We start from the raw sequence: 123,155 nt of genomic DNA, 5'->3' as shown, positions 1-123,155 counted from the left end.
GAAGGCCCCGGAGTGGTCCAAAGGCTGAGGTCTTGAGGGTTGGTAAGAGCAGCAGTGCTTCTGCGATTAGAATGTGTCTCTGAGTCTCGTAGGGGTGTGGTCCACATGCAGATTCTGATTCATGGGTCTGGGGTGAAAACCGAGATTGTGTATTTCTAGTAAGCTTCCAGGTGACACAGAAGGTGTTGCTCCTTGGACACTCTGCGTAACGAGAGTTAGATGGCTCTCCTTGCTTCTGCCGTGCTGTAGTCTGTGGCATTCAAACCAGTGCATGCACATCTCTGCCCCATTAATTGTCCCCATGAGCCTGCTTCCCCTGGCAGCCCTGGGGAGGTATGCGTCTGCTGCTGCAACCCCTTGTCCCCTTAAGGGCAGAGTGGGGAAACGCTCCATCCCTACAGCCACAGCCTTGGAAAACAAGAGGCACTCTCTTCAGAGACCACCCACCCACCCGTCACGCAGCCAAGCCTTCCTACTGAGGTGACCAGACTGTCTCACTGTGGGGCGGGCGGGGGGACAAGAAACCCAGTGCAGAAAGCAGTCTAGTGGCTAAAAACCACTTCTTGGGAACAATAACCAAAAGATGGCCCTGCCATTGTGAGTCCATGATAAGTGTTGTTCAAACGATAAGCCACGGCCAGGAAATAACTTCACTACAAAAAATTTTCAAGGTGAGAGATGTCGCGTGCTGCAGGCTCCCCTTCCTACTCTGTGTCTTCCCATGCTTGATGCTGGAAGAGTTAGCTTCACAAAGCAGCAATAAAATAGATGAAAAATACCCACTACTAAGGCAGCTCACATAAGAACTAAGAAGCAATGAAAATAACTCATATTGTTAAGGAGACAAAGTTATCATTCGGCTATTTGACACGTTGCATCTTTCCCAAAAGCAACGACATTAGCCGTGGAAGTGCAGAAGCTCTCCTGCACTGAGTCACGTCCCAGCTCTCGACAAAGTGAGAGTTGGCACCACGAAAGCAGAGACTCTTAACCCCATCAGACCATCACCAAGTTTTTCTAACACATATTTTGAAAATCTCTTTTAACGAACCTGAAATGGAATTTTGGAAATAATATAACCTGCCTATGCATGTAATTTCTAAATCAATTTAAGTTCTTAATTGAAACATAAAATAGAAATAAGGATAAAGGAATTTATATCATGCTAAAATATACATATATATAAAGTAATAATGAATAATAAATATTAAGTAATAGTCTTACAATAAATAAGTTGGTTTTGATAGAAATACAATGATATTCAACTATTTTTTACTTTCTTGCTTTATAACTGACATTTTTAAGACAAGGGCTAAAGTAAGTGTGTGTGTGTGTGTGTGTGTGTGTGTGTGTGTGTGTGCGTGTATGTGTGTGTTTACTGGGAGTGTCTGAAACTGTGTTGAATGCTATGTAGTCAAGTAGGGCAAAGACCCATGGATGTTGACTATGTTTGAAAATGTGGAAACTTAATGGTGACAATTGCAGTGGGGAGCTGGGGGTAAGATCTAGATCGGGTAAGAGGGGAATGGAGATAGTAATTCTGATCAACTCTTTTGAGACCTGGCTGTAAAGTAGGAGAGAGAAAGGACTGGGAACTGGGGAGGAGAGGTGGTGCTGAGGAAGGGCTGGTTATTTTTCCCACGGTCCTGACCTGAACATGTTTTAAATGTTTCTGGGAAAAAAATATGAACAGAAATGGTTGAAGACACCAGATAAGTAAAGGAAAGAGTGAGAGAGAATGCAGCCAGGTCCTGGAGGACATGAGAAGAGATGGAGCCCAGAGCACAGGTGGCTGCAGAGGAGCGGCTTGTCCTCTGCCACGAGAAGGGAGGGCATGTCATTGAGGGGGGGGCTTCGCTGTGCTGATGTGACTTGGGATAGTTCCCTTCTGATGGTATCTGTGTCCTTCGTGAAAAAGCAGTCCATGCCATCTGCTGAGTGACGGGGAAGGAAGAGGGTTTGGCTGTGAGGATTGAAGAGGGATGAAAAGGTTAAAGATAATTGTGGGAGAAAGTAAAAAGGGAGCTGCCCAGAGAAACATGATAGGGTTAAAAAATAAAAAGAAAAAAAAAAAAGGCTTGATTATAACAGTTTTTGTCCAAGGTGAAATATACCTAATTATGTTTCCTGGGAAGTGTGCAAAGTTGATTTTTGTTTAGTTAAATGCTATTTCCTCCCACCAATTTCTATAATAATTTGAGATAGCTTGTCTTAGTTCAGTTTGATCTCTAGTAATCATCCAGAAATGCTTTGGCTTCATTTCTGTTTTCTCTGTTCAGAAATGAACAATCCCATGTGGAACCTTTGATGCACTAGGCAACCAGAAAACCTCCACTGCCAATTTTCCCATAAAGTGAATAATCAACACCCTTGTTTATTGAGTGTTGATTCCATTTATTGGACCAGGAACCTAGCTTATTTCTATAATCCCCATCATACAATAGCCTGCTCTTAAAAATCTAATTTTAGCCCACAGTTAAAACTCTTCCCCAACTAGAGAATTCATTAGGACTTTCTCTTCTTGAAGGGCCTTCCAGCTATAAAACAACTAGTTCCCACACAAAAGACATACTTTTTAAGGCACTGCTGAACTCTTGAGAGGTAAGGGAAATCACCAGGGCAGGAGATAAATGGGAATACACACAAACAAACAAACAAAACAAAGTGCTCCTTGGCTCCTGGCAGAAGGAAATTTAAGTCCTTTCTGGAGAAAAGCAACCTCAGTTCAGAACAACCAAATAAGGAGCCGGATATCTAAGATCAACAAACCATAGGTGAGAATCAGCGGAAACACAACCCCCAGGGACTTCAAAGAACACAATTATCAAATATAGAATAATGATATATTAAATATCTAAAGAGTTAAAAAATAGGGTTGCAAAAAATAAGTAAGCAATAAGACTATAAAGGATCAGACATGATGATAAATAGAATTTTCAGAAGTGAAAAATTGTTGGAAACAAACTTACTTTTGTATGTTTAACAGCAGATTGGAGAAAATTAGTGAATCTCTAAATGGAGCTGAAGAAATTACTCAGAATGCAATAAAGAGACAAATCGATAGAAAATATAAAAGAGAGGTTAAAAGAGATAGAGATTAAAATAAAAATCTAAGATACAAATAACTGGAGTTCCAGAAGGAAAGAAGAATGGAGAGGCAAATTTTAAAGAGATAAAGGCTGAGGATTTTCTGAAACTACTGAAAGACTAGAATCCATAAAAGCAGAAAGCACAATGTATATCACCAGGCAGGAAAACAAATTTACAAGTAAAATTAGACTTAGACACACTAAGAAGCTCTTAAAAGCAGTCAGAAAAAAATGACAGATCACCTACAGTTGTTGAATTATAACAGACTTCTTAACAAAATTAATGGAAATCAGAAAATAGTGGTATAATGTGTTGATAGTACAGAGAGGAAATAATTGTCAACTTAGAACTTTAAATCCAGCAAAATTGATTCTTAAGATGCAAAATAAGAATGTTTCAGATAACAAAAATGGAGAGAATTTGCCAAGAGTTTCTCTAAAGAGAAGAACATATACTTCAGGGAGAAGGAAAATAATCCCAGAGGGGGATCTGAAAAACAAGGAGAAATAGTGAGAAAAGAAATACTAATCACATGGGGAAATCATGGGTAAAATCTTTTCTGTATAAAGTAATAATAATATCTATTTATGTGGGGTTTTTTTTAAAAGGACACACTAACTGACTAATGATGACATATAAATTGATTGAGTAAAGGATTGAGTTAAAATGTTGTAAAGCTCTTATATTTGTTTAGAGGCAGTGGCAAATTATGGACTAATTTAGATTTTGTTAAGTGCATCTGGAAGAACTTCAAGAGTAACCCCTAAAAAAGCTAAACCTGTAACACCCAAGTCCTTAGGAAGGTAAAAGCAAAAAAAGAAAACAAATAAAAATTTCGATTTTTAAAAGCAAGAAACAAGAAAAATAGCATACATAAAGCAAGATGCATAGAAAACAAAAAGTAGATATTAGAAACAAATCCACATATATCAATAATTGTGAAGCAGATCACCAGGCACTAGTACCAATCCCTATGACGGGCACACCACGCACTGGCTACTAAGGGAGGGACTCTAAACACCTTGCCAATTTCTGCTAAGACTCCTAGATCTGGAAGGTGCCCGGGTCTGGCGGGAGTCTTTACACAAACCCAGGTTCCAGAGGTTTTGCACAAACCCACCTGCCCGAGAATGAGTTTGGTGAGACAGAACACTAGTACACGTCAGACAGAGCAGATGTATTACTCACAGATAGACACAAAGGACGAACATGGTACCAAAAGTGTGGCCATTTGTCCTCAAGGCTGCATAGGAAGAACGAGAACAAGTGGTTTGAGGAGAAAGAAAGAGAAGTTTTATTACTTTTCTGGCAAAGGAGGAGGATGGAGACTCCTGTCTGAAATGCCATCGTCCTCCTAAAAAGCAGAAATACAGAGCTTTTAAAGGATGGGCTCTCAGCGTCGGGCAATCACTGTGCAACTACAGCTGATGATTCTGAGGGTCCCATCTCTGCTGAAGACAATCTCCTGACCTCCACCCAGGACCTCTCTTTACCAGGCTGAGCCATCTCCTTTAGCACAAGTAACAGAAGACTGACCGTGCCCCTCTCAACCACTGCCCTGAGGCAGGGATGCAGGTTTTAGTTCTCCAAAAGGAGTGGAGGATGTTTTAAAAAGACAGAAAATATTTTTGCCTCTTTGTTTGTTTATTTTTTCACACCATTCCCTCTGTTACAAACAGAAGCCTAGGATCTGTGGTGAGCAGGTTCTGGAGACTCAAGACCTGCCCAGGACAGGTGGAATCTCATCTGCATATGCCCCACTTTGCACTGCAGCTGAGGGACCCCGAAAACAGTCCATGGGGATTTTATACCCCAGTGGTACTGAACTTAAGCGTTGCAGGGCATCCTGTTCTGGGAGGAACAATGACAAAGCATGGGGCTGTTCTGGATGGTTCTTCCTTATCTCAGGATATTGCATTCTCAGAACATTCCACCCAAGAATTATTGGAAAGAGAGGGGAGACCTGGATCAGCCCAGATCATTCAGGAACTTGTACCCCTGCAATAATCACAATAAAATACAAATGTATTAAATTCATCAGTTAACAGAGATTCTCAGATTGGATTTTTTCAATATAATGACATGCCATTTATAAGTGGCATACCTAAAGAATGAAGGTAAAGATAAGGTAGCTAGAGCATTATCATATAAAGCATACTCTATGACAAAGGACATTATTAGGGCTAAAGAGAAAATCACTACACAATGATAAAATGAAGATTTAAATATTTTAGATTATATGCATTTAATAATATAGTCTCAAAATCCATAAAGCAAAAAGAAAGAAATGTGAACAAATCCATCATCATATTAGTAGACTACAACAAGCAAAAAATTATGTGTATGTATGTCCATGCATGTGTGTGTATAACAGCACAAGTTTGATATAAGAAATAGAAAAATTATGTTCTTCTTAAGAAAACAAATTGAAAACATACCATAAAGCAAATTTCAAGAAATTTCAAAGAATAAGTATCACGTAGACTGTATTCTCTCAACTGAATGCAAGAAAGTTAGAAATTAAGAACAAAATGCTATATATTAAACACCTATATATTTTGAAATTTCAAATACACATTTCTAAATAATTAAAGAGAAATTGTAATAGAAAATTTTAAAAAATTTAAAATTGAGTGATTATTAAGTATCTCCATATCTGTGTTTGGGAGATGCAGCAAAAATATCACTTAGAAGAAAATCAATAATAACATTGATAGAAATTAATACACAAGGAACCTAAACCACAGAAAGTAAAAGAAAGATACACTGAATGGAAGAGCAGAAATTAATGAAAATAGGAAACAAAGATACAGTAAAGAGGACTGACAAAGCCAAAGGTTGGTTTTAGATAAAACTAATGAATTAGATTAATCTTTGATAAGGCTGATCATGGAAAAAAGATAAAATGCTCAAATAAATAATTTTATATATAAAAAGAAGACAACACTACAGAAGAAACAGAAATGTAAATGATATTAAGAGAATATTACACATGAGACTATGCAAATAAATTTGAAAACTTAGAATGGACAAAAATATAACTTACCAAAACTGACTCAAGGAAACAAAAAAAGTCTGGATATTCCTAAAGCCATTAAAGAAATTATATCAGTAGTTTAAAATTCCACCCCCAGTCACACACAGAAACCAACCCCCAGACCAGGATGGTTTTACTGCAAAATCCTACTTAACTTTCAAAGAACAAATAATTCTATGTTATCTAATCTCTTTCAAAAATTATAAAAAGGATACACTATTCCACAAATTATTCCATGAAGTCATGAGAGATAATAAAAATGGACAAGGAATATATGAGAAAGGAAAATTATAGGCTAATCTCACCCTAACATAAAAATCCTATACAAAGATATTAGCAAAATAAATCTTTTTGTTTTTTTTGGAAACAGGGTTGCACTTCATTGCCTGGGCTAAAGTGCAGTGGCATCATCATAGCTCACTGCAACCTCAAACTCCTGGGCTCACATGGTTTTCCTGCCTCAGCCTCCCAGGTAGCTAGGACTAAAGGCGTGAGCCACCATATCCAGCTAATTTTTACATTTTTTGTAGAGGTAGGCTCTCACTCTGTTGCTCAAGCTTGTCTTAAACTCCTAGGCTCAAGGAATCCTCCTGCCTTTGCCTCCCTAATTGCTAAGATTATAGGCATGAACCACCACACCCAGTCTAAATCTTATAATATATAAAAAAAGGTCATACCTCATGACTAAATCTGGTTTATTCCAGGAATGCAAGTATAGTTTAAAATAAGAAACTATAAATATCATTCACCAAATTCACCACATTAAAAATTTTGATCATCTCAATAGATAAAGAAATCAAATGATAGGCCGAGCGCCGTGGCTCACGCCTGTAATCCTAGCACTCTGGGAGGCCGAGGCAGGCGATTGCTCAAGGTCAGTAGTTTGAAACCAGCTCTGAGCAAGAGTGAGACACCGTCTCTACTAAAAATAGAAAGAAATTAATTGGCCAACTAAAATGTATAGAAAAAATTAGCTGGGCATGGTGGCACACGCCTGTAGTCCCAGCTACTCGGGAGGCTGAGGCAATAGGATCACTTGAGCCCAAGAGTTTGAGGTTGCTGTGAGCTAGGCTGATGCCACGGCACTCTAGCCTGGGCAATAGAGTGAGACTCTGTCTCAAAAAAACAAAAAAAGAAATCAAATGATAAATTCAATACCAATTATATTCTTACTTAGTAAAAGAGGAATAATGCATTCAGTTTGGGCAGGTTGTTAAAAAAAAAAAAAAGAGGAAGAAAAGGGAACTTCCTTAACTTGATAAAGGTAATCTATTAAAAACTTATAGAAAATATCATTCTATCTACTGGTGAAATGTTAGTAGCAGTTCACTTAAAAGCAGGACCAAGACAAGGGTGTCCATTGTTACCACTTTTATTTAAGATTGCACCACAGGGCCTAGCCAATGCAAAAGGAGAAAATAATTAAAAAATAAAATAAAAAGTATATAGAACAGGAGAAGAAAACACAAAACTATCATTATTTACAGATAATGTAATTGTCTACACTGGAAACCCAAAATATGTAAAAATTATTATAAGTAATAAGATAGGTTAGCCAGGTGGCTGCTTTTAAATTATATAAACATTTATTGATTTCTCATACACCAGCAATGAATGGTAAGAAAACAAATTTTAAAAAAACGTATCTCTTTTAATGGCAACAAAAAATATAAGATATATAGAATAAATCTAAATAGATCTGCTGGAGACCTGTAATGAAAAATTATATAATTTTTATTGAAAATATTGAAGGAGAGCAAGATATATTCCATGTTCCTGGGAAGGAAAATGAACACAGTAAGGCTATCAGTTTGCTCTAAATTGATGTAGACTCCTGTTGGCACGACTAATCTTTCAGCCAACAACTGACTTAAGGAATATTAGGAAAAGAAGTTGGGATCCTGGTGGTTTTCATAGCTACTTTCTGGTAAAATCAAGAAAGTGGTTTTACTACAGCTTACAAAATAGATGTCAGCAGCCTGGAAGAAAATTGCAGAAAAAATACTGGAGATGCTTTTTTAAAAGTGCTGCATTATAAAAAGAAATGAGCCATTCATATATACAACACAAATGGACTGCAAAATCTTTATGCTGATGTGAAAGAAGCCAGACACAAAAGAATGGATTCTATATGAGTCCATTCATTTAGAGTTCTGAACAGGCAACATTAACCTATATCCAATCAGATGTTAGGGGAAAAACACTCATCAATGATGAAAGAAATCACAACAGAGGTTGCCTATTGGGGTGAAGACCGACTGGGAGTGGGTATGAGAGATTTTTCTGGGATGATGGGAATGTTCTGCATATTGGTAAGAGTGCGGGTTATATAACCATTGAGAATCATCAAATTGTATCTGCACATTTACATTGCATATTTATTATACGTCAAAAAAAATTTTTAATTATGTATCAACAATGGTCCTGATGGATCAGAGTTCGATATTTTTGTAGACAAATGTGGAATCAATTACTCTAAAGTCAAAAGTGACTCAGGGAGTATGTCAGTGAAAATGATGGATAAGGACCTCTGAAATTCTCTCCTTCATAAAAACGATGAGAAAACTAGCAAAAAAATGTCAGTAACAACTTTTACAGAACTCTGGAAATTAACCAAAGACCTGCAGTAATCTGGGGAACATTTATTCATGAAAACAGCTGAATCTCAGTAAGAACAGAGAACTTTGTGGAGTTTTCGCTGGCCCTGCTCCCCTCCCCCAGGCTCTAGCTCTGCAGTTGCCTTGCAAACCAGCAGCCTACAGACACAGCGGAAACCTGGCAGCCGCCAGAGTACAAAAGTGCACCGGAGCGCCTTCAAAGCTTCATTCCCACAGCACTGTCATTATCTCAGCTGCGTGGGGGTTTCCTGGAAGACCTCAAGACTGCAGGACTGCCTTTATTTGACCTGACTCTGAGTGCACCCAGTGAAAAATGCTTTTCCAAGGGGGCATTTGTTGAAAATAATTATAAGCAATTATTTCACTTTGTGGTTACCTGAGGTATTGGATAACAGTTGGGGCAAGTAGTACACCAACCAAAAAGCTTAAAAGGAAAAGCTGAGAAGTGAGATGTGTATAGGAGCTTTGAAAAGCTGCATGTATGTGTTCCTTGGAATTTAGAAGTCCACGTGCACGCATAGGGCTGTGTGCATGCTCGTGACTGTGCACATGCTCAGGAAAGAGCTGATAAGGTCCTATGCTCTCCCACCCAGCTGACCTGAAGGCATGGCACAAACATGAAGTGAAGGCCAAAGCCAAGCCACCAACTGCCTGATGGAGTTTTGTGTTGTGCCCCCAACACACGTGCACACACAGAGTCCCACAGCAAAGAGTGGGAGACTTGCCAGGTCCAGAAATTTAAGGTATTCTCTCTCCAGTCAATAACTGACAACTAAGCTAAGCAAGCAGAGACGTCAGTGGTGGTCATTGTCTTGCCCAACAAAGAATATAGACTTCACTGGTTTAATTCAGAAAAGTCACTAGACAAACAGCAATCAGAAGAAACAATAATAAACCACAGGGAAAGGGAAGAATCTTGTCTTAATTTGTTTGTACTGCTATAATAAAATACCTGAGACGTGGTAAATTTACAAAGAACAGAAATTTATTTTCACGCAGTTCTGGAGGCTGAGAAGTCCAAGATCAAGGTGCCAGGATGTTTGGTTTTCTGGTGAGGGCTGCTCTCTGCTTCCAAGACGGTGTCTTATTTCTGCATTCCCTGGAGGGGAGGAACTCTGTGTCTTCACATGGCAGAAGACAGAACAGAAAGAGAACCAAATACTGTGTGAAGCCTCTTTTATAAGGACCTTCATCCCATTCATGAGGAAGGAGCCCTCACGGCCTAATTAAAGGTTCCTCTTTTTGCTACCATCGCATTGGCCACTAAGTTTCAACACCTGAATTTTGGAAGGGATATATTCAAACCATAGCAAATCTGATTTCCAGACTTCCAACTTCATATTATCTAAAATGTTGGATCCTCAGGAGAAAACTATAAGAGATGCAAAGAAATGAGAAAGTATAGTCCATCCAAAGGAAAAAAATCAGTCAATAGAAATTACCCCTGAGGAAGCTCAGACATTGGACTTACTAGACAAAGACTTTGAATCATCCGTTTTTAATATGTTTAAAGAACTAAAAGAAACCATGTCTAAATAACTAAAGGAAAACATGAGAAAGATATATCACCAGACAGAGAGTATTAATAAAGAGATAGAAATTCTGGAATTGAAACATGCAATAGAGATTCTGGAATTACAAAAGTGCAATAACTGAAATTTGTTAAAAAATCATTATCAGGACTCAATAGCAGATTAAGCATACAGAAGAAGGAATCAGCAAACTTGAAACAGGTTAATTGAGATTATATAGTCTGAGAACCAGAGAGGAAGAAGAATGAAGAAAAATGAATGGAGCCCAAGAGACCAGTGGGACATTATGAAGCATATTCACATACATATAATGTGAGTCTCAGAAAAAGAGGATAAAGAGAAAAAAAAAAAAACTAAAAGAATATTTGAATAATAGCCAAAAACTTCCCAAACTTTATGAAAAACATTAATGTATACATCCAAAAATGCCAATGAACTCCAAGTAGGATAAATTCAAAGAGATCCACACCTAAACACAACATAATCAAGCTGTCTAAAGCCAAAAGAAAAGAATCTTGAATGTAACAAGACAGGAGTGATTAATTACATACAAGGGATCTTTAATAAGACTGACAGCTGATTTTTTCATCAAAAACCACGGAGGCCAGTGGCAACAGGATGGCAAATATAAAGTGCTGAAAGATAAAGGCAATCAACCAACACGTCCGCATCTAACAAATCTGCCTTAAAAAGTGAAAGAGAGAGAGATCAACATCCAGCGTAATAATGTAAGGTGCTCCACTGATCCACTCCCCAGTGAAACTGATAAGAATTATTTTCAAAATAACATTTAAAGCTTCTGAAAATGGCCCACAGACCTATGGACAATGAAGGAAAAGATATTCAAGAAAATTTACAAAAATAAATTGGTAAGAAAGGCAAGAATATGTGATATTTGAACCAAGACTACTCCCTTCCTGTTCCTTATGAGCCCATTGAGGTGCAGATTCCACTCTAGACTGCTACAGCCAAGAACACAGGGCTACCTCTTTCCAAGATACAGTTGGTTGAAGGGCTTTCTTCCTAGAAGGAGCAACAGCAGAAGTTTAACACTGTGGGGGAGGAAGGGAATAGATTTCATTAAAATGATCCAGCCAGTCACTATAAAACAAACAAGCAAATAAAAACAACAAGCTCTGAAGGCACAGGAGTAACTGGAGTTGCTAAAGAATATTATCTAAAATATCTAGTCTTCAACATGAGTCATGCAGGATATAGTAGAGTATAACCCATATACTGGGGGCGGGGGGAAGGACAACAGAAACTGTCTGTGGGAATGCCCAGAAGTCAAATTTTATAGAAAAAAATTTCAAAATACTCATTATAAATATATTCAAAAATGAAGGCATTCCCAGGTAAACAAAGACTAAAAAATAATTTGTCGCTAGCAGAGATGCCTTAAAAGATATGCTAATGGAAGTCCTTTGGGCCACATTAAAGGACACTAGACAGTAATTCAAATCCACATGAAGAAACAAATAGCACCAGTAAAGGTAACTACAGAGGTAAACATAAAAGAAAGTATAAATGTATTTTATTTGTAATTCTTTTTTCTCCTATCTGACTTAAGATACAACATATAAAACAATAATTATATTTCTCTGTTGATGGACACATAGTGTATAATGGTGTAATTTGTACAATAACATCACAAAGGAGGGAGAGAAAATGAAGTATATAGAAGCGAAGTTGTAAAATATTGAAATTAATTTGGTATTAATGCAAACTAAATTGTTATAAATTTGTGTCAATTATAATCCCCAGGGCAATCAGAATGAAATAATTTTTAAATAAACAGTAAAAGAAATGATAAGAGAATTGAAATAGTACACTAGAAAATATCTATTTAACACAAAGCAGTAAGGGAGACACTGAGGAACAAAAAAGAAGACATATAAAAAGCAATAGCAATATGGCAAATAAATTCTAACTTATCAGTAATTATACTAAATGTAAAAGGATTTAACACTCCAAGTAAAAGGCGGAGATTGGCAGAATGAATTTTTTAAAAATGACTCAACTATATATTATTTGCAAAAGATACTTTTATAGTTCAAAGACACAAATGGCTTGCAAGTAAAAGGATGAAAAAAGATATCCAAATAGTAACCAAAAGAGAACTAGTTGGCTATATGCTAAAGATAAAATATACTTTAAGACAAAAACTATTACTGGAGACAAAGAAGAACATTTTGTAATAATAAAAGTGTCAATCTGTCAAGAATACATAACAGTTATACACATATGTACCTAGCAACACAGTCCCAAATACATAAAGCAAAAACTGTCAGACTTGAAGGGGAAAATAGATAATTCAACAATAACAACTGGAGACTTTAATACCTCATTTTCAGTAATTGGTAGAACTAGACAAAAGATGACCAAGGAAATAGAAGACTTGAACAACACTATTTAAAAAACTAGATTTAACACACATCTATAGAACACTCTCCTCAACAAAAGCAGAATTCTTAATTATTAAATACGTATAGAACATTCTCCAGATAGTCCGTCCATTAGGGCATGTAAAACAAGGCTGAAGTACAGTAGTGTGATCATAGCTCAGTGCAACCTCCAACTCCCAAGCTCAACTGATCCTCCTGCCTCAGCCTCCCCAGTAGCTAGGACTACAGACACATGTCACCATGCCCAGCTATCTTTTTTTATTTTGTAGAGATAGGGTCTCAGTGAGTTGCCCCGGCTGGGCTTGAACTCCTGGCCTCAAGTGATCCTCTCACCTCAGCCCGCCAAAGTGCTGGGATTACAGGCATGACTCACTGCATCCAGCCCTAATAAATTTTAAAAGATAGAAATCATAGAAAGTATGCTCACTGACTGTAGTGAAATGAAATTAAAAATTAATAACAGAAATTTGAAAAATTCACAAAGATGCAGAAATTAAACTACTCATTAATAACCAAGACATCAAAGAAGAAATAACAAGCAAAATTAGAAAAAAATTTTGAGATGAATGAAAACAAAAATACAACACCACAAAGCTTTATGGGACACAGTTAAAGCAGTGCTTAGAGGGAAATTTATATTTGTAAATACCTATATTAAGAAGAGAAAAAAATCTCAAATAAATAACCTGAACTTCCACCTTAAAAAACTAGAAAAGGAAGAGAAAAAGAAATCCAAAGAAACCATAAGGAAGGTGGTAGCACAAATTGATATAAAAACTTTAGAAAACAATTTAGCTTTATCTTATAATGAACATTTACATAGCCTAAGAACCTGTATTTCTCCCCTAAGTATATTTAGAAGAAAAATCTTGTAGGTATGCAATAGTAGCCGTGTATAAAAATATTCATGAGGGTTCTGGGAAGGCAGAAACCTTAATGGTATAATTATTTCATCTCTCCAAATCTGCTATAAATATACACAAAGCCACCGGGATTGCAAAACTAGAAAAAAAAAAAAAAAACCCAATGCACAATAACTACAACAAACCAAATGACACAGAATTCCTACAAACCCTAAAATACTAATGGGTAGAGACACGCCTACAAGATCCTCACGGTGTCTGCATCTATGTCAGAGGAAGCAGAAGGAAGCAACGGAGCATCTGACAGACCTAAGAACTTAAAAATAACCGACAGGGCGATGTTGTCAAGCAGCTGGCCAGCTGGAGAGCAGCACCTGGCTGGGGCGGTACCTGTGTACTCCGACCCCACCTGACCCAGGGCAAAGACAGGGCCGAATAAACCACTCAGAACTAGCCAGCCCAAGCCCCCATCCAGGACAATCACCAAGTGAGGAGCAACTGCCAGGAACAGAATCCAAACTGAGCAGGTCAGGAAAATAGAGAAAACGAAAATCCGGACAAAAGTATTAATAGGGGAAAACAGTTGGAAGATCTCAGGAAGTGAGGCGCCATATATTTGATACTTTGATACTTAAAAACAACAGAAGAGAGTGTTCTACTATTGTGAAATGAGAAAAACTTACATTATGCCTCCTTTCAAAAAGTTCAGGAAATCTAATATTATGTAAACATAAGTAGCAGAAAAGGATTGAAGTGAAATCCCACACAGTTATTCAAAGAAAAAATAAGGAGTGGAATAACATCCCTGCAGACAATGAAAGCTGCCAGGGAAACACACAGTGGAAAACTGTAGCCTAATATTTTGACATAAGAGAAAAGAGGGGAAAAGGGAAGAGGAGGGGAGGGGAGGAGGGGAGCAGGGGAGGGGAGGGGAGAGGGCAGGGAGGCTGGTGGTTGCTCTGGGGAAGAGGGAGGGCATGTGCTTGGGAAAGGGAATGTGGCAGGCTATGGGGTCAGAATCAGTCTTCTTTTCATGGGAGTGCTTAAAGGTGTTCATCTTTTAGTATCATTAACTTTTCATTTTGTTTCATGTGTAATGTTAACAACTAGAGTTTTTTTAAAAGAGTGTTCGCGGCAGTATTGTTCATAATTGCCCCAAACTAGAAACAACTCAAATTCCATTGACAAGGGAATACACGAATAAAATGTACGATTCAGATGATGGCCTGTTATTCAGCAATGAAAATAAATGACCCAGAAACATGATTATGGAGTGTGCACAAAGCAAGTAGCATAACTACATGCTATGTGATGTCATTTTTACAAACCTCAGAAACCAAGTTAAAACAAAAGGGTATATTGTTTAGGGATACATACATATGTAATTCTTAAAACTATATTTTAAGGAAGCAAGGCTAATAAACACAAAATATAGGATGGTCCATATACATCATATAGTACCGTGTTTATAGTGCTCAGAAATGAGCAAAAACTAAGCAATATTGTTTAGGAATGTGATTTTAAAAACCATATTTTAGGCCAGGCATGGTGGCTCACACCTGTAATCCCAGCATTTGAGAGGCCGAGACAGGAGGATCACTCGAGGTCAGGAATTCAAGACCAGCTTGTGCAAGAGCGAGACCCCGTCTCTACTAAAAATAAAAAGAAATTAGGACAACTAAAAATATATAGAAAAAAGTAGCCCGGCATGGTGGCACATGCCAGTAGTCCCAGCTACTAGGGAGGCTGAGGCAGAAGGATTGCTTGAGCCCAGGAGTTTGAGGTTGCTGTGAGCTAGGCTGATGCCACAGCACTCTAGCCTGGACAACAAAGCGAGACTCTGACTCAAAAAAAAAAACAAAAAAAAAAAACCCCTGTACTTTAAGAAAGCAAGGAATGCTAAACCCAAAATTCAAGCTAGTTTGTATTTGTAGGAAAGCAAGTTGGCAGGGATAGGGGAGCTATCCCAAATCTTCTTAAGTTGTATGGTGGGTTCACGGTGTATTTTTATTATGATATTTCATAATTTACAAATGTGTTTTATACGAAGAGTTTATCAGATCTACACACAAAGGAAAAAAAATTAAAAATTTAGTTCTCCCTTTCATCAGCCATTCATTCGTTCTGTCGGTCACGCTCACTCCGTGCCAGGCCCGGGGCTGGGTCCTAGGAAGAGCGGTGAGCAGACAGACACCACGCCGCCCCTCCTAGCTCACAGCCTTCCAGGACTTTCTATGCTGCTGGAGGCGGGGCCAAGTGGGAGGCAGCCTTTTAAAAGTGTGCAGAGTGTAAGAGCCAGGACAATCCTCCAGCAGAACCTTCAGTTTGAGGACACCTAGGAGACATCTTCTTGATATTACTTGAAGGAAATACCTTTTAAATTAAGATAATTAAGACAGCCAACAAAAGACAGCAGAAGTGACAGGCGCCCACGACGGCGGTCCCTAACACTAGCAGTTCCGTTCCAGGAGGAGGTTTGAATCTGTTGTGAGCAACGCGATATACGCACACATGCACGCGGGCACACGGGCCATTCGGAGTTTGTTTCCTCTCGACATTTCCATGTTAGGATCTCCTTTCATTTACATATTGACAGCGACAACAGATAGTTGTGAGACTTCGTTACTGCCTAAGGAAGTACTGTTTCATTTTTAATTACTTAGTAAAATAAATAGCTGCCAAATCCAATCAGTCCCTAAGATTTAAATTCTTCATTATGTAAATCCCAAAGTTGGAGAATCGTGGCCCAGAGACATGTTTAGACCCAACACTTTCTTTTCTTGAGAGAAAACGTAGGAAAATTGAGCTCGCTTTCCAGTAGCAAATAATTGCCAGTGTAATCTGCAGTGGCTGAAACCTCGCTTGGCTTCAGGAGCAGCCTGGCCGCGCCGCCCAGCCCAGCAGCGCCCCCCAAGGACTACTGTGCCAGTGGGGTCCCCCGACAGGTCCCTCGGCGTGGCTCCGCTCAGCTTCCTCACCTCGAGTAGAGACGAGAACCAAGAAGATGAAGATGCTTCCAGCTCAGTCCCTGGCACATGATAGCAAAGGCAGCGAGGCGTGTGCGTGTGGCGCACACTCCCTCACAAATGCATCTGCTCCCGCAAGATGTCGCCATTGCAGAAGCGGCCCACAAGGCAAGGCGGTTTCTCTGAAGCTCCAGGGACCCCTTTGGGGAGCCTGCCCTGTCCAAGGTCAAGTGTTTAATCTGCTGGCCCCTTCTTCATTCTAGTGGCCGGCGTAGCCACCAGCTGCACTCATTTTAGTTCATCTCCACAGCACCTGCCTTCTCCACACAGTGCTTGCGCCTCATTTTCATCAGTATTTCCTTCAAATCAACTCACTTTTTCCCCAGCATACATTAATTTTTAATGTTCCTGTGGAGAGGCAGTGTAACACAGAGGTTAAGAACACAAAGTTTGGAGCCACCCCGGTTTTAGCACTGCTTTTACCACTTCCTAATCCGACTTAAACCCCCGTGCCTCAGTTTCCCCACCTATAAAATGAGGGTGATTACAGTTCTTCCCAGATAGGTTTATTATTAGGTTATGAGAATCATAAGAGTTTCTCTCTATAGAGTATTTAAAACAGATCTTCCATAGCGTGCTGTGTGTGCGCTAAATGAACATCTCTAATGTGAATGAAAAACCAGTGTTACCTGCCATTAGACCTTAAAGCAAATGCAACCTTAAACATAAGTAAAAATAAAATCCTATTATTAAATTCTAGCTAGATATTTACCAGCTAAAATGCCTGGTGAAGACCTGTTCTCTCCTTCAAAAAGCAAAACGGAGAGAGAGGCTAGTGGAGTTTTAAGGACATGCCAACACCAAACTGAGACCCCTCTCCACTCAACCAGAAGACCTGAAAGAGAACTGAAACGAGAGTAACCGTCTTACCATGCTACCCACCTTCAATCATCCCCAGGCCCACTAGAGGTAGGTTGTACTGTTCTGGAAAGTTCTGGAGAGGCCATTAGATGTAAAGAGTTGGGAAAGTGAGAGGTGTCCTGAGTAGCTCATATAAATGAAAAATGGAACCAGGCATTCCTGTGTCGATCTATTTATCACAAACACCCCTGGGCTGCGAATGAAATATCTTACACTGAGAGGTTGGCTCCGATGCAGCGAATCTGTTTTCACTTTGAATTGAAGCTCTGCTGTCCGAGGTGCTGCCAGGGTGGGACTGTCACTCACCAAGCCTCCTTTCTGTCCTTGATCTCCGGGTGACTCAGCGCTTCCCGGCAGGTGATTCCAGGTGACAGCCAGCTTGTCTCCTATTCTCTTTCTCGGTCAGAGCTGGCTCTTAATTTTCATGCATTTATTCTTTAACCACCTGAGACGGATGGCTGGAGGGATGGGTAAGAGATTTGGCATCTTGGAGCCTCAGAACCTCTGTCTGGCACGGCCCAGGTTACAAGCACCGGTGAAGTGTCAGTCTCGGCAGGCCCTGATGGATGGGGTGAGCGCCCGGTGCATCCTCCCTCCACAAGAGGATTAAGGGGGGCGTTCAGAAAGCAGAGCCCCATCCCTGGAGGGAAGGCGCCACAGAGACATCAACACAGAGTTATGCATAACCAGTTCAATAGCAGAACAACAAAAATGGGAAGGGAAGATTAAAAAATAATCCAAATTTCATAGCACTGAGAGGTGTGATGAAATGGGGAATCAAGTGGAAGCATTAAACCCTGAATCACTAAAGACTTTCATGTCACTCTTCTAAAACCTCAAGGATAGGCAGGAAACAAAATGCTTGCCCTTGGGATGATTCTTTTATGTCCCTACAGAAAGAAGCATGTCCACTTCTGAGATTCTCTGAGGATTGAGCCACCTTGGAGGTGTCACAGACAATTAGCTGGGCTGTTCACAGTGGAGCAGCCCTAGTTAGTCCCCCTCCCAATCCAGGAAATCTCTCTATAGGGCCCTTGGTGGGGAGGAAGGGCAGGTCCCTGAGGTGCTGGTGGCATCTCCCTAGAGGCTTTGGGCTGGCTGTCAGTGGTGGCACCAAGGTATAGTAGGGGACAGGGGACAGGGGCTTAGCACTCAGCAGTCCGTTGGCACTCTCCCTGTCTCCCATTCTTTGTTTCATGTCATGTGCTTGTCAGGGGACACATCAAGCCCACCCCCAATGCTGCCACCCCTCTCTCCACATTCCTGGGCAGCCAGCTCAGGGTCAGCCTTGGTTCCAACTCTCTCCTCCCCCTGTCCTTCTATACTGTATATGATCAAATCCAACAAATCATATATTGAACTTTGACAATGGGACTGAATCTTGGAAACTGGGGTTTCCCAGAGAGCCCAGTGCACGGGTAAGCCCTGTGCAACTTCATGACAAAATGGCCCCAGACTGTCAGGAGCACAGCTGAGGTGTGCAGCGTTGCCTTCCTGGGAGACTCCAGCTGTTGGACTTGCTCACTCATGAGAGTAGAGCGCCTTCAGACATCCGGCTCACCCCTCCTCCAAGCCACATCCTTTTCTCCAAACACTGAGGTTCTCAGACACCTCCGTGAGTACCCAGCTCCCAACTTTAGTTTCGTGCCCTCTCCTCGTCACAGCCAGGAGAGCAGGCCTCGTTGACCAGGAAGGAAGGTGCACGCTCTGCCAGTGATGGGAGCTCCCTCGCCTGGCTGAGCGTGCCCCAGACAGGCACCGTGCCAAACACTTGACAGACACCCCAATATCCAATTCTGACACCCCAGGAAGTAGGCACTAGTAGCTTAATTGTACAGATGATGAAAACGGGGCTCCAACCAAATCGCCCAGAGCCATGCAGCTCGTTAAGGGCAGAGAACATTTCCACAGCAGGTTTCTGGCAACCCAGAGCCTCTGTCCTTACTACTGCGTTCCTGTCCCCGTGGAATCCCCAAGGGGCCCCAATGGGTCACTGGGCTTGTGTCATTTTGATCTGGGTATATACTGACAAATTACCTCCACCCAAAAATATCGTTCCAGGTTTTCTCATGCTGTTACTATACGGGAATACTGATGGACATCAGCCTGTGTTCATTTTGCATACTAGCGATCTGTTTTTTTCAATCTAACAGCTAGAATATTTTTCATGTTAAAACTGAAATACATGTGCATGGATAAAAAAATTTTAAAAATAAATATATCATGGCCGGGTGCGATGGCTCACGCCTGTAATCCTAACACTCTGGGAGGCTGAGGCGGGCGGATTGCACAAGGTCAGGAGATCGAAACCAATCTGAGCAAGAGAGAGACCTCGTCTCTACTATAAATAGAAAGAAATTAATTGGCCAACTAATATATATAGAAAAAATTAGCCGGGCATGGTGGCGCATGCCTGTAGTCCCAGCTACTTGGGAGGCTGAGGCAGGAGGATCGCTTGAGCCCAGGAGTTTGAGGTTGCTGTGAGCTAGGCTGATGCCACGGCACTCACTCTAGCCTGGGCAACAAAGCGAGACTCTGTCTCAAAAATAAATAAATAAATATATCATGGATATTTGCCAACAAAATCCTTATGGTTGACAATTTTCTAAAGGATTTAACCCATAATTTCATGTGAATGAATTTAGATTTGAATATCTATAGGCAGCATCATGTGAACCTACCCTCTGCAATGCCAGCTGCAGAGACCTTACACAAATTAACCTGTCTGAGCTTCGGTTTTCTCATCTGTATGAAGGGGATGCGATATCTACGTTCCAGGGTCATGGAGATCAGAAAAAGTCATCCGCAAAAGACCTACCACAGTCCTCAGTAAACATCATTACTCTTGTCATTTCCTTCTCAGGGTTCCTCAAATAGGGAATACAAATTTATTTACATGTTCTTACTAAATTCTTAAAAATTGACAATTTAGTCAAATCCAAATTTGGTATATATATAAAATAAAATTATCTATTGTGCATAAAACCATTTGAAAAGAATGACATGATAACTATCACCTGACATTTTGTTTAACAAGATATAGTGCTATAGTCTCAGGACAAAGTGACCTTATCTGCTTCCAAATTCCTTCCCTTTTTTTCCTGCAACAAATCATATAGTGAAGGAAGACCTTCAACAGGGTCATGCAACTTGGAAGGGCTTCCCGGGGACACGTGCAGGCATCTCTGGGGGTTGTGGAGGGAGGTCTCAGTAATTGACTTTAATGGGGCTTTTTCCCCAAAGGATCCGTCCTATCCCCCGTTTTATGTGTGGGGACCTCCAGAGCTGGGACCACGTTTTCTGTCGTATCCCACCCTCAACACCTAGCCAACCCAAATCGGCAAATGAATTTTAAACAGGTAGTGCACATCCAGCGCTGTGTCAGGGCATGGGGAGAATAGAAAAGAAACAGAAATTGTATTCCTGGCTCTGAGACATGAATAATCTCATTGAGCAATTTGGGCAGAGGCTGAGTTTTCTGGATATTATTGCTGGTATCTGATTTTCTTAATATAAGTTCCAGAAAGCCCAGTAACTTTTAGAAGAGTATATGGGGAAATGAATCCATTTGTTCATACATAAATAAATAGACGCTCACACTTATTAACTCCCAATATGTGCAGACAGTGGAGATACAATAGTGCACAAGCCCATCCCCAACCTCACGGAGAGCCCCATCTTATGCCAAAGATCAATATATTAAAAAACAAGGCCATGGCATGCTATCAGCCCTACAAAAGACTGGCTAGGACATGGCGAGGACCCAAAGGAGAGCAAAGCCATGAGGTGGTGGGAGGGCGGGACAGAAAAGACCTTAGGGACGAGGTGGTCCTTGGCTGTGTCTCCCAGGACGAATGCTAATCTGGTGGATGGGGTGGGGCATTCCAAACAGACCTGAACGGGAAGTCTGCGGTGTGAAGCAGCACGGTGTGTCCAGAGAGAACAGATGGGGGATGGGGGAGGGCTGGGGCAGATGGGGGGTGGCTGCCAAACCACACTGCAAGAGAAGAGGCCAGAGGTGTGACTAGAAATCAAACCAAGGCGGTCCCCAGCACCATGCCAGCGTGTGCCCCTTACTCTGCAGGAACTGGGGACCCATCAGATGGCTTTAAACAGGAAGGGACACCATCAGACTTGCATTTTCAAAGGATCACTCTGGCAGCAAGTGTGAAGGATGGACTCGGAGGGTGAGAGTCTGCAGGTAAGGACAGCAGGTGCGAGAGTGTCTCCACGGTCAGAATGAGAAATGATGAGGCTGGAACCAGGGCAGTGGCAGTGGGAAGAGAAGGGGAGGGTGTTCTTGTGGGACGTTGATCCTGGCAATTCCGAGCTAACTCCAGTCGAGGAGGTAACAGCAAGTAATGAAAGGCAAAGAAGGAGATCGCTCACTCCAGCTACAACTAGGAATGTCTCCCTGGTATCCACAGTGAGCTTCAGGAATCTCCCTTCACCAGGAAGTCCCTCCCGATGGTTGCTTACAGCCAGCCGGCTCATCACTTACGGGCTGGGTAACCTTGGGCAGGTCACTTTACGCCAAAGTGCCTCCCTCCCACATCTGTAAAATGCAGACCTGGTACCTACCTGGGGCTGGAGGGGGTGAGCACTGGTAAGTACCTGTCAATCAATGCCGGCTGTTACTACACCCGGCTCCATCTTTCTACAGATGGCTTAGCTTGTCCTAAAGAGCTTGTGGGAAAAATACCCAAAATTTGGAAAAATAGCTTTCGTCGCTCATGACAGGTATACATAATGAGGGTGATGAGAAACCAGACAACTGTCACACCCCAGTCCTTCCCACACCAATATGACAGGTTCTCTTCCACACTCACAGGCACAGCCAGGACCCACCCGGCGCCCCACCCCGGCACGAGGGCCTTGTGCCCACAAGTCCATGAACTTCAGAAGGTTACTGAAAGGAGAGCTAATAATATGCTTTTTGATGAGAGAGGTCCCATATACATTTTTTTTAAAAGGGAAATCTCAGTTTTTGTTCAGAGGAACAAAAGGGAGTGTGACATTGACAATCTGTGAAGGAGACATGTTTGTTCAAAGACATTAGGGTCCTTTTTGAATTCTTGAGTTGTTCATGAAGTAAGTTTTTAACTGACATGAAGTTCTGCTGCTTATGAAGGAAACTGATTTCCTCAAAACCCTTTCTAGAAAACGATCAATCCACCTTCTCTCCTCACTCTTGAAGGAGGTTAGATTTGGGCAAAATTCTGTGTGGCTTTTTTTTTTTTTTTAACAAAATAGCATTGCTTTTAGTTAAATTCCAACTTCTTATAATAATAGAATTTTTCTTTAGGTAAGTTGGGAGAGTGATTTGGACCATATATATGTTAACCTTGGATATTCAAAAAGAAGGGCGCAGAACTTACCTAAGGTACCAGAGGTCAGGACAGGGGGCAGATGACAGACGGACGGGGAGGTTCCCGGAATGGGCACCGAGGGATTACAGGGCGGTGGCACATTCTGTGTCCTGGTTGGGCGGCGGGTTGTGCATTCATCAAAATCCAAAGAACAGGCCGGGCAAGGTGGCTCACGCCTGTAATTCTAGCACTCTGGGAGGCCGAGGTGGGCGGATTGCTCGAGGTCAGAAGTTCAAAACCAGCCTGAGCAAGAGTGAGACCCTGTCTCTACTATAAATAGAAAGAAATTAATTGGCCAACTAATATATATAGAAAAAAATTAGCCGGGCATGGTGGCGCATGCCTGTAGTCTCAGCTACTCAGGAGGCTGAGGCAGGAGGATTGCTTGAGCCCAGGAGTTTGAGGTTGCTGTGAGCTAGGCTGATGCCACAGCACTCACTCTAGCCTGGGCAACAGAGTGAGACTCTGTCTCAAAAAAAAAAAAAAAAACCAAAGAACTATGCACTTAAGACCTTTGCATGTTACTGTCTGCAAATTATACTTAGAGTTTTCAGAAGGGAGAGAGCCAGCGAGCAGACTTCCAAATGTGATAGAAGGACCCTGTTCGTTTACACCACCTCCTCAGGAAAACCCAGGAAGATGGGAGAAAAGGAATAATCTAGGTATAAACCCATGAAGACAAAGAGGCCTGGAGAGAAGACATCAGAGCCAAGAGAGTTGGTCCAGGTTTTGGAGACGGAAAGTGGATGGAGGAGCAGGAAGTGATGAGCTGTAAAAGCGCCAACTCCGAGGCTGGCGGGAAGCGCAGCCGCCAGCAGCCGCCTGTCCACACGCGGAATCCCGGGAGCCGCGGGCCTGTCCCGGGCAGGATGTTGGAATTATTACTCCCCGGTCTCTGGGACCAGGAGCACTGGAGGAGAGGGGTGACCTCAGGGATGAAAATAGGGGCCACGCTCCTCCCCTGCCCTGCTCTCAGAAGGTAAAAAATGGAGGCTTATTCTCTGGAGGAAAAGACAGCCCTTTTCCAGAGTTACTCGGTTCCTGACACTAACATTTAGGGTCCTGCAACAAGATGAGGACGTTAGTCAGAGTAGTCTAGGTGATGCTGTGGTAACCAGTCAATTCTCAAATTAAACTGTATTTCTCTCCCTTGCATCCAAGGAAAGGCAGGTGACTCTCCAGGTCAGCTGTCCCCTGTCCCCCTGTGAGGTCCCAGCGACCCAGGCTGCCCCACCTCCTGGCTCTGTCATCTGGTATGTCATCTCCATGACTGACCGCACCAGCTAGTAAACGCTTCATTAAGCAGAGCTGGTCCCGTGGCCCCGCCTGCCTGCGGGGAGGCTGGGGGCGGTGGGAAGGCAGTGGGAGCAAGTGGGTGTTGGTGACCAGTGAGCATCGGGGCAAAGCCAGCCTGGCCCCCAGTCGCCCAGCAGGGCCCCTGCCCAAGGGCAGCCTCTGTGCCTCACCCCTGGTGCACACACAGACTGGGTTCAACCACATTTGAGGAAAGCCTCCAACTACAATAGAAGTGACCAAAACAAAGCGGGGAAAGGGAACCCAAAGGAACCAAGGTGATGCAGGAAGCAGATGAGAATAACATCAAGTAATGCGATCAGTAGGTCCCATCCGAGCATAGCCAGCCTGTAAGGAGCGTCTTAGCACCTCAAGGTTAAACATAAATGGGCAGACAGTTGAGGAATATAAGAAAGAAACTAAAACAAACAACTGGGAAAAGGAACCCAGAGGAAACACACAATTCTAGGAGCAGAATAAAACATATAAATAAAAAAGCAAACAGAGTAAATAAATAATAATTTTTAAAAACTGCAATTAACAGCTTTAGAGAGAAAGAGATGCTATTATACCCATAAAATAAGAAAAGGATACTCTAAAAAATAAAGAGCTAGAAATTGAATATATGATAGAAGAAATATCTAATAATCAACAGAAAAGTAGGAAGATAAAATTTAGTAAATTTCCCATAAAGGAAAACCAGAAGGCCAAAGATAAAGGCTCTAAAGTAACAACACAGGAAGTCTAACATCTGGCTAAGAGGAATTCCAGAAACAGAGACAACAGAGGAGAAAGAAATCATCAAAGAACCTGTACAACCACCTTTCCCAAAACTGAAAAAGATGAGTTTTTAGATTTAAAAAATCTACCAAATATCCAGCCCCAAAACTGAAAACACACCCTCACCCATTTCAGCACACTTGGGATGAGGAGAATATCCTAAAAGTTTTCAGAGAGAAAAAACAGTTTACAAACAAAGAAATAAAAAACAGAATGGTAGTGGCCCCTCAACCGCTTTCCAGAAGCTACAGGGTGATGGGACAGGCCTTCAGAATTCTGAGCAAAGATGTTTTCAACCTAGAACTGGACACCCACCAACTGTGTCTAAGAGAAAAACAAAGACATTTTCAAACATTTCAAAACACGTGCCTTCTGTGCTCCCATTCTTATGAAATGACTATGCTACATTACAAGTGAGTGAAACAAGAAAGGAAAAGATAAAGGATTCAGAAAACCAAGAAACAAGCAAGGAAGGGAACCCCCAGGGTTAACGCAACGGGAAGTCCCTCTGCAGTAGTTTCCCAGCAGTCCAAAGGAGCAACCCATCCAGGCTGGAGCAGGACAGAGGCTTCCAGAAACAGGATGGGGGTGTGGACTATAGGCTGTGCTTCAACAGCTGGAAAAAACTAATAAAAGGCCTATGACCAATCTCATGGGGAAAAGTGTGTATAGGGATATAGACAACTATACAAGTGAGGGGGGAAAGTGTATTTTTAGAATGTCTAATAAAAGGCACAACCATGGTATACAACCACAACATGTAAACACTGTTAATTAAAAGTAGTTGAAACACAGTGTGAGAACAGGGGGCAGAGCTGAGAAAGTTGTATGAAAAAGATAAATCTTCACCTACTGTGATAGAAAGTCAAAATATTCTTCCTGAAATGGACAAACCAAGGAAAGCAACAGGAGCATATTATATGAAATATGGAGAGAACGAAAGAAACTGAGTTGCTCTGGGGGCCTGAGACTAGGGAGAGGAGTGAGATCAGGCAACTCTTATATAAAGCTTTTCGTACTATTGGAATGTTTTTTAATTTGGTAAAAATAAAATATACATATTTTAAATTATCAAAAAAATGAGGGTGGGTTCTTTTGATAATTTGGGAGTAGAATTTCATGTGTTCTCCACTTTCATTAACTTATCCTTTTTATTGGTAACTGAGACCAAGAGGCAACATTGCCCCTCCTTAAATGTTAGGTTGGGCCAACTTGGCATAACGTGTATGAATTTGCAGTTACAAATACATATGTGAAAGAAATTTTATTATTTCTTTATTTTCTTAAGTCAGATTCCAAGTCCCCATTTGGTTGGAAATTCAATCGCAGTTATTATTGGGCTTCCCTATCCCCTTCCCTCAAGGTTATGCAAAGGTCCTGGGGCAAAGTATTCCAGAAGGCTCTCTTAGTCTTCAGTTCACACTTCCCCAGAGATGCCTGTGGTCTCAATCCATGTGGTCCTGAATCGGGCCTGGCTGCTCCCTGCCAAGTGGAGGCCTGGGTCTTGGGTGGAGTGGGGGCGCTCGCCTGCTCGGGGGCATTGGTTCCCCTCTGAAGATAGCAGACCACCTCCCCAGAACCAGACACCGGCCAGCGGTAGAGCCCATAGGTTCCATCTCCTCCCAGCCTCCGCGGGTCACTGCAGCCTCCAGCTTCCTCTCCTTCCCCCACCCCTCAAGCGATTTGGCACTGAAGGAGTCTGTCTCCAAACTGCTCTGTTACAAGCACCCCTAGGCTAGGACACTGAAGAGCCCAAATGCCTTGGCCTGACAGGAGAAGAGAAGACAGAACCACAAGCAAACTGCTGTATCGGTAATCTACTCTGTACCCTTGATCTGGAGAGCCCGAGGAAGGCCAGTTACCAGGACCTTCCCATGGCAGGTCCCAGCACACTGACATGGGGGACTCAAGGCCACACAGGTCAGGGAGTCCCATTGGGTCCCATTCGGCTGTAAGAACTGGGAAAGGGCAGGGCTGGGTAGGGGCTATACTGTATCCTGCTCCTACCTCAAATAGCCTTCTCAAGATTCTCCTCTCCCCTTTTTAGCTCCTGTGTTTCAGCCTGCACTTAACCAAGTCCCTCCTGGCCATCCTAGTCTGGAAGCATCCACCAGCTGTGGTGCACGCGTTGGAGGGCTGCATGGCACTGACGGGACCGGGGGCTGAAAGCGACATCAGGAGAGTCCCCAGAGACGTAAAGAGATGCTGCCACTCTCAGGCCCTGCTCCTAGCCCCAACTCAGCCCTCTGCCCATGACAATTCTCTGCTACTGGCTGGACCCATGAAGAGAAGCCACAGAAGTACAGTTCTGCACCATGGCAGATTGGCTTTAATTCTGTTCAGTACACTAAAGTGAAACTTCTTAATTTTTTAATAACTTAGAAACACTAAGTACACTATGCAAGTCCAGCATCCAAACTCTTTGTACACTATCCAAAGAGTGAATGGCATTGCCTAATCACGTGGGAGAACACCCAGCCTTCAGTAAGGGAAGAGGGACGTCCCCTCCTGCAAAGAATCCCTGGCTCCCCTCTAGGGGAGAGTCACCCTTTATCCCCCAAAGCTCTGAGCACTGCTTGAAGTTTTGTCTTTTCACAAGCGACAAGGCGGCTTCCAAGCCCCTCCACAGAGCATAATAGATTCTCTCTGCAATTGGTTTGGGAAGGAATTTGTTTAAGCAACTTACCTAGGACAAAAAAAGGAGATTATGCACAATGCAATGTACTTGGGAGTTTTCAACAGAGTATCTATTGGCACTTGCATGCCACCTTTCTTGCTCAGCTTTAAAGAAATCCTCAAAAAACAAGCAGGTATTTTCCAAAGTGCTAACACATTACTGATATTCTTTTTAGAAATAAATAAGACTATGGAGGTACAACTGACTACAATTAGGTATTGGCTTTGAATTAATTAAGCATTGACTTTTTTTTTTTTGTAGAAACAGGATCTCACTGTGTTGTACAGGCTGGCTTCGAACTCTTGGCATCGAGATCCTCCCACCTCTGCCTCCCAAAGTGTTGGGATTACAGACATGAGCCACCACATCCGGCCTAAGACTTAAATCAAAATTTTAGGCAGTAGCAATCACTCGATCACTTTTGAGCACTAGTACAACATACCATACCATTTACAAACCGAAGTCTTTGTCTTCCAGCTATAGGATGCCAAGGCTGACTTACACAGGCTTACCAGGCTACTAAGCACAGTCCTTACCTAGTGACTCAGACCTGCTCTGTCATCTCCCAGGCCTGGGCAGACTCTGCTGCCACCTGGTGGCTGCAGGTAGGCAGAGGAGGGCAAGTCCAGAGCTGGTTTCCCTTGGCCTGACCTGCCGCCCGCACTTCTGCTCTGTGTAATGAATACTGGCTGAAACAGCAGGAAAGGTGTTATATTGCAAGCAGGGCTGCTCTACAAGACCTACAGATTAATGGCTGGCCATTAATTGGCTGTGGGTGCCTAGGCAGGTCTAGAAAATTCACACTGCAAAACCTGCCTTTGCAAGATTTTTCTTCCCAAAGATTATATTTGTTTGGACAACCTCTGTATCCATTCATTCTACCAACCCACCCAACCCTACTTTATTTTTAGCAAGTTATAGCCAGAGAATAGAGAAAGGGATGGATCTATGCATACAGAAAGGAAATGTAAATTGTTCTGCTGTTATTAATGAGCCCATTAGTCCTAACCGGGGGGAAATTCCCACCAGAAGGAAAGGGACATGTAAAAGAAACATTTGAAATACAAGAGGACTTCAAAATGCTCATAGAAAAATGGAATTAAAAGATAAAATAAAAATAACTTTATAAAAAAAAAAAAGAAAAGAAACATTTGACAGTAATGCACTCAGGGTTAGCTGCATCCCAGGGCAAGGCACTTCAGGAAAGGAAATGGGGAGGCAAGGATTCCTGGAAAGTGAAAAAACGAGCCTTCCCTGAGTCCAGAACACTACTGGGTTGTGCGGTTGGAGCTGACAGGTGGAGCAAGGAGAACCGCAGGCAGCAGGAAACCTGGAGGAGGGGCAGGAAAGGCCCGGCTCCGATGGTGGACAGGGGATAACCTCGCATTCAGTGTCTAAATTTCCTGTACGATGGAATTAATACTCTGTCTTCGTGGAATAGCGATGTGACACAAATTCTCCCCAGACAGAAGGTGTGTGTGCCAGACGCTGAGCTAGGTCGCCTTACAGAAGCCTCAGAGAAATTCTGTGAGGGAGGTCAGTGTTATCCCCATTTAAGGGAGCAAGAAACTGAGACCGAGGCAGGCTGAACAGCTTGCCCAAGGTCACACCTCTAAGCTAGGGACAAAGTGTGCATTCTTCCAACCCAGGCTCCTGACGTCAAGCCACGCACTCTCCTCCGCCTCAAGCTTGCCTAAAGCAAACACAGAAAAATAAATAATTCCAGTGCATGCAAAGATGCATCACTGACTTTTTCCCATTTGTATAATTTTAAATGTCACCGCAAGTTCACTTCTAGGTCACTTTTAAAACAAGCAACTTTGCTTTAAGGCAAGTGGGAAAAAAATTCTGCCTTAATTTGTACAGTTGTACAATCAACTGTTCGGGTTTCTACTCAGCTTTCCAGGGAACAGTTCAAACAGAAACAAATGACAACCTAGGACACTTATCTCGCCTGTTGTGAATAACCGCCACCGCGTTTTCCCCAGCCCTCACACGAGGCGCAGGATGGCCTCCGGGCATACACGGAACACGCGGCAGAAAAGGACTGTCAGCTGCATGAAAATGCAGGGGCGGCAGCAACTGAATCCAGACCTACAAAAACAACTTTTAACACTTTGCGTTTCCATTTCTTTCCTTCAGCGCCATTTGAAACACATGTGCACTCGGGACCACTGACCAATTATTCCAGAGCCAGTTTCCATGAGTTTGCAGATGGGGGTGACTGTTCTTCAACTAAAGAAACTCCTAGCGAGTCTGACCAGTCTACACAGATCTATCTTGCTATGAGACGAGCTTCAAGAATCTGTACAATTTTGCTTTAAAATTCAACTACAATCTTAAAGTCATTCATCGAAGGAATACCTACGCTGTTCTAAGTGCCAGGTCTGTTCTATGCACTGTGGACATGATAATGGTAGGAGACAGGACAGAAAAAGACTTTTAAAAAGAAAAAAGGAAAGTGGAGTTAGAGAAACGACGAGTTCCGCAGGGGTGGGCATTTGCTATTTTATACAGGGTGTGCAGAAAAGGCTTCTTTGATGGCATCTGAGCAGGTACCCGACAGGAAAAAGGGGAGGACCTATGCAAATAACCGTAGAAAAGGCGTTGCAAGCAGAGAGAAGAGCAGATGCAAAGGCCCTGGGGCCTGAGTATGTTTGGTGTGTACAGGAAGAGAACCAAGGCCAAGGAGGCTCTGCAGAGGGAGGGGAGACGCTGGACGAGGTCAGAGAGGTGGTAGAGGCTGGTCACGTAGGACTGTGTAAGCCCCAGCAGGAAACTGCCTTTTTCTCTGAATGAGAGTTTTGAAGTGAAGCATGACAAGACCTGACTTATGTTCCAGAAGAATCACTCTGACTGCCGGCAGAGAATTGCAGCAGGGTAGGAGTGGGAGCAAGAGGCCCCCTTTGGAAAGAAGCTACTGCAGCGATCCAGTGAGGGAAGGACCCGTGTTGGTCGTGAAAGATCTGAGACGAGGCCGACGCTGGGTGTCTTTTGAGGACGGAGCAAACAGAACTGGCTAGGCTGGTGTGGGCACAGGAGAAACAAGAGGAATCACCCCAAGTTTCGACCTGAACAAACGGAGAGCCGGAGTTCCTGTCCTGTGGTGGGGAGGACTGAGGAAGAACCAGGCTTGGGGAGGGAGCTCAGAGGCTCCGTTTCCACGTTAGGGTCCGAGGCGTCTCTCAGTGGACGCCTGCCAGCCACCTTTGTGGGGAGGGACAGTAGCAGGGAGGGGCTCCAGGGGCAGACCTGGGCTGTGGCAGCAGATTGGGAGTTGGCAGCTTCTAGTTGTCATTTAAAGCATGCGCACGCTCCTGGGAGGGCAGGCAGTTAGAGAAGTCAGGGGACTGCGCCTGGGCGTCCCACCGTGCAAAAGTGAAGAAGGTGAGCAAGAAGCACAAAGGAAACGAGGCGTGGCAGGCGAGGCCAAGGGAGCAGAGGGTTTGCAAGAAGGGCGTCCATTGATTCTGTGCATCAATGCTGCTGAGCATTAAGCAGTTCAAAGGCAGAGAATCATACTCCTGTGGCAACGGGAACATTTGGTGACCTTGGCAATTGCTGTTCCAGTACAGTGATGGCCAGAAGCCCCACCGGGGAGCTCAGAGGCAATGAGAGGAGAGGAAGTGGGAAGCGGAGGGTGTGGATCACTCTGTTCAGGAATCTGGCTGTGAAAGATGAGGCAGCTCTGGCCTGGTGGGAGGCAGTGCAGCACGTTCCTGTGCTGGGGGCGTCTGCTGGGAGGGGCAGCTTGAGATGCAGGAGAGGGGCCAGTGCCGAGTGTGTTCCTGAGAGGTGGCGCACCCACGCACCATGCACAGGTGAGGACAGACTTGGAAACGTGCTCTGCCAGTTCTCCCGCCTACACAGGACGGCAGGCAGGGGACACCTGCAGGTGTACCTGTGTACAACCCCGAGGAGAGGGAACACGGTGGAGGAGCACCCTCGCGTTGTCTTGAGATGGCCCGATGCGAGGACAGCAGCTCTAAGTGAGAAGGGGAGGGGTGAGGGGAACTGCAGGGCGGCACCAGGAACGGACCGGCGCTCGGCGCTGAGCAGTCAGGACCCACGGCTGGGTCAGGGAACAGGCGCAGCTGGTCCAGTGCGGGTGTGGAGAAGGCGGGGAGCAGGGGTTGAGCCCACGGAGAGGGGTGTCAGGGAGGTGGGGGCCTACACAAAGGAGTGATGAGGAAGGCTCAGAGGGTCTCAGCCAGGTCGGGGCCAAACAGGGGGAAGACAGCGGGATCAGTGAAGTGTAGGTCGGCGGGGTTGAGGAACTCCAGGGGCCGGGGTCACCAAAGGCAGAGATGGAAGGCAGAGGCTGGGAGGCGTGATACTGCGATTGTGTTGTGGACCAGGGTGCAGTGACTGATGGTGACCATGGCTCAGGTGTGCCTGCAGGAGTAGGTGGCTGGGACAGAGGAGATGAGAACCTGCAGTGAGTTCTGACCTAAGGGGCCTCAGGGTCCAGGAAGGTTTGTCTGTGTCTGAATTATGACAGGAGCCATACTGGAGACAGCGACAATGAGCCAGGAGCTAAAACTGTCAAGGAATAGGGGGGAACGGCATGGGGCCTTCTCTGCAGCAGGGTGGGGGGCGGGGGCAGTGTACGGTCTGGGGCCATAAGGCTCAAAGCCGCGAGTCATAGGGAGGAGGGCGGGGCAGGGATCAGGAAATTACACGAGGCGGTGCTTTGCTAACAGAACTTAGCACTGGAAGGATTGCAGACGGCAGCTCTCCATCTTCCTGCCCTCATTCCCCACAAGTCAGAAACAGAGGGGAGAACCCCAAACCTCGTCCTGCCACTCACCCCGGTCCAGAGGAGGAGTCAGAGCCAGGAGAGTGCCCTGGTCACTGCCCCGACTGACCCGACCGACCAGATGCGACTGATGACGAGGACACTGTTAGCGGTGGTGGCATCGTGTGTTGGACTTGATAGGGATGAGGCTAAAACCGAAAGCTCGAGTCTCTAAGGCAGCATGCCCCAAACGCTCTGCCTTCACTTGGTTCAAAAGAGTCGCATGACTTCATCGGGGACCTCAAATGGATTTTCTCCGTCTTAAACCTCGCTGCCCATGAATGGCATTATTTACTGAGCACTCACAGGAAGTGCGGGCAGCGCAGAGCAGAGGAGGGTCACTGCTGGCTACCAGCCACACTGCAGAGCAGCATGACACACATCCTGCACGTGTCTTTTCAGTCATTACACGTTACGCGATCCTTTCACTAATGATGGAAAAATGAGTCTCCAAAGGCCATTATCTAAACTCTTATGTTCGTAATCTAACCCAAAATGCACGTTTGGGGATGGGGGAACTGGTCTCAGGTCTGATTCACTGAATAAATTTATCTCCTTTGAAGGAAAGAAATGACAAAGCTGTGCCTTCCTCCTCCACAGCCTCACCTCCTGCAAATGCTAGAAGTGCAGAGTGACAGGCTCCGAGTGGCGCTGGGGTCCACGCTGTGGGTTCAACGGGAGGGATGGGTACTTTCCAGGCCTGCAGACATCCGAGACCCCCTGTCTTGATGGTAGAGTTCAAAATATTAACCTCAAACCAAGTAAGTAAATATTCCACTTCAATTACCTTTGCTACTCTGGTTAATCATGAGTTGCTCAGAGTAAAATGAAGTGAAACTGCCAGTAACCAATAATCAGAGCCCTTCCCCCAACACATGCATGCACCCACATGTACATGTATGTACACGTGCGCACACACAATGAAAAAACTATGACAAGAGTCTGGCTTCTCGGCCACTGCCATACTCAGACCCCTCTGCCCGGGAGAGAAGTGGCACGGCAATCTCAGCCCCCTCCCCCACCAACTCTTCCCTCCCCCTCCTGACCTCAGCAAGTGGCAGCAGTTTTCCAAAAGGGCCCAGGCCAGGCCACATCTCTGGGTGTCCTAAATAGGCAGGGTCACCATCTCTCCTGCCTGTGTCTGGAGCAGCCAGAAAAAGAAGGGAAAGCACATTCGATTTGGCAGAAAAGTGCTCAAGCTCACATGAAACCTGGCCTGGCTAGTGGGGCTAGGGCCTGTATGATCCTTTGGCACAGGGAGAGAAAACAAGTTCTCCCCAACTGAGAATGACAAAAATGTATGTAACGGGGTGCCAATCAACACGGGTGGGAAACTGTCTCTTGGCCCGTGGGTGACAACTTTTCTACCCTGTTTCTCCAAATGCCCAACTCCCCTTGTTTTCAGAGTAGCGGAAAGTGGGAGTTGAAGCCAGAAGAAACCTCTTTATCAGATTTTAGGCCTCAAGCAAGTGGCTTAATACCTGTGAGACTCAGGGCTCTGTGCTCCAAGATGAAGCAGAGGCTTCTGCACCCGCTGCTCGCGAGGAGCATGGTGAGACGCGTGGTGAGCACTGACTTCGTGCTAGCCCCTTCCCACTCAGTGCCTTGCCAGCAATGTCGCACTTGATCCCCAAACTCTGTGAGGTAGCCCTCGTTATCCTCTGGTTTCCCAGATGGGAAGCCAGGACTCCCCAGAGCTCTGTCACAGGCTCCGTGGGGGTGAGATGAGATGGAACATAAAACACATAGTGTCTGCACACAGTGGTGACCGGAAAAAAAAAAAAATGAGAGTTCACAACCATATTTAAAAGAATAATGCTTTAAAATGCATAAAATGATGCTTTGAAATGCATACCCATAAGTTTAAATAATGATATATGTGCAGGAAAAAAGGTCTGAAAGTATGCACACCAAGCCATGCAAAGGAATGACCTTTGAAGGGATTTTAACTTTTTACCCTCAAAACTGGTTGTTTTTAACAAGCAAATGTTACTTGTATAACTTAAAACACATTAAAAAGATCATAAATACTAAAAAATATACAAATAGAAAAAATAACCTAGATGAAAATATGTCCAAATGGTTATGGCAATTGCCTAATGAGTTTTTTCCTGCTTCTTTAGATTTCTGTATGTGTACTGGTTTTGTTTTTACCAATTTTTTTAAGAGATGGGGTCTTGCTATATTGCCCAAACTAGACTCAAATTCCTGGACTGAAGGGCTCCCTGCTGCCTCAGCCCCCTGAGTAGCTGGGACTACAGGCGTGTGCCACTGCTCTCAGCTGGTTTTCACTAATTCTTAACACAAGGGCACTCTCCTTGTGAAGTTAAACGTTATAGATAAGGCTTTTTACCACCTTCGCCTCCCAATCCTAGTCCCCTCCCCAGAAGTAATCAACATAATTAATTTGGAATGTATCCTCTGGAGTGCATGTGCATATATGTGTGTACCATGTGTACATTCACAACACATGTCTTTGTCCATTCCAGCTGCTCTAACAGAATACCATACGCTAGATGGCTTATAAACGAGTTTATTTCTTACAGTTCTAGAAGCTGGGAAGTCCAAGATCAAGGCACTGGCAGATTTGATGTCTGATAAGGGCCAACTGCCTCATAGACATTGTCTTCTCACTCTAACTTCATGTGGTAGAAGGCACAAGGGGTCTCTCTAGGGATTAGGACACTAACCCCATGCATGAGGGCTCGGCCACCATGACCTAATCACCTCCCAAAAGCTCTACCTTCAAATACCATTACCTTGGGGGTGAGGGTTTCAACATATGGATTTGGGGAGGATATAGACATTCAGTCCATAGCAACATACATATATACACATTATATATACATATCATTTTGTGTTTTTTTAAAACAAGTATCACATTTTATGAATCCCTCTGCAATTTCATCCATCAAGATGTCTCAAAGGCCATCCCATGTCAGTTAATAATATGGATCTTCCTCATTGTTTTAGATTAAGTAGAAATCCAGATATAGATATGCCATAGTTTATTTAGCTATTCTCCTATTAGCATCAGTTGCGCTGTTTACAGTGATTTTCTGTCATAAATAACACTGTAGTGAGGTCCCTTATAAACACCTCCTTCTGTAGGCATGAGAGGGTTTCTTTGGGGTAGATTCCAAGAACTGGAACTTCTGGGTCAACAGAATATGCACATTTAATTTGTTAATAGACACCAAACCAAATCACTTGCCTAAGTGATTGAACATGAATTTATACTTCTATTGGCAGTGTAGACACATATCACTGCCAATACTTATTACCAAACCCTTTACTTTTTGGCAATTTGGTGAGTGAAAATGCTACCCTATTGTTGTTTTAACTTGAATTTCCTTAAATAACAGGATGTCCATTTTTCACATGCTTATAAGCTATATATGTTTTCTTTTCTATTAAGTTCTTTATAAAAATGTATCCATTTTTCTGTTGTATGTTTGTTCTTTTCTCATTGATTTGTGAGAGTTCTTTATATATTCTAAAAACTAATTCTTTCTCTTACAAGGACATGTAATTTCTCCTAGTCTTTATCTTTTAAACTTTATGATTGCTTTTGGAATCAGTTTTTCACATAAATACATCAATTATACCAAATTATGGCGTTTGCATTTTGCTTGTTAAGAAGGCCTTCTTTACTCTAAGGTCACAAACATAATCCATATTTTTTTCTAATAAATTGATTATTTTGTTTTCTTGTATTTAGTTAGTCTGTCTGAAATTTTGGTAAAAGATATGAAATAGGGCCTTTAGGTTGGTCATGGTGGCTCATGGCTGTAATCCCAGCACTTTGGGAGGCCAAGGCAGGAGGATCACTTAAGCCCAGGAGTTTGAGCCCAGTGTGGGCAACATAATGAGATCCCATCTCTACACAAAATTTTTTATAAGAAAAGTAGCTGGGGGTGATGTCACACACCTACAGTCCCAACTACTCGGGAGGCTGAAGCGGAAGGATCATTTGAGCCCAGGAGTTTGAGGCTGCAGTGAGAGCTACGACTGTAGCACCACTATTCCAGCCTGGATAACAGAGCAAGATCCTGTTTCTAAAACAAAAAGGGTCCTTAATCATTTTTAAAATTTTTTAAATTAATTATTTTTAGCAACACTGAAACTTGCGCTTTCTACTGAAACCTCAGACTCTTCCACAGTGCTCTGCCTTTGCATATGCTAGTCCCTCTTCCAGAAAGCTTCCCCTTCTTCTCTTCCACGCAAAAGTCCGTGTTCAATCTTTTAAGGTACAGTTCAAGTGGTACTTCTTTAAAAAATAAGATAAAAATAATCCCACACAGAATTAATTACCCTGTCAACAATGCTCCCATAGCAGTACTGATACTCTATTAAAATCACTTGTTTATACTATATCTTTCCCCACTCATTCAGGCAAAAACTGTGTCTTATTTTCTTCTTTATTAACTACCCAGAAACCCAGGTCATCTGTGTGCTGAGCACTTTGTTTAATGAATAAAATAAATAGCATTTCTGTTTTAAAGAAGACTATTAACTCTTTCAATAAAGCACAGCATCTTTTGATCATGTTAATCAGACATTCAAAGTTGATTCTTTAAAAACAATAGGTTTTCTTAAGTTAAACTTTACCACAATGAAAACAATTTGCCCTACTGGCAATGTTAAGGGTTCATGGAGTAATTCCAGAGCCAGCTAACCTCTCTAGGAGTTTTGATTAGACACAGGCTGGCAGAGAGGGCCCTTTGAAACTACTCCTCCTCAGGTGCTGGTAGTCAGCTATTATCATGAATCAAAAGTATTATATTATTTTGAAAAAATGTATCTACCAGGACATAGACTTGTGTTCAAGGAACAATTTTTTTCCAGATGTGCAACCATCCTCCTACCTCCTGTCTCAAAAATAAATGAATTTGGTCCCATTATAGTTTGCTCCTGAAATCGAAAAACACAGCTCGGAAAGAAAAAATTCAGCAAGGTTATTTGTATAGGCTGAGATACAAAAAAAAAAAAAAAAAAAAAAAGAAAAGTAACTCTCTTACATCATACCTCCCTAAAATATACACCATTCAATGTCACATATGGTCAAGTGTATCACACACTCCCTGAACTACCAAAATAGCATTGATGGGTCTAAGAGAACTCAAAATCTCTAGTAGCCAAAGACAATAACAGATACTCTAATTAGAAACTATGGAAAAAACACAAAATAAACAGTATGACTTAGTCTTACAATCTTTTTAAAGAACGCAACAATGCAAGTCACGAAAATAATTCCTAATTTTAGAAAACAAATTATGATTTAAAAACAATAGTCCAAGATGATTTTTGAATAACAGTTTACTTCACTTTTTAAAAAGCAAATGTTTTTCTAATAATATACTATTTTACAACAAGAGAGAGAGAGAGGAGAACTGCAGAGAGATAAATCACCAGATTTTGGCTCCAATAGGAGAGCCTGGGATTAATTTTTTAAGATTTGTTTGTCAATTTTAAAAACTCAGTAGTGGAATAAAGAGCTTAATACAGGTATGCAAAAAGGCAGCCCCCGAGACGTTTTCACCAGGATGAAATGGGATTAGCTTTGTAGGTCTTATAATCTTCTTCACAGAAGAATGCAATTTCAGTTTCACTGGCTGAAAAAAAGAAAAACAGAAAATGGAAAAAAGATATTAATATAAAACTAAATTTTAAACAAGTATGGAAATCCGTATTACTTTGATTCCGTGTTTTAGAATAGCTTCAGATGCCCAAAGTGAAAAGGGTAATACATTTCACCAAATCAACAAGAAGTTTAAAGCACAATTATGAGAGTCTAAAATTCAAATTATTTAAAACTAAAAAGAAAAATAACCAACAAATTAAAATTAAGGTTAATGATTAAGAATCTGGTTTTCAGGAATCATAAAATTGCTCATTTACAGTCTTAGAAAATAACAAACCTTTATATGTTTTCAAATATGCTACTCAGTTACTGAAGGAGGGGGAAGAGGAACTCCCCCCCATGAAATTAGCCTGTAGGTATAATAATTTAATACTTAGAGGATCAGAAGAATATTTTACAGATCACTTTACATTCTCCCTCATGACCCATCAAAATATGTGTCTGAAGAAGTTAATTTTTTGCCCTGCTCATGATTAATTCATGAGGCTTCAACAATATGCAAAGTGAAAGACACAAATTGGCTTCTACCTCAATATCTTCAAATACCTCTAATTATTCACAGGGGATATGGCACAGCTAAAGGACCCACAAAGGTTCAGAGCAGTCACAATTCTTTCAACCTAGCAGGTCAAGGACTCTGTCTTCTAAAACAATAAGTCAGCAACATTATTAATTCAGACTGGAGACAAATCTGATGGAGAGCCTTCCAATTATTAAACATGCAATTCTTTAAGGTGTTGTGCCAACAAGTTCCACATTCGTTTTTTAAATTAAACCAGAAGTTAATACAGTCTGCTTGGCTTTTACAGAAAGAGCAAAAGGGCCTTCAGAATCTCCACGAGAAAACAGACAAGATTATTTGTAATGAATACTGAGCACTCAATTAACATACTCTGAAAACAGACAAGTGAAACTCTTCAAGTCAAATAAATAGGATAATAAGGAAGGGTGCCAAGGATTACCACTGGTCTCCTCCTTTACAACTCTCATCTCCTCATTAGGATTTATCACAAAAGAATGAAATTAAAGAGATTAGCATAATGTTGCATTAAAAATATTTTTGCTGTTTTTAAGAATATCAAATTTAATGGCTCTCAATCATAAGCTACCCATGCTCATTACAGAAAATAAAGAAGTGCTGAGAGAAAAAAATAAAATCACCCATCGCCTCAGATCCTCATTCAGGTCTATACTATACTTCAAGATTAAATTTGAGTAGATGAAAATCAGATTGCAAACTCTCAGCACAAGGTGCCTGGGGACAAGGAAGAGAAACTGGGGATCAAGGAGGAGGCACTGTCAACAGATGCACCCTAGGCAAAGAGTAAATTAATGTACCATTAAATTTTACAAGAAAATGGCATTTAAAAGAATGGGCAAAAGGCTCCACACTTAAAATTCATTTTTTTAAAAAAAATCAGAAAAGGGGGCTTCAAAAAATTCAGTATTCAAAGATAAGATATTTGGAGATCTATCCTTTATACAAAAAGCTCCTGAGGTTTCCTTTTTTGAAGGGAAGCATGCCCAGAGGTAGACTTATATAATTTGCAAGTGATTCTAATCAACCTTCTGATGGAAAATGAGCAAAAGACACCCTGTTCTTAATAATCACAGAGCAAGCTTTTATCTGCGATGTGCTATTTACATACGGAACTTTGCACAGGGCTTTGCCTACACAGCACTTCGCTCAATTCACGCTAACTGTAATTACAATTTTCACTTACTGCAGTTGACATTTATCTGCACCCCTTTTGAAAAACTAATATGTTGCGCAGCTCTTCGGTACAGCCAGCAATCGTAGGCTCAGAAGAAGAAGCTGATGGAAAGCAAGGACTGACAAAGCAGTTTTGTTTTGACGGTAGGTTCTCTTGGGTCTAATTAACTTACAGATCAACCCATTATTTACATAAAGTATTTATGCCACCTCTCATAATATAGTCTCAGAATGAGATAATCTATGGTAAAGATTTTCTTTTCAGATGATAGCAGTTTTTGTCAAGAAAACTATATTGACAAATGGGTTAAATGCAAATACTTCGGGTTGATAAAAAAAAAAATTTCACCCTTAACAAACTGGAAAACACACACATTAAAAGTTACTCTGAACATTTAAAAGTATTAATAAAACATAAAATGGATTTTAAACTTCAGTAACATGGTCCTAAATAGAAGTAGAATATAATGGCTCTAAAAATCTGTGAAACTGTTAAAAATGTTTGAGAGAATAATTTCAGGGACTTACATTGCAAATTTGCCAATTTAAGTGAAAACATATTAGAAATGATTTTTAAGACCTCTACATAATCGCTGTTTCTATCATTATCCCTTAAATTCCTGCTTCCCAAATACTATTTAAAATGGATCCTTTAAAAATGGCTCGGGATGAACCCTCAGGCCGTCTACCGTGTGCTGGTCCCCTAGGGCACCTGATTTTAAATTAAATGTGCTGCGGGCGGCAGTGCAGTCAGGTGCAGAGTGCCCTGGCATGGGAATCCAAAATGAATGTGCAATCTAAAATCCAATAAATACATTGCCACTTCATCCCTTCGTCTCACTATCAAATGAAATCAAGTAAGAACCCCCCAAATACATTTGTAGGATCATTTTAATACTGACGTTCAAGTTTAATGACATGAACACAAGCCATGGTATTCAGACTTTGGATAAAAAATTAATAATTTTTTAATGCTTGCAAACAACACACACACACACACACACACCCTTTAATAGGAAAATAATGACTTTAAGTTAAAGAATATAACCACCAATTTTAAGTGTAAAATCCCTAAGAAAATTAAATGCAATGTATTTAAACTCTTCAACTAATTTATCTCAATAAACTCATCTCTCAATAAGAATTTATCACATATTTTCTAAGTCCCTAGCCTGCTGCTGGTCAGTCCCAAAGTGGCATGAGGCACCAGCCCCTGCTGTCTGGAAACAGGAGACTGAGACATGGGCACTGACTTTGTCATCCAGATGATCCACAATTGGGGCAGGCTGCCACGTGACAGTAACTACAGGTCACCAGCCAAAAAATACGTGAAGGGCGGGGTGTGGCTTCTGTGGCAATCTGAGGCCAAAACAAAGTTCCACCCTCTCTCCTGCTCCAGAAGTACAGCCTATCCTTCCAGACTTTGCAAAATCCTAACTACAGATCATTCAAAGTTGTGCTCACTGCTGACTTATATTTCTAAATTTTTACCAAAGGAGGCCAGCAATTCGGCAAACAGGTCCCAACTGCCGAGCCTTTTATTGCACACTTGCTTCGAGTGACTGTTTTGAATCAGCTGGCAGAGATGATTTCAAGCTACAGTTTGAAGAAAACAAATAATTGTTTTTGAAAACCTGTTCTTTGATAGCCTGGGTACATGCCTGTAATTTCCACAATGGTGGGGGTAGGGGTGGTAAAAAGGGAAGAACAACCTACAGAGTTTCATTCTGAGTTCCTGTTCTGGAATCCCAGATTCCCTGGGCTCACCACCCAGGTTACCACATCGACATTTCCACATAAATGTGAACAATGGCCACCATGACTCCCTGCTGAGGAAGAAAACATGCATGCCCTAAGATATTACTACCCGAAATAAGAAGGGGGAAGGGAACCAAACCAAGGAAACACAAATCAAACAGGATCCTGATAAAGAAGCTGGAGCAGAAGAATCCTACAATATTCCCAGTTTATAAGAGATAACCAACGAGGCACAACCGAGCTCTGGTTGGGGGCGGAGGACAGAAGGGACATACACAGTGAAAACAAACCACAGAGGAGTTTTGGAATTATTTCAGGACCTGGCTTGATGAGAAGCCTTCCCTCAGACAAGCATTTACCCTTTGGCCCACTGTATCTTGTTTTAAAATATTTCCAATAAAAAATGACCAGCTTTGGAAGAGTTACCCTGCTACAGTTTCTCTCTTTACACTAGAGTGGATTCAAAGATAATAGTAATAAAATGTAGGGACATGAAAGAGATAAAATATCACTTAAAAAAAAAAACCTTGCATACAAATATATTACTCAGGGGAATTAGTACACAAAAATTAGTACTACAATTGTTAATAACAAAGTTAAAAGTCTTTAAATTATAAATAACATGTCTAGGTCAAGCTACCTTATTCCTTTCACCAAGCAAATCTTTTTTATTTATATATTTTTGTACTAAGTCCACAAGCAAAAACTTCCACTGACGTCAGGTGTGGAATATACAATGGGGATCTGCAGTGCAGATAACACCCAGAGGATGAGCTGGAGAATTTCTCTGTGAGAAAAGAAATCTTCAAACACGTTTTTTTCCCCCCTAATTTCCTCTCTCAAAGCCTTTCTTTTCCTTTCATGACTCCTACAGAAAAGTCCTAATGATAAATTTGTTACACGGGCATTATTCCCATGGCAACTGGCTGTGATAGCAGAGTGACAGCTCTACAGCAAGATCAAGTGGTGAAAAGGCAGACAGGGACGACTTCAAATTTTTCTCTTAAACCTCTGAAAAACCTAACCACACATGGCACCAAGGGAGGAAAAATTCCCTAGAAAAATCACATGCTTCAAGTATCATTTTTACAACTCTGACTCCCCCTCAGAATTTTTTGTTGCTCTCCGGGGACCCTCGTCTCCTTCCCTGGGTGCAACCTCGGCTTGTTCCCTGGAGCACAGCAACGCTGCTCTAGGCAACAAAGAGGAAATCGCTCCCCGCAGGGCCCCAGGTGCCCTGTGCCTGGGCTGCCGGCTTGCCTGGGCTCCTGGGTCAGGAGGGCAGTTTGCAGCCCCCATCCCACTCAGAAAGGAGTGGAGAATCGGGGAAAAGGGTCTGACTCTGATCCAAGAACTGTGGCCTCAAAATGAGATGACAAAAAGAGGGATTTGATTCTCACCTTTACGGACGCTCACTACATGTGTCAGTCTAAAAATAATGACAAGAACCAACAACTCAGTGTTTTAGTAAAGTCAAAACATTTGCCAACTGCCTTCCCCAGGATGGCTTCCAGATCAAACAGGCGTCGTTGAGGGCCTTTTACATGTGTTATTCCCGAAAACATCATTCTTTCATGAAACCCTTCTGACAACTTTCTGAAATTGGCTTTATAATTCCCATTTTTGCAAAAAACAAAATAGATTTTCAGAGAGAATAAGTGCCTTACAGAAGGTCACAAAGCAAGTAAAATGTACAGCCCTTATTCAAACGGATTTTCCCCAACTTTGGGGGTTTCTTCTTTGTTTAAAAAAATAAGTCCCTTAATTATAAGGAATATAGGTAAACTACAGAAACGTTTTAAAATCACATGAAAAGCAATTAGATAATACAGAGAAGAAAGGAAAATATGAATTACTGGCAATGCCACTACCCTGAGAAACCATTTCTATAATTATATTATATATTATATATCACATATATATTATATTATATTATATTATATTATATTATATTATATTATATTATATTATATTATATTATATTATATTTCTATGGTATATGATCTTTTCCCCATATACACATGCACAAATGTAAATATCAACATGTTTAAATAATGGCATCACACAATATATTCTATGCCCACCCATTAAATAAAGCTCTGCATCGGTGATTCACACACAGAGAAGGTGAGGGATAACCCCTCCACCCACTGAAGGCATCTTACAACCTCATAGCTTGCTCCTGTTGGCTCAGTAATAAATATGACAGAAAGTTAACCTTGAGAAAGTCTTAGGTCAAATTGTCCTACAGAAAATTAGATATAACATACATTCCCAACATGGTACAAGAGAATTCATTTCCCCACACCATGAAATCCATTTTTTTTCATGTCTACTAATCTTACAATAATTGCTGCTTCCCCAGGGTGACCCAGTTAGTAAGAAGCAGAATTCGGTTTTTGAGGTTTTAGGGTTTTTTTTTTAACTTTTTTTGTTTTTGTTTTTCTAAGAGACAGGGGTCTCGAAATATCCTCAGGTAGGTCTCAAACTCCTGGCCTCAAGCAATCATCCCACCTTTACCTCCCAAGTAGCTGGGACTACAGGTGTGAGTCACCGTACCCAGGTAACTTTTTTAAAAAATATGTTAGAAATGGGATCTCTTTATGTTGCCCAGGCTAGTCTCAAACTCTTGACATCAAGTGAACTTTCCACCTCTGCCTCTGGAGTAGCTGGGATTACAGGCGGGAGCCACCGTGCCCAGCTCTGGACTCTTAACCATTAGTCTACTACAAAAAAATAGTTATCTATTTTAATTGCATTTCTCTCATTACTAATAAGATGGAACTGTTTTTCATATGTTAGCTATTTTTTCTATCAGTAAAATTTCTTGTTTATCTTTTTCATACTAATTACAAGAGCTCTGTATAAAGTCAGGGTAATAACTTCTTACCTATCATATATGCTACAAATATTTTTTCATAGTTTATTGCTTCTTTAACTCTGCTTACAGTTTTTAGTTTTTATGTGGTCAAATCTTCCCCTTTATGGCTTCTTCTGCCTTTGAGGTCATGCTTGGAAAGCTCTTCTCCGCCCCAAGATTATGCTATTATTGAGCTATACTTTCTTTTTTAAAAATTTTTTGGCCAGGAGTGGTGGCTCACGCCTATAATCCTAGCACTTTGGGAGGCCAAGGCGGGAGGACTGCTCAAGGTTAGGAGTTCGAAACCAGCCTGAGCAAGAGTGAGACCCCTGTCTCTATTAAAAATAGAAAGAAATTAATTGACCAACTAAAAATATATATGTATATTTTTTATTTATATAAATATAAATAAATATATATACACACACATATATATACACACACACACAAAAAGAAAAAACTAGCCAGGCATGGTAGTGCATGCCTGTAGTCCCAGATACTAGGGAGGCTGAGGCAGTAGGATTATTTGAGCCCAAGAGATTGAGGTTGCTGTGAGCTAAGCTGACGCCATGGCACTCACTCTAGCCTGGGCAACAAAGTGAGACTGTCTCAAAAAAAAATTTTTTTTTACATTATAACATTTAATCCATCTAGAATTTATACTATAATAAAACTGAGATAAGGATTTAAATTTTATTTTCCTGAATACTTTGGCAATGGGTTTGATATAATTTTCTGGCTAACTCACTCTCTCTGTACTTATTTGAGATGTTAACTTTATCATCTTGTGAAATCTTAACTTTTTTTCATTACTATGTTTTTGGATTTCCCATTCTTTTCCACGGAGCTGTCAACTCCCACATCAGTACCAATAGCTAATATTTATTATAGCTTTATGCTTTAACAACAAACAGAGGTACCTTCTAGGTGCCACCTGCTATATTAATAGTATTTGAAGAAACAAATGCCACATTAAAAATTGTTTTTCAAATAACAACAATCAACCTTATGTATTCATAATACAGAAAGACACTCATTCTGGCAAATATTATAGACTTCAACACAGAAAACAAGTCTAAGATTTCACAACATGTTATTTAAGATTCTATTCAAATATGAAGATCTATGTCAGGAATTCACGTTAATCACATGAGTCATTCAAAAGTAAATTCCTGACATATGCAATTAAAGTAACTCAATAGAACACCTATCAAAAAAAAATTAAGGCTTCCCAATGTGGACCTCACTTATTGTGTTCTTTAACCAGTGTGTACAAATAACTACAAAGGACATGTGATTTGTGACGCTCTATCATAGTCACTGACCACAGCGGTGTGTCAGAGGCACAATGTCTTTAACTGCTCAGACCTCTCTGACACCCACCACTCCCTCTATTGCCAGATATCTTTAGGTATACACATAAGTAGAATAACAGTGACATCTAATGGCCACAAAACACGTCACATAACATTTCTTTTAAATGGAGTTACCTGCACGTTCCAGGGTGAAAGGCCAAATCGAGTAATTTTTCAGCTGCACACTAGACTGTTTTAGATTCCACGACTTGGTGGGCCCTGAGTGATTTGGAAGACTATCGGAAACCACGCTGCACGTTACACAGACAACATCTCGTATCACATTCCACATTCGTGCTACTGTGTCCATTTCTCTCAAACCATCAGCTCAGGTGATGATGATAAGACTAAGCAGACATGGTACTAATAACCCATCAATCACTTAAGATGACCCTCAGCAGAATTCTGAGCACCATTTCTGAAAAGCGCTATTTGATTCTGCACATTTGGGGAGCCAATGTCTACTGCCCTCAGTCAGGCGACCAGAATCACAGCATTCCTGTCCTCTGAATAGTTATCAGGGAGTGTAAAAAGCACCAAGGGGAGCATGTACTTTGCAGCGAGTTACCCAAATGTAATCAGCCAGGCCCCATCATACACTCCGGAAAAGCAAGCGCCCCCTCTAGCAACACAAGGCCCCCTTTCTCACCGACTCCAGCTGCTTTCAGAGTTCTGTCTTCCTTTAGCAGGAGTCTGTCATCATCTTCCAAACTCAACACAAGTTCATTTGACTAAAAAGAAAGAAAATATGCGTTTTTTCAGTACTTACATGAGTATCACATTTGGTGGGACGTCTCAAAGGCAGAGTTCTTACTCTGAGTCACAGCTATACTCTAAGTCACATTCTATCCCTGCTACTATAACGAGGGACGTGAGCAGGTGCACAGTGAGGACCTACTAAGCGCACACACCATATGAAGCCCTGGAGAGACCGTGCTATACAGCACAGGCCTTGGAGCTAGATCTGGATTCAAACCCAGGCTCCACCACTACCCAGCTGTGTGTTCTCAACAAACTATTAATACATGACCTGTCTGAGACTCAGCCTCCTCCTCTGTAGAACAGGGGAGGAGAACACCCCTTTCTCATGGCCTTGTGGCAAGGACAAAATAAGGCCACAGCCCTCGGCATGGTGACGCCATGCAGCAGGCACTGTTAGCAGCTGTCACCGCTCTGTGTGGTCATCATCTTCTCACGTCATCCTCACAATAACCCAGGAGGAATCAGAGAAGTTAGGGTAGAGGCCCGGGGCACGCACTAGGCAGCAATGGTGCTGGGGTTCAAGCTCTGGCCAGTCTGACTTCCAAGAGAAGCAAGTTAACCTCAAATGGCCAAAGTCAGGTATCCAAAAGCCTTGCCCCAGCTAATAAGCATTTGGTTCCCTGTCATATCGACTGCAACATTTCTCTATGCTATTTGGGATGGGGGTGGATGAGGGTGCCCTCCAGTGACACTTCAAATCCAGTTAGACTTCATAAACACAGGAGCAAATGTAGAGTCGATCCCGGCCCTGAACAGCACATGGCGCTGACCACTACGTGGGCACAGTACCACCTGTCAGCCAGGATGCAGCTGTTTAGCAACGCGTTCTATTTCTAGAACTCGGCTGGGGCAGAGCCAACAGAAAGGCCTCTGCGCAGCCAAAAGAGAAGCCCGGCGGCCGGACGCCACGCTCGGGGCTCGAGGACGACATTCGCTGCAGAGCACAGGGGCTTGAGCTCCAGAGCCACAGATTAAAGAAAGAAACTTAAAAAAGTAATTTTGGAGTAGGTAATACATACTTATGATACAAAATTATCCAATCACATAAGGGTTAAAAATGAAAAGTCAGTCTCTTCCCAACCCCCATCCACTGGCTACCTAGTTCTCCTCCAGAGAACTTGCTCTAATTCCTGTGCCTCCTTCCAGAGGCTGTCTCTGTACATGTAGTGCAGGCAGATGTGTCTCTCAATTCTTCCACACAAACAGTGGCACAGTATATGCTATGGGGCGCCTCACTTTTTTCTCTTAAAAACGTAGCTTAAAATCATTCTACACCAGTAAGAGCTGCTTCACAGCTTATCAAGGCTGTGGCATATTCCACTGAGGGACACACACCCCCACTCGGGCCCTACCAATCGACACTTGGGTTGTTTCCAATCTCTTGCTACCATAAATAATCCTGTAATGTATATCCTTGTACATATATTGCATATGTACAAGTTTTACGTGTAAGATAAATTCCTAGAAGTAGAATTATTGGGTCAGAGAGTTATTCACAACTCTCTGAAAAAAAAAAAAAAGTTCTACACATTTTGACAGATGTTGCCAAATAACTCTCTGGAGAAGCGATACCAGTTTACACTATCACTACCAATCGCTGACAGTACCTGTTTCCCACACCCTCACCAATAGTGTGTTGTGAAAACCTTCTTCTGATCTTTGCCAATCTGACAGATGTAGATTACGCACAGTCTTTTTGTTGTTGTTGTTGAGACAGAGTCTAACTCTGTTGCCTGGGCTAGAGAGCTAGGCATTAGCCTAGCTCACAGCAACCTCAAACTCCTGGGCTCAAGCGATCCTCCTGCCTCCGCCTTCTGAGTAGCTAGGACTACAGGCATGCGCCACCATGCCTTGCTAATTTTTTCTCTATATATTTTTAGTTGGCCAATTGATTTCTTTCTATTTTTAGTAAAGACAAGGTCTCGCTCTTGCCCAGGCTGGTCTCGAACTCCTGACCTCGAGCGATCCACCCGCCTCGGCCTCCCATAGTGCTAGTATTACAGGCGTGAGCCACTACTCCTGGGCTACACATAGTCTTAATTCATATTTATTATGAATAAAGTTGTAAATATTTTGGTTTTTAGTGGAGTTGTAGGATAATTTATCTAACGGAATTGTAGAATATCTTCATACACTAAAGAAATTAGGCCTTTTCTGTTTGAAAAATTTCCCCACTTTTCATTTGTTCCTTGATTTTTCATATAGTGTTTTTTTCAAACAGAAGGTGCTAAATGAATTTTTGCTGAATAACTTAATGAAAATGTATCAGTCTTTTATGGTTTCTTAGTTTTCTATCATACTTCGAAACTTTTCTCACACCAAGGTTATGTTTTCAATTCCATGTTTTCTTCAAATATGTTTATGAGTTTCGTATTTTAAACTTTTAATTGTGGAGACTTTCAAAAATATAATACTGGCAGGGTGCAGTGGCTCACGCCTGTAATCCTAGCACTCTGGGAGGCCGAGGCGGGCCGACTGCTCAAGGTCAGGAGTTTGAAACCAGCCTGAGTGAGACCCTGTCTCTACTATAAATAGAAAGAAATTAATTGGCCAACTAATATATATAGAAAAAATTAGCTGGGCATGGTGGCACATGCCTGTAGTCCCAGCTACTCGGGAGGCTGAGGCAGCAGGATTGCTTGAGCCCAGGAGTTAGAGGTTGCTGTGAACTAGGCTGACGCCACGGCACTCACTCTAGCCTGGGCAACTAAGTGAGACTCTGTCTCAAAAAAAAAATACAATACATACAGACTAGTGTAATGAACCCCCCCCCCCATTCATACCCATGACCCAACTCGAACAAATTATAAGGTCATGTTCAATCCATTTTATCTCTATCCTCATCTATGGGTTTAATTTTTTACATTTAAGCCATTAATCAAATAGGTATACATATTAGCATAAAGATAGGGATTCAGCAAAACTGTTTTCTAGATGTCTACCCAGTTGTCCCAATACCATTTATTGAATCCTCCATCTTTTATCCATACACTTGAAATGCCAAGTTTAGTATACACTCAATTCCCCTATATATTTGGGTCTACTTTTAGACTTTTAATTCTGTGTCATTAAATTACCAGCTCATGTGATAGCAGCACACTGTTTTAATTACTATAGTTTTATGATGTCTTAATATGTTAAGCCTAGTCACCTTCGTTTTTCTTTTTTTAGAATTCTCTTATTCTTATTTGTTTTTTACATATTAATTTTACAATCAGCTTCAGTTTACATATATATACAAATGTTCTTAGCATTTTATTGGGGTGGCATTAAATTTATAAATTAGTCAAGAGAGAACTGACATCTTCTTGCTATTGCATTTTCCTATCCAAAATATCCTAAGCATTTCTACTTAAGTCTTATTTTGGGTTAAAGTAGAAATTCACAAAATAAAATACACAGTTTAAGAGGAGTTCACTTCAGTGAGTCTAGACAATTAATCCCAGAGCTCGGATTCATATTTTCAAGAGTGTGTGTGAGCGTATGTGTATGTGTGTGTGTTTGTGTGTGAGAGAGAGAAAGAGACAGAGAGAGACAAAGAGGGGTGGAAGACAATAGCATTTTAAAGTTTTCCTCTTAAAGCCCTTGCACATTTCTTGTAAAGTTTATTCCAGGGTATGATTTCTTCCTTTTACATACTTTTAACAAGGAGAGCTATCTGGTTCCAAACTCACAAAATATAAGACAAAAAATAAAGTTTTTATTTCAAAATATGGTTTTGTTTTGTTTTGATACAGAGTCTCACTCTGTCTCCCTGGCTAGAGTGCCATGGTATCAGCCTAACTCACAGCAACCTCAAACTCCTGGGCTGAAGCCATCCTCCTGCCTCAGCCTCCCAAGTAGCTGGGACTACAGGCGTGCACCACCACACCCGGCTAATTTTTTTTCTAGTTTTAGTTTCCTAGCTAAGTTTTTTTTTCTTTTCTATATTTTTAGTAAAGACGGGGTCTCACTCTTGGCTCAGGCTGGTCTTGAACTCCTGGGCTCAAGCAATCCTCCCGCCTCGGCCTCCCACCGTGCCCGGCCTCAAAATATTTTTAATAGAAATATTCTGACTTTAAAAATAGACTACTGATTTCAATCCATAACACATACACATGTTTTTTTGATAATCATAGTCACATAATAGTAATTATTTACAATGTAGTGCTGATTCAGCCATTCCACAAACACTTAGCTCACAGTCCAAACAGGAGGCTCTGGTGGGAAGGTATCCAGATAGCCTTTTTATTATGGTGACGGGAAGAATTTCTGAGGATACCTAGTATCTGCAACTAGGAAAGTCTCTAAACCCAGAAAATTGGGGAAATGGGGAAAATTTATAAATGAGTTCATTAAGATACAGGGGTTATTTGGAAGTCTCTCCCTTTGACTGAGGAAGGAGATTTAATTGCAGCTGGGCCAGAAAACTGACAGGCTGGGCCAGCAATGCCGCAGGCCCCACAGACAGGAGAGGAAGATGAAAGGACAACAATCACTTGGGAATCAGAAAAATGTCTGGGAGTTGGATAAGGCACAAATGAGGACACGTGGATGAAGTACTTCTGAAGTTTTAAAACTGTATCTATAAAAAATATATCAAACCTTTCCCTTATAAAAGTTGAAGTGTAAATGTGCAGACCATCCCCAGAGCATATAGTCTGTAACTGACTAATATGGTTTAGATGAAAGTTTATGAAGCCAGATTCCAGCAACATTCTAAGTGACTTAATCTGTTTTGGGAATTCCCGCTTAAACAAATACATCATTCAGCTGGAAAATAAGCCCAAAATTTACAACTAGAACATGCCAGGGTGAAACATGTGTTTTAAATATAACTAACCATTCTAAGATTTTTTTCTTCCAACTACAGGAGGAGAATTTCCTGACTTTTTAAAATGTCATAATACTGATTATTTGAACATGGTGAACTATGTCTTCATTTAAATCAGGGGTCCTCAAACTTTTTAAACAGGGGCCAGTTGACTGTCCCTCAGACCTTTGGAGGCCTATTGGAGAGTGCGGCACACATTCCACACATGCGCACTGTGGGCCCGGGACGAGTCGGCTGCGGTGGGCCCGATAAATGTCCTCCGCGGGCCACATGTGGCCCTCAGGCGGTAGCATGAGGACTCCTGATTTAAATAAAGGAATAATCTACTAATTACTCCTTTCAGGAAATATGAGCATATGAACAGGCCCACCAATGCAGAACATGCAACACCGAATGGAGAATGATACACTTTGCTTTACAATCTTTTCAAAGAGCATATTGTTTCATTTTAATTTTATTTACATTTTATAAGATATTTATATATACTTTTTCCCTATTAAATAGGAACACACTTCCTATTCTCTACATTTTAGGAACCAGATTGGAAACCCTTTGTAGAGAAAGTGAAGTCAGTGGCCAGATACAGTGGCAATACATTCCAGCACCCACAAAAAGGGCATGTCCCACACTGCGGCTCCAGACACGTGTGAGCACATTTTGAGGTATTTACATATATAATCCTTGGTATAAAAAAATAAAGTTACTATTAGAAGAAATCAACCCTGCCAACTGTTGCCCAGTGAAACTGATTTCAGACATCTGGCCTCCAGAACTGTGAATGAATAAATGTGTGTTGTTTTAAGCCACACAAAAAAATAAAATTAAAATAAAATAAATTTAAAAGCAAAGTCAACAGAAATACCCTCTTGGCACTTTCTTTGTGATCTGTGACATATATTTATTTCAGAGCTGATTGAGTTGATGGAGTACATCTATGACAAAAAGAGAGAATGAAATGAATTCATAAATACTTCATTCAGAAATTGTTATGGAAAAACTCCTATGAACCAGGCATTGTGCTAGATATCGGAGAGATGAAGAATATTATGTCGGCCGGGCGCGGTGGCTCATGCCTGTAATCCTAGCACTCTGGGAGGCCCAGGCAGGAGGATCACTCAAGGTCAGGAGTTCAAGACCAGCTTGAATAAGAGCGAGACCCCATCTCTACTAAAAATAGAAAGAAATTAGCTGGACAACTAAAAATATATAGAAAAAATTAGCCAGGCATGGTGGTGCATGCCTATAGTCCCAGCTACTTGGGATGCTGAGGCAGAAGGATTGCTTGAGCCCAGGAGTCTGAGGTTGCTGTGAACTAGCCTGAGACAGAGCAAGACTCTTTCTCAAAAAAAAAAGAATATTATGTTGTCCTTGAGTAGTTATACAGTTATATAGTAAAATCAAATTACTGCTTTTATGAGGAGTCTATAGAAGGTCATTGAGATTGAAGAAAAAGAACATTCTTAAGATTGTGGCTTCATAAAAAACATTTAAAGAATAAGAAAACAAATGTAAACACACGACAAATACATAATTAAATAGCTGTCTGTGGGGAAGGCTAGACAACTTCAGGGTTGCAAACTATGCCTTGGTGAAACTAGATTTGTTCCTAGAGCTACAGTCTTGGGCCTTCTCTTACACACAGCAAGAGTCAATCAGAACAAGTAAATTATTTGTATCTTCTTCTGGCCCTTTTCTTCTGGTGCAAAATTAAGAAAATCAAAGATACTGGATTGCCAGATAATAAGTTCTTTTTTAATATGTAATCTTAATATGTAATATTTTTAAATATGTAATATATAAAACTTTCCCAAGTTTTATCCTTATTTTATGTTAAATATGTCTTTGATAAACAACATATACCATGCTTTTTTTTTTTTTTAAATTATGGCCTTTTAAAAGCATCTACTACTAACAGAGATAATGACTTCACCTTTTTATTTTTTAATGGAAATGTAAGGCAGTAAATAGGGAACCTACAAAATAAAACATGCTAGTATAATGAGAAATATTTTAGATGCACATTGTTCATTCACTTATTCACCAATTCAACCAACATTGATTACTTGCTAGGTGCCAAATACTAAATATGTGAAACGTACCTTTGATTTATGTGCTTGATGAATGATCTTTAGTTTATCTGAAAGAAAAAAGCAAGTTGTATTTTTACACAGATTATTCTAAAACTTCTTTTCAGATTATTAAAGTGAGATGAGGGGGTGGCTATGAAATTGAGAAATTTAGGTCTTCGCCTTCTGACCAGATTCACTTAAAAATCTGGTATATTGTAAAATACAAATTATTTTTGCAAATCATTAAAAGTGAAGATCAAAGTACAAAGGTCCTTTAAAGCCTTGGTCTCTGGCACACACAGATGGGTGTGTGTCAGAACCTGACGTCAACTCAGCACATCTTCTCTCAGAATAGAAGACAAGCCAATCACATTATTCTATTCTGTTTTTTGGAGTCACTACAGGTCAGGATTAGGAAATAATGTTAAAAACAAAAAACTGTCTTAAGTAAAGACAGACATTAACAAAAGCAGTTCAAAAAACTCTACTCATGTCTCAGACTGGATCCAATGACAAGAGGTCAAATGATGACACTGAAAAGGTGTTAGCACTCTCAGAATTCAAACACTATTTATCTAGGATCACTGGTAATCTGAGTAAGGCTGCTAATGCCCAAAGAATATCAATATCTGCCTCCTGGTTTGCAAATTCTGCACAGGCTTACACCATCTAATCTGCTCGATTCAAATCCAACTTCACTCCTTAATCTGTTTTTCTTAGAGTCAGGCTACACTATGCTTTTCCAATAAGTAATTTCTCCACACTTCGGTAAAATTCTAACTCTACAATAATCAGCCCTTAATTATATAACAGATGCAGCCATTGAACGGGTTGAAATTCAGAAAGTTTCCAACTCTTTACTCAGTTTTATTTAACCATTTAATTAATGCATTATGATTACAATGTAGTATTATATCTGAATAAACTATTTTAAACTAAAATTAATTTCTATCAATGACACTATATCAGGGAATTTCAATAGTGATATGAAATGAAAGAATCTATTAATACTTAAAAACAGACCTTGACTTAACTAGGTTCTCATAATATAGAAGAATAGGATACCTATTATCCAGTTAAGCACCAGCACTGAGAATTGTCCAGTATTTTAAATAGTCAGCTTTCAATTATCTACTGCAATTTTTAAAACAAGGTCAACATAATCCTTGGACTTTAACTCTGTAATCTTAAGAAATAAAATAAATCTCACCTAGGTAAAATATGTATTAATATAGTAGGAATGTCAATATGCCATAATTGCTAAAAATAGCTTACAATGTACATCAGAAAATTTTTAAATGTGACTTTTGGATTATCTATTACTCTGAGTTACCTTTTTCTCACCATAAATAAATATCAGTTTATTATTTGAGACAAGTTAGAGAAGCCAATAGTAATTTTTTTTTTATTGGAAATCCCATTATCTTCTAACCAATAATAATTTTCTTAATAACAGGAGCCTACGGTCTGTTACAATCAACCTACAAAACTGTAGTCTGACCTTACTAAATATTAATCATGCTCTATATATTCTGTTACTGAGCCTTTAAATTAGAAATATCATTGCTCTAATAGGTTTGGCAAACCCACAATAAAAAGGCTATACCTTTTAGCAGAAAAAGAATTGTTTTGAACAGAAATTTTTGCCAGATTTTTCTCTCCAACAGAAATTATCGAGACCTGAGAAGTAGGTAAGAAAGGAGAAATGACAAACCAGCAAAAGATGTTTTAATGTCCCTTTCTTTGTCAAATAATCCACTTCTCGCTTGTTTTTAATTTAAAAAAAATCTTCATTATTAACAAAAATGACATCTGTGGGTACTGTTTCCTTCATGCAAACTCCTTGAAGAAAGCAAACCTCATAAAAATAACATTTGTGAAGCATTTAGTGTGCTGGCACAAGCACTGTTTAATCTAATCTCACACGGCTTTATGAAACAGACAGGGGTGAGCAGCCCACACGGCACAGCAACCAACACTTACATGTGCCTGCATGCGCAACGTCTAAGCTATAGGGATTTTAAGATAAGTAGGATGCATGGCAAATCAATGATAGATGGAGATGCCAATGAAATAGGAGGAGGGACTCTGAGAAATCTCAGACTGTTGGTGGCAAAGAGAGCCAGCCCTTTGCCCAAGGACAGGCAGACAGTCACCAACAAAACTGAAATCTGACTCTGCGCCCTTCCACTCCCCAACGCGCAATGCAGTGTCCTGTTCCCACAGACCGTGATGCAGCAATACTGGATGACGGTGACAGGGGAAAAAGTGACACTTTGGCCTTTCTTGTTCAACACAAAGCAGTAGATTGTTAAAGAGCCAAACTCAGACAAAGAGCTGCTTGAAGTCTATCAGAACTCTAATTTCTTCACAGATAAATGTATTCATTTTTTTCTGTCAATTCATCTGAATGGTATAGAAATACTAAGATGAAAGGGTGTTAATAAGATGAAATAATCTAAAAGGTACATTATCTACCACAATAATGCTTAGCAACTCAGATATTCTAACGCTTTCATTATCTAAAACTTATATTGGAAAATAACTGACACGGAACCCAAGTTTGCATATAGACATACATGCACACACACACATGCTATGCAAAAAGGGAAACCATATGTAACTCTTCTAATTTGAAATGACATCTGTAGGCTGATTCAAGTTTAAGGCTATATTTCAAGGCATTATGCTTTGAAAGCCATGAAAGCCACAATTGAGAAGTTTCATATTTACCTTAATCATGCTTTTTATTCCTTTTTCTTCTTCAATATTGAGTATGTAAATTCTTTAAGTCCAATAAATCAAAGTACTTTCCACTCAGTGCCTTCAACTTCTGCTTGACTACCCCTTATAACCTCACAATTAGTCTCTGGATATTAGAATGCATACACACAGTGAAGATTGTGATTTCAAAGGATTTTAGGTCATAAGTTGCTTTATTAAGTGGGAACAGAATGAAAAGCCACACCAAAAAATAATCTAAGGTAATAAAACATTTATACTTTAAAATGCCTGTACCAATTAACAGAAATATTTATTAGATGTGCCATAACTTTCAAATGAAGTCTCAAGTTCAAAGTTTAGCGAGTGTCTCTATGCTAAAGGTTAATAACTGTACCGTCTTTATACTGAACGATGACACCCAGTTTCTTGCCTTATTACATTTTTAAATCACTGATCGTAACATATAAAATGACTACATAACATGCTCAAGTTATTGGCATTTAAAATGTTAAATCTCTTATTTTAATTCTTAGTCCTCAATCATTTTTCCTTTTCTGATTACCTGGCAAAGAAACTCATTTTAGACAATAATTTTGCCATACAACACGCAATTCTATGCAAAAATATGTCGCTTCCCTACTATTACAATTGACTTTAATGATACACTAGAATTCCTACATTTCTATATAAACTTCCAAATTGGTTTTTATTCACAGATAGTAAATTCATTTGTGAAAATCAAATTTAAATTCATGGCAACAAGAAACAAATGCAAAATTATATTAACGTACTTACGTATATTTAAAGAATAAGAAAAATTGGTTACCATATTTATAATTTCTGAATGGCGGTGGCAGGCTGGTCCTTAAAGGGACATCTACAAGGGAAAGATTATTTTTATTGCAAAATATTCAAATACTCATAATACGTGCATAATCTTCTGGTTCTAGTCTCCTGTATTTACAGACTAAGTAATTTTGAAAAACTGAAGAACACAAAATGAAGCTAATACACTGCCAAAATGAAACGGCCATCTAAAACAATAAAACCAACAATATGATATTGAGCTGTTATTAGCTGAACTAAGAATTCACTAGCACTACTGAAAGAATTTATATTTTATTAAATACAATAGTATCTATATATATCTGAAATATATACTAACATATATGTGTGAGACATTATTCATTTTCTATATAGTTGATGTTTTTTAGCAAAGGAATCTGAGAACTCTAAAGGATCTTTGGCCATTAGTGAGAACCAATGTTCTTGAATAATCTTATCACTCTTACCAAAATTCAGGAAACATACAAAATAACTTCTCTAACTCCACAAAGATGAAACAAAACAAAGTAAACATTCTTTTTAAAACACATTCCAAATACCAGTGTTAATTTTAATTAATAACATCTGATGATACGACCCCCAGAGAGGACGATTTGGTAATATATATGAAAATTACATATGCACACACTCCTTGACCTAGCCATTCCACTTCAGAAATTATCAGATATAAACTTTGCATACATGTGTATGTAAAATGACATACATACAAGGGTATGAACTGCAACATTGTTCACAGTAGCAAATGGTTAGAAAAATCAAAATGTCCTTCAATGAGGTACTTGTTAAATAAACCATAATATGCCCAAACAATGGAAAGTATTTTTCAAATATTTGGAAAAAATAAAGGAGGAAGCTCTCTCTCTACTAATATTAAATCTTCAAGAATTCAAGGGTAAAGAGGGATAAAGAGAACATTATTTTTAGAAAGCCACCTTTTGAGTAAAAAGGGAATAAAATAAGAATATATTTAACTGAGTAGCACCTAAATGGACACATAGGTACTACAGTAATAGGGTATTGGGCAGGTGGGAGGGGGGAGGGGGCGGGTATATACATACATAATGAGTGAGATGTGCACCATCTGGGGGATGGTCATGATGGAGACTCAGACTTTTGGGGGGAGGGGGGGAAATGGGCATTTATTGAAACCTTAAAATCTGTACCCCCATAATATGCCAAAAAACAAAAACAAAAACAAAAATCTACTAAAAGAGCTTTTCCTAAAATTCCAAAAAAAAAAAAAAAAAAACAAAGACTATATGGTCATATTCATCTGGACTTGCACAGTGGGCGGGGGGGATATGGGGCACCGGGTCAGACAGGAAACAGAAGCACGAAGGTGGCTTTTCACTGTCTTCCTTTCTACATTTTGATCTTAAAACCACATGAACATGTTATCTACGAAACAAAAAATATTTTTTAAAACCCACACATCTGAAGTAAGCCATGTGTTTTTTTAAGTACATATGCCTTTTTGAAGTCAAACACATACCAAAATTAAAATATAGTTTATTCATTTATGTTACAAGCATTTAAAGTACCTACTACCAGGTATTCCAGGAACAGGGTAAATGAGCGGTTACCAGGAGAGGTCTCCACTTCTGAGAGTGTGCCCTCCATGGCGAATGCTGTGACCAAGGCACAGGTGCAGCCAGCGTTAATGGTCCGTGAGTGTGGTTCTCCTCCCTGGCTACTTATTAGTGTCACCTGGCCTGGCACCAGTGGATCAGGCTCACAGCAGGGTTCCCAGGTACAGATATTTGAACACAAAACAAAACCCCCTGAGATGATGCTTGGTCAAACAAATTCACCTGGGGCCAGTCAAGTAACAACAGGTGAGAGAAGCAGGTCAAACAAGAGAGGGGGCTGTAGGAATATGGGCTCAGCGTGACCACACCTACAGATTTAAATGGCAACACCAGAAATCTAAGGTTTTAGCTGAAATTTCCTGACTTTTAAAACACTATAGGTGTCAGGCGCTGTTGTCCACGCCTGTAATCCTAGCACTCTAGGGGGCCAAGGTGGGAGGATCGCTCAAAGTCAGGAGTTCGAAACCAGCCTGAGCAAGGGTGAGACCCCATCTCTACTAAAAATAGAAAGAAATTAACCAGACAACTAAAAATATATAGAAAAAACTAAAAAAAAAATTATACACACACACACAAAATTAGCCGGGCATGCTAACGCATGCCTGTAGTCCCAACTACTTGGGAGACTAAGGCAAAAGGATTGCTTGAGCCCAGGAGTCTGAGGTTGCTGTGAGCTAGGCTGATGCCATGGCACTCAGTCTAGCCTGGGCAACAAAGTGAGACTGTCTCATTCATTCATTGATAGATAGATAGATAGATAGATAGATAGATAGATAGATAGATAGATAGATAGATCCACTATCGGCCAAAGGAAACCTCATTGGAGGCAGCATTCACCTGCCAGAAACCAGTCTGAAACCTCGGGCTTAGGCTTCATTTTATCCTTCTTGTTTTTCACTCAGTTATGAATTATGAGCTAAAAAAGTATTCATTAAATATCAGAAAGGAGAATTAAATCCATTTAATGTATTCCCTTTTACAGTTCCTGAATAAGACAATGAAACCCCCTGAAGAAAGGGGTGCAGTGAAGAACAGATGGCCCCAGGAAGCTATTACCGCTTAGAGATGTCTACAATTGAAGAAATCACATCAGTCTTACGTTCACTCTAGACTTCTGAGAGAAGAGACAAAGATGGAGCCGCACACAAGCTCCTTCTCTCTTCCTTCCTTTAGATCTTGGCTCAAGTGTCACCTCCTCTGACAACCTTGCCCAAAGGAGGGGTCTCCTCTGATACTGTTTCCTTTGTAACATGTTTATAATTATAGTTTTATCTGTTTGCTTATTTTTGTCTCTATTCCCTATGAATTCATAAATTCCTTGAGATGAAGACATTATGGGCTATATTCTCAAAACCTAGGACAATGTCCAGCGCATGACAGATAAACACATACTGGTTCCACGAGGGCAGGAAGCACAACCTACTTTCTTCATTGTGTTGTTAGTGCCTAAAAGAGAGCCTGGTACATGGCATGTGCTCAAAAAAAGTTCATGAATGAATAAATATAACTTAATCCCTTCAATTGGCAGTTGAGAACACTGAGGTGCCAAGAAGGTAATCGGGCCAAGGTGTCAAGAGCTAGGACTAGAACCCAGGCCTCCAAGTCCAACCTCCAAAGAGGTTTCCTTTGGCCTATAGTGATTTTGTTTTATTTTATTATTTTATTTTATTAATTTATGTATTTATTTTTGAGACAAAGTCTCACTTTTTTGCCCAGGCTAGAGTGAGTGCCGTGGCGTCAGCCTAGCTCACAGCAACCTCAGACTCCTGGGCTCCTTCTGCAGCACTGAGAAGGGCGGGAACTAAAGTTTTCTTCTAGATATTTTATAGTTTCAGCTTGTACATTTAGGCCTTGGCCATCTTTACTTTTGCATATGGCAGCAGGTAAGAGCTGAGGCTCATTTATTTGCACATGGCTACCAAATTGTCCCAACACCTTTTATGGAAAGATTACCCTTTCCCACTGAGATATATCTGTAAACCAATTCCACACATATTGCATTGATGACTGTCGCTTTACAGTAAGTCATGAAACCAGAGAGTAATTCCTTCAACTGTTTTTCTTCTTTTTTGTGAGTTGTTTTGACTATTGTAGGTCTTTTGCCTTTTCTTATCAATTTTAGAATAAGCTTCATATCTGAAAGGAAAACAAAAAGCCCATTGGGATTTTGACTGGGATTGGAATCTATACGTTTTGAGGAGACATGGCATCTTAACAGGGTTGAGTTTTCTGATACATGAACACAGTATAGCTCTCCAATTACTTAGGTCTTTTTAAATTTCTCTCAGTAATGTTTAGAGTTTTCAGTGTAAAAGTCTTACACCTCTACCAAATATATCCTAAGTATTTCATGTTTTTTGATGCTGTTATAATTTTTTTCCAGTTTCCAACTGTTTATTGCCAGTAATTAGAACTACCAGTGATTTCTGCATACTAATCTTGTATCCCACAACCTTGCTAAGCTCAGCTTATTAGTTCTGGTAGAGCTTTAATAGATTTGATAGGATTTTCTACAATCACATTGCCTATAAATAATGCCAGTTTTACTCCTTCCTTCCTAAGAGGGATGCCTTTTGTGTCTTTTTCTTGCCTTAACTGGCTAGAACTGCAGTGTCATGCTGAAGTGATGATGAGCAGAAGTCCCTGCCTGGTTGTAATCTGAGGAGGAAAGCACTGTCTCTCATCATAAGTCTGATATCAGCTGTCAGTTTCTCATAGATATCCTTAATTAGGTGGAGGAAGGTCCTAGTTTGCAAGAGATTTTAGCAGCAATGGATTTTTTGATTCTGTCTTCATCTGTTAAAATAATGATATGGCTTTCTTTTATTAATCCATTAATATGATGATTAATATGATTACATTCACTGACTTTTTTAAATGGAACCAGGCATGCATTCCTTGGATAAGCCCCACATGGTCATGATGTATCATCCTTTTTAAATATTGTTGGATTTGATTTGCTAAAGTTTGATTAAGAATTTTTATATCTCTATTCATGATGGATACTGGCTGGTGTCTCTATTTTCTTCTAACAACTTTCTCTGGTTTTGGTATCAGGGTAGGGATGACCTTAGAGAATAAACTGAGAAACATTCCCTTTTTTTAAATTTTCTGGAAGAATTTCCATTCATAGCACTGGGATTTATTTCTTCCTTAAAAATATGGTCGAAGCCATCTGGGCCTACAGTTTCCTTTAAGGAAATATTCAGCTACAATTCATTTTAAAATACAGAATTGTTCAGATTATCCGTTTCTTTTATGAGCTTGGATAGTTTGGGTCTCTCAAGGAATTTGTCCACTTCATCTAGGATAACATATTAGCATGAAAGTATTAAGATGATTTCCTTGTTATTCTTTTAAGATCTATAGAAAGTCTGTAGTGATGTAATTTATATCTTGATACTGGTAATTTATGTCTTTTTTTTTTTTTCCTGATTAGTCTGGCTAGAGCTTTCTCCATTTTACTGATCTCAAAGAACCAACTTTGGCCGTTACTGATTTTCTCTATAGTTTTTCTATTTTCTGCAGTAAACTTTATTTCTTTTATTCTGATTATTTTAGGTTTAATTTGCTTTTATGTTTTTAGTTTCTTAAAATAAAGGCTGAAATCATGAGACCTCTTTAAAAGTTAGGCACTTTAGTAATATAGACTTTGTTCTGAGTACTGTTTTACATGCATCGTACAAATTTTGAAAAGTTGTATATTAATTTTCATTCAATTCAGAGTACTCTCCCTTTTGATCTCTGTCTGTTTTGACCAATAGACTATTTAAAAGTATGTTACTTGGTTTCCAAATATTTGCAGATTTTCTTGAGATCTATTACTGATTTTCAATCTAATTCCACTACATTTGAAAACAGACATTGTATAATCTGAATCCTTTTAAATCTATTGAAACTTGTTTTATAGCTTAGAATATGGTCTCTTTGATATATGCTCCATGTGCACTGAATGAAATGGGTATATTCTGCTGTTGTTTGATGCAGGCTTCTATAAATGTCAATTTGGTTGATTAGGTTAATAGTGTTGTTCAAGTTCTCTGGCTCCTTACTGATTTTCTGTCTACTTGTTCCACCCATCTATTTCTCCCTGCAGTTCTATGAGTTTTGGCTTCATGTATTTTAAAGCTTTGTTGCTAGGCGCATCATTATGTCCTTTTGGTTAAGTGTCTTTATAATTATGAAATGATAGTCTTTATCCCTAGTTATATTTTTCAGTGAAATCTACTTCACCCGATATCAATGCAGTTACTCCCCATTTCTTATGATTCATATTAGCATGGTATAACTTTCTCATCCTTTTACCGTTAACTGATTTTTATCTTCATATTTAAAGCACATTTCTTGTAGGCAACATATAATTGGAACTTCCTGGTATATGTCTGTCTTTTAATTTGGAGTATTTAGACCATTTATATTTAATATAATGATTGATATGGCAGGGTTTAAATCTTGCTGTTGTTTTTCATTGGTTCACCTATTCTTTATTTCCTCTTTTTCTACCTTCTTTTGAGTTCACTATTTGACAATATTTTTATGATTCCATTTTATCCCTTTTTTGGCTTATCAGTTATAACTCTTAGATTGTGTTTGGGGGGTTTCTTTAAGATTTGTAGTAAATATCTTTAACTCATTGGTCTACCTGTAAGTCATACCATAACACTTGATAGATAACAAAAGAATCTTCCATTTCTCCCCTCCTGGCCTTTGTGCTATTGCTGTCATAAATTTTTCACAAACTCCACAATACATTGTTATTGTTTTTCTTTAAATGGTCAAATATCTTTTTAAATTTTTTGAAATAAGAAAAAAATATTTAATATTTATATTTACTATTTCCAATATTCTTCATTTCTTTGTGTGCATCAGATTTCCATCTGGTATCATTTTTTTTTAATGTCTGAAGGTCTTGTAGCATTTCTCATAGTGCAGATCTCTTCATGATAGACTCTTCCAGCTTTTGTATATCTGAAAACATCTTCATTTTGCTTCATTTCAGAAATAAACATATAGAATCCCAGGTTGACTCTTTTTTTTTTTTTTTGCTTTAACTACTTTAAAGAAGTTGCTCCAATATCTTCTCTCTGGCATACACTGATTCTAATGAGGAGTCTGCTATCATTGTCATCTTTGTTCCTTTTTATTTAATATGTTCTTCTTTCTCTGTTTTTAAGATTTTCTCTTTATGGTATGCTTTGGTGCATCTTTCTTAATGTTTCGTTTGCTTGAGATTTGTTGAACTGCTTGGATCTGTCCGTTTACAGCTTTTATCACATTTGTACAATTTTGTTCCTTTTACATCTTTGTTCCTTTTTATTTAATATGTTCTTCTTTCTCTGTTTTTAAGATTTTCTCTATGGTATGCTTTGGTGCATCTTTCTTAATGTTTCTTTTGCTTGAGATTTGTTGAACTGCTTGGATCTGTCCGTTTACAGCTTTTATCACATTTGTACAATTTTCAACCATTATTTCTTCAAATGTCTTCTTTTTTTTTTTTTTTTTTTTTGAGACAGAGTCTCGCTTTGTTGTCCAGGCTAGAGTGAGTGCCGTGGTGTCAGCCTAGCTCACAGCAACCTCAAACTCCTGGGCTCGAGTGATCCTTCTGCCTCAGCCTCCCGAGTAGCTGGGACTACAGGCATGCGCCACCATGCCCGGCTAATTTTTTATATATATATCAGTTGGCCAATTAATTTCTTTCTATTTATAGTAGAGATGGGGTCTCGCTCTTGCTCAGGCTGGTTTTGAACTCCTGACCTTGAGCAATCCGCCCGCCTCGGCCTCCCAAGAGCTAGGATTACAGGCGTGAGCCACAGCGCCCGGCCCAAATGTCTTCTTGAAACTGCCTATATTAAATAATGTAGGGCCAAAAGGCAAGAAATGTGATAGAAGTCCGATTTCTACAAAAGTACAGGCATCTCCAACAGTTAACTAGCCAATGTTTCATGGCCTGCCTTCCTGTAATTGCTTACTGCTTAGGAGTCAGGTATCCCTGGTTGTCAGAAGAGTTATAACTTTCCTAATTGCCTCTGTAGATAACATCACTATTGTACAACCTAAGATTGGTCTTCGGGATGTTTTCTGGACTCTGCATTTAGGTAGACCAACTGACACCAACCAGACCAGTGGCCATACTTAGGAACTGACTCAACAGGTCCTGCAACCCTCTGCCTAGGAACTGATTCAGCGCAAGAAGACAATTTCTGCTTCCCAACCCCATGAGTTCATCCCCAACCAATCAGCAGACTCAATTCTCTAGCCCTTTGTCTGCCAAATTATCTTTAAAAACACTGGCTGCAGAATGCTCAGGGAGGTGGATCTAAGAAATTTCTCCTGCCTCCCGGCTCAGCGGCCTTATAGTATTAAACTCTTTCTCCACTACAACACTGCTGTCTCGGTGCACTGGCTTCCTTATGTGCAGCAGGCAATAGAACATAGTTGGACAGTAACATTCTGACCCCTGTCCCTGCTCCTCTCCTTCACAGCCTCCAATTACACATATATTTGGCTACTGGAAGTTGTCTCATATCTCTCCACTGTTTTTCTTTTCCAGTCTTTTTTCTGTGTTTCATTTTAGGTCATTTTTTGTTGCTATGTTTTAAGTTGACTCATCTTTTCTTCTGCAGCACCTAATCTGCATGTTAATTCTGTCCAATACATATCCATCTCAGACACTGTATTTTTCATATCTAGAAGTTCAATTCAGGTCTTTTAAAATATTTTCTGGTATTAACATGCTCAATCTTTCCCTTACCTTCTTGAGCATTTGCAATATGTACTGTTTCCATCATACTTTTCTACTAATTCTACCACCTGCAATATTTCTGGGTTGGTTTCAATTGATTGATTTTTTTCCCTGCTCATTATGGGTCATATTTTCTTGCTTATTTGCATGCTTGGTGAGTTATGATTTGATGTCAGATAATGTGAATTGTATCTTGTTGGGTGCTGGATATTCTTGCATTCTTATAAACCTTCTTAAACTTTCTTTTAGGGCAGAGTTAAATTACTGGGAAACAATTTGATCCTTTTGAGTCTTGCTTTTCAACTTTTTTTTTTTTTTTTTTTTTTTTTTTTTTTTTTTTTTTTTTTTTTTTTTTTTTGAGACAGAGTCTCGCTTTGTTGCCTAGGCTAGAGTGAGTGCCATGGCGTCAGCCTAGCTCACAGCAACCTCAAACTCCTGGGCTCAAGCAATCCTCCTGCCTCAGCCTCCCAAGTAGCTGGGACTACAGGCATGAGCCACCATGCCCGGCTAATTTTTTTTTTTACTATATATATTAGTTGGCCAATTAGTTTCTTTCTATTTATGGTAGAGACAGGGTCTCGCTCTTGCTCAGGCTGGTTTAGAACTCCCGACCTCGAGCAATCCGCCCGCCTCGGCCTCCCAGAGAGCTAGGATTACAGGCGTGAGCCACCGCGCCCGGCCTTTGCTTTTCAACTTTGTTAGGTGTGACCACAGCAGAATTTAGCCTAGAGCTAATTTTGCTCAACTACTGCAGCAACACCATTCTGGATACTCTGCCCAATTATCTGTGAATAACAAGGTTTTTCCACTCTAGCTGGTGGAATTAAAACTATTCCCATCCTTGTATAAACTCTCAGCCTTTTGCCCTCTGCTACTTTCAGGTGGTTCTTTTCCAGGCTTCCAGTGGTTTCCTTACATGCTTGCACTGATCCATATTCAATTGAAGGCTCACACTCTGCAAACCTTCAATGATGCTCTACAAATCTTCAGAGCTCTCTCTTTGTACAGCTCTCTCTATTCCAGTCCTCTGCCCTGTGAACTCTCCAGGCTCCAATCCAGATTGCCAGCTCTGACTTCTAAACTCATGGAACCCGCCAGGCTTTGCCTGGATCCTCCCTCCCTGCTCTGTGACCTAAAATGTGGCACAATCATAGAGGTCACCTTGCTTGTTTCCCCTATCCCAGGGACCACTGTCTTGCACCATCTGAAGTCCAATATCTGAAAACCACTGTTTCATTTATTTTTCACAGTTTTTTAGTTGTTTCAAGTAGAAGAGTAAATCTGGTCCCCTGTTACCCCACCTTGGCTGAAAGCAAGACTCTATGGCATATCTATTATATTCTGGAAATTATTTCCCACTTTGCACTGAGTTTTCATTTCACATTTTCCCACCTTTGAATTTAATCGGGAACCTAATAAAACTTTTACAGAATTTAAGATTACAGAATGCTGCAAAAATTAATTTAATATTTCATTACTAGAAAGGAAAGTTCACAAGAAGGTAACAACTAACTTTACTCATACATTTAGTCTACATAAAAAGCATCAATAGAAAAATAAATTATTAGAAAAATAAGGCAACTTAATAAGTATACTGCTGGGAATTAGGATGCCACAGGGGGTTCTGAAATGTTAAAACACACATTCCAATATAAAAATCAATAAAGTCTGAAAAATTATTAAAATATAAATGGACAGTAAAATGATTCTTTACCTCACAGTAAAGACTCTAAAATTAGAAGTGGTATGATTTATAACTTATTATTAGATGCTGGGTCTATATTTGAAGATTCTTAGGAAAGCACAGACACCTAAGGGAAAAAACTGTTGACTAACTCAATGACTCATTTGTGTGGGCAAAGACTACCAAAGACCTAACATTGCTTAATGAAACACTGTGCCAACATTCTAACCTGATAAGTAAAAAGATACGATAGATTCCAAGGTTAAGCTATATTAAGATTCTTTTTACTTCAATTATGAAATAATCTAAACTACAGAAAAGTATAAAGAATGGAACAAAAAATTCATTTAACTCACCAACCAAATTTAACGAATGTTAACATATTATCATAACTACTTCAGATCCTGTGCTATTTTTTTTTACTGAATAAAACAACATGGATACAGGTGCAACTTTCTTTCTATATTTCCCCAGTCCTACCACCCCTCCCCCTTCCTGGAAGAAACCACTAACTAGCCTTGGTTACCATGCCCTCTTTGTTGTTATACTCTCATTCGTAGGTAATAGACACAGAAAATAGACTACTATTTTGTGTTTTAAAATTATAGAGTTAAGTATTTAAATGAAATACTCTGCAGTACATATTATAGAACAAATAAGAAAGCACTGCCTCAACAATGTGTTAGAGGAATAGTCCCTATATAGTAAGGAGATAATATGCTATGACTGTGCTACTGCAAAATTGCTGTTCCTTTCAAAAAAAGAAGGGTAACAGGAAGTGTTTCTTTACAGTTAAATGCCAGATAATAAATGTGGAAAGGATCATGGAGCTGGGACAGTCACGATTTTGCAACCACTGATGATTCAGGTAAGGATTATCAGTAAATGTTAAAGCCATTAGGAATAAAATATGCAAATAGTCTCAATGCTTATCACGCCATAGACTACTTATAAATTAGAAAGATACTTCCATATAAAAGAAGTCTGGTGGATGATACTTTTAACCAAACGATTTAAATCTATATCACCAATAATGGGACAAACTGACATTAAGCGCTTCCTGGTGTGATGCAACAAGGAAGAATCACCTACATCAGGGTCAACTATTTTTGGAAAGGCCAGCTAGTCAATATTTTAGGCTTTGTGGGCCAGTCTCTGTCTCAATAGCAGTCTCTGTTACAACTCTGCAACTTTGCCAATGAAGTATAAAAGCAAACATATTATATATAAACAAATGGGCATGGCTGTGTTTCAATAAAACTTTACGCACAAAACAGGTGGCAGGTCAGATTAGTCTGCAGGCTGTTGTGTTAACCCTGATCTCTGTAGTAATCTTGCCAAAAACGTTCAACCTGATTCTAATCATGAGAAAACAATCCAGACAAATCCAGATTATGTAACATTCTATAAAACACTGCCCTAGATTTTTCTTTAAAAAACCAATATAATGAAAGACAAAAGAAAGTGGGGAACTATTTCCAGATTAAGGGAGATTACAAAGACACGACTTGTCACAAAAAGATATAGAGGAACCTTCAATGCATGTTTCTAAGCAAAGGCAGCAGTCTGAAGAGGCTATACACTGTATGATTTCAATTATGTGATACTCTGGAAAAGACACAGAGGCAGAAAAAGACTCAGTGGTTGGCAGGGTGCAGGGCAGGGAGGGGAAGGATGAAGCACAAGGGGTTTTTAGGGCAGTGAAATTGTTCTGTATGACACTGTGATGGTAGCAACATGACATCATACGTGTGTCAAAAGCCCATAAAACTTGACAGCACAAAGAGTGAACTTTAATATATATAAAGTCTTAAAAAATTATTTACAAAGTCAGGGATCCCAGGAGAGAAAGCAAATGGCGACAAGAGTATCTAGCTGCACTACAAGTGTATGAAACCACCTCCTGAAGGGGGTAGAAGAAAAGGTGCTGACCTAAATAACTCTGGCAATGAACAGATTTTTGTAAGACTACAGCAAATGGAACTGCACATAGGCAGTGTACTCTAATTGATAGCCAGTTACTTCCCATGGGGATACACTGCTGTATCTGAATAATGGAATTAAATAAATGGTTGGCAGATGGTGGGAGCCAGGTTTCTCACTGTTGGTGTGGAATTTACAGGTAAGCAAGGAGAGGAAGCTAGAATGATCCATGTGGTAATGGGTTAGTTAGAAACATCAGTAAAAACTTATGTTTCACATATAGATACAGATGGTTTCAAATAAAAATATTTGTAGATATGCATGCGTTAGTTACAAATATACTTGTAGTTATAATTCTTACAAGTATATTTCTTTGCTCTGTCAAAGCAAGGGCCTAAAAGAAATGACACTCCAGTAGCAATGAGTACATCTAGGACCCAGGTATTGGTTTCTAATAACATTTTCCAATAAAAAGGAACCAGAACTCCTTGGACAAAGGGCTGATTCTAGGCATGGGACAGGAAATAGACAAGATGAATCTGGAACATCCTGCAGTACCAGAAAGAAAGTATTCAACACACACACACACACACACACACACACACACACACACCATCCTATAGGACCAGAAAGAAAGTACTTGACACACATACATGTGCGTGCACACACACATGTACACACACAGAGATGGCAAATGCCAAAGGAGCACAGGAGCCAACTGAAAGAGTTCTCAATGGCCAAAGCTAGAATAATTGGAGCAAGAAAATAAATAAAACCTCCCATGCAAAAAAATTCCAAATGAATTACATGCATATCCCACTGTAAACAAAGGGAAGCATAACTCCCCAGTCCTTAACTGTGGCTGCACACATGGCTTCTTTCCAGAAAGTACAGTACGGAAACAGAGGGAAAAAAGAGTAATTTTACAGAGGAGAAACCTGATACTACTTCAGCCACATGCTCAAGGTCAACATCAAGAAACATAAATCGTGTGGAAAGTACATACCCCTGATATGATGTGATAAAAGTGACACTTTACCTCTGTGATCTTCCTCTCCAAAACCCATAACCCTGGTCTGATCAAGAGAAAAACATCAGATCGAACTGGAAAGTTGGACAGAACTTCCACAGCTCCCTTTTGTTTCACAGGTGGGATGATTTTACATTCAGAAGCCAGATCTGAAGTATTTATTAATTAGTATTGAAATGCTTCAAATCAAAGAATTAAAATAATCTCATATTATCTAAATAATTGGTTTGTGTACTATTCTTAATATAGAAAAATAATCATATATAGAAGGTAATATATTATGGTGCCTCTGTGATCAGAATATTTAATATTCATCCCCCATGTCAACAACAGGTTCATTATATATATATAAAAATACACACATTCATATTTATTATATGTATATATGACTTTAGGTGTTGATGGTACAAAGCTCTAGGACAACATTCTCAATAGAGAATGAATCAAATTTAACCAAAGCTTCTTGGCTAAGGGGAGATACAGACGATTATGGCAGGTGACTAGGTTAAGCCATGGATGGGAAAAAAAATAGTGAGTATGATAAGAAAAGAACATTTAGAAAGGCAATAAGGCATCTAAAATAACCCCAAGAGATTATTCTTCACAATGACTGTTTCTGTGCAAAATTCACTAGTATGATGTGAAACCATCCTTCCAACCCTCAGCATTCAAAATGCTAGAGCAAGATGAACTAAATTCAAAGACTCTTGGCACTGAGAGAATCCATTTATTTCAGATATCCTCCTCCAGCAAGTGAGGCAGTAGAGAAGAATAAAGAGGCAATTTAGTGTAGTGCTTAAGAGTACATGTTTTATACTTAAACTGCCTAGGGTGATTTGCAGCTTTGCTTTTTATTAACTGTGTGGCCTCAGGAAAGCTTCTTAACTTCTCTGTTCCTTAGTTTACCCACCTTTAAAATGCAGATAGTAACAGTCCCTACTTTAGAGGGATGCTGTCAGGATGAAATGAGATAATCCAGGTAAAACTCTTAGCTAATGCAATTTAGCATAGTAATGTTAGCTATCATTATTATCATGTATCACAAAACTTCTTCACTATCAAACTATGTGGTCTTTGTTACGTAAACAATTCATAAAAGGCAAATACGTGGCCACCGACCTTTCAGAGTTCTACAGGACCTCAAAGCAGATGGCAAAGATAGGCTTGGGCACAACTCAAAAAAGTCTGTATCCCAAAAGTTCACCTTTTAATCAGTGGAACACATTTCGCTACACGCACAATTGAAACAAGCAGTGGCTGTGTTACTACTGATGCGTGTGAAGGGTGTGAGTAAGCAGGTCTGGGCATGTCACTGTGATCAGTAACACTGCTCCCTGGGGAAGGCGTTAGTACCTGGGAAGAAAAGAACACAGTGACCCTGGAGAGAAGACATCTTCCCCTGCCATTGTAGCAGCCTGAAAATTGCATCTCATTCTCAAGGACTTCAAGAAGAACCTATTTTGCAGGGTACCAAGAACATCATAGCACTTGCTGTTTCAACACTAAGAAACACTGTAACCCATGATACACATAAAAATAAAAGTGTAGGGTTTTTTTCTACTTCAAACCCTGAATATGTTTTAGATGGTGACCTTTCAAAAGCAGAACACTCTGCAATTGACACTGTGAGATGCCAGGACATGCCACCCCAAAGATAAGATACCCCAAAATATGCCTCTTTGGCATAAGCATTATTTTACGCTAAAGGCAATTAAGAAACAGCAGATAGGCCAGGCGTGGTGGCTCATGCCTGTAATCCTAGCACTCTCGGAGGCCGAGGGGGAAGGATTGTTTGAACTCAGGAGTTTGAGACCAGCCTGAGCAAGAGCAAGACCCCATCTTGACTAAAAATAATAGAAAGAAATTAGCTGGACAACTAAAAAATATATATACATGGCCGGGCGCTGTGGCTCACGCCTGTAATCCTAGCTCTTGGGAGGCCGAGGCGGGCGGATTGCTCAAGGTCAGGAGTTCAAAACCAGCCTGAGCAAGAGCGAGACGCCGTCTCTACTATAAATAGAAAGAAATTAATTGGCCAACTGATATATATATAAAAAATTAGCCGGGCATGGTGGCGCATGCCTGTAGTCCCAGCTACTCGGGAGGCTGAGGCAGGAGGATCGCTTGAGCCCAGGAGTTTGAGGTTGCTGTGAGCTAGGCTGATGCCACGGCACTCACTCTAGCCTGGACAACAAAGTGAGACTCTGTCTCAAAAAAAAAAAAAAAAATATACATATATATACATATATGTGTATATATATATATATATATAAATTAGCCAGGCGTGGTGGCACATGCCTGTAGTCCCAGCTACTCAGGAGGCTGAGCAGGAGGATTACTTGAGCCCAGGAGTTTGAGGTTGCTGTGAGCGAGGCTGACACCATGGCACTCTAGCCCAGGCAACAGAGTGAGATTCTGTCTCAAAAAAAAAAGAAAGAAAGAAACAGCAGATACAGGAAAGGTCTCTGCCCTCCCTCTATTTCCCTAAAAGCTGGACATAGATTCACAAAAACAAAAGGTATCCTGCTTCCCTCTCTACCAGGGAGAGCAAAGGTTAACCACTGAAGACAACTGTAGACCCTACCATCTCGAGATGGCACCAGAGGAATCCACTTTAACCAGCTCCACTAACTAGCCTCGGTCTGCCGTTTACTTGCTATCCCACAAGTTGCCTCCGTTAGAGATTCAAAGTCCTTTTGTCTTGTCACTTCTCTAAAAGTGTGCTGTTCTTGTTGAAGATGCTACATAATCCGGGGGGAGTGAGGAAAATGAGGGAGAGAGACAGGAATAAAGTGTTAACATTTGAGGAATCTGTGTGATGAGCATTCAGGAATTCTTGTCCTGTTCCTGCAACTTTTCTGTGAGTCTGAAATTATGTCAAAGTAAACAAATTAACCTGGATATAAAGTGATGCATTTGTCAAAACCCATGTACACTGAGATCTGTACCTTGTACTATATATAAATTACACTTCAATTAAAATAATAAAAGCTTATTTTAGATGTTTGATCAAATTTTAATGATTGGAACACTTCAATAATTAAAAACAGACATAAGAAACACATCATAACAGGACATAACAGAATGAAGACTGACTTCATGCCCTTTAGTTGGAAATGATAAGTGAGCACCGTTGATCTGGTCACTGTCCTGTGACCACAGTGACCAGCAGCTCTCATGACTTCCTGGCTGCACAGGCTTCTGCTTCCTTCCTGCCAACCCACCCCACACAAGCCCCGCATGCTCAGCTGGGTAATGCCATTAGCTACAGCACCCTGCCCTGTCAATCAGTCTCCCAATACATAAGCCCATCACAAACAAACCTAGATATTAATTTTTTAATTAAAAAAGCAGCAGCAGCAGCTAAACATGATGGCAGCAATCCCTGATGAGGGCACATACTACTAAACAAGAAAACATGGGGGAGGCACGTCTGCAGATGCCAAGGCCCAGAACGGGAGCTAGCCCAGCACCTGGCTCAGAACATAGATTCATTTTTCAAAGTACTGTGGTATTTTTAAAAGGTTATTATTAATGTTATAGTCAACTATTTTTTCAAAATACTAATAAAACAAAATGGCTATCACATCTCATACCTTGCTTTAAAAATGCTATAAATTCCTTTACAGTTTGGTCCAAGTTAACTCCATGATACACTACGGGTTTGAAATTGCGATGTTCAAAGGAACGTATGAGGCGAACTGTGATGGTCACTTCTTCAGGAGCCATGTGAAGAAATTCCTGTGGCAAGAGACAGGAGAACAGTCTAAATGAAACCAACTCACGGTTATCTACAGCACCTGGCCTGCATTTCCACGATCGGCTCCCCGGCAACCAGCCCACCTCCTCTGTGCTGTACCGTTCTTTTTTTTTTTTTTTCTTTTTTGCATTTCTAGACTTCCTTCCTCTTCATTCCCATGCCTACTGCCACACCATTGACTCTACCTGAATTATTAAATAGCCCCCAAGCAGATCTTCTTGCCTTGAGTCTCATCTTCCTGTTACATTTCAAAACCATTAAACTCATTTCCCTTCTGAAAATGCCTCAGTAATTCTTCATCATTTACTCTTATAGATAAAATCCAAGCTCCCTTAATCATGGCCCACAAGACATTCCATCATCTAGCCGCTGTTGCTCTATGCTACTTAATCTTACTTATCTCCCAAACCTAGATAGCTACCTCCAGGTACCAAACACCTGCTTGTTACCGGCCTCCAAGTGGAGGTTTTTCCAAGTTCTTGGTGTGTGTCAAGAAAAGAATTTCAAGACACACCACATAAGCCAAGCATAGAAGGCTTTTACGGAAAGCAAAAGTACACTCTCAGGGAGGAACATGGGCAGGCTCAAAAGAGAAGAGCTGCACTGAGAGGAAGTGGTTTTAGATCCTTTGTAGCCTTGCTACAAAGTCTCCCCGTGTAGTCTTGAGAGGAGACTATTCAAGTCTAGAGGGTTTCTAAGAATTTAGGTAGTACGTGCTGTACGGTTCTGACAGGCCCAAGCAGAAGCCAGGTTCCAGGGCACCCAGGAGGGTCTCAAGGCTACACACTCCCATCCACTGGGACCCTGGACAGCTTTGTCACAGTCACAGACATTCTGATTGTCAGAAAACTGTCGGGGCGCAGAAGATGAACAGAAGTAACATAGTGGGGTGCGTGCGTCTGTCTGCACAGGGAGAAGCAAGACAGCCAAACACAGGTACGTGTAGACGGACGCAGGCAAACACAGGCACGTGACTGCTTTGGGTTGTCTATGCCTGAGGGCTCTTCCATTGGCCTTCAGGTAGAAGTGCATTGATATTAGAGTCAACTGTCAACAGGCAGCACTTCAATCTCACAAATGCTGCCAGATTTCAGGGCTGATTTAATTACATGCCATGGTGCTACCCATCTTTCACATTACTTAAGTTGAGTATGTATGTTTTATCCTCAAACTAAGTACTAATCTCACATGCCAGGTGCTAATGTTATCCCATTTAATTCTCTCATCAAACCACGAGGTATTATGCCCTCATTTTAAAGACGAGATTTACTCAGAGAGAGATTGCATCAATTGCTCAAGGTCATAAAGCTAGTAAATAATGGCGCCAGCATGCAAGCATCAATTTAATTCCAAAGTCCAGGCTTTCTAAAATACTATCAAAAAATCATCCCAAATTATTTCCTCCAAAAAAAAGTCTGCAAAATTACCAGATTTTTTTCTATGTTTAAAAAACATTTTTTTACTTTGAATTGTTTTAAGCAAACAGTTTTTAAAAACCCATCACACTGCCCTGTTAAATCTTAACATTCTGCCCAGGCACAGTGGCTCACACCTGTAATTCTAGCACTTGGGGAGGCCAAGGCTGGAGGATTGCTTAAGGTCAGGACTTGCAGACCAGCCTGAGGAAGAGAAGGAGCCTGTCTCTACAAAAAAAGAGAAAAATTAGCTGGGTGTGGTGGCGCGTGCCTATAGTCCCAGCTACTTGGGAGACTGAGGCAGGAGAATGAGCCAAGCCCAGGTCTGTGAGGTTGCAGTGAGCCATGATGACACCACTGCACTCTATCCTGGGCAACAGAGTGAGACCCTGTCTCAGAAAAAAAAAGAAAAAAAATTAACATTCTGATGCATCTTCATCAATTCTTAGAAATAAAATACAACTAAAGGCCCTATGTAGCCTCCCCAATTCCACTAGCATTTTCTGTCCTGGGTAGGTAGAGCAGTGACTTGCACACATCATTCCAACACATGATTTTACACTCTTATTCCCTATCATTTGAGCCTACAGAAAATAGATTATTGTTCAAAACAGTAACAGCACTATCTATTATATGCCAACAGTGCTTACATGCCGGACGCTATTCTAAGCACTCTACGTACATTATTTCATTGACTATCCACTCCCCCCAATCACCTTGAGAGGTTGGTATGATTATCCTAGTTTACAGAAAAAGTGAAACACAAATAAGTGAAGTAAGATGCCCACAAGTACACAGTTACATAAATGGTATATTGTAGCTTCAATAACTTTCTCAGTATCATTTTTCATTTATTTGTATTGAAAGATGTAACTCTAACTCTTTCATATTTACTTTCCAAAGTACCAAAAAGCAACCCATTTGTTTTAAAGATGCAAGTAGGGTATAGCTAGTAGTACTTCTATCCAGCAGTAGCTACTTCATGCTACTTTCAACTTTGCACATAGCTTTCAACCATAATATACAATAAAAGTAAGTACTTGGGGAAAATACCTACAATAATAATAAATGTAAGAAAAGATGTACAACCTCACTAGTAATCACAGAAATTCAAGATAACAATGAGATATATCACTCATAGAACTGAAAATTTTAAAAGTCTGACAATATCTAGTGTTGGCAAGTGAGTAGAACACAATGAGAACCTAATCAGTGAAGTTGGCCACCCAAAGGGGTACTACTTTTGGAGATAATTAGGCAATATTTAGTAAAACTGAACATAACAAATACCTTTTGATCCGACAATACAGATACCTTTCAATCCAACAATTTCACTCACACATAGATGCCCTAGCAAATCTCACACATACGCACAAGGAGAACTATAAAAAACATTAATAGCAGCATAGTTTGATAACTGCAAAAACTGGAAGCAACTAACGGCCCATCCCCAGGACAATGTAAATGATGGCTACTCATCAGCAGAATATTACAAACAATAGAAATGAATGGACTAAAACCACATACAGCAACATGGATAAATCCCAAAAATACTGTATAAAAAATGTTGCAAAAGAATCAGAGTATAGAGTACTACCAATTATATAAAGCTTATAAACAGTTTTTATTATGTTTAAAAGGAAACAATTATTTGTTATATCTGAGGCAGAAGAAGAATTATGCAGTTGGGGAGGGATACACTGGGCCTTCAATTATGTTACTAACATTTTAATGTCTTAAGCAGATGTTAGGCATATAGGTATTATATTAGTCTTTATGCCTCTTAGATATCTGAGAGATATCTTAGATATCTGAGATTATGTAATATTTCATTACATAAACAAGATACATTAATTTGGCCTGGAAAGTCTCTCTGAATGTTAGATTGCTTATACAACTATTTTACTTTAAGTATGAGAGAATATACAGCACATTACATATAAAAAGCACAAAGTCTAATTGTTTTAATGCATAAAAATAATTTGTAATTATAATCAGCATGCTGTTTATAATTAAATGAGTGGTTCGAAAGGACCTGAAAATAGATTTTTCCCCCTAAAATAAGGACTCAAACTTACAATCTTGTTTAGTGGTTAACGAGCTTAACAAATCTTTTGATAATTCCAATATTAATTACTATACTATTTCTTAGTAAACCTAGTTTACAATGCTCCCCAGAAAATCTATTCCTAGAATCCACGAAATAATAGCAGTTCAGCAAAATCTACAGAATTAAAATGCAAAACATACTAAAGTACTTAATACAGAATAAATAGCTCTTAAGAAAGGTATCATAAACACCTTCTCATATTTTAGAGCAGTGTTAACAGGTTAGCTAAAGCGATGACTACTTCTCCCTCCTCTCACTTACCCCCAAAGAGCAACAAAAAAACCCTTCCAAAATACACCCACATTCATACACCTATATCCACACACTCCAGGAAGCCCTGCAATGCAGCCCACGACCCCAGAGAGCTTAGAGCTGGACAGATTTAACTTAAACATCAACTCTGCCTCTTAGCTGCAACTGTCGCATATGTAAAGTAAGGAGAATTCCTTAAAAAGTTGCTCTTTGTCCAGACTAACAGAGCAAAAACCTATCTAAAAAAAATAAAATAAAATAAATAAAATATGGAGAGAGTGAAATGCTCCATAGAAACAAACAGGAAAAAAAAAAAAAGTTGCTCTTTGAATTAAGAAATTAACATACATTAAACAATTAAGACAGTTTCTAGCACATAGGGCATCTCAATAAACAGCAGCTACTTTTATCATTATTGCTTTACTTAGGCTAGAATAGGTTTGGGTATAAAACAGTTCATATAAGTAGCAGGTAAAGATAAATTCCCAAGTGTGATGAAACCAAGGCTGGGCAGGCTGGCACCTGCATGCCTTATCAAACTGTTTTATAATTGTAGGTTTGGTTTTTTTCACTTAATAAAAAGTTAAGTGAAGTTAAGTGCTCAAATGTTGTACTTAAATAGTTGAAGTTTTCGATTAAAACTCCAAATTTGTGTTCATATCTAATTTTAGTCAACAATGTATTGTCATCTTTCTCAGAAATTTGTTGTAATTTATACTCAGTAACTGAAGAATAGCTACTACCAGAAGGACCATTATCTAATTTGCCTTAAGGATGGTGGGTCACACAGCTTGTTAGCTTAGGGAGAGTGCTATACTTACGAGGCAGTTTAGGAAGTGATGTTACAGATTTTAAAATCTGGCATTTTCCCCAAAAGGTTTGACCTACTTAAAAAAAAAAAAAAAAGAATCTGATCAAGTTTAAAAGGCATTCCTCAAATGAAAGGACAGAGAAACCAACAACAATAAAGTTAGGGACAAATTAATTTTAAAAAATATTCAAGGACATAAAAGATTTAAATAAATGAAATGACAGACCATATTCTTAACTACAAAGGTTCAAAGTTGAAAAGTAATCAATTCTACTGTCAATGGAAAAAAGCCAAACTCTGTAAAATAATTTTAAAGAGATTTATTCTGAGCCAAACTTGAGGTCCATGACCCGGAGCCACTGCCAAGAGGCCTTGGGCAAGTGGACTCACCGTGGCTGGGGTACAGTTTGGTTTTATACATTTTCAGAGAGACAGGGGTTACAGGCAAAGTCACAAATCGATACATGAGAGGCATACATTGGTTTGGCCCAAAAAGGTGGGACATCTCCAAGCAGGGGCTTACAGGTTATAGGTGGGTTTAAAGATTTCTTGGCTGGCAATTGGCTGAGAGACTTAGACTTTATCTAGAAGACCAGAAAGGATATGCTTATTTTAAGATAAGGGTGTGAGCACTCTGGGAGGTCCAAACAAGAGGACATTTTAAATTTACAATAGGCACCTGCTAGGATGCTTGAGTTAAGATATTTTAAATTTATGATAGGCATCTGCTAGGATGCTTGAGTTAGATAGGGGCTTCTTATCTTTTAGGTGATGTTAATGCCAGACTAGAATCAGGTTGGGAAGTAAACCATGGCTTTATTTGGTTAACAAAAGCAGCTTAGTGGGAATTTAGTGTTTGTCAGCCTGACCCAGCTGGCCTCCTTAGGAAAGAGTTTTTAGCAAAAGAAAAAGATCAAAGCTTAGTCCTCACTACCTAAATTGATCTATAGATTGAGTAAAATCCCAAGCAAAACATAGAAAGGCTGTTTGGGAAACTTGGCACAAACATTTCTAAAATCCATCTGAAAGAATTTGTGAGCTTTGTCAGTAAAGTTACAAAAGAAGGAAAAAGAGACCATTGGCACTAATTATTAAAACATCTTATAAAGCAACAATCATATGTGAATAAGTTCCTATGATTTTCATAATCTTATAAAATCCAATAACAAGCATTTTCACGCAAAAATCAAGCTATAGTAATGTAAACTGTGATACTGGCACAGGAACAAATGAACAAATCAGTGGAACATAACAGAAAACTCTGAAATAAGATTACAGAAAATTTAGCATAAGATAAAAGTGGCATTTTAAATTAATAGGGAAAATAGCTTGTTTAGTGAATAGCATTGAGAAAACTTGTCAGTTGCAGAGAAGTACTGTTGGATTCTCATCTCCTTTTATAAAAATAACCTTTCCATGGAACAAATACTTAAATTTAACTATAAAATCAGAGAGACAGCAGAAAAATAGGTACATATTTTTGTAATTTTTAAGGTAAGAAAGGCTTCAAGCAAATAGAAAAGAGCAACCATCAAGAAAAATGTTAATAAATATAATAACATAAAAACATCAGAAAAGACCAATATCTCAATAGAGATGTGGGTAAAGGTACTTAGCATGCAATTGGCTAAATTTCTTTTCTTTTATTTACTTATTTATTTTTTTGAGACAGAGTCTCACTCTGTTGCCCAGGCTAGACTGCCGTGGGGTCAGCCTATCTCACAGCAACCTCAAATTCCTGGGCTCAAGCGATCCTACTGCATCAGCCTCCTGAGTAGCTGGGACTACAGGCATGCTGGCCAGGCCGGCTAACTTTTTCTATATATATTAGTTGGCCAATTAATTTCTTTCTATTTATAGTAGAGACAGGGTCTTGCTCTTGCTCTGGCTGGTTGCGAACTCCTGACCTCAAGCAATGCCCCACCTCAGCGTCCCAGACTGCTAGAATTACAGGCGTGAGCCACCGCGCCCGGCCGTAAATTTCTTTTAAAAGTCAATAATGTGAAAAGATCAACTTTACTTTTCACTAAAGAACTGCAATAGAAATAGCAAGAGATATCAATTTTGCCATCAGATTGGCAAAAATAAAAAAAAATAAAAAACTGGGCAGACTGGTGTTGGCAAGGATATGGAGAAATAAATATTTGTCTATATAATTGGCAAGAACAAAAAATCATACAGCTTTTCTGGATGTGAATGGGTAACCTGTAACGAAATTTTCAATATGTGTTTACCAAAATGTTGACAGTGGCTATCTCTGAGTGGTAGAAATCCAAGAGGCTGTTACTTGATTTATATACTTGTTAACATTTCCTGATGTTTTAGTAATGATCATATGTTTTAAATTAAGCTATTTCGTGGTATGCTTATATTTGCACTTTTCTGATGTATATATTATGCATCAACAAAAAGTTATTTTAAAAATTCATCTATTTCCATTTGTTCTTAAGAAAGAAGAGATGATTGAACAAAGTAAACAATAGAGAACTTACAGAATATCAGAAAGGACAGGGAGAGCTAGAAACTTTGTTATACTCCTGATAGTCCTGAGAGATATGAAATCAATCCAAACAGCAGTCAGAGGCAGCAGAAGCAGGTCACATGCCCAGAAGAGTCTGAACTTGTCCAGGATAGCACAAACGGCCTTCCACACACAGTCCCTCCCTGCCTCTCTGACAGCGTATGTCACCACCACAATCTGCCTTTCACATGTCCCTCCAGCCGCAATGACAGCAATGACAGCTCCCAGCTCCCATGCCTACTCCGCTGCTGCCAAGCCTCTGCCACTCCTTTCCACCTCCAGCTTCTCTCCAAACCCACTCCGCACCTCACCCTCTTCGCCTTCCCATGCAAGCATCCTTTGAGACTCAGCCCAGCGACCATCTTCTGCAGGACACCTTTGGGGTCAGCTCCTCTTCTCCCCCAGGCTGAGCTGCAGGCCCCTCTGTCTGCCACCACACCTCATCATTTCCTATTGACATCTGTTTTAGGGGCCTGGCCTGCACGCTCCTTGAAGGAAGAACACTGCATGGTTTATTTCTGCAGTCCCAGCAACTCGCGTAGCATGAGGCACATCAGTGGCCCCATAAATGTTTGTAGAACTGATGAGCAGTGAAAGGGCTGAGGACAACCTGCATTCTCCCATTTCCTAAGGACACACTGACACACCAATCCTGCACACTGACACACGGCCCAAGAAAATGTTTGAGACCTGTAAAAAAATCTTATTGCTTCAGAATATGAATTTTTAAAAAATCAAAATGTTTAATATCTACAAAACATAAAGTTCAATAGCAACTCAATTGCATTCATAATTATATATATGTTATATTTAATGTGGGATATTGGTATATTCTAATACATTTTATATGACCCAGGTGGGACTTTGAAAAGTAAGAGTGCCTAGGGCTTAGGAAGATCTTTAAACCTCTCTGCCTGTAATACCTGTTCTGGTATTACAGAATTCCCTGGTCCCTATGCAGGGCTGCTTTTTTGGCTCAGGCTCCAGCACTGTGAGGAGGGAAGCATGGCTTGGGAGTTTTGAGCCCCTACAGCTGAGATGGGCCTTCAACCTGCAGTCTCCGGCCTGTGATGGAAGCTCAGCAACTAAGGAAAGCCAGGAGGAGCTGTACGTGGGCCCCCTAACCTGCCCACCACTCTCCTCCACAAGCTCCTCCTCCCTCCACAGGAGGGTTCTCACTGAAGAGCTAGGAACCAGCAGGGGCAGGCCCCTAAGGTGAAAAACTAGGCACAGCACATAAAAGGGGCGGGAGCTCAAAAAGAAAAACATGTAACTACAGAGGATTCTGGTTATTTGTGGCAGTTGGTTTATAAAGCTGGCTGCAAACACTGAATTAACAAATCCTGAACCATTGCTGCCAGGGGAAATACAGGGTCAGAGTCCCATGAGGCTCTTGTCACATTTTCATCAAAGGATCAACACATAACCTTTTCTGTGCGTGTTTCTGTTTAAAGATGCCTTATTTAATGTAAAATACATTGTTGATTAACATTAAATTCACAACCCCCAGCACTGTAATTCATGCCTGAACAAAACTTATCTAATATATATTTTCTCATAAGACACATACCAGCCTTCTTGTGCTTAGGAACTCTAGATGTGCTTCTGAATTGCACTTGGAGGCCATTTTAAATAGCAGAATCACCAACAAAAAAACAAAAATGAGAAGTACAGGGCACTAAATAGACCACAAACTGGACAGCTGTTGACAATGTAAGAGCTGAAACAAGGAGGAAGAGCATCGCTTTATTTGACCTCAGCTGAGAGCCTGAGTGTTGGGTGACTCAAATCTTTCACTGCTCTGCACATGTCCAAGAATTATCTAGAAAGCACCTCGAGTATTGCTTTGGGGGTTACAAATAAATGTTAGTGAGCAGGTGAATTTGTGTATATAGAATTTGCCAATAATCAGGATTAACTGTATTACCAAAACAACAGTACATCTACCTTCCAGTATTTGAAGAAAGCATGTGCTCTTGACCTTTTTATAAAAGAATGGAATCCAAAATGAGCTACCTGTTAGAAGCTTCCAGTGTAGGAAGAGCGCTCCAGCACTAAGGTGGTTAATACGGAGAAGCTCTATAACCATCAGGCACTGGCTGAACTTCCTTCATGTGACAGGGAGATTTTTGAGAAGTGATACATATGACTGGAATTTTAAGAGACTCCGAGAGTGAATCGTTTTGAAAAATTGAAATATCCTATAAAGTTATACCTGCTCCCTAAATTTAAGTATTATAAAATCAAACTTGTTATATATCAAGTTTGCTTTAAAGTTTGTCTTACCCAAATGAAAAAGGTACAACTTTCAAAAAAAAAATAAAGTAAGGTTCTAACCACTGCTAAATTTAAATAAATTTGCCCTAAAGCTGCCTCTGTACTTAGAAAACTGTAACCTAACTAAATATGTAAACAAACTGCAACCTGTGAGTTTTGGTTTTTTTTTTTTTTTTTTTTTTTTTTGAGACAGAGTCCAGGCTAGAGTGCCATGGGGTCAGCCTAGCTCACAGAAACCTCAAACTCCTAGGCTCGAGCGATCCTCCTGCCTCAGCCTCCCGAGTAGCTGGGACTACAGGCATGTGCCACCACGCCCAGCTAATGTTTTATTTATATTTTTAGTTGGCCAATTAATGTCTTTCTATTTTTAGTAGAGACGGGATTTCGCTCTTGTTCAGGCTGGTCTCGAACTCCTGAACTCAAAAGATCCTCCCGCCTTGGCCTCCCAGAGTGCTAGGATTACAGGCGTGAGCCACTGCACCCAGCCGAAAGTTTCTTCTTATAACAGGTAACTGAATCTCAACTAATCATAGCAGCCAAATCTTCAGCCAAGAGCAGGCTGGGAAAAAAAAAAAAAAAAAAGATATATATAGATATATATATCACCCTGAATGCTTAATTCCTCTAGATTTAGGAACCAGTATCACAAGGCCAAGAGTCCATCACTTTCCTTTTAAAACAAATAATTCAATAAAATGAATATGAAACACAGTTATTTGTCATTTTTTGAGAGGAAATGAAACCATCACAGATAACCAGGTATAAAAGTAGAAAAAGCAGAATTCTGCCAAGAAAATCACTGAATGTACAAATAATTATGAAATTGTACCTTAATGATTTTGGAATAAATAATTGTTAAGTACTAAATATCATTCAAATATGTCATTTTACAAAAAAAAAAAAAAATGTTGTTTAAGGCCAGGGGTGGAGGGTGGGGAGATCTACATTTTTTTTTACCCTTCCTAAAAATACTGAGCACCTAGAACACTGCTAGTAAGTGAATGATAAACATTCACCTTTTATAGTCCATAAGAGTGAAAAATATAATTAATTCACATTTAAGACTATGACTAAAAGTAAAATGTTAATTCCATTTTAATCTATTTTGGTCTACTTCAAAAGCATAATTTTTAACTCTTGGAAGGAGAAAAAAATTTATTCCAAAAATAGACCTGAGTAACTGGTCATAAGCTGGTCATTATAAGAAAAAGAAAAAAGGTAACAAAATTTGCTTTAACACAGAGTACAACAGTGGTTTCCAGAGACTGAGGAGGGAGGAGGAGAGGACAGTGAAGAGGGTTAGTCAGTGGGTACAAAGTCACAATTAGGAGGAATAAGTTCTGTTTAGCTTCATAATGCAAATTAAAGCATTATTCTAGAAAAAAATCAGTTAAATAATCTTTCACTAACAATAAAACTTTTGAGAAAGATATTTTCAACATTAATTTATAAATGATTTTAAAATCTTCAACCTCAACCATTTTTTTTAAATGAAGAGGGCGTGTTTGTGAGGGGGTGCTCAGTTGCCACGTTTGTTTTTGTTGAGGCAGAGTGTCACTCAATTGCCCTGGGTAGAGTGCAGTGATGTCACTGTAGCTCACTGCAAGCTCCAACTCCTGGGTGGTAAGTGATCCTTCTGCCTCAGCCTCCTGGGCAGCTGTGACTACAGGCATGCGCCACAACACCCAGCTGGGTTTTGTTGTTTTGTGTACTTTCTTTGTCTTTTTTTTCTTTGGAAGAGATGGGGTCTCACTGTTGGTGGGTTAGGCTGGTATCAAACCCCTGAGCTCCCACAGCTATCCTTCTGCCTCAGCCTCCCAGCGATCTAGGATTACAGGCATGAGCCACCACCCCTGGCCAACCTCAACCATTTTTAGATAGACTAAAAAAAAAAAATCTTCCATCTCTAGGGGTTTGGGTAACACAGCGGATACAACATAAGCATTAGCTACCTCTGGTACCTGTGCACATGCTTCTCCGTGCGGTACCTGCTTTACTGCATAGTGGCGTTAGTAGCTGCCTCTCCAGAGGAACGGTCATAACCAACTCCAAATAAATAAATCCTTGACTACTGTTCACAGTTAGAATGTACCACCTTCTGACAAATCAGCATTTACAGTTCCACAGACCTGTCATCAAGACCTTCAATTTGGGGCAAATGCACAAAACCGTAACTTGTTTCCTCTGCTCAAGGCATGTGAGACTCTCAGGAAACTAACCAATCTGGACAGCGAAGTTCTCCAAAGGGTTGGAGACTTAGCCATTTGGAAAGACTATTTCGCATACTTTCTTTCTTAAACAAGGTATATTGAATATAAATTCTATATTTCTTGATTCACAATCACCAGTGAGAATGTTAATCCTTGCACTGTGTGTTTAGCGACATTTCTCCATGGGTCTCTCACACTTCTGCATGCCGTTTTCAAGAATGTGTGTAGAGTGAACAGTCTAGAAAGACAGACAGTACCTCCCACCAGACTGTCCAGTAAATAATAACATATCCCTCCAGGGTAAGGTTAGGCAAGTTCTGCTCATAGCCCCTTATGAAGAAGGAATTACCTACACTTGGGGTTCTACAGCCACAACACAATCCCACTGTGTATGCAACAGCCACCTGAGCCACTGCGGCAGCCCCTGTGGGACTTACAGGGTGGGAGGAATGGACACAAACACGAAGCTGCCATTGGCTGGGGTATAACACAGTCCTTTGTCTCTGACCCAGGGTCACGTGTCTTTTGCCGGGATCAAGGTTTGGATTACCTAAACTCAGGGTTCTACACCTATGACACAAACCCACTGCGTGTGCCGCAGCCATCAAGGCCACTCCGCATTGTTCCCATGGGACTTACAAGGCAAGAGAAACTGACACAAACATGAAGTTTGTTGACACAAATAAGAAGGAGGCCATTCGCCTGAGGTTGTCTCCGCAGCCAGAGGTCTTATGTAAGCAAACTTGAATATGACTTGGAAACATTTCTTGTAATTGACTCAAAAAAAAAAAAAAATACGCCTCACAAATCACAAACGACCAACCAGCCAATTGGTTATACAACTAGGACCTCCCATCAGACGATATGCAAATAAAGCAAATGCCTCCTCACGCCACACCCAAATAAGGCAAATACCCACCTGCAGCCAAATCAGGTCATTCTCTTCTTTGCTTCTGTTTGGCAGTGTGACTCGCTGCTCACACTGCTAGGGTGCAGCTCTCTAAACACCCTCTGTTTCTGAGTGCTACCCAACTCATGAATCCCTCTTTGTTTAAATAAACACTGTTAGATTTAATTTATCTAAAGTTTTTCCTTTAACCAGCTGATGCTGTTGGCTGCGCTGTGAGTGATATGGTCTTGGTCTCTGACCCAGAAGTCTCGTGTCTTCTGCCAGCATCCAGTAAAATGCCAGGCACATGTGTCGGCTTGCGAGTAGGGTAAAATCTCATACCCAGCACAGTTCTCAACAGTTGTTGGTGACAAGGATGAGAATGCTGGCAGAGACATAGCTTTCTGAAACAGAAAAGACAAGGGTCTGTGGGCTTAGGTGATATGAGAAGATTCCATGGGATCCAGTAGCAAACGTTCTTGCATAAGTGGTGGGTGTGGAGCAGTAACATTAATGTCTAGAAGGTGAGCAGCAAAAGACCGGACTGAAACAAGCTGCCCAGCGGTGCTGTGGTTGTTGCCCACTCTCCTCTGGGTGCCAGGAGGAAGGGATGTCATCATGACATTGAGGCGGCAGGCACCATGGCACCAGGTGAGAGGCAATGTGGCTGTAGCTGTTGAATGTAGGAGTCCCAAAGCTAAAACAGATGATGTCAGCAATGAGCATACATAGATCTTTAGGTGACCGAACAGTTCATTGGGCTGAGCCATAAGTAACCACCAGGCCATTTGAAACTGGAAGTAAATGTACCTCGCTTACTGGCACACAGCCAGTTTCCCCCAATGCCCCTGATCCCTCCCCTTGCCCTCCACCATGACATCTGCTTTAAAGAGAAAGATGATAGGAGTGATCCAGGGTATCCCTGTCCCTAAGAGGAACTGAAAACCTTATGCACCCAACCAAGTTGGAGAACTTCAGAAAGGCGACACAAACTTTTATGACTCTGTGAATACAGGCACCCAAGTCATCATGCTACCTGGCCCTGGGGCAGGGAGTTACACAGATTCTACTAAAAAGGTTTGGACAGGATTCACAGTAGGTGGGGTCCTTTGTGCCAATTCAATGTGCTATTGTTTCTATATCTGAATGTACAGTAGAAAGTGGTGTGTCACAGAGACTTCTACTTCCCTGTACATAAAGCCAGAGGGGGTTCTCCCAATCAGGAAGAGCTGCAGATGGAGAAATGTCAGTAGGACAATCTCCCCACCATTTGTCACCAGTGGGTGGTCAGGATATAAAGCAACTGCCCCTACCCTCTGACGTCTCAAGTTTTCATTACATAAAATGATGTCCTGTCCATTGGCAAGTCAGAAGCCTCAGTCTCAATGGTTTTCACCAGGCTGTGATCACATCTCTGCCAGCAGAATTCAAGGACTACTCACCAAGTTTCTTGGGACTATGTGGGTGCATTTATAATGACTAATCCCTTTGGCCATCAGAGGAAAATGGCTCTTCATCCTGTCACCACCAAAAAGGAAGCCTATCACCTTGTTGGACTCTGGGTATTGAAAACAGTATGTGCCTGGGATGGCTATGTGATGTGTCAGTGTGGCCAACCTGAACTAAAGTCCTTACAATGTGCTTTCTAGTATGTTTCCGATTCAGGTGGGCCACGGGAACGTTTGCTCCAGAGAGTTAGAGGCTGGATGGGGCAGTGGCTGTTTTGTACCATACACACACCTTCCCCCAGTTATTCAATCACATCAAAGTGCTGCTAGGTAGGGATTTTGCAGGTGTTAAGTTTCAAGTCAGTAATCAAAAGGGAGATTATCCTGGGTGGGACTGACTCAATCAGTTAGAAGCCCCTTAGGATAACATAAGCTTTCCCTGAGCCCAGAGACAACCAAATAGCACCTGGGTCTGCAACTGCTCTCCCTCTTCCTGGGTCCTCCCTCCTGACCACTACTTGGGACAACAAGCTTCGGCTCACGCATACGGTGTCCAGCCTGCTCTTCATCGGCTGCCAGCCTGGACTTGAGCCTCGCTTAGCAAGACCCACAACTGAGTAAGCCAATTCCTTGTGTGCTCTCTGTGTGTATTATTTCTTTTCCCCTACTGGTTTTGCTTCTCCAGTTGAACTCTCACTGAGATGGTCCACACAGACATTCTACTAGGTCCTGTATAGTGGCTAACACACAAACCAGCATCCTGAATAGTGCCTAACCCGTCACTGCATGGCAAGCTCTCCGGCAACCTATGACACATTCTCTACCTTTGAGGCGCCAGTCTCTGTGGCTGATGTTTTGCCAACTGAAGCCTCTTGCAAAAGGAGGCAGCCTGCGCCTGGAGGTGCCTTTTAAGGTTTCCAACTCCTCACCTGCGACACAGCCACCAGGTACACCCCTTTTGACAAGCAGCTATTAGCTTGCTATCAAGCTCTTGTCAAAACTGGACATCTGAATGATGGAGCCTTGTGACTCTTCAGTCAACTCTAACACGACGACTACCAAGGTGGGAAGGGCCAAACAAGTTCCCTTGTCAAATAGAAGTGGTGCATTCAAGAACACCGCTGGCCAGGCCCCAGCAGTCTATAGGCTTAATGTGGAGAAGTGGTAGTTTTCCCTTTGGGGAAAACTTCATTCCCCACTACACTACCCAAAGCACAGTTGCTGCCTCATTACAACCCTCGATTCACCGGGGTCCCCTAAATGCCTGGGCCTTGTTCATGGGTCGTCTGGCTAAGCTGGAACCCAGTGGTACCCACTGGGATGCTGTGGCTGTTCAGCTCAGCTCCAGATACAAAGAAGCGAAAGTTCACATGGCCACCTGCTCAGTGGGCAGGACTCAAGGCCATCCCCATAGCTCTGGCTGATATCCCCTGGGTGAAATCTTGTTATATTTTTACTGACTCCTGGGCTATTGCCAAAAGCCTAGCTACTTTGGTCTGCCTTTTAGAAAACTACAGACTAGCAGATTAAAGACGCCTCTCTTTAGGGATACGGATTGAACCACATGGGTGACTCACACAGATGCCTGCAGAAAGGGCTGTTCCATGATGCAATGACTGGAGCCAAGCTGTTGATTGAGCCTACACTGCCCAGACTGCCACCACTGCTGCCTGCATCCGTCATCATCCTGCACAATAATACGTCCACCACCCTCCACGGGCACAAAGTAAAGGACTGTGCTTCTGATGCAGAGGCTACCACTGCATGCCAGACTCAGGACTCCTGCCGGAAGCTGACCCATTCCTCTTGCAGTGAGGGAGGCCACATGACAAGGACTGTTACCTCCTCCCACTCCTGGAAGACTGACTACAGTCAATCTTTGGACCTCCTCTCAGGACTCCACACCCCATTCACATTTTTCCAGGTTATGGTGTTGATATTCTAGTCCAATTTCAGACTCCAGGCACACCACTGTGACCCTTGACATGAATCTTGCTGTGTCTGGTTCCCTGACTATTCAGAGTCTGACAATGACACACCTTTTACACTAATGCTACTAAACAATGGGTTAAAAGTCAAGGTATTCAGCAGGCTTTCCGTGCCTCCCTAGGATCCACAGGCATCTGGTATTGCTGAGCACTGGAAGAGCCTCTGAAAAAAATGGACTCAAAGATTTCTCCCTCTATCTCCTTCATCTCCTCCTAGTCCACACAACACAGTAAGGCAGTTTGCTTGCTGATTGTGGCTGTCCCTGGAAAAGGATCATCCTCTCTCAGCAGTTTCCTGGGTAATATCAGGACAGAAGGGATGGGGGGGTGCAGACCAACCTGAAATTCTGGGATCCCACCCTAACCATTCCTGGGCATGCTGCTTCTTTCTTTCCCCTATAGAATCCCAGGCCAGCCTGGGTGGCATCCCTCCATGTGGCAGCCGGCCAAAAGAGGGCTTAGGGGATTTGAACTTAAGTCTGGGCCAGCCACCTGGAGCCTCTTGTGGGATTCACATGGTCCTAGGTCACAAGGGTAATGACCATGGGTACACTGTGGCCCAAAGTGGGAGGCATAATGGCTCCCTGTAAGTTTTGTAAAAATCCCCTTCAGGGAATAAGAGTTAACCATAGTAAATGAAAAAAAAAAAGTGAAGTTATATATAATAGCTACTGGAATGGGACACACAGATTTGTGGAGGTGGAGGGAGAGAAGTAGCCTCAGCATCTGGGGAGGAAACAGGTTATACCCCAGAGGTAGGGGTGCAGAGAGCATTCCTCCTTTATTTTTCAGAACTGCCCTGGAGCTGCCCTCAGAAGCCAAACACCCTGGAGAGGCTCTCCCAAACTGTTGTGAGCACCTTAAATTTTTTTCAGCTTTACTGAGGTATAATTAACAAAAATCACATGCACTCAAGATATCCAATGTGACGTACTGAGTGTTTTACCACATTCCCTATCCATCGCCTCACAGCCATCTCCTCAGTTACCTTTTGCTTGTCTGGTAAGAATGCTTACGCTCCACTCTTAGCAAATTTCGGGTATATAGTACATTATTAACCATAGTCACCATGCAGTACATTAGGTCTCCAAAACTTATTCATCTTATAACTGACAAGTTTGTACCTTCTGACCACCATCTCCCCACTTCCCCCTCCCCCTAACATCTGGCGACCACCCTTGTACTATCTGCTTATGTGAGTTACACTATGTTAGATTCCACATGTAAGTGAGAGCATGCGGTATTTGTCTTTCTGTGCCTTATTTTACTTATCATAATGTCCTCCAGGTTCATCCATGTTGTTGCAAATGGCAGGATTTCCTAATTTTTTTAAGGTTGAAAAAGATTCCATTGTAACAGGCACCTTAAATTTATGATAACTGACACCTGAATCTGCCAACCCCTAACAAACCAATAAATCTAAGAGAAGCAGAAGTCTATCGGAAACATTTATCCCAGGCACCCCCCCCCCAGCCATCCCTCAGTCATTCAATGGGGCAGACAAACACCACTCAGCTAACAGCAAACAAGACAAAAGGGACTAACTGCCCTCGGGTGGTCCTTCCAAAAACAAGGGCTAAATGAAAGGATGTGGGCTCAAGTGAAAACTCAGGCCTACCAGCTGGCCCAAAGCCCTGACAACCTGTGTCCTCCAAGTGACACAACGCCCAGCGGTAAACCGTCAACAACACTTCCTTTCCAGGGCATCACGTGCACCCAAAGCCTGTGTTTTTTTATGGAAATCAGCATTAACTTGCCCTCCACCTGAAAACCCTGTTATTGACATCTTAGGGGTGTTCATGAGAGACCTGTAGGTGTTTCGGAAAACATCACCAGCAAGCTCTCAGGGGACCATGACAATCTCTCCAGAGACTGCCCTTGGTTACTCAGGGAAGCTTCCTGTAGGGTTAACTGACTCATTATTTTATGTGCATCCTATGGGCAATTTCCCTGTAATGACAATGATCCAATTAAAAAGGTGGTATGAAATCTGTCCCCAACTTTCATGAAAGTGGTCAGTAACACCACTTTGCCCTGCAGTGCATTCAGGTCAGCAGCCAACTCCCTGGCCAGGGTTGCTATGGACGAAAGAATTGCCCCAGACTTTCTCCTTGAGAGCCCAGGTAGAATCTGCACAATCACGAACACATGCTGCCATGCCTGGATCAATGAATGCCTCGAACCAAGTGGAAAGGTCAGTAGAGAAACAAGGAGAAAGCCAACTGGTTTTTAAGACATAACCTGATGGTTTCTGGAATTGTGTGGCAGGCTGAGATCAGGATCCTGGGCATGGTTGAGGTCAACACTGCAGGTTGGCCTCATCCTGCTGTTGGAGTCCTGTTAATAGCAGCCCTAATTAAATGTTGCATGACCCTAACTGCACCAATTCAGTGCCAGCCCCTGGTCATCAGATTGCCCAGAGCGGCTGACAGAATGGCATACTCAAGGGGAAATTACTAGGATACGAGGTAGAAAGGATTGGCTCGTACTGGGAGACAATTATCCATGAGTCTCTTAAGTTTCGTCTTGACTGGACTTTCCCCAGGATATTTGTACAGTCAACAGCCCAGGAAGACAGTGACAGTGTGTCCTCCCGCAGCAGAGCGTGGGTGTGTTTACTGTCCAGAGTAGTACAGACAGTGGTCTACACACTGATCCAATTCCTCCCCTCCCACTCTCTCTTTCATCCATTCTAAGCTAGACTTTGCACCCACTCCTCAGTTAAAACAGCACTTAATCAATTGCAATGAACACGTCTCTGTCCTCATCTTCACAACATTTTGCTGTCAGTGTAAGATGATTACTCAACTCCTCAGAAGCCCTGGACACGGCTGAATATATGGCCCACTCTCCTCTGCCTCTAGCACACCACATGCCCCAGCTGTTCTGACTGCACTGCTACTTTGCTAGATCTCTTCCAGGCTCCTCCCTGAGACCTAAGCTTAGTGCTCCTCCACATTCAGGACTCATCCATCCTCTTCTCCCCCTGCACCGCCCCTGGACAACCTCTCCCCTCTCTCCCACCATGGCCTTCACTGTCATCTCGGCCGGCCACTCCCTAAAGTACATTTCCAGCCCCGAGTTCAAAGCTTATACAATGAATTGGCTACTTAATGTTATTCAGAAATCACCAGGCATCTAACATTTAACATATGCTAAACAAGCCACTGGAAAGGAGTCTTCCTTTCCCCTTACTCCCTAGCTGATCCATCAGCAATCTTATCAACTCTACCCCCGAAATGTATCTTGAATTTCTCCATTTCTCCCTGTCTCCATTACTGCCACCCTAGTCCAAGTCACCACTGTCTCCTTCTTGGGACGACAGAAAGCCTCCCAGTTGGTCTTCCCACGACTAGTCTGGCCCCTTCAATCCATACTTCACAGCAGCAGGAATGATCATCTAAAAATACACACTCGAGTCTCTCTCTCCCCTGCTTAAAATTCTTGAAAGGCTCCCCACAGCCTTGAAAGTCAAGTGCAAATTTCTCATCTGGCCAACAAGACCCTGCGTGATTTAACCCCAGATGACCCCTCCTCCAGGTCACCACCCAACGGCCACACTGGCCCTCATTCAGTTCTCCAAAGACATTACCCTATTTCCTGCTTTTGCACAGGCTGTCTCCTTGATTGAAACATTCTTGCTTTTTCCAAAACAGGATCCTTCTTATCTTTCTGTTCTCAGCTTAAACATCACCTCCTCAGAAGGACCCTTCCTGACCACCTGGCCCCACTGGTCACTCCTTTGCTCTCTGTTCCCAATCACCATGATAATGGAACACAGGAGGGGAGAGACCATGTGTCTAATACTAATTTGCTTACTTCCAGTTTTTAGATGTCCTACAGGTTGAATTGTGTCCCCCCCAAAAGAAATTTTGAAGTCCTAACCCCTAGTACCTCAAAATGTGATCTTATTTGGATCTTATAGGGTCATTGTAGATATAATCAGTTAAGTTAGGGTATGCTACAGTCTCAATGTTTATGTTCCCCCAAAACTGATATGTTGAAACCTAATCTTCAATGTATTGGGAGGTGACTAGGTCATCAGGGTGAAGCCCTCTCATGAAGGCATTAGTGCCTTTATAAAAGAGGCTTAGAGAGTTCAGTCTTCCCTCCCATGTAAAGACTCAGCAAGAAGTTATCATCAGTGAACTGGAAAGTAGTTCCTCACCAGACACCAAATCTGCCAGCACTTTAATCTTGGACTTCACAGTCTCCAAAACCATGAGCAATAAATTTCTATTGTTTATAAGCTACCCAGTCTGTGGCAGTTTGTCATAGCAGCCTGAACAGACTAAGACAAGGTGGGACCTTAATCCAACACGACTGGTGTTCTTACAAGAAGACAGACACACAGGGAGAATGCCGTGTGAAGACGGAGGATTAAAGTGATGCATCTACAAGCCAAGGAGCCCCTGGGGCCACCTGAGGCCAAGAGAGACAGGTGGCAAATTCCCTCTCAGAGCCCTCAGGAAGAACCAACACTGCCCACACCTTAAGTTTGGACTTCTGGCCTCCAGAATTATGGGACAGTAAATTTCTATTGTTTTAAGACATCCTATTGGTGACACTTTGTTATGGCAGCCCTAGGAAACTAATAGAAATTGAAAACACACAAGTGAAAGGAGTTCTTGGGGTAGAGGGGAGGATGAGAGGGGCATGAATAGCAGTTTTAATATTATGTCTCTTTATTTAAACTAAAATTTTCTTTTTGAAAGCAACCTAACTATTAAAATATGGACTGCAATGACAACGAAGCCAGGCAAATATACATATACGTGTGGATCGTGCAAACATTTCTTATTACACTATCGATGTTAAAAATAAGATGTTAAAAACAAAGACTGACAAATTATAATGGAGTCAATGAAAAAAGGCCACAGACTTGGTGTAAAAAACCCAACCTTTATAGTGAAAGACTCCTTGGTCTCAAATTTATGACCTTATTATAAGAACTGGGGCAAGTTATTTTACCTCTGTTTTGTTATGAGTTTGCTTCAAGGTTCCTGCTCTAATACGCTGCATTAATCATGGTCATGACAGTTACCCAGTGTGTAGCAAACACTGTGCTAAATGCTTCAGATACATCTTTCTGTAATCCCCACTTAACAATCCAGCAAAATAGGTATGATTATACCCATTTTGCAGGAGGAAATGAAGGATGTGTTAGTTAAGAATAAAGCTGCCAATTCAGTAGTAGAGCCAAGACTAGACACACATCCTCTGACTTCCATCACTTGCTACCCACTATATTACTCTAATAATGAATCTGATAGACTATAATAAAGAACACCCCTTACCACAGCAACATTCCCAGTACTTCTGCATATAATCAGAAAATACTGTCATGAAAGGTAAATTCAAAACTTACCTTTTAGTATCATCCATCCCAGGAAGGATATTTTATAAATTGAACTATTTCTACAGCTAATACTCAAAAGTATACAATTTTATTAAGCACTAGCTGAAGTTGGATTTGGCCTTACTTATACTCATTATTAATGACCAAACCAATAAATATCTGACCACTGGCTTCTTAAGAAGAAAAACATCCTATTAAATTTGACAGGGAATAATCTATAATCAGGAGAAACAGCTCTGAAGTAGCCAAAACAGCACCAATGCTCTTCTGAAGAGAATGGAAGAACAATGAGTCTTTATTCAACTTTAATAGCCACAACTAAAGTCACAAATTCAGGAGCCAATGTACTTCACAGAACTAACAATAATGATAATAAATTTTAAATGGCATAAAGTATAAATACTTATATACTTCCACTACCAGAAAGATGGAGTAGATGTACTTTTCTCTATAATTTCCATTAAGTACAACTAAAAACCCTGGACATTATATATAAAACAAACATAAGAAGACTCTGAAAAGAGGAGAGAAGCAGGCAGACAGGTTAGGGATCTCTAGGTCCAAAGCATTGTTGCAGCAATGTACAGCTCTAGTGTTACAGCTCTTGACTGGGGAAAGAACTGAGGGGACCATTACGCAAAGAGTTGGAGAACAGCCTTTATTCTTCCACAGCAGGTTCAGCACACCTAGTGTTACAGCTCTCTACAAGTCTTCCGATCTTCTGACCCTTCCGCCCCTTCTTGTTCTCTTCCTGCTTTTATACCCTTGGTAGGGCTCAAAAAGCATCCAATCAACTACAAGCTTTAACATCCAATCAACAACAAGCTTTCACATCCAATCAACAACAAGCCTTCACATCCAATCCACAACAAGCCTTCACATCCAATCAACAACAAGCTTTAACATCCAATCAACAACAAGCCTTCACATCCAATCAACAACAAGCTTTCACATCCAATCAAGAACAGTGGGATTCAAAAATTACCCAATCAGGATCACACAAGCAGCGTGGCCGGAAATAGGCCACATGCGTGGGGGGGGGGCGGGGGGCATTCCAGCACGCAGGGGCCCCAGGTGGCTCTCTGCTTCAGGGCGGGTGGGCACCAGCAGCGCACCCTCCAACTGGCCACGCACAGTGCTGGCCTGTGGAGATGCGGAGCTACGGGGAGGCAGCAAGCAGCCTCGTCCTGGTGCCTGCCATTTTCCGTATCAGCATGACATGGTAGTGAGTCCTGGAGTTTCTATACATCTCAGACCTGGAGCTGAAGAATCAGCAACTTGGAAACAGCAACTGGTGCAGCATAAAAAAGCCTCAACAAAAAGTCACATACACCGAGAGGACAGTATAGGAAAAAATAGTACACATAGGGTTCCATGTTATCCACGGTTTCAGGTGTCCAGTGGGTGTCTTGGAGTCCTCTCAAGGATAAGCAGGGACTACTGTATTTCTTACAGTTGCATGTGAAGCTACAATTATCTCAAAATAAAAATTAGGGGGTTTTTTAATAGCATTATCTCAAAATAAAAATAAAGTTTTCAAAAATGGCATTGTCTTCCAAAGGAATTATCAGCCTAAGCATCTGTCACAAGATTTTAATATTTCTAATTTTTTTGTTGATAGGCAATAGAAGAGCTTACTAAGAAAATCCATCTCTAACAACCTAATTTCAAAGCATTTACCACGTGCCTGTCATGTGTAACTAGGAGCTAGGGAAACAGGCAAAGATGTAGAAGACACTGTAGACTGAGAAGAGAATATATATTAATACTTCTCATGAAGCAATGAGAACTACAGTGAATTCAAGATACCTACATTATTCCAGCCCATAATCATAAATGCTTCTAAATAGCAGCACCTGACCAATGTATGACCAACCTACAGACAAGCAATTCTAAATAAAGTCTTTTTCCCTTCTTCACTCCCAAACAGCCTAGGACATATCCCTACTAGAATCTCCCCCTCCCAATCTGTCTGTTTCACCTCAGCCCTAACTATCCTGTCCCATGTTGGCTAGATAGAAACAGGAAGATGGAGAAAGGAAAAAATGGTACACATGTGCACGTCACACACACACATTCACTCTTCTCTCATGCCCGCCTTGCTGCAATTCCTCTGAATGTAAACACCCAAAGAACAGGGTAAGGATGGCAAAGAAGGGCTTGCTAAGACCTCCAGCTCCAGGCCTCCTCTCACTACTGTGATGAGGAAAGCCATACTGCATTCTTTTTTTTTTTTTTTTTTTGAGACAGAGTCTCACTCTGTTGCCCTGGCTAGAGTGACTTGGCATCAGCGTAGCTCACAGCAACCTCAAACTCCTGGGCTCAAGTGATCCTCCTGCTTCAGCCTCCCAAGTAGCTGGGACTACAGGCATGCACCACCATGCCCAGCTAATTTTATATATATATATATATATATATATATATTTTTAGTTGTCCAGCTAATTTCTATTTTTAGTAGAGACGGGGTCTCGATCTTGCTCAGGCTGGCCTTGAACTCCTGAACTCAGCTCTCAACTCCCTCAGCCTTCATAAAACTCCCGACTCTGACTCCACCCATCTCAGAAGTATTTCCCAAGCTCCTTCCCTTTTCTTTTCTTTTTTTTTTTCCTCACTCACTGACCCACCTCTCATTCCTTCCTTTTAAAACTAGTCTCCGCCCAGCTTTGCTGGAGCCCTGCCATGGGAGTCACATTCCAAGGCACTGGAAAGCAAATACAGGATGAATATAATCCGTCATTTGTGAATGCTCTCCCTTGCCTTCTAGTAAAGCTCTCCTGTAACTGTAGTTCATTTTTAAACGATTAGGTTACTTTTAGAAATTAGAGGTTTAATTTATACCAAGAAACATAATGATAAACTACTGCGCAAGAACTGTTTTCACCTGTTAATACATCTTGCCCGTCCAGCTTTAAGCTGAAACCCAGCAAGCAAAGCCTGTGGACAGTCAAAAATGGTATCCGTGGATGCAAGGGCAACTGCAACAGTGCAGTAGCCTTTCTTTTGGCTGACAGGGTAGACTGAGCTGACAAGTTGGTTGGTCAGGCATCACATCTTCCCTTAACACTGTAGGTGCTCTGCTTCCAAAACTCAGTACAAAGAGATTACATGGTCCTTGTACCAGAGTTCATCTACTTTACTCAAGCCCATAGTTTCACATTCAGTTCGAATAAATCTTTGGTTTCCAATCTCATAGCTAATCAGAAGAAACAAATCTTCATAGACAGAAAAGAACTTTATTCATTCAACAACCTTTTCTTGAATGACTAAGAAGTGCCAGGCACTTGGAGATACAGCAGTGACCAATATACAGTGACCCCCTATCCTCTCTGACTCATGTAGGAGAGGGGGCTCAGACAGTAGAAGAGTAAATTAAAACAAAAATAACTGTAAATAACATATAGCATATGACAGTTGCGAAGAATGACATACGCAGAGCTAAGGATCTTGCACTTTCTCAGGATTATGAAGAACTACCCTTTCCAGTACTGTAGAAATACAGAATTTAAAAAACACAATTTATCGATCCTAAATATACTCTAAAATTTATTTTACAAATGAAATTCCAGATGCCAGCGCACTACCATTTCTTTATGTTAAAAGTTGAATGCCATACCAACTCCCTAGAGTAGAAGAATTAAGTGGAGGGCTTTTAGATAGCATTTCCAAGGAGGGAGGTACCAAAACAGTCACTGAGAAGTGAAGGAAGGAAGCAGAAAGTATGCCCAAGAACATGCTTTCACCTATCTTGAAATTATCGCCTAGGGTGGGTTCTGTAACAAGGAAAACATTCTTCTTTCTCCTCCTTGTCAAGACTACTTAGCACACTACTCCCTGGGATCCACTATCCTTAATAGTTCTGTACTTCAGTTGTATTAAGTAGCTTTTATAGACTCACCTGGGTACAAAACCACTATGTGGAGAACATTTTTTTTTTCAGGAAAAGGGAATGTATTCCAAACAAGTAACCAATAAATCAACTCTACTTCAACTGGAGACTGGCAAGTTAATGTCAAACACTAGCCTTGATTCCTACAATGTTTAGCTCCAGTCAAAAAAAAACCCTCAATCACACCAACTGATCTTTGAGAAATGATAATTACATTATCAGAGATGCCTAATCTTCTTAAATCTGCCCTAGTAAACACAACACACTAATGTTAAAACCTCTGACTAGGAGATACTCTATACTACAAATCTGACACACAGATAATTATCTGAGTTTCCATAGGAAACTCAAGGAAGCTGTAAGCACCAAGTGGAACAAAAAGGAATCCAGGACTCAAAAGGAAAAAGCAGCTCTGAATTGTCATTTAGGAAGAAACCTGCATTTCTTACTCTTCAGTGTAATTTCTCCAAACTTAACCTCAGGATTTTTGTCGATTTGTTTGGCTTTCCTTTCTCAAACAAAATACTCTGATATTGCATCTCTCTCCACTTCTTTCCAAACATTTCACAGGGCCTAAGTTAGAAAGCTGTCTGAAATTTTCCTCCTGGCCTTTCTTTCTAAACATCTACAGCTATAAATGGGGATATGGGAAAAAGGAGAGTGGAGATTTGTAGTCCGACCTCTTGCCACAAATTAGGAATTGGAGACGAATGATCTCTCTTTTTCAATGATCTCCGGAGAATTTTCTATCACTGCCTCCCTTCACCCAGCGCTTCTGTAACCACTACCAGATTATTATTCCTTTAGCCTCCTAAGCCTCAAACCTCAAACTCTTCCATCACCTGTGCTGCTCCCTTCTATTTCCATGGAGATCAGTCTCAGAAACAACCTTGTAAAGACCTTCCCCCTTCAGGCTCACCATCCTCTGTTCAAAACTCTGATGACTTCCCATCTCACTCAGAATGAAAGTCAAAGTCCCTAAGATGGCCAAGCTCTGCATCACCTGCCAACCTGCCAGCTCCCTAACTCTCCAGCCTCATCTCTTTTACTTTTTCCCTCATTTCCTGATCACACCTTTACACTTGTTCTCCGCTTGGAATCCTCCCTCCACCTTCTTGAGGGACTTTCTCAAATGTTTTCTTCCCTCAACACCCCCACTCCTCATTTAAAGCTGTAAACTTCCAACTTTCTATGCCCCTAAAAAACTCTCTATTTAACTTATTGTATTAACTATTATCCCTGGGATTGCAGGGATTCCTGTTTTTGTTCACTGCTGTATCCCCAAGGGGTAGAGCAGTGCAAGTTACCCGACAAGAATTCAGTATTCATTTTAAAAAACGTTTGCTGAGCACCTGTTCCCAAACCAGTCTGTTAAGTGAAGATAAATAAGACACTATCCCTGCCTTTAACGCACCAGATGGAGAACTACACCACAAACATAAATGTGCAATAGAGGACCAAAAACTAAGGCCACAGGCAGCTCAAAGAACATGCCAAAAGTTCAGAGGAGGAAACCTCGGCTTCGTCTTTCTGGGCACCAGCCCAGCCTAGCGCACGGCGCAGCTCAGCAGGACCGTCCCCGGAGCATCTCCTCTAGACCCCTCGCGAGCAGCGGGTCCCGCTCGGTATCCCCAGGTCTCAGAGGTCACTTGCCCAGAGATGCAACTTCAGGCCGAGCAAGAAATTTAAGGAAACAAACTGAAGGACCTCTGCTCTTCAGCCTCCGCCCCCACCTCTTGCCCCGCAAGCCGCCTCCCACAGTGGCCGGGGACCGAACCCAGCCGCGGACCAACGCGCCCTCGCTGCCAACAGCGCCTTCCTTCCGCGGTCCCCACCTGCTCCCGGCGTCCCCCTCGGCTCCTCCCGGCGCGTGCGCGAACAGGCCCACATGGGCCCCGGAGGAGCTGGCGCGCGGCCGCGGCTGGGCACGCCCCCAGCGCAAAGCTGGCTCCCGATTGGCTGCCCGGCGCTCGCCCGAGCGGGGCTGGGGCGCCCGGGCTGCGCCTCTAAAGGCGCTCGCCAGTGGAGTCCTTCGCTGCCGCTTCCTGCTCCTCGCTGCGTCTTCGAGCCCGGGGTCCGTGCCGCCCTGCCAGGATGTCCCAGGTACGGCGCGTGCCGGGCCGGGCTGCGGAGGTGCAGCGGGCGGGAGGCAGGTGCGAAACCTCCCGCGCCCTTTCCGGTAGCGCCCCGCAGCCGCCGCTGGGCCCCAGCCAGCCCCGGTCTCCGCACAGAGCCTGTGAGCGGAACTTTCCGTTTGCGGATGCCTGCTTTAAAACTGCTGCCCCCGCGAGTGCGGGGAAGTTGCCCACCGGGCGCGCGGGCGGGGGAGGGGCGCACGGATTGCGGGCCGGGAGGCTGAGCCCCGCCCGCAGGGACGCGGGACTGGAGGCGGCGCGGCGAGTGGAGGTCAGGCCGGCCGTGGCTGCGAGCTCGGAGGTTGTGGGGGGCCGAATGCCCGGCTGCGGGGAGCGGAGAGGTGACCCCGAGGCCTTTCCTTCCCTCCACCGTAGACCCCTGTCCGGTACGGAGCTACGGGGCGCGGGGTTCCTCCCGCCCGCCTGTCCCCAATCGGGGCACGCGGACACAGGTCGGCGTCAGCGCGGGGCCCCCAGGGGAAGGGGCGGCGGGCTTTGGCCGCTGACGGCGCCGCACGGGTGCCCAGTCCCCTTCTCCGCTGTGTTGTCCACGGTTAGCGCTTCCCTGGAAGCCCGGCCGTGCCCTGGTCTGGCCAGGCGGGGGCCAGCAGTCGGCGCGCTGCCGTTCCGCGGAGTGCACGCATCCTGCGGGCGAGGGCTCGCGCCCCTGTCACCCTGCACCTCCAGCGTCCGGCGCCTGCTGCAGTGACAGCGCCGAGACGTTGGTGTCAGTTGAATGAGTGAACAGATGTGCTTCCCCTTCTTGTGTTTCTGAATCTTTCTGGCTGCGCTGTCGGTGCTGCTGGCCGGGGAGACGCACTTGAGGGGGCTGCTTTCCTGGGCCGCGTTGCAGGAGTGCCGCCCTTCCCACCGGCTCCGTCCAGGCCGCAGCGACTCCTGCCCTCTGCCGCTCAGAAGGGCCTCATTCCTGGTCTCTCCCCTCCATTTAGGCTGAATTTGAGAAAGCTGCTGAGGAGGTTAAGAACCTCAAGACCAAGCCAGCGGACGATGAGATGCTGTTCATCTACGGCCACTACAAACAAGCGACTGTGGGCGATGTAAACACAGGTATGCTGAGCTGAGGCTGGAGGGCCCCTTCCCATCAAAGCCGGCCCAGCAGCCTTGACTGGAAGTCTGTGGGAACTTCCCTTGCAAACCCCTGCCCCTGCTCTTCAGGTGGAGCTTGGTGATGGTTCCTGGGGTTTAAGCTGGGACAGTTTCCCCAAAAACCATGTTCCAGGATTCTCAGTGTCTCAGGGAGAAGAATTCAAGTCCTGGTTTTAGAAGGGCTTTGCTGGTTATCACCAGCAGCTCCTCTCTGCTAGAGAGTAGACAAAGGCCCCAGCTAGGAAGAGACTTGCTCCAGGCTGTCAGCTCAGTAGTGGATTTGTTGAACCCTACTGCTTCTGCCCGAGATGGGCAGGATCAAAGTTAGAGCACTTGGCAGCCAGGCCAGGCCTGATTTCGTAAGCAGAGCAGTACCTGGCTTCTAGGGGCAGGTTAAAAGTATTTTTGCTGACAACAATATATACCTTCCTGATGACCATGCATTCCCTATCCAAAATTCTTGGCACAGATTTTAAGGCTGTGCTTTGGACTACCATGTTCTATAATAATGTCTTTCCTGCCTTGGGAAGTTTTCATTTTGCCCCTAAGTCCCTGAAACTCAGGTGTATACTGAGTGTATACAGCACAGTACATTCTGTGCAAGGATTCATGACAGCACTGAAGGAGGTCTCTCATACCCCTTTCAGAAGGAGGCCAAGAATGGCTCCCAATTCCATGGTAGCTGGGGTGGAGGGTGGAGGTTGGAGCACGTGGACTGGCTGCTGGCCAGCTGAAGGCAGGAAGTGGTGCCCAGAGCTAAGGATCCTGACAATCCAAATCAAACCCCGGGATTCACACTGAGGACCTAGTTGAGGAAGGTCTTGTGGTGAAGTTGAGTTTTACAGTGAGTTTATAAACTCTATCCTCCCAGGGAGGAGAGGGAAAGGTGAAGTGGGGGTGGCCAGAGGTACTGAGATGCTTTTCTGCCAAATGGTATTTTCACAGAGACTGGCCTCTGCCCACGCTGGAACTACCTGTTTTCACATGAGTGTAGGAAGACTGGCTTGGGAATCTGTCACTTTCTGATCAGGGAGGTAGGACAGGCTCTCTCTAGGGGTGTGCTGTTCAATATAATAGCCACTAGCCACATGTGGCTATTTAAATTTTAACTGAAAAATAAAGTTAAGTAAAGTCAAGTTTAGTCTTTAGTTGCATGAGCCACATTTCAGGTGCTCAGTAGGTACATGTGACAAGTGGCTTCTGAATTAGATGTTGCAAATGTACCTTTCCATCATCTCAGAAAAGGCTGGGAAGAGTGCTGCTCCAGGAGTCTGGTAACTGCAGGTGCCCTTGAGAATGCTTCCCTAAAAGTACTCGGGGACACCACAGGTTTTCTCCAACACAGTGCCCCAGGCTGTAGACTCTGATTGCTCCTTTTGGCTCTGTGGTCAGTGTGGCAGTGAAACAGAGAAGGAGGGAGGTAGTGTGTGTTTCCCAACTGCAGATGATAACAGTTATGTAGGCATAAAGTCATGGAATAATTTAAAGAACTTTGCCCTCAGTATAGGCTCCTGCAAATCAACAAGAAATAGACTATCAATTTGGTAGCCAAATCAGGCAAGGATATGAACATACAGTTAATGATTACGGAGAGAGTTTGGGTAGCTGAGAGTGGGAGAGAAACTTTATAGTATTCCCTTTGTAGCTTTTAAATTTTGACCCATGTGAATGGATGTTTTATTAAAAAAAAATTTAAGTACAATTTTTAGAAGGAGAGATTTTGGAGTTATTTAACTTGTAAGACAAAAATGGTCTTGATATGAAAACGGGGTTTTTCCTCCTATTTTCTCTAGATTTCTATACACCTGAGTTTCTTAAGACAGAACTCATTGTACTAGACCTATTTAATTCCATGATAGAGCCAAGAGGGAATAGGTGTAATAAAAGATGACTTTTATAGCCAGAAAGTTGATAAGTTCTCCATTAAAACTTGAAACAGATCTAATGTCTTTCCTTCCCTTGTTTAAGAACGGCCTGGGATGTTGGACTTCAAAGGCAAGGCCAAGTGGGATGCCTGGAATGAGCTGAAAGGTAATTGTTCTAATCACTTCTCCTCGTTTATGAAGCCCAGAGATGAAAGACTTTTCATTATGGAGTATAAGGGTGAGGAGAGAGAACAAAGTGAATGAGGCACATGCTAGAAACCCGCCTGACCCATGCCAGAAAGAAAAAAAACCAGGCCACCTACTTTTTCTCCTAATACTGTTTATGCCTTTTCTAAGAGCACTGTCTCTGAGCAGGGGTATCATCTGTAGAGGAGGGGCTGAGGACCAGACCACCGAAAGTTAGGCGGGGAGGTGGTATAGTTGCTGTGGGCTTTGGAGTATTCAGAATAAGGGGTGGTTTCCTGCCCACAGCTCTCTCCCCCCACAAGGCTAGGCAGTGACCCCCTAGCCTGAGTGGCCCTCCCCAGTTCCCTCCCAGCCAGAAGGGCACATAAAAGAGGGAGTGAGCTAATGCATGGCAAGCTGCTGGCACGACGTAGGCTCAGTGAATGGAGCTATTATATGCTAAGCACCAGCAGCCAAGAAGTGTCCAAGCTTCTACTTAATCACGTGCCACCTGTGGTAGCAAGACCCAAAAGTTGGCACCAAAACTCCTGGCAGCTTTAGTGTTCTCTCTGGCTAGTTTCTGAATAAGCCCTCTGTCTGCCTGCAAATGGGAATCGCTTGAATTCAGAAAAAGCCACAGTACAATAAACGCACTCCTAGGATTTGCAAGTGACTGGGAAGGGAATGCCTGTCTGACTGTCCGTTCTCATCGGGCATTTCCACACCGCTCTCAGGCCCCACGTATTTGTCATGCTTCAGAACAAGCTCCGAGTCCCAGAGGGTCTTTCTCCTTCACTGTAGAATCCAGGAAGCTGGGTGTCACTCCGTCTCTGAGGGATATATTCATTGCACTTCGTACTACAGTAGGAAGACAAAGATTTGTCTCATTCCCCTCACAGAACCAGCTGCTTTTGCTCAGAGTTCTCGAAACTTTTCTCATAGCTTTTCTCTGGGAAGAGGGGGCCTGGCTTTGCTGTGTTGCTGCCAGCTTAGCCGCTCTGGGAGGTAAGAGCCCAGCACAGAAATGCTTCACAGGCCAAAGCCTACCACAAGAGGCCGCAGGTACAGTGAAGTCGCCGCTGTGAGTCTCTTGTCCGTCCGGAGGGCCAAGCCTTTCTCCCGAGGCTCACGCTGAGCATCCCTCCACTGTCCTGGGGGACGCATGTAGCCGGCAGGTGGACAGCAGGCCTTAGCCAGCTCTGCCATGCATGCTGAGCTCAGCGGTTTATGGAGCATTCACCCTGGGCTGGGCTCCTCGAATGCTTTAGTGCGTGGCCGGTCTCTGAGGTGTGGGCAGTAGAACCTCACCTTTCACAGGGGAGAAAGTGAGCCTCAGGGAGTTAACCCGGAGCTGTGAGTGGCTCTAAAGGCTGATTCTTTTCTGCCATGCTGCCTCCCTGACAATCCTTGTTGATTCCTTGCAGGAACTACCAGGGAAGATGCCATGAAAGCTTACATCAACAAAGTAGAAGAGCTAAAGAAAAAATATGGAATATAAGAGACTGGATTTGGCTGCCAACCATGCATTTAACCTAAACTGATACGATGCCTTGTTTTTTCTAATCCTGTGGATGAGGTGAAATAGTGAAAATAGCCAGGTAACCTAGTTCCTCAAGGCTGTTCAGGATACGACTCTAACAGATTAGGGGCTAAAACGATTACTGACCTTTCCCAAGTAATTTTTATCTGAGATCAATTAAAAGTATATTTGTTACTTTAAGTCTTTGGCAATCTGGGTTCTTGAAATAATTTCCTCTGTCCTTGTTTCCTTTTTCTAGCTTTCCTCTGGAAGTGCTTTGGCTTAGCTCCCGCCACAGCCTGCTGGAGTGTGAGGTGGGCAGTGCCACCCTGTCCCCAGCCCAGGGTGTGCTCACCCTTTGTGGGGAGGAAAAGGATTATAGAACCAGCCTTTCTCTCCTCCTTCCCTCGCAATTTCTGTCAAACTGGGGAAGATCAGGGAGACTGACTTCTCCCTGGGGTGTGCAGGTACTTCTGTTGGGGACACTGCTGGCCCGTCAGGAACAGAGTGTGTATCTGACTGGAGTCCCATTGGAAGCCACGGGTGGCTGGGTGGGCAAGAGGAGCCTTGAACAGGGAGAAGGGGGAGCGGGACCAGGGAGGCCGCAGAGAAGAAGGGCTGGAGCTTGACTCTGGAGGCCATAGGTTGTTGCAAGGGAAGAAGGAAGAGAAAGAGATAGCTGTCAGGGCCTTCCTTGCCAGATATTCCCCTTCCGTCCTCGCATCCATAATCCCACAGTCCTTTGAGGTGGGGGCTGACACCTCATTATCAAGTGATAGGGGTTATTGTGCCCATTGTTCAAATGAGGAAATTGAGGCTCAGAGGTGACATACATGGGTCCAGACCAGGGCTCACTGGCCTAGAAGGCCCTGCCTGTCCCCTTCCGCCACGTTCCCCCTGTGCCCACTGGGTGCCACTCAGCTCTGCACCTCCAGGGTCTGTCAGATGGTGAGTGACATTGTCCCACTGGGCTAGCACAAGAGGCTGGTGCGAAAACCCTCACTTGGCTGTGCACCTCACTTCTGAAGAGTGGCTTGGAGAAGCAGGTCCCATCTGCAAAGCTGGAGTAGGGCACGGGGGAGCTGTATGTTTTTAACCAACTCTTGGGTGACTCCAGGGCTCAACCAAGTTTGGGAGATGCCCTCCCTCCTCCCTGGAAAGTGGTTGTACTGGTTTCTCAGAAAGTGATGTTTGTGTGGTTCTGAGTCAGTGGCCCCAGGGCCCTGCTGGCACCCACAGCTCCCACAGTAGCCTGTGTACCGCCCAGGGGTGGCTCACAGGGTGTCGCGTGGGAACAAACGAGATCGGCAGTGGGGGCTCACCAGCCTCTACCTTCCTTGTGAGCAGCACGCAGCGCCTCTGTGGTACTTCTCATCTCCAATCTGGCTTTGACGACAGGCTGACTTGCGAGTCCCACTTCAGTTTCTTGGGTGCTGGGTCACTTATTTTCTTGAAGCCACAGCACCATCTGGAAAATGGGTAGACTGCGCCACGCAAGGCTGACAGCATGGGTCAACGCTGGGCACAGAGCCTGCCAGAGGGCAGCTTGCTTGCGGCCTGGAGATCGTGGCATTGCACGCACCCTCCACACTCCCAACACAGTGCTGCTCCTCACTTTGGCAGTGCTCTAATAACTTGGGTCAGCCATGCAAGTAAGTGTGTCTTGTCCAAGGATGTCCTTCCCACACCTATTAATTCCAAGATCCAGAAGTCTGGGAACCAGAGCTATTGATCAGGAACCAGACATCTCAAGGAAACAAGGAAAGGCCTCTGGATTGCAAGTCGAGAGCCATGGGATCAGTCACTGCCCCAGTTAAATAGATGTAAGGAAAGTTATGTCACCTGTAAATCTCAGTGTCACCATCAATAAAATGGTGCTGAACAGAAAGTGTCTACTGAAAGAGGAGGGGAAGAGAAGTTCCCAGGACTGGCTGCTTGACTGGAATCCAGCTGAGAAGTGAGGGGGTGGACTTAAGGACCCATGTGATTAAGGGTGCTTACAATAAAATTATTTGGAGTTGAGGATGAGCCAAGCGAAGGCAAGCTATCTCAGAGTTGCACCTCTGGGTTCTGTGTCAGGGCAACAAGGCCTGTGCCCTCTGCAGCTCCCATGGAAGAGAAGGTCGGAGTGTGCCTTCCCTTAATTTTATGAGCACAACCAACCTGTCTTTCAAAAGGACCTGGAGTAACTAAGAACAAACCAAAAAATAAGGGAAGTCCTCTGCTGGACCCTAGGGTTTAAAGATAGCTAAGACTCATCCTGGTCTCAAAGAGCTAGAAACCACAGCACAACAGCAATGCCCTGGGAGGCCCTCTCTACCGGCTGCAAGCAGAGAATGTCTCCCTGGCCACACCCCCTGCCCTGGACACAACCCTTGGAAGACTAGAAATTGGTCTAGTTTTTTCTTAAGTTTTATGATTGTCAATAGTATCCTTGCTAAGTAATGAATGAACATTAAGTCTAGACTATAAATATTTTCTTTTTTAATGTAGCTGTAAAGATAGCCCCATAAAGTCCACGGAAGGGATAGAACAGAACTCTGCACTTAGGAGGGATTATGTTGAATAGCCAAGGGTTTGATTTGTATTTGGGGCCCCAAAATACATCACTGTAATAGGTTGAATTGTCCCCAAAAAGCATACCCAAGTCCTACCCCCCTATACCTGTGAATATGACCTTATTTGGAAATAGGTCTTTGTAATTAAGATAAGGATCTCCAGATAAGAACATCCTAGATTTAGGGTGGGCCCTAATCCAATGACTGGAGAGAAGAGGGATATTTGAGACAGACACAGAGAAGGGCACATGAAGACAGGGGCAGAGGTTGGAGTGATGCACCTCCAAGCCAAGGAATGCCAGGAATTGCAGCAACTGCCAGAAGCTCAGAGAGAGACATGGAATGGATTCTCCCTCAGAGCCTCCAAAGGAACCAACCCTGCCAATATGTCCAGAATTCTGGGAGAAGAAGTTTTGGTGGTTTTAGGTCAGCCAGTGTGTGTATTGTTGCAGCAGCCCTACGAAACAAGACGCAACTAACCACCTCTGTGTGGCTGCCAACAGACTGCTGCCTTCCACCTAAGGCCATGTGAAGGTCTTTCTTCAAGTACAGATGGAACACCATTACCTGGTGTGTTCTCTTGAGAATACAGTAATTCCTCCTTATCCTTGGAGGATACATTCCAAGACATCCAGTAGATGCCTGAAACCACAGATAGTACTGAATGCTATTTATACTATTTCCTCCTATGTGTGTGTGTGTGTGTGTGTGTGTATACACACACATAGGAGAAGATAGTATAAATAGCATTATGCTTTATGTCATATATATGATAAAGTTTAATTTATAAATTAAATACAGTAAGAGATTAATAATAATAAATTAGAACAGTTATGACAATATGCTCTAATAAAAGTTATGTGAATGTGGTCTCTTTCAAAATACTGTTTGTTACAGAGCTTTATAATAGCAAAAAACAAGTATGGTGACCAGGCTATAATAAGTAATGCCTCAAACTCAGTGCCTTATAAAAATAAGTATAGGCCGGGCACGGTGGCTCACGCCTGTAATCCTAGCACTCTGGGAGGCCAAGGCGGGCGGATTGCTCGAGGTCAGGAGTTCAAAACCAGCCTGAGCAAGACCCCCGTCTCTACCAAAATATAGAAAGAAATTAATTGACTAACTAAAAATATATATACAAAAAAAATTAGCCGGGCATGGTGGCGCATGCCTGTAGTCCCAGCTACTAGGGAGGCTGAGGCGGTAGGATCGCTGAGCCCAGGAGATTGAGGTTGCTGTGAGCCAGGCTGACGCCATGGCACTCACTCTAGCCTGGGCAAGAAAGTGAGACTCTGTCTCAAAAAAAAAAAAAAAAAAAAAATAAGTATGTATTTCTCATCCATGCTTCTGCAGTGCAGCCATGACCCTGATGGACTTCCCTGAGATCAGCTAAGCTTGACTCCTGGTTGAGGTTTAGTTTCAGGTACTGCTCCCTATGTCTCCTCATTCTTGGACTAGTAGCTATCTGGGATATGTTCCTCTCCTGGAAGATTGTAGAAAGTGCAAGAGGCCAAATCAAGTGGTTTGACCTTGTCAAAGACTTTGCTTGGGTTATACCTGCTCATGGTCAGAACAAGTCTGTGGCCAAGCCCCAAGTCAACAGGGCAGGGATGTTCACTCTGCCTGCTCCATTGGGAGACGCTACCGAGTTTCACTGCAAAGGACATGGATATGTGTCTTAGTCCTTTTGTGTTGCTATTAAGGAATACCAGAGGCTGGGTAATTTATGAAGGTTTATTTGATTCATGGTTCTGCAGACTTTACAAGAAGCACAGCAGTGGCATCTGCATCTGGTGAGGGCCTTGGGCTGCTTCCACTCATGGCAGAAGGAGGAGGGGAGCCAGCGTGTGCAGAAATCACATTGTAAAAGGTGAAGCAAGAAAGAGAGGGGAGTAGGTGCCAGGCTGTGTTCTAACAACCAGTTCTCTCAGGAATTCAGAGCGAGAACTCACTTTCACAAGAATGCCACCAAGCCATTCATGAGAGATCCACCCCCACAACCCAAACACCTCCCACGAGGCCCTACCTTCAACACTGGAAATCAAATTCCAACACCAGACTCGGTGGGGCCAAATGAACCACACTCGAATCATAACAGTATGTAATTCTGTTATACAGAAGAACAGAAACATTGAGAACAATAATCTAGGAAAGAGCATAGGCATGGGAGCTGGGCAGTCCTGCACCACAATCATGGTTCCACCACTAATGCCCTTGACCAAAGGACGTCCTTCTTGGTCCACCAAGGTCATCCTCTCCAACCAAGGGTCTCATCGTGGAAAGAACACTCACAGGCCGGGTGGGGTGGCTCACACCTGTAATCCTAGCACTCTGGGAGGCCAAGGTGGGCAGATTGCTTGAGCTCAGGAGTTCGAAACCAGCCTGAGCAAGAGCGAGACCCTGTCTCTACTATAAATAGAAAGAAATGAATTGGCCAACTAATATATATAGAAAAAATTAGCCGGGCATGGTGGCACATGCCTGTAGTCCCAGCTACTTGGGAGGCTGAGGCAGCAGGATCTCTTGAGCCCAGGAGTTTGAGGTTGCTGTGAGCTAGGCTGACGCCACAGCACTCACTCTAGCCTGGGCAACAAAGTGAGACTCTGTCTCAAAAAAACAAACAAACAAACAAAAAGAAATAACACAGAGTGATGAAAGAGGAAACATGAGCAGATGTGTTAGAAGGAGTTCCAGCAGACATATTGAACCATGAGGAGAACTTGAGGATAGAAACAAAAAGATAAAAGGATCTTGATCCCTGATGCCTCTGAAGAAATGTAAAATTATCCCTGGGCTGCTTACCTGAAGATTTCTTTTTGTAAGAGAATAGGCTTGTGGTTAAATTCTGGCCAATGATATATAAGCAGAGGTATCCCTGTGTGTTGGAACCTGCTTTCTCAGGGCACTGTTGTTGCACGCAGCCAAATGCAGTTCCCACGTGATCCAGGTACTGTGACTAGTCAGGACTGTGCCCATATAAAGTAAGTATGGTAAAATCCTACCGTATGGGACCTAGGATTCTGGAACAGAAACTACTGCATTTATAGTTATCTACAAATTTAGGGAGGTCTTTTGAGTAAGAAAAATTTCTTGAATTTGGGTTGTGAGTATATGTGTCAGTACTTGCTATATTACTCCCCTAACTTTTCTGTTTCCAGTATTTTTTAAAATACTTGTGTGTTGGGGGAGAAATCCCCTTAGTAATCCTCCAGGTCACATGGGCATGAGAAGGATCGCTGCAAACTCCCCCACTGTTGAGGGAAGTGCTTTGGCTTAGATCACTGTGGTAAATTGGGTGATAATTCCCAGCCCTTTAGACCTTCCCTGTAAAGAAGTGTGTACTTGTTCCTTTCCCCGTGCCACCCTGGAGAGCCTCCACGAAAAGAGGGGGTGCTCATCCCCCCCCCCCGCCCCCCGCGACACCAGCTTGGTCATGTGACTTGCTTTGGCCAATGAAATGCGATCAGGTGTGATGCAAGCAGGAGCTTTAAATGTGCTTACTGGGCTTGTCTTGCCCTCTGGCACTTCTGCCATCTGCCATGAGAAGGAGCCAAGGAGTAGCTATTGCCAGGTGGATGAGAGACAGGTAGAGCGTAACAACCTAACCGCAGCCTAGAGTCAAGTCCAAATGATCCCAGACACGCCTGGCAGAGCCACATCAGCTGAAGCCTTGGGAGCTAGAAACTGATGAACAAATGCTGTAAGCTACTGAGTCTTAGGGCTTGCTGACTGCGCAGCATCATTGCAGCAGACATCGACGGTAGGCATCTGATGCTTCTGCCTGCCTGGCATCCCTTCTCTTGCTCTGCTAATAACAATTCCTCTTTCTTTTGGGACCCTGCCAAAAGGCGATTCTGGCAGCCGGTCACAGTACCTCATCCCACAAGTGGACACTTCATGAGTCCATTCAAAGCAGCAGGAAGGAGAATAAAGGAAAAAAGAGCACCCTTCTTTTTTAAAGATCTGTGGTTAGCAGAATAATGATGTCCCCAAAGATGTTCGTGTCTGAATCCTCAGAATCTGCAAACCCACGAGGCTGCAGGCAAAGGGGAAGTGAGGTTGCTAATCTACAGACTTTAGGACAGGGGGACTATCCTGGATTATCCAAATGTGTCCACTGTCATCACAAGGGTCCCTAAGCATGGAAGAGGCGGGCAGAACAGTCGTTGTCAGTGGCACAAGGTGAGACTGACTCAACCGGCCATCACTGACTTTGAAGATGGAAGGACCCCTTAGTCAAGGCGTGCGGTGGCCTCTAGAAACTAGAGCAGGTGAGGAAACGAGCTCTCCCCTTGAGCCCCAGAAGAAACAGCCCTTCTGACACCTTGACTTTAGCCTAGCGAGACCCACGTCAGACTCTGGCCTCCAGAGCTGCAAGACAATAAATTTATGTTGTTTCAAGCAGCTAAATTTGTAGCGGTCTGCTACAACTATGGGAGACTAATACAGGATCTTTCCATAAAGGACGACACATACCTCTGCTTACGTGTCATTGGCCAGAATCCCACCGCATAGCCTAGCTCCAGGGGAGACCAGGCACATGGCCAACCTGGATACAGTCAGGATGCCAATCCCAGGGAAAAGGGAGAATGTATGTTGGAGGAGACCAATGGCAGCCTCAGTCACAGAATCCCGTTCCTGTGGCCATGGCGGCTTTCCAGAGGTGCAACAGACTAGCTCTTCCCTCGGATTTTATTTGGACATTAGAAGAAAATCCTCCTCATGGACTTACTAGTGGGACTGACCCAAGCCTGGAGCCCACTGCAGCCTCTCCCTGTGCCCCCTGCCAGGAGGGAATGAGTTCGACAACAAAGAGAGGAAGAGCTGAAAAATGGAGATTTTCTTAGTTATCCACCTGTGTAATAAGTCACCCTCAAAATTAGTGGCTTTAAACAACAACAATGATTATATTATTATTCTCACAGTCCTTGGGTTGACTTGGCTCAGCTGGGTGAGTCTGGCTCAGGATTGCTCATGTGGCTGCAGCTAGGTGGTGGCCGAGGCTGGAGTCATCTCAGTTTCCTCACACACCGCCTGGTGGTTGGCTGATGTTGGCTGCTGGCCAGAGCACCTACACTTGGCTGTCCGCGTGGCTTGGGCTTCCTCACAGCATGGTGGCTGGTTCCCAGAGCGGGTGTCCCCAGAGACCCAGGCAGGATCTGTGTCATCTTTTATGATCTCGCTTCACAAATCATGTAGCCGCCCTCCTGCCATAGTCCTAAGCCCACCCAAATTCAAGGAGGGGAACACAGGCCCCATGTCTTGATGGGAGGAATGTCAAAGTCACGGTGTAGGAAAGGCACGTGACATGGGACAGTGTTGCAGCTATTTTTGGAAAATATAAGTTGCCAGAGATTCATGATGTTATCACGTGAGGCTTCAGTCAAGCTGTCTGTTCTTTCTGGATAATTAAACCAGTACAGCTCCTTTCTGCACATGCTAGTGCGCTGTGGGTTACTGTCACTTCGCGGCTACATCATGAGGCATGTCTCTCAGGGCATCTAATCTAAGGATTAGATGAGTGATAATGTTTGTACAGTTCCCACCACAATGGCAAACAGGAAGGGCCCCATAAGTGGTAGTTCCCTTTCCCCTGTTCCTTCTCTTCCAGTGACCTTTCACTTTCTCTGTGGTTGGTGGAAATTTGTCACGAGTGCCATCTCTGTTGCAAGACACCAGTAGCAACAACCTTTGCCACTATGGACAGTTCATAGCCCTGTCTTGCAATCACACTCTCAGGAGGTTTCATGCTATGTTGCTCCAGCCCAGTGCAGACAGAGTTCTGCTCTTTAGCTGTGGTCTTCGTTCCTTCCAGCCACTGACTTAACATTCCCATCAGTATGATTCTAAACTGGGACCTACACTGTCTTCATATTATAAGCAAAAGATTTAAGAGATCTTAAGGAAGGCTTTGATAATACAGTTTCTTTGAATATATCACATTCTCAATCCCTGGATACAAATATCCTTCATATCCCATTTTTATATTGGTGTATTTTAAGAAATATTTTTCCTAATATGAAAAGCAATATGCATACATTTCAGAAAACTTAGAAAATATTAAAAACTATGAAAAAAAACAAATAATTTCTTATAATCTTTCAGCATATAAAGGGAATCCCATTGTGTATAGTTTTATAACCTGATTTTTCTTTCCTAAAAGTATGTCATGAAAAATATCTGTGTAATATCTGTATCATATTGTTAAACTATAATTTAATTAGTACCCTGATAGGCAAACTAATTTTTTCTGTCACTATAATAACTTGTTAAATAAATATCTTTATATGTAGATATTTGAACAGATTTTGATTTTTTGCCCTTAGAAAAGATACATCCTTGGATATAACTCAGGGGTGAGTTGTATAATTATTTCATTATATGTTACAATGTAATAATAATAGAAATAAAGTGCACAATAAATGTAATGCACTTGAATCATCCCAAAACCAATCCACCCCTTCCACGTTCTGTGGAAAAATTGTCTTCCAGGAAAATGGTCCTTGGTGCCAAAAAGGTTGGGAACTGCTGATAACATAATTGATTCAAAATATATGACCTTTTACTACGTCGAATTTATTTCCATGAGGTAATGTATAAAAGTGCCCTCTCATCAATTCCTTGCTAGCATCAAGTATCATCATTCTAAAAATTATTATTTATATAATTTAGCCAATAAAAAATGGTATCTTGCAGTTTCAGGCTCCCTTGAAAGTGAATAAGGGCTGTGGTTGCCTTCTCCAGGGTTCTCTGTAGTGGCCTCTGACATGGCCTCTCCCAGCCCCCGATCCTCTGGGCCATCTTGCGTAATTCTCTTTCCTGTTAGACTTAGGAGCTCTTCTCACAGACTTTTCTTTTTCATTTCCAGCTCTGCTCTCCCAAGTCTATTTCTGTCAGGGAACAGCAGGTCAGACATTTTCCATGAACCAAGGTAGTGTGTGTTCAGTGGTTAACCAAGAACCCTCTGGAGCCAGCAGAGGTGTTGAGTGGGGCTGTGCCTGCCCAGGAAAGCGCTATCGTCCTGTTCTCATTTCTGCCCAGTGAGGCACAGCCGCCTCCCCCTTGGCAGGGCAGGCGGGATACAGCCCATAGAGGGGACAAAAGCCATGCCCCTACTACTAGCATCGCTGCCAATGGTATCCAAGGAAGCAAACTGCCTTAACAGTGCATGCGATCAAGACTCAAATGCTTGCAAAGGAACCTGTAGGCCAGGCAAAGCGGCTCAGGCCTGCAATCCTGGTACTCTGGGAGGCAGAGAGGGGAGGACTCCTTGAACTCAGGAGTTCGAGACCAACCTGAGCAAGAGTGAGACCCCATCTCTAAATTAGCCAGGCATAGTGTCACATGCCTGTAGTCCCAGCTACTCAGGAAGCTGAGGCAGGAGGATGGCTTGAGCCCAGGAGTTGGAGGTTGCTGTGAGCTAGGCTGACGCCACAGTACCCTACTCAGAGTAACGGAGTGAGACTCCGTCTCAAAAAAAAGAAAAAAAAAGGAACTTGGAGATCTTGCATGGGCAGAGAATTTTTTTATTTTTATTTTTATTTTTGTTCCTTCATATTATGGGAGTACAAATATTGTTAGGGTTACATATCTTGCCCCTGTCCCCCCTCCCCCACCCCGCTATGCCAGAGCTTCTAGCGTGCCCAGCCTCCAGGTGGTGCACACTGCACCCACCATGTAAGTACAAACCCTTCCCCTCCTCCCCCTTCCACCTGCCCACTTCCTGATTACAGATTTTTTTCAGACATTTTGGTTACAATCAGAGACTTTGAATCATCTAGAAATGGTGTTCAAGTCTCTGAGTGAGGAAGCCACTCTCCAGCAGAGAGAGCCGCAGGACAGATGGCAGGACACACGGAGGGAGCCGAGGATCTGCAGAACAGAGATCGTTCTTTTAGCCACACAGAACATTAATGGACTTCCCATTTATTATTTCTTTCCATTTTAATTATGAAACTTTCCAAACTGCCAAACTTTCCAAACTGCCTCAGCCTCCTGAGTAGCTGGGACTACAGGCATGTGCCACTATGCCTGGCTAATTTTTAAAATATTTTTAATAGAGATGGTGTCTCACTCTCGCTCAGGTTAGTCTCGAACTCCTGAGTTCAAGGAGTCCTCCCCCCTCTGCCTCCCAGAGTACATAAAAGTTGAAAATCTTTTACAGCAAACACTCACTACTTCTGGAACTAATGAGCAATGATAGCAAGGTTGCAGAATACAAGGTTAATATACAAAAGTCAATTACTTTCCTATATACCAAATGGAATTTGAAATTAAAAACACAATGCCATAGATTTTATCACAGCATTTTACTCCTGTGCCTTTATAACATATCAGTCCACCTATCCATTCCTCTATCTATCAATCTGAATTATTTTTTGATGTATTTCAAAGTAAATTGCAGATGTCAGTGTGCTTATCCCTAAAGATTTAAGCATTTATGTTATTAACAAAAGTTCCATATTTGTTTATAGTTCCATGATTTCTTTGGGGCATAATTTACATACAACAAAATGCACATATCTAAAATATACCATGTGATGAGTTTTAATAAATATATATAGTTATACTATCCAGATCATTATCAAAATATAGAGCATTATTATCAATCCAGAAAGTTTCTTCATGCCCCTTCCCAGTCAATATCGGTCATTATGTTCTCAGGGGCAAATACTACTCTAATTTTTTTCTACTATACATTAGTTTTGACTGTTCTGCAACTTCCCATAGTTGAAATTATACATTTGTATTCCTTTGTGTGAGGCTTCTTTTACTATAAGGACACCTCATTACAAAGAGGAAACTGGCAAAGTGTTGGACCTGCAAGGACCCTATTGTCATTCTAGGATAAAAGAAAAAATTTTCCCATTAACTAGATTTTAAAATGACAATGGGAAACACTTAAGAAGTGCAAAGGCTTCTTAGCTTATTCTATGAGGCCAGAAGGACCCATACACATAAAACAAAGATATTACAAGCAAACTATAGACCAATATATCATATATCATGAACATAGATGCAAAAATCCTCAACAAAATATTAGCAAATTAACCCAATAGTCTGATAGAAAAGATTTATATGCCACGACTAAGTATGATTTGTCTCAAGTATGCAAGGATGGTTCAACATTCAAAAATCAATGTTACCCATCATATCAGCAGGTTAAAAGAGAAAAATCACAGGATCATATCAATAAATGCAGAAAAAGCATTTACCAGAATTCAATTTGATTTAAAAAAAAATTCAGTAAATTAAGAATAGAGGAGGAACTTCCTCAACTTGATAAGGAATTTCTACCAAGAAATCTCCAACTAACAAAAAAGCTTTCCCACTAAGGAAATAAGGAAGAGGCAGTGCTGTCCCCTCTTGCCACTCCTTTTCAACATTGTACTAGAAGTTCTAGCTAATGTGATGAGCCAAGAAAAGAAAGTAAAAAGAACAGAGATTGGGAAAGAAGAAATAAAACTATCTTTGTTCACAGATGATATAATCGTCTATGTAGAAAATCAGAAAAAAAAATTTTCTTAAACTTCTGGATCTAATGAGCAGTTATTGCAAGTTTGCAGGTTACAAGGTTAATATACAAAAGTCAATTACTTTCCTGTATACCAAGTAGAATTTGAAATTAAGAACACAATACCATTTCCATTAATATCCCCCTGAATTCCTTGTTATAAATCTAACAAAATATGTACAAGATTTTTATGAGGAAAACTACAAAACTCTGATGAGTGAAATTAAAGATGAACTAAATAAATGGAGAGATAGTACATGTTCATGGATGGGAGGACTCAGTGTTGTCAACATGTCACTTCTTCCTCAGCTTTATCTATAAATTCAATGCAGTCACAATCAAAATCTTACCAAGTTATTTTGTGGATATCAACAAAGTAATTCTAAAGTTTATATGGAAGGAGAAAAGACCCAGAATAGCCAACACAACATTGAAGGAGAAGTACAAAGCTGGAAGGACTGACAATACCTAATGTCAAGACTTACTATAAAGCTCCAATAGTCAAGACAATGTAGTATTGGACAGTGTAATATGGTGAAAGAATAGACACATGCATATATGGAGCATAATAGAGAGCCCAGAAATAGAACCATATAAACATAGTGACTGATCTTTGACAAAGGAGCAAACACAATGCAATGGAGAAAGATCTTCAACAAATGATGTTGGAGCAACTGGACATAAGTTGGAATTTATTAAAATTAAATAATATGCAATAGTCACACAATGGAGTAATATACAGTAAGTAATGGACAAACTACAACTTCATGCACTGCAGCTTCATGCACTACACTTCTACACTTCATGCACTGTCAGAAGGACAGGTAGAGAGATAGTGTAACTGCTCCCTAGTGGAGCAGGCCCAGATGGGGAGGAAGGAAGGCCTTGGGGCCTGATGAGCACAGTGCACAGCCCCCAGAGAGGGAGCTCCAGGACAGGGCGCTTGGGGCATGGGGCTCACTTCAGTGCCGGAGGTCCTGGGTTCACATCCTGGCTCTGCCACTTGCTACTAACCTCTCTGAGACTCCATTTACTCATCTCTAAAGGAGATTATTATGAGGATAGGACGAAATCAAATGTGTTCAGATATAAAAAGTACGTGGCATCCAGCACCTGCTCAGTAATTGGGGAAATTTTTAGAGTGTGGAGGGAATGAGAACTTGGTGTACAAATTCCATAAGAGGCAAAGAAGTCCTTAGCTATTACGAACACATAGCCGACCCCTCCTCTGAGTTCCTGCAATATCCTGTGTATAAGTCTCTCAGTGGATAACAATGTGCATGGACTCTAAATGATCCGTTGCCCCAACTGCCTGCCAGACTGTGGAATTGGAACTGTACCGGGCACCTGGCGCGCATTCCATGTATGCATTGAAAGAATGAACCGTTACAGGAAGCATTGGAGCTCCCTCTGGAGGCCAAGGGAAGAACTACGACTGAGCCAACCATCATTGTAGGGGTCCCTGAAAGGTTACTCAAGTCCTGTTGCCTGGCTGACTGTGCAGGCTCTCCTTGGATAGCTGGAATCTGCACTGCAAGAGTAGATTTATACTGAATCTTGAACTTTGTATGCAGAGCTCAATCCCAGACCCCACCCCTGCTTCTTGCCACCTGCCTGGTGGGACCTGAAGGGTGCCTGCTTCTCTGGTTCACCTCTTGGTATCCTCCCCCACCCCAACTCCACCTGCCCAGCTGGCTCCAGGCTGTGGCATTCCTGTACACCCTTGAAAATGCTGTTCCCCCCTCTCCTCAAACTGGCAACTCTCTCCTCTTCTTACCCACCCACATGGATACATTCCTATCACAGAACCGTAAATGCGGTGTTACAATAATTTGTTGGCACAACTGCCTGTTCCCTCCTGGGTAAGGTCCTTGAACACAGGGCTGTATCTTCTCGAGATAACCACTACACTGCGGACACCAGGCAGGGTGTATCTGCTCTATCTCTGTATCCTCAGAGCTCAGCCATGTAAATACTCAATAAATATCTTTTGAATGCACAAGCAGATGGATGTCAAAATTCCATCTCCTTCTTGTCTTCCTCAGCTCAACCCCCTTCAAAGGGGGATATTCTGAAATCAATGATGTTAGTAAACCCTATTGCCATCAGTCATTGCGACAATTAAGATACTGCAATCCCCCTTACCCCGCAGTTTTGCTTTCCAAGTTTTTGGTCACCTGTGGTCAAATATATACAATAAAATATTTTGCAAAAGAGACAGAAAGACCAACCATATCCACATAACTTTTATTACAGAATATTGCTGTATTTGCTCTATTTTTAATAGTCATTGTTGTTAATCTCTTACTGTGCCTAATTTATAAATTAAATTTTATCATAGGTATGCGCATGCAAGAAGAAAAAACATCATATATAGGGTTCAGCACTAACTGCAGTTTTAGACATCCACTGGGGTCTTGAAATGCATCCCCAGTGGATAAAGGGACAGGACTGTAATGTTATTTGCTGTAACAGCTGAGTAAAAAATCTCAGTGGCTCAACACAATAGAATCTCATGGCCTAGTCATGGGAAGCCCAGAACAGAGTTCCTGCTCAGTGGATGGTTCCTTCCCGTTCTACCCCTGCCTTCCTCTACAGCCTCGGGGGCCTCTGTATTCAGCCTGTGGCCTGGGAGAGACAATGGAGGTGTTTGTAGCCAGGTCTGGAATCCACATGCATCACTCTTGCTGATGCTCCATTAGCGGCATCCACATTGAAGGGGGGGGAGGGGAGAAATGTAGCCCAGCTGTGTGTGCCCCAAGAGATGAGGAAATGGGTTTGCTTGGTGGCCATTAAAGTGGCCAGTCTCTGTCACACCACTTTAATGGGGATTCTTCTACCAGTTGAAAGATTTGAGAATTTACATTTAGCTCTGCCACTGTCAGCAGTAGACCATTGTTAATATTGGAAGGGTTTTTGTGAGTAGAAAAAACATTTACCACCCCTCGTTTGGTAATTCATACATTAATACTGCCTTTATTAAACACAACACAATCTTAATAAACCACATTTCAGAGAACAGATTTTCATAACCTTTGAAGACTGATTACAGACTTAATTCAATACATTTCCTAAATAACTTAAACTAAAATTATGGGTTTTTTGTTTGTTTGTTCTTTTTCACAGAGTCTCGCTCTGTTACCTAGGCTGGAGTGCAGTAGCTTCATCATAGCTCACTGAGCCTCTAACTCCTGGGGTCAAATGATCCTCCTGCGTCAGTCTCCCGAGTAGCTGGGACCACAGGCACATGCCAGGATGCCAACTTTTTTTTTTCTTTATAGAGATGAAGTCTCTCTATGTTACCAGGCTAGTCTCAATTTCCCTGGCTTAAGCAATCTTCCCACCTTGGCCTCCCAAATTGCTGGGATTATAGGTGTGAGTGACCATGCTTGGCCTAAAATTACGGTGTTACAATGACTATCTCAAATGTCAAGTATTCTACTCCGGGAGTCAAGTTTTATTAGCACGCAGCCACACCCTTGTTTGCATTTACCTGTGGCTGCTTTCACCCAACAACACCAGAGCTAAGTAGCTGCAACAGAGACCGTGTGGCCTGTGAAGCCAAAAATATTTACTGTCTGGCCCTTCAAGTAAAAGATTTAGGCTGAAACAAAATATCCACAAATACAACAGAACTAACTACTACATTTACATTTAAGCCTGTTTTAAAATACCAACACCATGGGATTCCTCTTATAATGAGCATCCTTACATTTGTTCTTTTACCTTTGTACGATTGCAGTGATGCTTATTTTTATACCTTCAAGGGATACAGCAAAAAGACCCTGAAAAATGAGCAGGCGGAGAGAGAAAGGGGAAGAAGGAAGAGGAGAGAAAAGAAGAGGGGAGGAGGGACAGGGGAATCACACTTGTTTTATTAGGACTCATTTTGATTAATTAGGACAACTAGAGATCTCATCCCCCAGAAGTCAAGGAATGAAGTCCAGGCAGGTCATTCTCTCTGGAGACTTGCCTGGCCCATCATTCCGCAGCACGCTCTCGGGCCTCGTGCCTTGGGGCTTTGTGTGACCTTCAATGCTGACAGGTTCTTCCCTGCGCTTCCTGGTCATCTCCCACTTGCTCACACCTCCTTGTTCGTCCTTTACCACTTACACATGGAGAACACAGCTCACAGAGCTTTCTTAACAGAAGTGTCAACACTCTCATCATTGAAATTTATTAATATTTAAAATACTGTCTTTGTACACTTTTTATACACTTTTCCCCTTTTGAGTATCATTATAGTTTCCCATGTCATTTTAGACTAGGCTTGTTCTTAATAACTACAATTATTATTCAGTTTGACACTCAAATCATGATGAATTGTTGCCGATTGTTACAGTTTGGCCAAGTGGTTCCTTTGTTCTACTGGCACTAAATCTTTGAAACCTTCCATTGTTTGGAAGGTTGTTCAGGGCCAAAAGCAGGATATTCGAGGCCCATCCTGATCTTTCTCTACTACTCTCAGGACATGGCCAGGACATCAGTTACCTTCTAACCATCCTGATTCCTATTGGTGCAGAATTATATTAGAGTTACAAAACGTGGGCACTTAGAATTAGGCAAAATACTTCTGCGGAGTCATTATTGAAGTTGCAGGCCTGGAAAAGAGATGTCTTTTGAAAGTGTCATTTCTCACCTTTCAAATTGATTTTTTTTTAATCCTAGAAAGACAATAATCTTGAAAAGTTCAATTTAGGAAGAAAGAAAAGGTTTTCTGGCCAGACGCGGTGGCTCACGTCTGTATTCCTAGCACTTTGGGAGGCCGAGGTGGGAGGATCGCTTGAGCTTAGGAGTTCGAGATCAGCCTGAGCAAGAGCGAGACTGTCCCCACTTCAGAAAGAAGAGAGGTGGGTTACCCAGGTCACATAGGGACTTCACAGCTGAGCAACAGTCTCCACGTTCTTGGCCCAATGGTCAATTATCAGTGGTTCTCAAAGTGTGGCACTTAGTAGAAGGCAAATTCTCGGGCCCACCCCTGACCTGCGGAATCAGAGACTCTGGGGGTGGGGCCCAGTGGTCTGGGTTTCAACAGCCCTCCTGGTAACTCTGGTGCCCACTCAAGTTTGAGAACCGCAGTTCTACACTCAACCGCCTGTTTCCGGCCCCATCCTGCAGCAGCCACCCGGTGGGAAGAAGCCACGTGAACCTGGAGCCAGAACACCCTGGGCCCGAGAACAGAGAGGGCAGAAGCGATAAGGTAGTGCTTCCCTAAGCACTAACCTTGTGCCTGGAGCCTGGAAGGCAGTGAGGGCCAAAGGTTCTGGTTTATGGCCCCTTCAGCTACACTCCCCTCCCTACAGGGGCCTCAGGGGAATTTCTGCTCAGCATTTGAAATACAGACCAGACAGAAACAGAGCCTGAAGGCATTTTTGCTAAGTTCGTTTCCCTCCTTCCCGGCATTGTTCACATTCTGTATTCATCCATTCATTCCTTCACTCACTGAGCAGCTGAGAGTGGCTGGGTGCCCCGACAGGGGCCAG

The 123,155-nt window shown here is 42.0% G+C and overlaps 2 protein-coding genes across 5 annotated transcripts; one reads left to right on the top strand and one right to left on the bottom strand.

Moving 5' to 3' along the window:
- Positions 1 to 37,650: 37,650 nt before the first annotated feature.
- Positions 37,651 to 100,705, bottom strand: C8H2orf76 (chromosome 8 C2orf76 homolog). Of its 4 annotated transcripts, XM_076005470.1 has the most exons (7): positions 100,624 to 100,654; positions 87,550 to 87,625; positions 73,459 to 73,603; positions 56,875 to 56,925; positions 53,355 to 53,392; positions 46,330 to 46,411; positions 37,651 to 37,964 (listed from the first exon to the last, which is right to left on the bottom strand). In XM_076005470.1, exons 2-7 carry the CDS (start codon positions 87,622 to 87,624, stop codon positions 37,888 to 37,890), a joined length of 468 nt encoding a protein of 155 aa, XP_075861585.1. In that variant the 5' UTR covers position 87,625; positions 100,624 to 100,654; the 3' UTR covers positions 37,651 to 37,887. The 4 variants fall into 4 exon arrangements, with proteins under 4 accessions (XP_075861585.1, XP_012604666.1, XP_075861586.1 ...); XM_012749212.3 differs by lacking the exon at positions 87,550 to 87,625 and having other exon boundaries at positions 100,624 to 100,705; XM_076005471.1 differs by lacking the exon at positions 56,875 to 56,925.
- Positions 100,706 to 100,749: 44 nt separating this feature from the next.
- On the top strand, positions 100,750 to 105,801 carry DBI (diazepam binding inhibitor, acyl-CoA binding protein). The gene is made up of 4 exons (XM_012749223.3): positions 100,750 to 100,891; positions 101,874 to 101,991; positions 103,999 to 104,061; positions 105,506 to 105,801. The coding sequence occupies exons 1-4, from the start codon at positions 100,883 to 100,885 to the stop codon at positions 105,577 to 105,579; spliced, it is 264 nt and encodes an 87-aa protein (XP_012604677.1). The 5' UTR covers positions 100,750 to 100,882; the 3' UTR covers positions 105,580 to 105,801.
- Positions 105,802 to 123,155: the final 17,354 nt, after the last annotated feature.

The sequence above is a fragment of the Microcebus murinus genome, chromosome 8 (genome assembly GCF_040939455.1).
Source record: "Microcebus murinus isolate Inina chromosome 8, M.murinus_Inina_mat1.0, whole genome shotgun sequence".
Taxonomy (NCBI): Eukaryota; Metazoa; Chordata; class Mammalia; order Primates; family Cheirogaleidae; genus Microcebus; species Microcebus murinus.
This window is presented reverse-complemented; position numbering and strand designations above follow the sequence as displayed.

What these genes read in the sequence shown, in the direction of transcription:
- C8H2orf76 (XM_076005470.1), bottom strand. Translation starts at nt 87,624, where the DNA reads ATGAAGAGCCATTTTCCTCTGATGGCCAAAGGGATTAGTCATTATAAA. An exon ending in TATAGCATTTTTAAAGCAAG is followed by an intron (nt 56,926 to 73,458) that starts GTATGAGATGTG and finishes TTTCCCTTGTAG; the next exon opens with ATGTCCCTTTAAGGACCAGC. An exon ending in ATTCAGAAATTATAAATATG is followed by an intron (nt 53,393 to 56,874) that starts GTAACCAATTTT and finishes TTTTTCTTTCAG; the next exon opens with ATAAACTAAAGATCATTCAT.
- DBI (XM_012749223.3), top strand. An exon ending in TGTGGGCGATGTAAACACAG is followed by an intron (nt 101,992 to 103,998) that starts GTATGCTGAGCT and finishes CCCTTGTTTAAG; the next exon opens with AACGGCCTGGGATGTTGGAC. An exon ending in TGCCTGGAATGAGCTGAAAG is followed by an intron (nt 104,062 to 105,505) that starts GTAATTGTTCTA and finishes GATTCCTTGCAG; the next exon opens with GAACTACCAGGGAAGATGCC.